The following is a 138,811-nucleotide window of genomic DNA, read 5'->3' on the forward strand; positions in this document are numbered from 1 at the left end:
TTGGCAGCGGCCCTCCCGCAGTGGTCTACACCACACAGCAGCCGCTCCTTGGCCCAGCAGCGAGGGACTCAAGCTGCCCGGGTCTCTGGCCATAGCTAGGCGAGGTCCCAGTATCAGCTCTGTCTGATAACTCCTGGGTCACTCCAGCGGGAAGCCAGCTGCACTGGTCTGCGTCTCCACTGGGCAGGTGGAGCCTGAACCCTGAACCTGTGGCTGAAGACCATTTTGCACCTTTAAATTCAGAGTTTAACAGAACAAATTTAACCATTTCACAGTCCCCCCTTCAGGCACCTCCCTGGAATAGCTTGTCCATCTGCCATCGAGGGCAGTGACACTCCCGGGCTCACGTCAGATGGGACGCCAAGTGGGTCAAAGGCATCAAGAGAAGCAGAGTGGAAACACCATTTATTGACTGCTAGAAACTTCCCCAAGTCTCCCCAGGACATGACTCCTATGACTGATTTGTGGTTCTATACTGTCGTGTCATTATGTTTGATACAAAGGGACAATTAAGTCCTGATGCAGTTATCACCAGAGGCTGAGATCAAAGGCCAAAGTTACTTCGTTAATTATACACAAACACATTTTCAAAAAAGAATTATTTATTATTATTGGAAAGTCAGATTTACAAAGAGGAGACACAAACAGAAAGATCTTCCATTTATTAACATAATTCCTAGGTAGCCACAAAATCCAGAGCTGCGCCGATCCGAAGCCAGGAGCCAGGAGCTTCTCCCGGGTCTCTTCAGGTGCAGAGTCCCAAGGCTTTGGGTCGTGCTCGACTGCTTTCCCCCAAGCAGAGAGCTGGATGGGAAGGGGAGCATCTGAGGCACGAACCACTTCCCATATGGGATCCCAGAGCATGCAAAGCCACTAGGCTACCGTGCCGGGCTCACACACACACACATTTTTTTTTTTTTTTTGCAAAGACTTTGGAATCAACCTTTACACCAATCAGGAAAAAGCAGGTATCAGCAGTCAGAGCCTTTAGAACATAAATATATTTAACCACCTCCTTCATCCTTCTAACACTGAAGGCTCGTGGTGTAAGGAACAGGTCTCCCTCTGCTGCCTTTTCCTGGCAGGATCATGAGCACAAAGCTAGGGCTCAGCTGGTTCAGCAGCCAGAGGGCCGAATCCCATCACACGTAGCTGTTGCCTTGACACCTGTGACTTACTCACAGTAACTGGTTTCCTATCCTCTTCTGTGTTAACCTGGTGCTTGGGAAACTGCAGAGAGCCCACCGTCCCCAGGTGTGGTGCCTCAGTCTCCAAAGATGTGTGAGCCCCTGGCTCATGCGTCACTTTGGCTCTGCACCTGCTGGCACCCCCTTCTCCCAATGTGGCCCTGGCGCCACATTCCAAACCCTGCAGCAGCCTGGACTGTTGGGCACCTGGAGAGCCACAGAAGCGCTCACCTCATGCTAATCTCGCTTTGCTTTTCCTCTCTTGCAGGGACGAATCTGCAGGAAAGCCGGCAAATCCAAAAAGTCCTTCAGTCGCAAGGAAGCTGAGGCCACCTTTAAGAGCCTGGTGAAGACGCACGAGAAGTACGGCTGGGTGACGCCCCCTGTGTCCGACGGCTGATGCTGGCGTGGGCCGAGCACGCCGGAGCCCGCTGCCCTCCGGCTCCCTCCACCTCCTCCTCCACGCTGCGCATCCTCCATCCTTTTTGACTCCAGCCAGAACTGCACCCGGAATGTGAAGGCGACATTTCAGTTACTTAGGGACAGACGTGTTGACCGAGAGAGAAGAGTGGGGGCAGCCCACGCTGTCAAGTTCTGTGCCTGTTGTGAATGTGTGAGCATCTCCAAGTCGCTTCAAAGCCAGTGTTGCCGCGGTGACATTTCCCAGCCCCCCATACCTCCGCCAGCCCCAGCCCCAGCCCTTGGCTTCTCTCTCCCAGGAGCCAGCCGCAGTGTCCGCGCCAGTGGCGCCCACTCGTTGTGCTCTTTCCTTCCCTGGCAGGTCAACGCACCTTGAAGGTGGGTCTTGCTGCGGCGCCATGGAAACCTCACTTGTGCTATATGACTTTTGGCTCGTGAAAACACAGTTCTAACACGGCCGGGTTCCATGACTGCCCGCTCGGCTCGGCCGTGCCATCTGTGCTGATCGTGTGGGGTGAGCTGCTGTCCACAGATGAGCTGGTACCACTGGACAAACGACTGTTGATGCTGTGGCCAGCAGGGCAAGCAGTGGTGCAGATACCAGGTGCGTACCCTCCCCACGCGGGGCTCACAGGCTCTTCCTGCGTGTCGACAGCGTGTTTGCGGTCCTGTCTGCTCCTTGGCCAGAAGTCAAAATGACCCCCCATTCCCCAGTCACCTCTCATCCTCTCCCGAGTGCTAGCGACAGGGAATGCCTGAGCTGCCAGGGGACACCACGTGATTCTCCCAGGAGGATCTGCATGAGCAGGGCTGTCGCTCCACCCACTCATCCTTGCGTGTCCCAGGCCGGGATGGGCGAGGCCTGCCCCGCGCGTCGTGATGTCAACTTCCCGTTATTTAATCTCCCCCACCGTTTCCTGTCCCTCTTCTATTCAGTTGCTTGGAACTTTCTGAAAGCCTCCATGACATGAGGACATACTGTTTATATTATGATGCGGAAAGAGGTCAACTGTTCGTTGCAAGTGAAAACCCTCCTTGGACACATTTTAAATAAAATCATGCATTACTTGATCACCGCCTCAAGCTGCAGTCTCTGTAGGCTGTCTTCCGGTCTCATGGACCCTGACCATTGTAGCCGGGACAGGAGTGGCAGCCAACAGTCGGGCACAGGCGAGGGTCTCAGGACCCCATGATCCTGCAGTAGTGTAGTCAGTGAGGACGGTCCCTGGGAGTGAATTGTAACCGGCAGTGCTAAGGAGTGTTGGGGTCAAGCCAAACGCCAGCTGTGTTGGCCTCTGGGAGCGAGAGCATGTCTAGGCAGGTTGTCTGCAGTTCTCACACAGTCTTGGGCTTCCCAGGAACCTGCTCCCTTGTCCTGGGGTTTGCACAGACACCCCAAGGCCAGGACAGCTCTTGCTTTCAGTGGTTGTCTTGTCTTTCCGGTTGTTTTTTTTTTTTTAATATTTATTTTATTTTTATTGGAAAGTCAGATATACAGAGAAAAGGAGAGATGGAGAGAAAGATCTTCTGTCTACTGGTTTACTCCCCAAGTGGCCGCAACGGCTGGAGCTAAGCCTATCCGAAACCAGAAGCCAGGAGCTTCTTCTGAGTCTCCCATGAGGGTGCAGGGTCCCAAGGCTTTGGGCTGTCCACAATTGCTTTCCCAGGCCACAAGCAGGGAGCGGGATGGAAAGTGGGGTCGCTGGGATTAGAACCGGCGCCTATATGGGATTCCAGTGCTTGCAAGGCGAGGACTTCAGCCCCTAGGCTACTGCACAGGGCCCATGACTTGAGTTTTTGTTGTTGTTGCTGTTTGTTTGTTGCCACTTGTTGTTCTGTAATGCATGGTGCCACCTGCTGCAGGTGCCTGCACGTAGTCTGATGGCCACAGACTGGATGAGGAGCTCCCCGCTCTCACCCCCTCCCTGATCATCTGCACCTGGCAGACCCAGCATGTGGCTCCTGGGTGTTGGCTGTGGTGAAATCTCACTGCGGCTGGGGGATGGCTCTGGCAGAAACAGCTCCCCAGGGGAACGAACCCAAGTTTGCTGCCTGCCCGATACTTCCTCTTCTAACGTCAGATTTGCAGCAGCATTTTCTAGTGTCCTGAGTGGCTGGCTTGTTGGCTGTGTAAGAAGTGTATGCACAGTTGCTGCCCAGTGGCCATGCTGGAGGAGACAGACTGCAGAGCTGCAGTGACCCCACGGGGCAAGTCTCTCCCCGCTGAGCTGCAACCTTCCTGTAGCTCCACAATTCAGTGTGCTTTTTTAACATTGTATTTCTGTTTGTTGGAAACTTGTAGAAGAAATTGACTCAATAGTCAAAGAAACACCAGTTTTCCCTTAGATGGCTGGGAATTTGGAGATGTAGCAGCAGGGGGAAGCCCTTGAAATCGTGACTACGAGTGTCTGTCAGAAGCAGGAATTTTTTGTCTGTGGCTCCAAGGCCATTGCAGACACATGTGGCAGTGTGCGGCCACTGGACATCAGGCTGGCTGTCCACACGTGGGCAGCCAGCTTCATCCCAGCACTCTGAAGCAGACCCTCCCTGTGGAGCCCAGTGTGGGCAGGAGGCACACGAGCCAAGAAATTGCTCGTCTTCAGACTGCAAAGGAATGCCTGACTGAACGTGCGGTCCGCTAGGCCTCAGCCCCACGTGTCAGTGGGAACCAGAATCAAGCCAGTGGCTACAGAGCCAAAGCTATAAAGAGAAACTCCCTTGTATTTTCCATGCAAAGCCCCTTCCCTCATCAGCTTTCCTGGCCCAAGCACCGTGTTCATGGCTTGCTCTCCCCCTGGGGACTGCAGGCTTCCCACACCTCTGGGTGAGAGCTAAACAGTTCACCAGCTGTCTTGCTAGAAGATTGGAAATTACTTATGTTTAGGCAGTTCCATAGGAGCAATAAAATTATCAGCGACACTTTCATGTGCCTGTTTGCACACATACACTCCTCCTGCTAATACCTCTGCCACAATCTTTAAGATTCTTTACCCAGAAAAACTAAGGTTTAGGACTACAATTTATAGCCCCCAACTTTGTTCCATTAATCAAAATTTGACCCTTGGTCTTATGTTTTGATGCCAAAATCTATGGATGACTGAAAAGAAACCCAGGATTAAAACACAACTGTGTCTGCCTGACTCTGGCACATCGTCTCCCCTGTCTGGACCCCGGCCTCCTTCACTGGGTTGCTGTGAAAATTGACCCAAGCGATGGAGGGAAAGGGCTCTGGGAACCAAGAAATGGTTGTATGAGCTTGACATAGCAGGAAATGTGCGTGGCAACAACAGCCTTTAGTTGGAACCCACACAGACGCTGGCTCCAAATGACAGCGGTTGAAACGCAATCACCTTACTTCCAGCCAGACATGTGTTCCTGTTCCCAGTTCTGCACGCTCAGGCCACCAGCCACACTCCCAGGCCACCCCTCCACCTGCTCGGCATCCTTCTCTGTGACACTGGGAATGCAGACGCTCCCTTCCCAAGGCAGGAACTCAAAGAGGAGAGTCACCAGAACCAGCAACAAGGGAAACGCATGCCAATTTGCACTGCAGACATTGTAGACATCAGGCTAGTCCAGACTGAATAAATCAGGTTTGGGCCAAGGCTGGGCAAAGCGTGAAGAAGGGCAGGTGCAGGCTGGAAGAGGTGGAGTTCGCTCCCATACAGGATGTGGTCTGAATTGTCCCTGACCCAGAAACTGGTGGCTCCTTGGCACTTGTCACCTGCAACGACAAGTGTCAGGTTGTCAGAAGGTCGACGTCAGAAGGCAGGATCCCACACCTGGCACGGTGTGTGGACATCACACAGGAAGTGTGCTTCAGCATGTTGAGAACATGCGCAGTTTCAAGGGGATTTACTTTCTTGGGAAGCAGAACTCCCCGCCTACATTTCACGAGGGGCGAGCGCTTGAGTATAGAAGTTACTTAGCTGACTTATCTTAGAACTGAGGAAGCCCAGAGAGATTGGATGTCTTATCCAAGGCCAACTGGGGTGGGCCACTTTCTGACCTGGATGTTGTGGTTCTTCCTGGTGCACCTCCTCCGTGGGGCAAGATAGCCAGCGGTGCTCCAGGATATCTGGGAAGCACCTCCTCCGTGGGGCAAGACAGCCAGCGGTGCTCCAGGATATCTGGGAAGCACTTGCCGAGATCAAGTAGGTGCAAAGAGATCAGGTTCTCATTGCAGAGGAAACTCCCATCTTAGCCTCTGAGATCACAGTTCACATTTCTACATTCTTCTCCGAAGACATTACACTACCATGCAGCTTTGTTTCCAGGTTTCCTGCTATGTCCTCCTTCACCTTTTGCACATAGCATCGAGTATCATTCAACCGCAGGGCTCCTCTGACTTACAGAGTGTGGCCAAGGAAGCGGAAAGGCCAAAGACATTCAGGAACGCAATCGATGATGTCAGCAAGGTTCCAGAGGAAACACAGGGTCAAGGTGTGCTGGTGAAACCAGCAGAACGCAGAGCAGAGCGGAGTGGGAGGGTCAAACAACTGGCACAGCATTGAGTCAGTAAGGCAGAATGCATGAGGGAATAGATCTGGGCACTTCTGCCCTCGTGGTCTCTGGCTTCCTACCTCACATGCACGCATTACTCTGCCCCTGTGGATTGTGGGCAGTCGCTGGCGACGCCCTTCACTGGGCTCAACTAGGAACTGCTGTAACCAATGCGCTTGGTCTCATTGCCACTTGCTCCTTTGCCAATGTGATTTTACTGCATGGTAGGATGTGCTCTGCGGGGTGACTGTCAACTTCCACTCATTCGCGTGGAGACATTTGGCGCGTGTTCTTCCAAAAGCTGTCCTGTTCTGTGACCCTCGACAGGCAAGGCACATGTGCCACAATGCAAGCAGGTGGGAGATGTTTGCACGAGTCAAATCATCTCGAGTCACTGCCCTTCCCAGGGAGCGATGATTCTGGAAAGCAAGACTTGGCAACAATAAAGGTCTTGACGTGCCTGGCTGGTGTGTCTGCATGGTCTGGACTTGGCAGCCGAAGGACAGCTGGCTTCGCTAGGCTGTGGCCTCTGTGCTCCACAGTGGGGGGCTCCACAGCGGGGGGCTGCCTGCCGGGCAACGCCCTCTGACCACAAAGTGCTTTGACTTCATGGTGGTTTTCCATATGGAAACACTGAGGTAGTCTGCAGATTCTTCATGAAAGTCAGTGAAATGTAACAAGCAGATGAGGTTAAGCATCGACGGGAGGTGCGTTTCTCCTCGGCTGCCATTTGCACGGTGAAGATCAGCATGCACACTTGCCAAAGATTTCTGTAATGTTTCTTAACGCCACTGAACTAACGGGCCAGCACAACCCCTTATCCTAACCACGACAGAATTATAGGTTTACTTCTTGGGAAAACTTACAGAATAGCAAATCTGAAAAATGAGTTTTCACATGCAATGTATTCGGAAAGTCTATCAGCTCATTTTCCACACCACATATAAGTTAAGCTTTGAGTTCGCAATTCAAAGTCTTTATCAGAGGAATGTCTCAGGCCTCGTCAACATTTAAGCTCATTTTCCGATCGATATCATATCTTTTTTTAAAACCCCAGATACGCTGCTCCTGTAGCATTGAATTAGCACTGGCTCAGGATCAGAGAGCACTGCCTCTCCCCTGCCTCCTGTGACACATGGGCAAAGCACACAGGTCACAGGCCACGGCAGCAGCTGGCTTTGCAGCCCGTGGGGGCGGGGCTGGGATGTGGGTGTGCATGCAAATGACTTTGTCAACAGTGATGCGAGGGATGGGGTTGGTGGTCCTTCCCACGCTACATCCTAAATGCTGGAACCTGTGGAAGAAGAGCCTCTCTGCAGGAGGGAGACCATGCTGGGGCGTGCAGGTGAGGCAGCCACAGCACAAACAGGAGGGCTCTGAGGGGAGCCGGTGGGGAGATGTTCGCTGGGATAGGAGAGCTGCTGCTGCCAGCTCCGGCATGCCTGGAGGCCCCAGGAGCTGGCAGAGGCAGGCAGAGCCTTCTCTGTGGCCTTGAGAGGGAGCCTGGCTCAGCTAACACCAGGGCCTCCCTGGGCCTTTGCTAGAGTACATTTCTGCTGTTGGTATCCACCAGCTTGAGTTTGCAAACCAGCACTAATCTGGAATGCCATTGTTGCAGGCAGAGGATTAACTTGCTACGGTACAGCACTGCTCCCATCCTGAGATTTAAATAGTGAAGCTTGGAGAGCTGGGTTTCAGATAATCCAATCACCCCACCCCTAATGGAGATGTTCCGTGGAGTTTGCTGTTGGGACAGAAGCCAGCCCCATGTTGTCGCTGGAATCCCTTTGCAGGCAGACCCATCACTTGCACAGCTGCTCCACGCCCTCTCTCTTCTGTGTTCTCAGAGCTGCCTATCCTTCATCTTGCAAGGCTGCCTGCCACTGGATTCAGGTCCCAGCCTGGCCTGGAGTTGTCTGATCTTAAGCTCCCTAACTGACTTATATCTGCAGAATCTGGTTTTGTTTTTTCAAACAAGGTCATCCTCACCTTTTCTGGGGTTGAGACTCAGATTCTTCCAGAGGTCACATAAAACTGTAAATGCTGTTTACATCTGCCATCCACAGCTGTGCTGCCTGAGCACCACACTTCCACACAGGAGGCTGGCTCAACTCCACGTCCTGGGCCAGACGGGGCATGGCGCACAGGGGGCGATGCCCAGGCACACCCCAGCATGTCCACTTTGGCACGTTGGTTCACAACATCCTCCCCTCCCCCGTCCTCCCACCCACACCCTGCTTCTTCTTCGGGAGGGGGCAGCCAGGCTTGATGAGGAGCCGTGGCATCTAAAGAACCTCCACAGGGAGCTGGAGGGAGCGAAGGACCCAGCGCTCTAAGCTCTGAGGCCTGCAGCTCCAAGGGGTGGAGTCAGCTGCCTGGCCCTGTGGGTACGCCCACAGAGCCCAAGTCAACCCTGCATCCCTCTTCCACCTCTCGCCGCCCCTGTAGGGTCCAACAGAGCTCCGGGGGAAGAGGGTGGGAAAAAGATGAATTTCAGTCCAGAAAGATCATTATTTTCTGGGGAGGTCAACAGGCAAGCCCTGCAAGTTCCTCTCCAGAGGTCTCCTGGGGGGCCTCTCGCCACCCTCCAGGCCAGACTCTGGCTTCCACTCAGAGGAAGGTGCAGCCTGAGGCCCACCCTCCCCGGGGGTCAACTGGACCCAGAACCAACCACTTCCACACAGAGGGGAGTGTGGACACCAGCAGGGCCTCCCACCTGCTGGAGGTCAGCGGCTCACAGTCTTGGATGCAGCAGACTCTACAAGACTCGGTGAAAGCAAACCAGAAACAGCCTTGGCCTCTGAGTAGGAGCGGGGATTGGACCAAGAGACCTGGCATGTGCAGGAGAGCCAGGCAGGCGCTGTGCACGTGCTGAGCCTCAGCCCGGCACCTGCCATGCTCAGCAGAGCTCCGGGGCCTTTCCTCCATGCGCTCATCCAGGTGCGGAGCGATGGAACCCAAGAGAGGCTGAGGGGTGCTGGCCCTGCTGCTGTGTGCGGAGGCTCCGGGGCTGGGCGGCTCTGCTGTGTGCGGAGGCTCTGGGGCTGGGCGGCTCTGCTGCGGCCGCATCCTCAGCTGCACACAGAAGCCTGACACTTCTCAGCTGGCCACACCAGTAGGACAATTGCAAACGCCTCCACCTCCAGCTTACTATGTGACCGACTTGCTCATGCTTTTCTGTCTCACCAAAGCTCCCACTCCTTCCCCATCAGCCCAAGCACGTCAATGAAAGATGAGCGTCCTGCCCCGGTCGCCTGGCCTGGAGCTGCCCTGTACGCTGGACCTAGCAGAGCGAATAAAGGCAGCCCAGCAGGGAGCAGCTGTGTGGGTCAGGAAATGAGAGGATTCACATAGAATGCCCCAAATTGCCCATTTGAACTTCCTGATGCTTGTTCTATTTGTGAGTGTTCTTTTTCATTCATTTCACCCATCTATTTCCTGTAATTTTTCACTTAAAGGGAAAAAGGTAAAATGAACAGACAGAATGCAGGGCTGAAGGCTCTGGGTGTCTCGGGTGGGGAAGGCTTCCAACACGTCTGATTGCGGCTTGGGCAGCCGCCTGGACCCAGCCCCTGCTGGCACAGGGCAATGTGGGAGGGGGCTGGGGAGGGCTTGCACCTGCTGGAACTGCACTGTTGGCTCCTCAAGACCAGGGCAGCAGCCCCAGGGAGGTCCATCTGGCTAGAGTCCCATGCCACGGCTCAGGAGCCTGAAGAGTTCAGTCCCTGGTCCCAGAGCTGCAAAGGTGTCACAGGCAGAGGGGTGCTGCAGGGGTGATGGGGGCCATCTTGGCTGCTGAGACGGGTCCACAGTTGTCCCAGAGTCCTTGTAAAACAGCTCAGGACAGTCAGGTCAGCTTCATTCCATGGTCATGATCATGAGGACATGAGGACAGATGGGGTGGGAGTGACATCAAGAATGAACCTGAAGCCTGGCCTGCAGGTGGCCTGTACAAACTGGGAAAGTGAGGCGTGGCTTCCCCCGAGCCCGCCTCTCGCCTTGCCGTGTCTTTAGAGCAAGGGTCTAAAATGCCACGGGTGTTGCTTTAAATCTGTGTAGTGAGCAAGACTGCAGAGAGGAGGGAACAGAACTCCTGGAGACCCTCACCTGGCTGGTGGCAGAAGCCATTCCCGCCTCTCTCAGCAGCCACGCTGGGCCGGAGTTCCTGCAGGAGCCAGCCTGGAGGAGCCAGCACATAGCCCGCCCTGCTGTGGGGCTGCCGGCCAGTGGCCGCAGGGAGCAGATGAACAGAGACAAGTGTGTGCATCGGTCTCCCCGGAGAAGCAAGATGGAGCCGTTGCTTTATTTCCTTTAAGTCTTTCTCAATGGGGCAGGTGTTGGGCCTGATGAGGAAGATGGCACCCTACATCCCAGTCTCTGGGTTCGGTTCCCGGCCCTGGCCCCTGTCCTCAGTGCCCTGTGAGGATCAGGCACAGGTCAGTAATGAAGTCCCTGCCCCCTTTGCGGGAGTCCTGGACTGGGGTCCCCATTCCCTGGTGGGCATTTTTCTTTTAAAGATTTATTTCTTTTTATTTAAAAGACAAATTTTCAAAAGGAGAAGGAGAGACAGAGGAAGAGATCTTCCATCCTCCACTTCCCAAATAGCCGCAACATCCAGGACGGGCCGAGCTGAAATCAAGAGCCAGGAGCTTTTTCCAGTCTCCCACGTGGGCGCAGGAGCCCAAGTGCTTTCCCAGGGCAACTAGCAGGGCGCTAGATTGGAAGCGGGACAGCCAGAACTTGAACCAGAGCCCATAAGGGATGCAGGTGCACGTGGAGTTCACCTTGCTATGGCAAGACGCTGCCCCTGCCATCCCCGACGTGGGCATGTGGGGAGTGAACCAGCACGTGAGAGCTCTCTCTGTCTCTCTAGATCTCTGGCAAGCCAATTTTTAAAAGTTAAAAACAAATAAATAACAAATAAATGAGTGTAATTCTTCCTTGCTATCAGGCAGGACTTTGGATCTGAGCCACAGCCAGTGCCACCCAGTGCCCTTGTAGAGTGACAACATCAGAGGGAGTCAGGAGTCACCACACTGACGGCCGCCGTTCAGCCCCACACACCCCGCAGCCAGCCCACTCTGTCGCCCCGGTGGGGACCTCAGAGGCCTGGTGTGGGGCCTGTCCTCTTGCAGACTGCAGCTGTCTCAGGACCCCAAGTCCCCTCTGTTTCTGCACCCTGCTGTCCTGCAGGCCCCTCCTTTGCATACACAGCAAACTCCCAAGCAGCATCCCACCCTTCTCTCCTATGGAGAGCGCAGCCTCATGCACATGGCTTCTACTTGAACCATGACCATGGAATGCAAGTTAGCCATTTCTGCATGAAGAAACGGGAGCCTAAGGACCAGGTCACCCCATGAGCCGGAGAAGCAGCACTGGGAGAAGACACTGAGCCAAGGTTGCAGCAAGGATGGCTGCCAGGAGGGCTGCCGGCGACACGCACAGAGGGGATGTGAGCTCTGACGCTCCACGTGAGACGTGGGCTGCCCCATGGTGAAGGCTGTCAGGGAGGGGGCACCAAGAGGGCACTGCCAGGCATGACTGTTGGCATTTACTAGCCTGGTTGTAGCTTAGGGGTGCAGCTTAGCAACGGAATGGGCAGTGGGCAGCCTCAGAGGAAGGCAGGTCTCTCAGGGTGCCATGGCCTATCAGGCTCAAGTGTCAAGGACAAAGAAGAAACTCAGACTGACCCGGTGACTGTTGGTCCTGCTGGCAGGACCCCACCTGGGTCCCCTGGAGGGCAGAGTCCAAACATCGGAGTCCCAGCCCCAAGTCTGGTCAGGGCTGCTGTCCTGCGCCCCCACATCTGACACCACCCCCTTTGCCCACATTTACTCACTTAGGTTCTGCTGCACGCTCCACCCAGCTCCACCTCTCAGCAGACAGGTGCAGGGAGGCTGTGCGCTGTGGTTTCGGTGCTACCCACCCTCCAGAATATCAAAGGGTATTTTCCCCCAAAAAAGTGTGTGCTGACAAGAGCTACGTGTGTCCATCGTTCCGTCTTGGCCTCGAAGGTGTGGCTTCAAGGTCTGGGCATGGCACAGTAGGGCAGGGGCACTTTACCAGGCTCCCCAGCGACGGTAGCCAAGTCTGTCCTGGGATACGTTACCTCTCCGGGACAGCGTGAAGATGAAAGCAGTGCTTCCAATCTGCAGGCACCACTCGGGATGTGGACCCAAGAGCAAGCTGGCTGGCATTGCAAAACGTCACGCTTCGTCAAACAAAGCCACCGAGGGAGCGATTCCTCAACAGAGCCCAGAACAGAAAACCAGGCAAAGGTGACCTTGCTCTATCAAATGCTCATGCCTGGGGCGCCTTCCCTCTCAAGAGCCAGGCTTGCCCTGGGCACACGTGCCCATTACACTGGCAGAGCCTCTCACCATGGGCAAAGTTTAAGGCAGAGACAGGTACCCAGCCCCACAACAGCAGGTGCCCAAGAGTGTGGAGGACAGAACAAATGCACCTGCCGGTGAGCTCGGTTCTGGCAGCACTGTGAGCCTTCGGGATCAGGACACCTTCCAGGTGGCAGGGCTGTCGGCAGAGCCTGGGCTCCAGGTGCTGGGAGCACACGAGAATCATCACACTTCAAAGCTGAGCAGGCAAAGAGCAATGCTAATGAGCCCTTTCATAGGCTGGTAGGGATCACACGTGGAGATTATAGATACCAAACTTGACCAGCTTGCTCCTACTATTCCTTGTGACGGCAGACGGACAGTGACGTGTGGAAGGCCTCACACTACACAGCCCCGCTCTGAGCCCTGTCCATGCTGCCTCTGGCAACTCAGCCCGTATCACCCACCCCTAGACGAATGGGGTCACTGGAGGGCAGGGGCCTTGCTGACCAGGTTGGGGGCACAGCGGCTGCCTCCTCCCAGCGGCCTCTGCCAGCTCTGAGATGCCAGGGCGACCCTGCTGAGGGTGTCGCCTGAAGAACGGCTGCTTCAGCTTACAGCTCCCTCCCCCTTCACTGCCAGTCCCCAGGGCCACTAGCGTCTTTGCAGTGGTAATGGCAGCCCGGGTGTGTGTGTGTGTGTGTGTGTGTGTGTGTGTGTGTGTGTGTGTGTGTGTGTGTGTGTGTGTGTGTGTGTGTGTGTGTGTGTGTGTGTGTGTGTGTGTGTGTGTGTGTGTGTGTGTGTGTGTGTGTGTGTGTGTGTGTGTGTGTGTGTGTGTGTGTGTGTGTGTGTGTGTGTGTGTGTGTGTGTGTGTGTGTGTGTGTGTGTGTGTGTGTGTGTGTGTGTGTGTGTGTGTGTGTGTGTGTGTGTGTGTGTGTGTGATGCTTTAGTGCCTAGTGAGTTTCAGCAAGTCTGCTTTGATAAGCCTTTGACTCCCACTGCAGGTTGCCTCCTTGGGCCCTGGGGCTGTTTGCTCTGCTTCCAAGGGTCCTTTCTTTCCCTCTTAGTCACTGTTTCCCTGTTAACCTAACGCTGGCTGCCTGTGCTTCTCCCTCCTAGCTACCCGTGGAATCTCATTGCCCAGTCAGCCCTGAGCAGAAATCTTCCCTTACGGCAATAGTGAATTCAGCAGCATTGTTTTAAACCATTGTCCTCACATTATGGCCAGCCCATTCCAGAGCAAAGAACATTTTTCCATTTGCTTCTTTAAAAAAATTATTTTTGGGTCTGGGGCGATGGTCTAGCGGCTAAAGTCCTCGCCTTGAACGCGCCGGGATCCCATATGGGCACCGGTTCTAATCCTGGCGGACCCACTTCCCATCCAGCTCCCTGCTTGTGGCTTGGGAAAGCAGTCGAGGACGGCCCAGTGCTTTGGGACCCTGCACCCGCGTGGGAGACCTGGAAGAGGCTCCTGGCTTCAGATTGGTGCAGTACCGGCCGTTGTGCTCACTTGGGGTGTGAATCATCGGACGGAAGATCCTCCTCTCTGTCTCTCCTCCTCTCTGTATATCTGCCTTTCCAATAAAAATAAATAAATCTTTAAAACAAATTATTTTTATTGGAAAAGCAGATTTAGAAAGATCTTGCACCTGCTGGTTCACTCCCCAAATGGCCGCAACAGTTGAAGCCGAGGTGACCTGAAGCCAAGATCTTCCTCGGGGTCTCCCACGCGGGCGCAGGAGACCACGGCTGTGTGCTTTGCTCCCAGGCCACAGGAAGGGAGCTGGAGCAGAAGCGGGGCAGCTTTCATGTGTCCCTGAAGTTTTGAATGTTTCCTACAGGACAAGCATGGTGTCACAGCAGGCTGGGCTGACAGACCAGACGTCCGGTCCTGTCTCCGCTTCCCATCCGGCTCCCTGCCTCTGCACCTGGAGGCAATGGCCCTGCCTCTTGGGTTTCTGCCTCCCACATGAGAGATGAGGAAGAAACTCCCGCTCCTGCCTTCGGTCTGACCAGCCCACCCGTGTGGTCATCTCTGGTGAAAAGGGCCGTCACACGAGAGGAGGAGCGACACCTTCCATCCTCAGGTTCCCTCCGCAGATGGCCGCAACATTCAGGGCTGGGCCAGGCTAATGCAAGAGCCAGGGGTTTCTTCCAGGTCTCTTACACAACTCGGGGACCCAAGCACTTGAATCACACTCTGTCACTCTCCTAGGTGCACTGGCAAGGAGGCAGATTGGAAGTGGGGCAGCCAGGACTCAAACTAGCAGCACCAAGATGAGATGTTGGTGTCACAGATGGCAGCTTTACCCACTATGCCACAATGCCAGTCCCTTTTGAATAAGTAAACCTTTAAAAATGTATAAGGTTATTCATACGCCCGGCTCCTTGGAGGAGAAAGCCCATGCTCGGCCCGCCTTTCGTCCCTGGCACCAAGTGAGGGGCCTGTGAGGACCTGGGAGGTGTGTAAGCAGCGACTCGCTGTCAGGACGCGCTGAGCCACCCTTGAGCTACGCCCAGGTGGACAAGCCTCCACGTGGCTTCTGAACCTGGGGTGGGCCAAGCCATGCAGGTCTGGAGCTCCGCTTGGCCATCAACTGACCCGAGCACACGGCCGGCCTTGTAATTGCTAGCAAAGAGAAACCAGGGTTGCCTGGAAACTAAGCGCATGCGTGCGCACACACACAGCCGCTGCATCTGACGCCAAGTTCCCCATGACCAGAGTCTGCAGGAGGATTAAGTTTCAGAATCTGAGCTCACTCATGGAGTACAATGATTTGTTCATTCACCAAGTATTTATCGAGTCTGCATAGGGCAGATTCTATTCTAGAAGTCCTTGCCCCCCAGGACTCCATCGCAGGCAGAGAGGGCAGAATACTGTGGCCCCACACAGGAAGGCAGAGCAGTCACAGCCAACACGGTCCTAGACAAGCAGCCACAATGCTGTGAACATCTGTGATAACAGGTGGGGAGTGATGGCGGGCAGCAAAGGCCTCGGAGAACAGAGTTCTTAGCGCAGAGCGCGAGATGGAGCAGCTCACGGCAACATTTGTGGACATGGCTTAAGGCCAGCAACGAGCAGGAGCCTAGCAACACCCACAGCATAGGGGATCCAGAACACGCCACGCGTGCTCCCGACCCAGGCCCTTTGGCCACGTGAGGCCACGTAAGATGTGTGAATATGTGTAAATATATGTAGATAATGTGTTTGTATAGGCTAATGTATACATGCATATGATATATGGATGATGTTTGCAGAAACTGATGTATGCAGAAAATGCATTTATGTGTGAATATGTACAGAGCAAGGCAAATGCAATTCACAAAAAGTACACACAGTAGGTCTGCAGGAGGGCCTTGCCTTGTTGGTGCCTGCCAAGGGCATGCCCTGCTCTTCCCACGCTGAGCATGGGAGCCCTGGGCTGGTGTAGCCACACCTGCCAGTCACCCTGGGCTCCGGCTGACACCTCTTTTGAAGGAGACAGGAGGCTGCAGACTGGCGTGGTGACACCATCTGGCAGGTCCAGCTCTGGGGACAGGAGAGAAACGCAGAGCTGAGAGGAAGGCAGTATGTGTGGGCCATGGCCACCTTGGGGTCACGGCAGGTGAGCAGGGCTGTCCTCAGACTGTCCTGTCCCCGCCCCCCCACCCCACCCTCCAGGCTGCAGCAGCACTAAACACACAGTTGCACATGCTGCCCCAGCTGTTTCCTTGCTCCATGGCAGCTCCGCCTGGCCAGCCTCTCTGTGCACAGTGGCCAGAGGGCAGCGAGGGGAGCCTGGCACAGCCAAGGTCATGCCGCCCCGTGCACCTTATATCCATCCTGCAGCCTGGGGCCTGACCACCCACAGATCCCAGGGCTGAGGGGATAGCGGCCCAACCCCCAAACCACCAGGCCCTGTGCCTGTACCACCTGTTAACGCACGCACTGTGTAAGACTCCCCCTCACCTGAGCTGCCCTTCCGGCTTCCCAGTGTGGCCCCTCACTTTTGTGCAAGCTCCACTCCCACCCATCCCTGTTGAAGTGCAAGGAGCCGACACACGCGGTGTGAAGTGTCAGTGTGAGCAAACTGCTGACCTGGATGCTGCCCCAGCGACGCCTGGACTCGGCTTCCCGGTCAGCAGAACTCCCAGCAACATGACATCCCTGTGGGGGAGGCAGGCGTCGAACCTGGGTGTGCAGATGCACAACGCCACCAGAACCACTGAATTGCACACTTGTGCTGAGGGGATGCTATGGGGATTCAGTCTGACAATCTGCAGTCCAACGAGGACTCCGGAAGGAACACTAAGCAAACACAGGATCGAACGAGCACTGGCTCCCAGACTCCGAGGCAGCACGAGCTGCCCGTGCACCTGGTGTTCGCTGACCTATTTGTACTGGAAAACATGGACTCGTGTGGAGAACCTTAAAATCCCCAGCTCAGCCGTGACGGCTAAGCATGTCGCCACCTGCTCTGTGCCGGACGGGAAGCTAGAGGCTTCACACTTCCGATCTCAGAACACACTACAGTTACCGTGATTGAAACACCAGCACACACACAATCCACCTAGAGCAACGGACAGCATCAGGAGCCACAGCATAAGCCACAGCTACACTCAGCTGATCCTTGACATGGAGGCTAAGAATGAGAGGGAAGGTTGCAGTACAGCGCATTAAGCCACTGCCTGTGATGCTAGCATCCCATCTGGGTGCTGGTTTGAGTGCAAGCTGCTCGAGAAGGGAGGAGAGGCAGGACAGGCTGGCATAAGCATGAAAGAGTGCCCCCAGCTCCCTGCACCATGAGGCTGACCGGCGTGTTCTGGAAAGCAGGGGTCAGCCACACAGCCTGAATGTTTCTGTGAGAGCCGTGGCAGTTCCTGGGCGCTGTACAAGCAGCAGAGAACTCAGCAGCCCAGGGAGTTGGACACACAGGAACACATCACACTGACAGCTGACGTGGACGGCAGCAACAACCCGGATGTCCAGCAAATGGGCTGCAGCCACGCAACAGCGCATCAGCCGCAAGAGGAGCAGGGCTCCGACACACGGCCCCTGGCTTGAGGACATGATGCGGGTCAAGTGCTTTACTCAGCAATGACATCATCAGCTCACGTATGTGACACCTGACCGGGATGGTGGGCACTGAGGCAGGCGGAGAACCAGCACACAGGATTTAATGTGTGAATGTACTCAACGCCACTGCATTGCACACATCAGATGACAAACACGGGACATTTCATATGATGAGTCTTTCATTTTTTAAAGATTCATGTATTTTTACTGGAAAGGCAGATCTTAGAGTAAGGAGAAACAGAAAAATCTTCCATCTGCTGATTCACTCCCCACGCAGCCTTAACAGCCAGAGCTGAACCGATCCAAAGCCACGACCCAGGAGTTTCTTCCGGGTCTCCCATGTGGGTGCAGGGTCCCAAGGCTTTGGGCCGTCCTCTACTGCTTTCCCAGGCCACAAGCAGGGAGCTGGATGGGAAGCGGAGCAGCGCTTCCCATATGAGACCCCTGCGCCCATATGGGATCCCTGCACTTGCAAGGACTTTAGCCTTTAGGCAACCACGAAGGGCCTATGGTGTGTGTTTTAATACAACAAAAGCTAAACAAACCCAAACCAAAGGTCCCCACAAACTTCTTAACTCACAGCCTGCGTCATGTAGCACCTGTTCTGATCTCTGGGCTGGCAGCAGGATCAAGCAGGACTCAGGCTTCTGTGTCAGCAAGGATCACTTGTCTGCCACACACCTCAATTCCAAGCCATGCACCCCGCCACATGTCCAGTGTCCCTGGGGCCTGTCGGATGAGGCAGTCTCGATAGGCCAATCTCTCCTTTGCAGGCGCCTGCCCTGGGGGAGGTGCAGTACCGCACAGGGCCGCCAGGGGGGTCCTGTTAGGAAAGGCGCAGCCTCTGCAGGAGCCCTGCTCCCCAGGTGCGCTGGCCACAGGGAAGGCAGCGGAAACTGGCCGGCCACCTCCCTATGCACCTCAGCTGATTATCCAAGGCCAACCTCTCCTCCCTGCAAACACGCACACACCCAGACTAGGCCACTTCTCCGGGGGAGCCTGGCACTCCACCCCCTCGGTGATGAGACCATCAAGGTATTCAAGGCGGACTGAAGGTCAGCCCCGCTACCCAGAGAAGCAGGGTGCTGTTTGGTCGCAGGGTGGGGAGGCAGCCCAGGTGGGGCTCTGGTTCTAGTGGGATGGCTTTGCTGGGAGGGGTTCTGGCTGGATGCAAGAATGCTCCATCAACCACAACACAGCCACCTGCAGGGATGGATGGAGAACCAGTCAACGGGGAGCAGGCAAAGCTGAACCTACTCGGCAGGATGAACTGCTACTGCTCCGGGCTGCTGCCGTGCAAAAACAAGAAGAGTCGTTATGGCAATGTTCACTGATGGAACACCAGGAGACTGGGTTCACTTCAAAGCAACACCAGGAAGGCAGGGTGTTCCTCAAAGAGCTTCAAGACAGGAGGCCGCTGCGGCCAGGTGACTGACTGCGCGCACTGTCCCGAGTGCTGCTGCCTCTGTGGGCCAGGTGGGCCTCAGCAGGGCCTCGGGAGCCAGGCAGGCCCAGAGGCCGCTGCTCTCTCGCCGACAGCAGCCTGCAGGTGCCCGGCTTTACCACTAAGAGGCCAGGCCTAACGCTCCCATTTGACCCAAACTAAACCCGTTCCTTTTCCTACTAAGATCAAAATCAAGAGACACGCATGCATGTACATAGAAGCAGTAATAATGTTTATTGAAACATCCCTAGATCCCCAGACCCCAGTTTCAAACAGAGCCCAGAGTCCCCTGTCTCCGCGGCTCCACCTGCAGCCCAGCCCTGGCCGAGAAGGCAGTCGTCAGGGGGTGGGACCCCTGCTCCGCTGACACACGGCAGAGCTCACGCAGCGCCTGCCCAAAGACCCGTCAGGAGTTATAGATTCTCTCTATAAATAATAAGTTAGAAGACACTGGGCCAAAGGCCGGCGCAGGCGTAGCAGGGGTCCGACACTGCGCCAGCCACGTTCCTCCTGCAGAACGCGCAGGAGTGAGTGCGATGACACAGGCCATCGCCACAGCAGGTGCAGTCTGTAAGACTGTGTCCTCCCGGGTCAGAAACAGGCCCAAGGTCAAGGTGAGAGCAGGTCACGTGCGTGGGCGTCTGCCCACGGCCCCCTCACCGAAGCAGCTCGGGGCCCCCTGGGCCATCAGCCTCTTCTGTCCTCGGCTTCCCACTGCCCTCTTCCTCCTCCTCCTCCTCCTCCTGCTGCTGGGCCTCCCCGCTGCCCTCTTCCTCCGGCTGCTGGGGCTCCACGCTGCCCTCCTCCTCCGGCTGCCCAGTGCCAGCTGCAGCCCCGTTAGTTCCACAGACCCCTTCCTTCTTCTTCTCTGCCAACACCTCCAGCCCCATCATCCTGAGATAATGAAGCCGCTCGTTCTTGGGCACGAAAGTTCGAATGGAAGTCTTTCCCCGCCATCCGCAAAGCACAATGGGGCACTGAAGGGTGTCTGGCTTCCTAGGAATGCAAACAGGCTCGGGTGAGCACTCAGTGCCCGGCTATCTAAGCAGACAGGACGGCCAAGTGAGCCCACACAACTCCCAGTCCAGCGGGAGGATGCTGCGGGCTGAGCCACCCTCAGTGCCCCGCAGCAGCCCCTCCTGTGGCCCCCAGCCCTTCACAGACAAGGCCCCGCCCCCGAGCGGCAGCGGAGCCACCAAGGCCGAGTGACTGCACTCGGGGTAGTCTCCACGGACTCGGCCCCCTCTCTGCCGTGCCCAGAAGGCTCCCCAGGCTCAGGATACTCACAGGGCTCCCCCCGCCCGAGGGCCAGGCGGCCAAGGCCTGCAGCATGTCCACTCCAATTCAGGACACCCAGGAGTCACACCCCAGCTGCCTCGCCCGAGCGCCCAGCTCTCCCAGAGGCCGCCCGCCTGCCTCACTGATGCTTCACTCTCCCTGTGCCCACTTCAGCTGACAACTGCCCCGTTCAAAACCCCAGAGGCGCCACCGAGTGCTCCCGCCCCTTCCTCACCCACCTGACCCCTCGCCACGCCCCGGCAGACCCCCAGAATGCTCTGCCGCACCCGCCCCGGCTCACGTGCCCTCGCCAGGTGTGTCTTTCTCGTAATCTTCTTACCCAGCTCCCGCAATGCCACGCTCCACGGAGCAGCCATCAAACCCTCTCAAGACCCACCTTTCTGGAAATGGGACCGATCGTATTTCACCTGCCATGGGTGAGGCTCTGACCGTGTCACCCCTGGGTGGGCTCTGGGCAAACCACCAACCGCATGGTAGGTGATGCCAACGGCAGGACCTGCAAGGTCCTCCCCTGCCCTAGGGCAGAACCCTGTGCCCAGCAGGGGCAGCACACACTGCAAGCCAACACCAGAACACAGCCTCGCCCACCTGTCCCATTTCCCTTGCAAATTTGGGAACCCACTACGTTCTAGCACATGAAAGCAGGCACTGCACACCCGGGCCTCGTGGCTGCCAGCCCGCCCTCCAGCTCTCGGGCTCGGACCCGACTCGGCAGCAGATGCCCAGGGGGCTCCCGGACGGCAAGGCAGTACTCACGTGGGGTCTGGCTCGTACTTGAGCACGATGCTTCCTTTGGCTGCAAGACAAACAGCAAGTGGGTCAAGCTCCGCAGGAGGTGCCCGTCTGCCCAACAAGTTCACGCGCGCAGTGCTGCGTCATTTTGGGCAAATGAAACAAACAACTTATGCTGGTGTTTGAGGCCCCGGAAGAAGAAAAGGCCTCGGAACACGGGCAGGCACACCCCGATGCAGACGAGGCTCCGTCGAGGGACAGGCAAGCCACTCCAACTCAGAGAAGAGTCACTACTGGCTAACACTCAAAATTCAAGGTTAGGGCCTGGTGAGGTAGCCCAGCAGCTAAATTCCTAGCCTTGCATGTGCCAGGATCCCATATGGGCGCCGTTTCTGATCCTGGCGTCCCCTCTTCCCATCCAGCTCCCTGCTTGTGGTCTAGGGAAGCAGTGGAGGACGGCCCAAAGCCTTGGGATCCTGCACCCACATGGGAGGCCCGGAAGAAGCTCCTGGCTCCTAACTTTGGACTGGCTGAGCTCCAGCTGTTACAGCCACTTGGGGAACAAACCAGAGGACAGAAGATCTTCCTCTCTGTCTCTGTATATCTGACTTTCCAATAAAAGTAAAAAATAAATCTTTAAAAAAAATTCGAGATTGACCATGGCCCCACGTGAGGAAGGGGGACCTACACGGGGCCAGCCATCGCACGCGCCACCAGGAATCTGCCTGAGAAGGGCCCGAGGCACCACTCCCCACAGGCCACGCGGCTCACCGAGGTCCTTGGCTTGGCTGTAGGTCTCACTACTGAGTTTCCTCAGAAAGGGATTTTCCTGAGTCAGCAGAATCTTCACGTCTTCCATTGTTACAGTGATAATCCTTGAATTGATGAACGGATACAGTGTATATATTCCCTGTGGGAATAAAGACGTCCCCGCCATGTCATTCTCAAGTCCCAGCACTGTGACTGCAGCTGCTGCGCCCTCACCGTAGCCCACCCGTGCCCTCGGAGAACCGACAACTTGAGAGTGGCTAGCCCTCGCTGAACTCTGCTGACGGCAGAAAGTGCCACCTGGATTCCTGGCCAGGACTTCTCAGGCCCCTTCCCAAAATTACCTCCTGTGCCAACCGGAAGGCGCAGTCAAAGTCTTCACCGCTGTTGTTTCGGCACCAGACCTTGATTCCCGTGTTAATGACCTGCAGGTAAAAAGCATGGATGCAGCACGCACAAGCAGGTTCCGAGGCAGCCCTCCAGCTGCAGGAGGCCGCGCACAGAGCAGCCACGTGGAGGGAAGGAGAGGCGAAGTGGCCACAGCAGCCACCTGGCTGATCCTGTAAGCGCCTTAGGAGGCTATGACCAGAAAAATGCAACCACCACAGCAGAAACTGATGACAGAGCAAGTGCCCTGGCCACCAAGGTCAAGGAGCTGCTCTACGTCCTGTGGTCCCGGGCCCGGCAGACACCCACAGAAGTGGACAACAGCAGCATTGCACCAACCACCACCTCTGGCCAGGCAGCCCGCAGAGCACCCCTAATGAGCCGCCGCACTGACCAAGCAGGCAATGGGCAGTGCGCTGGGAAGGCTGACCAGCTAGGACAGTCACCGGGCCCTGCAGGTTCAGAGCAGGCACCGCTCAGCCCGAGCTGGCCAACTGCTGTGACACCTGGGGCAGGGCCCTCAGCCGACGCTCTGAGGACAGCAGACAGCAGGAGCCGCCGGGCCCAGGCGCCCACCTTCATCCTCTCACTGTTGTTGAGCAGCACGTTGCGCAGCTCCTTGGAGACCATGTACAGCTGCCGCTTCTTCCCTTCCATAGTCCGAGTCAACAAATTCTTTTTTGGGAATGAAGGATCCAGAGCATAGAATTTTCTGTAAGCAAATGGTGCCATGTGCACAGGTTCGGGGAGATTCATAAACTGAACGCCTTACTCTCCTCCCCTCCCCAACTCACTCCTGCCCCACAGCACGCGGGGAGGGCAGGCCAGCTTGTCTGCCTCACCTCCAACTCCAACCCAATGAGTGCAGCCACAGGGCAGCTGCTTCCCTAACTGCGCTCAGCTGCCAGCCTCCCAATGGAGAGGTACTGCCGAGGCTTCCCGGCGTGGGCCGAGAAGCAGGTCTCAGAAGACAGCGCACCTGATTGCCGGTGAACGGTCAACAAGTCAGAACCACTGAGACAGCCAGCTGGTCCCAAGCCCTTTTCCTGTTCTGCCAATGTTGCTCATCAGGGTCCCCGGCCCCCCAAGAACGACCATTCATCAGTTCCCAGGAAGCCTTGGCCATGGACCGCAACGCTCAGGTAAATAACCCCCGGGGATCACCACAGTTCAGTCCTTTCACCCCACCGTCCATCTCTGGCCTTCTCTCACTTTGAACTGAGAAGTAACGAGGCTACTCAGAGCTGAGTGAGAAGTGTGGTCCCACACGAGCAGCCAGCTGCCAGTCACCCATCCCAACCAAGAACCGAAGCCACCGCGCCACTCCTTACTCAATAGGGGGGAATAAAGGGTCATCTTCTGGAATAAACACAAAGGGGTCTTCTTTAAATCCAAACTTCATTCTCTTTGACGGAGGAGGCCTGGGAGGAAACACGAGTGGGCTGGAGGGCACAGCAGTGCTCGCTGCCGAAGCACCTCCCCCTCCCTAGCCTGCACCCACCCTGTTCACAGCAGCGATGGGGCAGCCCCGAACTCGGCCCGTGCCCACCCCTCGACTCCCCTCCCCCTGCGCGCACACAGGCCGACATCTGAGCAGGAGAGGAAGGGCTTGGGGCCCCGGGAGCCTAAGGGGGCTGCGATGACACAGGGTTGTCAGGCGCAGGCCTGTTCCTACCCACACACGCCATCTTTCTTATTTCCATTGCTCTCCAAATTCTCAGCTGCCTGGACAGTTTCCACATCTTCGGCTGCAGAGGCCAGCTGGCCTTCCGGTCCACAGAGGTCTCCAGGCCCCTCTCCCGGGGGCTCTGCAGCACTGGGCTGCGCGGCGTCTCTGGTCTCTGCAGACCTACCCTGCACCTGCCAGGGAGACCAGGTACTTCAGACACAAAGATTTAAACTACCAAGTCCCCACAGGGTCCTCAGGCCTGCTTTTCTGAAGGGTCATATAGGAGAGAAAGGTGACGGAGTCCAGAAACACATCAGCTTAACCCTATCGTGCTCAGAACTCACGGGCAGGGTCTTCAAGCGCATGCTCCCTTACTCCCATGAGTCCCTGGGGCCAGTGCATCTTGCAGGGCACACAACCCAATCACCAATCATCTGAAGAAGGCGTGGACGGGGGAACCACAAAGGGAGGCCAGCGCCAGCTTTCAAGGGAGCAATGACACAGCGGGAGAGCACGGCAGAGACCGGCCACGGGCCCAGTGCTGGTCCTACACAGCGCAGCCAGCAGCCAGCAGCCAGCAGCCAGCAGCCAGCAGCCCGAGGGCCCTGACCCCACAGAACTGCTGCACGAGCTCACAGCAGACCAAAGCCTGCTGCCACCAGCAAGAACATGAGCCACTTCCTCCCCTGGTCACAAGGAAACAACACTGCAAACATCCTCAAAGAAAAGGCACATTTTCAAACACGGCTGCCAGAAAACTTCAATTCCCGTGCTCGCTGCAGACCCTCTTCCTGCCATTGAATAGGGGGTGCCGGACCACAGACAAGTCAACACATGGGGGCGGGCGCAGCTTCTGCTTTGTTCTTCACTTTTTAAAATTTATTTGAAAGGCAGTTATACAAACAGAGAGAGAGGGAGAGAAAGAAGGGAGGGAGGGAGAGAGAGAGAACAGGTGTGTGCCAGCACTTCCATTTGCTGGTTTACGTCCCAAATGGCCGTAATGGCTGGAGCTGTGCCAGGCCACAGCCGTGAGTCAGAAATTCCATCTGGGTGTCCAATAAGGTGGCAGGGGCTCAAGTCCTTGCACCATCTCCTGTTGCCTTCCTGGCGCATTAGCCAGGAGCTTGCTTAAGTGGAGCAGCCAGGCTCACACAGCACCCACGCAAGGTGCCAGCGGCAGTTACTGGCAAAGCAAGCCACACCACCAGCCATGGGAACTGCCCTCTAACCGTGTCCACAGTGCAGGGCCCTCCACAGCCCAGGCCAGCCATGCCCCCAGACCTGCTCAGCACCCAAGGCCCACCTTCCCCCATCTCTCCAAAGGCTTCAGAGTCCCAGTAGTTGAGTGTGAACCTTTAAACAAACAAGCGCCTCCAGGACACATTCTCCTGTGGACGTGGGTCAGCGACGCCAGCACAACCCCAGCTAAGGATGCCAGGTGAGACCGGCCTCCTGGAGGTGGCAGGAGCAGCCAGCCCGGGTGCTCTGTCACTCCGCGTGGCCAGCGCTGCAGCAGGGCCTGGAGCCTGAGAGCGGCTCAACTGTGGTGCCCACAGGCTGTGGTACCAGGACCTTCTCATCCAGTCCGCCGACTGACACTGCAGGAAGCCGTACCCTCCTCTGCATCCCCCGTGACAAATGACCACTACTCCTTTGGGAAAACTCACTCATGCTCAGGCTCAGTTCTCTCCCGCCCACGTGTTCCCTGAGAAGAGCCCCACGCTCCACTGAACTCCAGGCCACTTCAAAGACCAGAAGGTCAGTCCTTACCTTTGGCTGCCGCTTATTCCACGGCATTGAGGACTTTTTCACTAATACCGCCACGAAGAACCCTCCAGTGTTCTGATGGTGTGGTAATATTCTAAGGCTGAAAGATACATAATCTCACTTTTTAACCAATCCAAAACATGTTCTTTCAGCATTAAGGCAAGCACTAGAGCTGACGTGAAGGAAACCTTGTCTTAGCAGGAACCCCCAGCCGTTCTTCACAGCGAATGGCCGTGGGCCACCCCGGAAGGTCGCCAGGTCTCCCAGCGAGAAAGCCCTAGGGGTCCAACCAGTTTCCTAGTGACACATTCAACGCTGACAACTGCACACACAGCAAACAACCTGCTTGCCCAGAACTTCACACGCTGAGGCTGTGGCACTGGCACCCACCGCGAGAACTGAGCGGAGGGTCCCACCCGACCGAGCCCCCACACAGCCCGCAGGCTTACCACCGCTCCAAGTGCATGGCCTGCAGCTTTTCCGGGTCCTTGGGTGGGAACATGGTAGGTCGGATCTGGGTATGTCTGCTGTGGGGAACTTCATCCCAATCTGCAAACCACTGGCCGTCTCTCGTCATGACCTGTGGACGGGACGCACCCTCCTGGCCACCTGCTCGGCCTCCTGGCCACCTGCTCGGCCACCTGGCCACCACGCCCTCACGCAGCCATGTGACTCCTGGCATCTCCAAAGACAGGAAGACTGTCTTGTTTGCAAACATAAAAACAAAACTCTCTATGCATCATGTTCAAACGAGTCGGCTGGAAACAAGGTGAAGAGGCGCCCTTTAACTACCAAGACAGCCATCACAGGCTTCCGTCTTCATTACGGAACACACGTGCTAAGAGAATCCTTTCCTACTGGAAATAAAGCTTGAATCTCAGCCCATTAAAAAAAAAGCAGAGCCACATGTATGGAGATGAGAATAAACAAGCAATTACATGGAGTTTACCACTGTCAAGAAAAAACATGCTTAAATCATATCACCTGCGACTAAACATAAATTTGAAACTGAGTCTAAACTAGATGTCACGTTACTGAAACACGAATGCAACCTTTCTGGCTCTAGACTCCCCACCCTGCCCTGCTCCTCCCGCGCAAGCTCACCTTCCACCGCGTGACTCCAGGCATCCACTTCAGCCCCGGCAACTCCGCAGACACATCCGCCAGCTCCAGAGCGCCTGCGCGACGGAGACAAAAGGGAGCAGCAAGAATCGCGGCTCACGTTCCGTGACGCTCACGTTCCGTGACGCTCACACTCTGTGACGCTCACGTTCCGTGACGCACACATTCCGCGACGCTCACGCTCCGTGACGCACACGTTCCGCGACGCTCACGCTCCGTGACGCACACGTTCCGTGACGCTCACGTTCCGCGACGCTCACGCTCCGTGACGCACACGTTCCGTGACGCTCACGCTCCGTGACGCACACGTTCCGTGACGCTCACGCTCCGTGACGCTCACGTTCCGCGACGCTCACACTCTGTGCGGCACCACCACCCTGCCTGGGGCAGCACACCCACTGGCAGGAAGTGGTTAGTGCCCGCGTGGCTCCTTGGGGACAGGGACCAGCCTGGGGTGATGAAAATGCCCTAGCCCTGGACTGTGGGGAGGGGCTTGAACCTGAGCAGACTTACAAAGAACTGCACACTGTATAAACGACTGACCAGTAAAGCTGCCACCTGGCCACCAAGGCCACACGGTGATGAGCTAGCACTACCGGCCCACTGGCAGGCCTGGAACGAGTTCCAGGATCCTGCTGGCTTTGGCCAGGCCCGGCTCTGGTCAGTGCAGGCACTTGGGGAGTGAACTACAGGCAGGAGATTCCTATATCTCCAAAACAAATTTAAAAGGACATGGAAACTGGAAATTTTAAGCTCTAGTAGGTTTGTTTTACTGCTATTATTTTTTATTTGAGAGAGAAAAAAGAGGTGGAGATCTTTCCCCTGTTGATTCATTCTCGAAATACTCAGCCTGGGCTGAGTCAAGCCACGCTGGGAACCAAAATCCAATCTCAGCTTCCCTTGGAGGTGGCAGGGGTCCAGGCGCGTTTGCCACCTCCGTTGCTATGAGCCGCAGGCTGGGACTGGGTGCACAGCCCGTCGTGAACCCAGGTCCTCCCTGGGGGATGATCCAAGTGGCCTCTTCCCCACTGCCCAGAAGCTGCCTCTCCAACCCACTTCCTAAGCCGCCCAGGAGACTGCAGCCTCAATTCAGAAACGGGACAACAGTCAGGCGAACGCGTCCCCGCCTGCGCGTCTGCAACAAGCGACACTGCAAGAAGCTGTAAGGCAGAACTACGACAGGAAACCTTGCAAATCAACCACTAGTTAATGAATAAAATAATAGCCTCACAGGAGAAAGTCCAACAAAACTCTGAAAAAGTCATAAAAAACTAACAACAAAAAGTTGCACAACCATAAAACAAAGCCAAAGAATTCCCAAGGTCACGAGACAGGCAAGCACACGTGGCACCTCACTGGCTTCTGCTCCTGCTTCTGCAATCCTTCCTTACAACTCAACGCTGAGGAACTGAGCAACAAGATAGAGACTGGCCTTCTCACTCCACACCGCTCAGAGGCCCCAGGGACCAACACAGCAGGCCTTGGCAGTGACCTCCTGCCAGCTCAAATTTCCTGCACGTCCCTGCTCCAGGACTCTCTTGGGCACAACTCCCTCCCCCCCCCCCCGCTCCCCAGCAAACATGGCAAGACCAGGGCAGGCATGCTCACTGCAGACTGGGGTGTACCTGTGGGCCTTGGACAGGAGCAAGGAGGCACCTTAACACGCTCTGAAGTCACCCACAGGCAGCTGACTCACACATCGCCAACGCAGCTGGGCAAGCATGGACACAGTGCGCACGATGTGTGTGCACCAACTCCCCAGTGCAGAAAAAGAGCGGAAGACAATGTGGCCAGAATCAGCACAGCTGGTCTGACCAAAGAATCCAGATCTTCCTAATTAACCAGGTTCTCAAACACAAAACCCACTGGTCCTGCAGTGACTTTCGTAAGCTCCTAAAAGGAAGCAAAGCCCCCTACCAGAACCTTCCACCCCAATTCTTGGGCAACTCCTTGGACTGAGGAGTAGCCTTCCCTCTCTGCTTTGTTCCAGCAGCTGTGACGTACAACAAGTAGTACCCCTCTACAGGATCCAGGTTCCATTCTGGGCATGCACCCTGCTCAGCTGCTGCAGCCCACGATGCACAAGTTAGATAGGAGTGGGGACAGAGGGCAGAGGACACTGGGTTCTCAAAAGGCACTACCCACTACACAAACACACTCCTAAAGAGACACAGCCAGCTGCACCCTACACACTCGCCAGAAGTGTAAACATTCGTCATTCACACAACCAGTAGTTAAAAGCCTAATACACGAAGAAGGAACAGACCAGCCGACATCCAGCTGGAGGCTCAGACGGGAGCCGGGTCTCTCATCACACCACATATCTCCTGTCCCTTATCCTGCAGCTCTTCCCCACTGCACCGGCACACTGCTCCTGCTTGCTCTGCTGTAGAACGGGAGATACTCACCGAGGGAGATTCTGTGCCTGCTTAGTCACCCAGGTCTACCTCGAGTAGGGACAATCTTTGGATAGTAACACACGAGAAGCACCAACTCAACTAGAAGGCGGTGGGACAGCAAGGACCACATGCAGACACCGCTCTCAGCCACACTGAGCTCCGGCAGACCAGACGATGCCAAGGGCCTAGTGCACCAGCCCAGAGCACCAAAGGACAGAGGGGACACTGGTGCCAGGGGCAGAGGAGGGAGCGATGCTTGACAGACAGTCCAGTCTGCAAAGTGAAGATGTGTGCTGCCGGCCGATCCGGCACTGCGCAGCCAACACGGAGACCAGGTGCAAGAGGCAGCCAACTCTATTCCACACATCCTTGCACGTGGAGACTCCTGAACCAGCGTGATCTCCCAGCTTTCACACCTAGGGCAACACAGCTGAGCCAAACTCCCTGTGCTTTCAAACCACAAACTTTTAAGTAACTGACAAAAAGATAAATTCATAACATAGGCATGTTTTTAACTAGACTGTCCAGGTAGGGGGGATGTCCACAGGCCATGCACCAGCACAGGACACAGCACTGGGCAACTCGCTCCATCCACTTACCTTCACTCTTGTCCAGTAAAGAGGCGATCACAGCTTCGTCCTCAATGGGGTTCAGCGAGCACGTGGAATACACCATCCTCCCGCCTTCGGCCAGCTGCTCGGCACCTCGTGTCACGATCCGCAGCTGTAAACTAGGGGACGCCCCCGTCACACCAGCTCACACACAGGCCGCGGTGATGACAAGCTTTTACCACACTTATAACTTAAAAACCCTTCTAAAAGGTTCCAGAGCAAATTTTTACATATTTGTATTAACCATTCCCAACATGTCACAGAGCTGACGACTGAATTCAGCAGGACTTGTTAGATGAATTTTACTATTAGACATCCTTCCATTTTGAAAGAGTGACTTTTCTACCACATTCTCATCCTAACCCTGGCCTCTATTTCACAAAAAGAGTAACAACAGACACCTGACAGAGGAGCAAGCGCCCTGAGGCTCGGCAGTAACTGGTCATCCTGAGAATGCCCGGCCGACATTAAAGGAAAACCACGCTTTGTGAAAGCACGCCTGAGACAACCACGTAAGAGGCTTCGACAGAGGCCGAGGGCACAGCACGCACCAGCGCCCGTCAGCAGCGTGCTGAGAGCTTCCCGCCACCGTCATCCCAATCAAATAAAACAGCCAACCAAATGATATTTCTAAGAGCTCAAACGAACACAAAAGAACTAAAACTGGAGAAGAAAAAGATTACCAAGACACTGAGCTTACGTTTCATCTCATGGAATAATACACGTTTGAAACATTACAGGAAATTTTTATGGAGACACTTCTTATAAAAGGACCCGAAAGGCTTATAATTTGCAGCTACTACTATTGAAAGCATTTTTGTTTTGCTTTGTTTTGTTTTTTCTATTTATTTGTTTTTATTGGAAAAGCAGATTTAAGAGAAAAAGATCTTCGATCCACTGGTTCACTCCGCAAGTAGCCACAATGATCAGAGCTGAGCCAATCTGAAACCAGAAGACAGGAACTTTTTCCAGGTCTCCCATGCGGGTGCAGGATCCCAAGGCTCTGGGCCGTCCTCTACTGCTTTCCCAGGCCACAAGCAGGGAGTTGGATGGGAAGTGGAGCAGCTGAGACATGAATTGGCACCCAAATGGGATCTTGGCACATGCAAGATGCTGATTTAACCACTGAGCCATTGCACTGGGTCCTATCAGAAGGTTTCAAACACAGAATCTGGCATTGTGATACAGTGGCTTAAGCAGCTGCCTGCAATTTTCACCTCGGGTACACCTCTGAGCCAGCTCCCTGCTAACGCAGCACCCCAAGGCCTAGGCTCCCGCATCACGCCTGGGAGTTTCCAAGTCCTGGCCTTGGCACTGGCCAGCCTCGGCCCCTGTGCCCCCTGGAGAGTGAACTGGTGGATGGAAGAATCCAGCCTTTTGAGTACTTAAAGAGGCCAGGCACCGTCTCCACTAAAAGCCTGGCCTGGATGCTCAGTTATACAATTTCCCATCTATCTGCCAGGGTATACAGGTACAGGCCACTCACCCATGCAGCTGCAAGCTGTTCAGTGTGGTCCACTTTTTCCAAACATCAATGTTTTTTCTCATAGTACCATCTCCACTGGAAAGAAAGTAAAGAACTTAAAATCCTATGTAAATACATTAAAGTTTAACACATACATCATATTCAAATTAAACTTCAAGACATTATAAACACCACTTAGAAAATATTCTAAGCGCCAGCAAGGTGCAGTCGTGGGTAAAGCCGCTGGCGGCACCCGCACCCCACACAGGCGCAGGGTCAAGTACCTCTGGCTGCTCCACCTCTGGACCAGCTCCCTGACAACGTGCCTGCAAAAGCAGTGAATGACCCAACTTCCTGGGCCCCTGCACCTATTCGAGAGACGCAAAAGCAGCTGCTGGCTTCAGACCGGCCCAGCTCCAACGCTGCCGCCGTCGGGGCGGGAAGCAGAAGACGTAACTCTGCCTTTCAAACCAACCAAAAGCCTCTACATTTTCACAAACCAGAAATAATCAGTTACCTATTTCTTTTCTTAAAATTTTATAATACATTATACTTAATCATATTTGCGTCTTTACCTCAAAAAGGAAAAGCAGGTTTGCAAAGCCAATTCCATGAACACCTAGAGTGGCACTCGCCGACTACTGTCTCAGAGAAGCTCCTGGACTCACACTCAGACAAGGCACACGGGACCTCACTGGGAACTCGGCGCGTCCACAATGCCATTCACATCAGTCACACAATGACAAATCTACTCTTCAGAGCTTTCCACTGCATCTTTAACTAAGCCAATTTCCCTTCTCTGAGAATCAGTTAAATGCTTCTAAGCTACTTGTAATAGAGATGAATTTCATTATTGCCAACTGTTCCCATATACGTTTTAGAATGAAGACTTGCTATGTTACTCTCCTGTTTATGCCCAGTGTTACCCACCCACTTCTTCGGGGTCCTCACTGCCTTGGTGATCCCCGCCAGCCAGGCTCCCCTTGACCGTCTCGGCACATGTGACCGAGGTGAAAACACCAGCCGAGATCCCACCACACGCCCCGGCTGCACGCTGGGTCTATCGGGGGAAGCGGGTCACGACCTCAGGAGTCTGCTCGACTACCCACAGGGCTGCTTCCTTTGCAGAATGTAATAAGGAAATCATATTTCTGATCAAAAGAACAGATACCAGAAGCCAGGAGACTCCATAGAAAGTAAGAAAATTGCAGCCTAGAAAGAAAAACTTTAGTTCCCGATCTATTTTACTTGAAAAGGGTTTCCAGGTGATTGAACATTCACCCCTTCAGTGCTACCTGCTGTACTGAAAGAAAAAAACAAAATGATACAAAATGTATACGAATACCTAAAAAGCCTTGCACATTTTAAACAGAACTCTGCCAAGAGCAGTGAATCTACTTAGCTTGCACAGGGTGTCTGATTTAACACTGTGTCTGGTACAGCTCCAGAGCCACAGCCTTCCCGAGAAAGAGCACCAGCAAGCATCGTCCCTGCCTGGCTCTGGACACTGAACGGACACAGCTTTTGGGGGAAATTCTGTTCTCAGTCATGCCATGGAGTGCTGGCCACAAAAACTCCAGATAACTAAAGCTTAGCATGTAAAACCAGCTCTCCAAAGCCCGAACTCCTAAATTCCTTCTGCTGCACTAAATAACATAAAACTTATAAAAGTCCAATCATGCACTATTTGACAAAGTTTTTCATGCACTCATTGAGACAACAGAAAAATACTACAAGTACAAAATCTCTCCCAGGAATGAGAGTCTGAAGTCACGCCAGGGAGTCTCCCATTTCTTGAAGCTGTGCCTTATTCACCAGATGCCCCACGGGACCGCCTCACAGCGCCTCTTCCTCCATACTTGTGGGGACTGTCCCGCATGTCACTGCCTTCCTCTGTGGATCTGGGGCTTCCTGGACTCACCTGCAGGGGACATCGCATAAAATCCGATCGTAGAAGAGGACCTCCTTCCTCCCGTCCACGTCCACCTGCAGCCTGGGTATGCTGGACGCGTCATGGTTCACCACCATGATGCAGGGACTGCTCAGCCTTTTGGCTTGATGGACGAGCAGGTAGCAGCGCTTGTTGTCCACATCGTTTGCAATAACAAATCCCTCTGGGAACACAAAACCGCAGGCTCAGAGCAAACACCGCACAAGTAGAGTCACCTTCTCAAACACCCAACATGAAAACAGCAGCGGCCACCCGACGCAAGACCCCAAACCAGGACGGTCCAAAACACCACGCGGGCAGCTTCATTTTACAGACACTGAAACTTCAAAACTTCTACATTCATTAATCAATGCTCACTTTGTACCAATCATAGTGCCTAACATTTACTTTTCAAGATTAGTACTATCTAATGATAAACAGGAGGAGCAGAAAGGGACAGGAAATCAATGGTTTAAGCCCTGCCCAGCGCAGGGCCTTCTGCCCGGAGCCAGGCTGCCCTGTGAGGTCTGAGGCCCCGCACTCAGCGCTAGTCCTGGCAGACTGCTGGGCCCACTGGGCTGCAAACCATGGCCAGAAGTTCACTTCTCCTTTCTCAAACCCAACAATTTTGATTATCAAGATCAGTCTTCAAAACCATAACATCAATAAAAACAGGGAAACGCTGCTCCAGCAGACCCAGTCTTACTGCCAATTTTTTGCAAGAAGTAATTAAAAACAGGAGCATCAAGAAAGGCTTGTGAGCAAAGACACTGCATTTGTCTAGTGTTTAGGCCTAAGAAAACACAGCTAACAAGCCTGCCCACTGTGAAACGGCACAGCAGCTGCTCAAAGGCAGAAGGTAGGATAAGGCTGACTTGAGCACCACAGGTGGCGTCAGACTTCCACCAGTCCTCCAAGGAGCCTGCAGGAGACCCTCCCCAGTGCACACCCATCCAAGGAGCACCCTCCCCCGGTGCACATACCCATCCAAGGAGCACCCTCCCCCCATGCACACCCATCCAAGGAGCCTGCAGGACACCCTCCCCAGTGCACACCCATCCAAGGAGCACCCTCCCCCGGTGCACACTCATCCAAGGAGCCTGCAAGAGACCCTCCCCAGTGCACACCCATCCAAGGAGCACCCTCCCCTTCCATAAACAAGCCAATGGCTACCTGGGAACGGGACGTTCATGTCGGCATGAAGCATCTCAATTAACTGTGTGGTCTTCGATCCAGGGGCTGCACACATATCTAGGATCTGTTAAAGCAGACAGTACTCGATGTTTTCTCCAAAAAAAAAATTCTACATTTAATTTAAAACAAGTCTGTAAGTCATTCTAGCACTTTAATTTCTATTTCAACATCTAAATACATCTTACTAACTTATTGAGATCCCGCCTGAGGCGGCCTCAGACGGGACACCAGCTTCAGGACAGGAGGGACTCGTCCCAGGGTGAAAGGCGTGTGGAGAGACACGGCCACCTGCAGGGACACTCCACCCTCCTTCCGCATAGCGGCAGTGACAGCACTCGCCCTCCCAAAGGTCACCAGGTGAGGGTGTGCCTGCACCTGCCCACTGACAGCACCCACCCTGCTGGCTGTGGGGACAGGAGGCGCTGGCGCATGAAAGACACACCTGTCATGGCCTCCAGCCTCAGCTGGCCAGTCAAGGTCACAGACAGACACACTCTGCAGTTCATAAAGGAGTCGTTTTAACAGGGAAGACAATGTGAACCTGAATCCTAAGGAGCAAAGAACCCTAGAATACATCTTCTCCATCCATGGTGGGAAAGGGGACCACACTCTAATAATTACATTAGGGCAAAAGCTTTTCGCAGAGCCCCGGGCTGCAGGTGTGTCACACACACTACCTTGTGATGCGGCTGCACGTTGAGCAGCAGCGGAGGGATCATGCTGACAGCTTCCTGCCGACTGATATTGCCCTGCGGAGAAAGCAGCAGGAATCACCGAGGCAGACAAGCTCAGTACTCTGAAACAACCGGAAGAGAGCTGGGACTGCGAGCGCAGCGGGGTCGCTCCAGCCACCACGCACCACACCAGGCCTCACCTGGGAGGACCAGTCCCCACACTCACCGCTGGCACACAGGCCACACAGTGCAGGGCTGAGCGCCACTCTGAGGAGGGCACACTGACTGGGCACCAAAGACTGCCAGGTACTTTTCCCTTTTAATTACAATTCTAATTTCTAGTCCTGCAGTTTTTGAGCACCCAAGTCCACAACTAAATCAGCACCCTCAGTTCCCGTGGTCAGGGCAGAGCTCTGAGGCAGCCAGGACCAGCCCAGTTGCACATGGCGACTCCCCACACACCCAGACAGCCCCCACACAGCTCAAACTTGCGCACCTCAGGGCTTTCCTAGGGAGCTGCGATGTCTCTGCTCACACTGCCTCTGATGCCTGAATCTGGGTGCACCACCAGGCAAGCGCAGTCTAGGGTGAGGCCACAGACTAAGCCCCCGTTTCCTCCCAGGTACCACCTAAAGCACTGCCCAGGACAGTGGGAGGCCCTCGGCTGCAGAAAGCCAGCCCTTAGCAGTCTGCTCAGCAGAGGCCGTCTGCATCACCCAGCACCTGTTACCCATCACAGGAGCGCTCACCACACGGACTCCTGAACTGCCTCCCATGGCACCCTTTCCCCACTCCAAACTCCCATCTCCCCCCACTCCCAGGTGCTCGAATCCAGCCTTGGAAACTGAGCTTCCTGGACTCGCCCGCGCGCCACCAGCTGTGCTGAGTACTGGGCTGTATCCGGGTTTCCACGCAGACTAAAACCTGAGTGAGACCCCTTCTCCACAGCCCTGCCCGGGCACACAGGGCAGCACCTGGCTGCTCCTTCAGGCTATTGCTCAGGAAGGAAACAACAGGGAGGCACAGGCCCAGGGACAGAGGCGACTTACGAGGACAGAGAACCACATGGCAGAGGCAACTGAGTCAGGTACAGAACAGAATGGAGCAAGGCGAAGACTGCCACACGGGGTAGGCCTTTAGGGAAGACACGGGGGCATGCTGCTTCTCTAAGCACAGAAAGGAGCAAAGGCCAGCACCCCCTGGAGACAGAGCCACCAGGACACTCAGCGAGGAGAGACCAGAGAACAGGAGGAAGTCAGACCAGGAAAGCAGCCAAGAACTGCACGCAAGCACAGACTGCGCTGCTCACGACCAAGTGAAGTCAACTCTCACTTCCAATAAAACGTATTTCACTTTAAAAAAATCACGCACTTTCCGCCCCAGGAGGAAGTGGGAACCAGACAACAGACTCCTCAAGGCCACACTGTGAAGCAGGTGCCACCCTGGTCTCGTCTCCAGACACCCAAACCCACCACAGAGGAAAACAGCCCCCGTGCTGGGACTGAGTGCCTGGCGAAGGCAGAAAGCTCTGGGCACACCCACTCCCAGGCGTCTGCACTGTGCACGCCTCTGCCTGTCACTCCAGGTGACAACCAAGACCAGCACTACGACACAGCACCGCGGTCAACGCTGAAAAGAAACCAAGTCTAAAAGAGCTACTTACAGATTCAGTCTCGCTAACGAGAAACTGATGGAACCTTTCCAACTGTGGGGACTTTCTCAAGATTTTTCGACTTAAATTTGTGTGCCAGGCCAGTTCTTCAGGATACCTGACCGAAAAGAAAGTAAAACATTTATGGATTACAGGTTCTAAAGCGCTCTGTTGACAAATCAAATACCAAATGAGACACTAACGTGGTTCTAATCGCGTGTTGTCACAGCCCTCTCAGATACCAACACTGAGTGATGTCCTGTGCAGAGAGCCAACCACAACGGCGCCTCGAGGTCTCCCAAGAGACACATGGTGTCCCACCAACCATGATGCCCCAACAAGAAGCAAGGTCCTGTCTGGCCCTGCCTGCGGCCAGCCGGCAAAGGTGTGCAGGACCTGCAGGACCTGCAGGTGGTCGGAGCGTCTGGTAAGTGCTAAATCAGAATTGCTTAGAAAAAGCACTCTTCACTTTGTCTGAAGCAACCATTCAACAACATACCATTCAACAGACCACTAGACACATTCATGTGAAACCGCTTCACTCTTACTTGCAGTCTGAAGCATCTCCTACCCTTTCCGGGACTCTGCACCATGTACAGCTGTCGTCACTGACGGGGACGCCACCTACCTGCTCACCCACAGATACCCGCCACCACGCTCAGTGCACCCAATGCCAGGCCAGGCAGCAGCACTCCAGCCAGAGCTCAGTGGTCGCAGTATTTCTAGAGCATGCACTGCAGGAAACCAGAAAGTCTGACAACTGTGAACCTGGCGTATTTGGAGAAATCATCGCAGACCTCAACAGTCTGAGACACTGTTCGGGGTCAGATCACGACACACACTCCAACATTTTTTTCTGCCACCTAACGGTGCCCTGACCACTTGAACCTGGCCTCTTGATCTTCTCCCCATCTTCCAACGTCCACCTTATTTCTAACACACAAAGCCAGTAAGGCATCATGGGAAGAAAAGGCAGAAGCCGCTCCTCACACTGGGCTCTGGCCGCGGCATTCACCAGTGCCCGCTGTGCCACCACGACCCCTGCCATGCTGAGCAACTCAGGGCCCCTTTTATGTCATTTCCAGCCACGTTGAAGCTGTCTGCAACCGACTCCGAGATCCTCATCAAACTACCAAAATGTCCTCCTCCGGACACTGTGTGCCATTTTTAGAGTTCTCCTCCGGGCCTCGATCTTCACGCTCAAGCACGGAGACGCACCCTGCACGGAACAGAGCAAACAGCGTCTTCTGTCCAGGAGAGGAGTTTCTAGTGGGTGACAGCCAAGTTCAATTTTCCTATAATTATGGCTGTGATCTTATGGGAGAAGGTTTAAGAAACTGCAAACGTTACATATGTTAAGACAAATAAAATGCCTTCAGTTGAGAACTTCAACCTTTTGAGCCAATCAATGGTCTTCAAACAAATAAACAAACAAAAAAACCTGACCTGCAGATCTTTAAGTGAAACAAAGTTATCCTTAAGAAGTATACTTAAGGGGGCCCAGTACGATGGCGCAGTGGTTAAGGTCCTCGCCTTGCACACCCGGGATCCCATATGGGCGCCAGTTCTAATCCCAGCGGCCCCGCTTCCCATCCAGCTCCCTGCTTGTGGCCTGGGAAAGCAGACGAGGATGGCCCAAAACCTTGGGACCCTGTACCCATGTGGGAGACCTGGAGGAGGCTCCTGGCTTCAGATCGGCTCAGCTCCAGCCATTGCCGCCACTTGGAGAGTGAACTGGTGGATGGAAGATCTTCCTCTCTGTCTCTCCTCTTCTCTGTATATCTGCCTTTCCAACAAAAATAATAAATCGTAAAAAAGAAAAGAAGAATTCTTAAGTGTCACTTGTCTGATGAGACTTTCCATAGAGCCTCACCTGGGCTTTGCAGAGATTAAAGCCCCACTGTCAGCGTGCACGCAGCTCTTCAAGAGGGAAGGAACCCTCGGGCCAGACACACACATGAACACGCAGGGGACGCTCAGTTAGGAGCCCAACAAGCCCTCCCTTGAACAAGCCGACAGGAGCAAGGACATAAAATCCATGTCAGCCATCACTCAGGTACACCAATCCTCAGCATAGCTCCCAAAGGCGCTGCCGCGCCACACCCTCTCTGCGCCCTGCGGGCCCTGCTCTGTTCTGCTCCCACCAGACCCACCAGAGGGCCGCCATGGCCGCTCACTCACAGCTGACGTCTGAAAGGACAGAGCAAAGGCTTCCAAGAAAGCTGTCCAACCTACTCGAGGACCAGTCCCGGCCACTGTCCTGCTGACACTCCTGCCCCAGGTCCTTGGGCCCCTGCAGCCATGTGGGAGACCTGGAGGAAGTGCAGAGCTCCAGATGGCCTGGCCCAGGCGTGCCAAGCGACATGATCACACTAGTCCTTTTCCTGGCATGTGGGCTGCTGCAGCAGGAGGGAATGGGGAGCCCACCTGTGCCTGGAGTCGCGGGCTGAAGCGCTTCCCCAGGTGCAAGACCTGACACGGTCCACACCGCATCACCATGCTGCTGGACACCAGCATCGCGGCCATGGTGGGAAGCACCGACCACACAGAACTCCAGCAGAAACACGCTGAGCAGCAGCAAGCACCCGCCTCTGAAAGCACCTGACAGCACACACAAGCACCAGGAGCCTCAGGCAGGCAAGGCACGCCAACCCCTGGCTCTCTGGAGGTTAGTTCCCAAGAGCCCACCTCATCTCAGACGGCACCTACCACAGGGCAGGATGCCAGGGCTCTAGCTTCAGGTCTGGTGCCCGACTCCAGCCCCCTCTGGGAGGCAGCAGTGACGGCTCCAGGGGCTGAATCTGACACCCACGTGGCCAACGCGGACTGTGGACCCAGGACAGCCCAGCAGTGGCCACTGCAGGCACCGGAGCGCGAGGCAGTGCACGGAGCCCGCTCCCTCACTGCCATCAGCACGGCGGCTGAGGAACACCCCTAGCGCACTGGGCACCACAGCGGAGCGCCCAGAGCAGCCGTGCCCTTCCCACCTCTGGCAGCCGACAGCGGAACTGAAACACTCTCCCTGAACCTTCCTTTCTCGGCATGCTCCGGAAATGCCTGCTGTGGATGATTCGGCTTTGATTCTGACCGAATGCTCATTTCACTGTTTAGCCATTCAAAAGGCCACGAAGAATGACATGGCCAGAGAGCAGCGGCAAGCCTACACAATGGTCTGCCCTCAGAAACAGGCAACTTGAAGATTGAAAATCTTATTAAATCCGTCCCTTTAATTATCTGAAATACAAAACAACTCATTTTAGCAAACAGCTGCACTCACCTTGGGCTGCCCCTTCATGCACCTGACCCCCAGGCCAGCTTACCAGTGGGCTGTGCCCTGGGCACAGTGGCCACCCTTCCCTGCGTCAGTCCAGGGTCAGTGGAAGTGTCACTGGCCAGGGGCTAACTTATTTTCATCCTTCAACTTCAGACAACCTGCAGGGCCCGCCATGGAGGCTCTGGGGACAGTGGCAAGACGGGACAGCCTGCACGGCCTGTGCTGTCCAACGCAAATGTGTGACTGGCTGGCCTCGGCCAAAGGACAGGAAAGCCACTCTGGAACAGGATGCTGTTTGTCAGGAAGGCAGGAGAGAGCGCTTCCATTCCTGGCTTACTCCCTTAATGCCCACGAGGGCCGCGGCTGGGCCAGAGCCAAGAGCTGCAAGCGTGGAAACTCAACCTGGGTCTCCCACACAAGTGGCGGGACCCCAATCCTGTGAGCCATGGCTGCTGCTCCCGGGTCTGCACCAGCAGGAAGCCGGTGTCAGGGGCTGGCGGAGGCTGTGTGCGCCGGCATCGTGGTCGCCAGACTGCACATAGTCACAGGCGTGCGCGCGTGCACACACACACACACACACAGCAGTTTTGATGCGAGAAAACAAGGGCCAGAAAGGGAAGAGATGGTTGACTTCAAAAAAAGAGATCGGATGTGCTAAAAAAAAAAAAAAAAGGAACCGAAGCCAGTGACTCCATCACAGGGAGCCGCCCCACGCCTTCGCCCCACGTGTGTCACACAACTACCCGGAATGAAGCGCACGCGGCAGCCGCACCCACCAGCTCAGCGGCTGAGGCACCTCCACTCTCTGGCCGTCCACCTCCAGCTCCTCCAGCTCCTTGAAATACTTGTTCTTCAGGCAGTGGAGAATCTCTTTGGCGTGGCTGGGAAAAGCACGAGGAGGCGCTGAAACCCAGCTTCCAGGCGCCGCATCCCCCCACCCCTGTTCTCCAGCCACTCCTTCCCCGGCGGCCAGAAGCCACCGCATGACGTCTCCTAGGCGAGCACCTGCTCCCCCGGCCGCAGCTCGCGGGGGTCCCCCGGGACCACACCAGCCCCGGCCCCGCACCTCTTGTAACCGGTGATCCTCAGCGTGGCGGGCAGCGGCTCCCGCAGCGCGCCCATGAACTCGTCCCACTCGCCCTCGGGCACGATCTTGAGCTCCTGGTAGTAGTGCTCGAACAGCTTGTTCTCTTTGACGATCTCGGGGTAGCCGCCTTCCCAGCCCTGGGGGTCGGGGCGCAAAGCCGGCGTCCGACCGGGGCTCGCGGGCCGCCCCGGCCCCCCGCCCGCCCCACAGCCCGCCCGGCTCCTACCGCATCGCGGCGCTTCCCGCCGTCCTCGCCGCCCTCAGCCCTCTGCCGCTGCTGCTGCTGCTGCTGGAGCCGCCGGCCCCGCGCCCGCCGCCCCATGGCCCACGCCGCGCGCACGCACCGGCCCGCCACGGCTGACTTCCGCCCGCGGCCGAGGCCCCCGCCGGGGACGGCCCGGCCCTTTCCGGGCGCGGCCGGGGCCGTCGGCGCCGAGGCCGGAGCGCCACCCGCGTCCTCCGGGCCTGTGCCGAGCGAGGGGGACCGGCCGGCCGCCCCGGGGCCGCCACGCGCGCGCGCCGCCACGCTCCGCGCCCGGCTCCGGCACGCGCGGGCTCAGGCGGCGCCGCGGACCGCCCGGGGAAGGCGCGTGCGCACCGGGCCGCGCGCAGGGGCACGGGGAGGGGCGCGCGGCCCGCCCGGACCGGCCCCTTGGCGGAGGCGGCCCGCCCGGACCGGGCTCCCCGGCCGCCCGCCCCCTCGCCGCCGCCTTATATGCGGCCGGCCCGGCATGGCGCGCACCGTCCGCCCGCCGCGATGGAGCTGAGCGAGGCGCACCTGCTGGATGCGTTCGCGTACCTGGAGTGCTTCCTGGGCTTGTTCTTCTGCATGCTGCTCAGGCTGATGGGCTTCCCGTACGGCCGCTACGTGCAGCAGTGGCCCGGCCTGCGGGTGCCGGCGCGAGTTGCCTGGGCCGTGCAGGAGCTGCCCTCCCTGGCCTGGCCGCTGTACGAGTGCAGCCGCGCGGCCGCCGAGCGTCTGCGCTGCTGGCCCAGTCGCGTGCTGCTGGCCTTGTTCCTGGTGCACTACCTGCAAAGGTATGGCCGCGCCCCGGGGCCCCTCACGTGTAACTTAGCCGCAAGGAGCAGCCAGCCCTGGACCCCTCTCGCGTGACTCAGAAATAGGGAGGGGGGAGTCTGGAAGGGAGTTGGGCACAGGCCGGGAAGGGAGTGGCGGCAGGAAGCTGCAGGGTCCCTAGCCCCCGCATCCTCGGTGTCAGAACAGCACTTGGTACCCAGCACGTAGGTCCGGCAGATTGCCCTGGCCCGGACGTGTGTTATTACTACTTTTCTGCTGTGTCTCCCGGAGGTTAACTTGCGGGGTGGCACTGCCAAGTACCGGGCTGCATCCTTGGACCTTAGCCCTGCTGGCTGCCTGGCAGAGCTTCCCTCATCGATGGTGACTCTGCCCTGTGAATGGCTAAAGCGAATGACCGGTCGTGTTTACTATCAGCCCTGAGGTGGTTGGACCGAACTTTGGAAATCCGTGAGACCACGGGTGGCCCAGAGAGCCCGAGAATTCAGCGTGTGTGCCTGCAGGCTGCCGTCTCCCCTGGGCGCCTTGCTGTGGGTGAGGAGGCTGTAGGCCCTTGGCGCAGAGCCGGCGCCGGAGTCCGGGGCTGCTCCGTGCTCGGACGTTGAGCCAGACCGGAAGAGGCTGTTGGCTTTTCGCTTTAGTTTCTTTTTAAAGATTCATTTCTGTGAAAGGCAGAGTTACGGAAAGAGGACAGTCTTCTATCCGCTGGCGCCACTCTCCGAAGTGGCCACAATGACTGCCACGCTGAAGATGGGAGCCAGGAGCTGCACCCACGTCTCCACACGGCTGCAGGGCCCAAGCCCTCGGCCGGCCGCCCTCCGCTGCTCTCCCAGCCCATTAGCAGGGAGCAGCAGGTGGGGCTCACACTAGTCCCCGTGTGGGATGCCAGTGTCTCAGCAGCAAGCGAACACACTGCACCACAGAAAGTGCGCCCTCCCCAGATGCGCTGAGCAAAGAGAACCTTGAACAAAGGTTGAGGGAGTGACGTGTGCCCGCTGCTTGCCCCCAGGCTACTGCCTGTTTTGTAACCGCGTTGAACACTGCTGCAGTTGGAGTGGCACACTGCTCGTGAGCTCTCTGGACCATCTCGAGTGGCCGACAGTAGGCATTGGGGCCAGGCTGCTGCATAAGCAGCCGGCATCACTGAAATCCTCCGGAGAGCTCCTGGCCTTGGGAGAGGGCCGGGGTGGGAAGCCTGCGTCATCGCAGAGCCAGTTCGTCAAAGAGCTGGCACCAAGAGGTTCTGAAGGCAAACGGACAGTTACACAAGACAGTCATCTCGGACTCTTAAGGATTGCTAACTAAGCTGATGTGGGCCCGAGATTGAGTAGGAAGTTGCCGGAAGATATCCTTGGCCATGTTTTCTGGGCGAAGTCATAGCAGCTGTGGGGTAAAGTTGAAGTGCTGATGGTCTTTCAGATTAGTTCTTTTTGGGTCTGGTGCAATGGTCCAATGACTAAATTCCTACCTTGCAAGTGCCGGGATCCCATATGGGCTGCGGTTCATGTCCTGGCAGCTCCACTTCCCATCCAGCTCCCTGCTTGTGGTCTGGGAAAGCAGTTGAGGACGGCCCAAAGCCTTGGGACCCTCCACCCATGTGGGAGACCTGGAAGAAGTTCCTGGATCCTGGCTTCGGACCGGCATAGCATCAGCCGTTGCGCTCACTTGGGGAGTGAATCATTGGATGGAAGATCTTCCTCTCTGTCTCTCCTCTCTGTATATCTGACTTTGCAATAAATAAATGAATCTTTAAAAAAAGAAAGAAAGAAAGATCTTTCTCTCTGTGTCTCCTTCTCTCCGTAAATTTGATCTGCCTTTCCAATGAAAATACATTAAAAAGAAAAAACAGACTGGTCCCTGCTGTGGCCACTCTAGTGCACTTCTCTCTTCCACAGCCTCCTGACGTAACAATTTATTGCTTATATTTTTGCTTATTTTGGTTAGGGCTTGCCAAAAGAGATTGCCTCCTGATTCTGTCAGCTCCAACGTTGCTCTCTCTTGCTCAGGAATTCTGACAGCAGCCCTGATTCTTCATCTGGTGGTTGGGTTGTGATCGCCCCTTCTGTACTGGCTGCTGCTGTGGTTTGACAGGATGGGGACATGACTCAGCTAGGAGTGAGTGAGGATGGCCCGTTGGGGTTAGGCTGGATCTACCTGTTTCCCCAGAATCCCTTGTTGGGTTCTGTTTTGTAAGCTTTGGCCTTATCTGAAGGCCCTGGGCCTGCATCATCCTTCAGGGGCTGTGCGTGTACAGAACTCCTAGTGGCAACATCAGAGAAGTCTAAAGAGGCAAGCATGCCAAACAAAACCGGCAGAGACCAGGCAGAGCCCATTGGTTTAGCAGCTCTGCCGTGAACTCGGCTTCTCGCGACCAGAAGTCCAGGGGCTGGTTTGTGCAGTGGAGCTTCTGTTTGGCCCAGCGATTTACCGAGCTGCAGCGTGCAGTGTTGGTTCAGACATAACCAGTGGGTAATCTCAAATGTCCAACTGCCTAGCGTCTCCTGGCTGTGCTGGAGCGAGAGTGTCTTTTCTGAGCCAAAGTCGCATTGAGGATGCTGCCTGGTCCTGTTGAGGGCAGGCTCCCGAGTGGAGTTTTAGCTGCGCCCTCATCCTGCCCGGTAAGGACGGCAGGCGCCTCCTGGGAACGACCAGCCTCGTGCTCTGGGTGAGGGTTCAGGAAAGTCTTGGGTGAGAGTTCAGGAAAGTCTTGCGAGACTCCAAGATGAGTGAAATGATTTCAGTGTCCTGTTGGGCAGCTACCTCTTGCCATGAAAAGAAGCACGTTGAACAAAGTAAGGTTTTTATAGCAAGTATCTAAGGGAGAAGCAAAAGCCGTGTGACAGTGAGCAAATAGCTGAGTGCAGTCCTTTTGTGATGCAAAGCAGAAAGCAGGCGAGAGAAACTTCCAGTGCACAGGCTCGGGTCCCTGATCCTGTCACTTCCATGCTGACAGTACTGGAACAGCATGCCTCGAAGGCAGCTGTCTTTCCCGCAAATCTTTTTTTTTTTTTTCAATATTTATTTTATTTTTATTGGAAAGTCAAATATGCGGTGAGGAGGCGAGACAGAGAAAGATCTTTGAACTGATGATCCACTCCCCAAGTAGCAGCAATGGCCAGAACTTCACTGATCCGAAGCCAGGAGCCAGGAAGTTGTTCTGGGTCTCCCACATGGGTGTAGGGTCCCACGGTTTTGGGCCGTCCTCAGCTGCTTTCCCAGGCCACAAGCAGGGAGCAGGGTGGGAAACAGTACCGCTGGGGTAAGATCCGGTGCCCATTTGGGATCCTGGCACATGCAAGGCAAGAACTTTAGCTGCTAGGCTACTGTGCTAGGCCCCTTTCTCATAAATCTTAAAACTCCAAGATGCTCCCTGTTTCCTGTCTGCCTCCTGGTGTCTCAGGAAGCAGGAGCTTATCCTGACCGGATGCAAGTGTCTGGAGATTCCAAACCTCCAGAAGTACAGTCACCTTTACAATTAACCCTTTCAGGCTTGACCTGTTGCCTTGAGGGACGCTGCTCACAGCAGGAAAAGGTCAGACCCCCTCGGGCCCAGCAGGTGGAAAGTCTGTGGAGATCGGACCCCTCGCTGTGCAGAGCACAGAGGCGTTCCCATGGAGACGGCACCCCTCCCATGCCCGGCAGGTGGGACATCCCTATGACGACGTGACGTGGTCTGGCAGCCTTCCCCTTGGACAAGGGGTGGCAGTTTCTGTTCGCGGGGATTTTAGGAGTTCCTGCACTGAGTGGAGAGTACTAGCAGAGCTTGGGAGCCGGGCCAGAAAACGAGAACACAGCAGCGTCACGGCCGTGGGCAGGGCTGCAGCCTCGCAGCGTGTGGCCGTGGGCAGGGCTGCAGCCTCGCAGCGTGTGGCCGTGGGCAGGGCTGCAGCCTCGCAGCGTGTGGCCGTGGGCAGGGCTGCAGCCTCGCAGCGTGTGGCCGTGGGCAGGGCTGCAGCCTCGCAGCGTGTGGCCGTGGGCAGGGCTGCAGCCTCGCAGCGTGTGGCCGTGGGCAGGGCTGCAGCCTCGCAGCGTGTGGCCGTGGGCAGGGCTGCAGCCTCGCAGCGTGTGGCCGTGGGCAGGGCTGCAGCCTCGCAGCGTGTGGCCGTGGGCAGGGCTGCAGCCTCGCAGTGTGTGCTTACAGTCTGCTCGGCCATCTGGAAGCACATCCTCCTCATCAGCCGCGTCCGTGTGGAAGCTGAGTGTGTGCTGCCGTTCACGGGCTCATTCCTCTCGCACCAAAGCCAGGAATGCACGCCACATCTCCCAGGTGGGCGGTTGGAGCCCCCATCACCTGAGCCATCGCTGCCGATCCCCTCAACACCCCCTAGAGTTCCTGTGTACACAGGCAGTATGGTTTGGGAACACGTACATTTTCTAAATGGTGAACATTTTCTTTTCTACCCAAGCAACTAATTTACCAAAGCTGCCTGACCTGCTGTGGCCAGCACTCCAAAGAGCCAGGTGGGACAAGCAGCTGGGTAAGCAGCACTGGTGAGGCGCTCTCCCGGCCTGCGGATGCTGGGCACTGATGAGCTCTCCCGGCAGGTGGAAGGATGGCACTGGTGATCAGGCCTGATTCCCGAAGCAAGGAGCCACGATAGAGCTCACAGCTCCGTGACCTCAAGCTGTGCCCAGAGCCCTGGACTGAGCCAAGAGGTGGGGCAGGAGGAAGACAGGGCCTAACCTGGGAGGTGTGAACCTCCTGTCCAGAGGCTCTCCGCAGCCCTGGGTGGGATGCAGGCAGTGGCTGAACATGCAGGGGCAAAACTTATGAGTTAGCCAGCTCAAGGAAGGAGGGTGGAATTGCAAAAGGATGGAGAGCATGTGGTGCTTTTTGTGTGGTCCAGGCAGCTAGGTGAGGCTGGGGGCCAGCCTGGCCCTGCACAGGCACGTCCAGACAAGGCTTTCTCTCCGGCAGTGGACAGGGTGAGGCAGAGGACGAAGGATCCTGCAGGCGTGAGGCTGTAGCTGCGAGGGAGGATGGACAAGGCAGGCCGGAGGACATTTCCAGGAGTGTTCAGTCCCTGGCCAGCAGCGTGGTTGTCCTTGGCTTGTGCCATTCTGGGGTGCCTGTACCACTTCCTGCAGGGGCCCTCTCTGATCTCAGGGTGCCCAAGTCCTCGAGGGCAGCAGTGTCCTGTTACTCTGTCCTTGCCTTGCCGTGCAAGGAGCAGATCCTGCGCGTCCCCAGCTCCCAGCCACTGGCCAGGCCTTGTGCGTCTCCAGGCACGCCAATGCCCAGGGCTGGGCTATTTCTGCCCACCCTGTGTTCGTGCTGTGCACACACCCTCTGCCATGTCTCCACTCTCCCTGGCCCGTGCTTGCCTTCCCTTCATCCCTGCTCTGCCAGCTGTGGTCTCCTGTCACCAGGGGCAGGAGGGGCAGCCATGCAGTGTGGCACATGGCTCTCCACACTGCTGTCTGACACCAGGTGCAGCCTGCTCTCCAGTGAGCAGGCCTGTTCACTGTCTCCCGATTCCAGGCTCTCTACCCACTCTGGGCGTTGTCAGGAAATCGTTTCTATTGCCTTGGCTGCTTAGCCAAGGGCCCCAGCATGCCCTGGCATGAGGCGCTGCTTGCCTCAGGTCACCGCCCTCACTGGCATGAACTGGGCTCCTGGAGTGCAGCCAACCAAAGGCCCATGGGCAGTTCCTCGCAGCTGCCCTAGGACTGTCCTTGTGGGATGCTGATTCTGGCCTATCCTTGGCTTGAATGCCTCATGCCTCAAAGAACCCTCACCTGCTCCCAACACAAAAGAGGTTACGCAGCCCCGGCTACAGGCTGTTACCCAGGTTGCCTTATACCAAGGCAAGTTTTACCCTGCTGGGAGAAAAGCAGCCAACAGCTTGCATCATCTATTCTGGGCCTGGTTGATGCCCAACAATCCATACCAGTGTAATAGCGAACTTATTTATTTATTTCTTAAGATCTATGGGAAAGGCGGGGAACACCAGGCAGTCACATGCCACCCCAGCCTTTCCCACCATGGCAGATGACATCTGGCAGGTGAGCAGGGACAGCTTCCTTGTCCAGCAGCCCTGAAGCACAGTGGTGCACTTGAGCGCTGGGGCCACAAAGAAGGAAAAAAGAAACAAAACTGGGAGACACCTGAGACACAGAAAACAAAGGGGAGCAGCTGGGCACCCCGAGTTCCAAATAATGGTTGGGCGGAACGACCAAGGGCCTTTCAGGAGAGACCCAGCGCTTGCGATCCACCCTCTCCCAGGCTGAGAATCTGCAGCCGACTTCTCTAAATTCAGCTCCAAGTTCAGGGCTGGGTTCGGCTGGTGCGGCTGCACCTGCAGGTCCTTGCCAGCAGCAGCTATTGTAAGTGTCGACAGCAGGCGTCCGAGGGGCAGTCCCTGGCCTCCGTGCCAACTCCAGCCTGCCACGGGCTTTCTGTCTCCCGCGCGGTGCTGGCCAGGCTGCCTGCATCACCTGACTCAGAGCCGAGCCTGAGTCAACTGCTCCAGGGCACACCTGACAATGCGTCCTAACGAATCCGGCTGAAAGTGTAACACAGCAGTGCGTGTGCAAAACCTACGGCATGTGAGACGGCAGTGACTACGGAGCAGGCCGCCTGTGCCAAGGTCTCTGTGTACTTTCCACACCATTAAAACTGAAATAGGACAGCTCGCCAGTACAGCATAGCTGCCCGGGCCTGGTTCATCGGTGCGCACTGTGCTGCTGGCGCCCACACTCTGTGCTTTCAGGCCCAGGTGTGTTACTAAGCGTCTGACAGCGTGTCGCCGTGGGAAGCAGTCGAAGCAGAGACTGCCGTCCCCTGACATTGGCTTGGAAGCACGCACTTGACAGCAGAATCTGCAGTTTTTAAAAAAGATTTCATTTTTATTTGAAAGATAGATTTACAAAAAGAAGGAGACACAGAGGGAGGAAAAGAGAGCTGTTCCATCCTGAGCGTGCCCGAGGCTCTAATCGGGGCGCTGAGCTGGGCCAGGGCCAGTGTCCTGGGCGCCACTTTCGCTCTTCCGTGCCCAAGAATGGCTGGCTAATTTCAGTCCGCGGCCACGTCACCTGCGCACACACTGGCACCTTCTGAGGCACTGCCCTCGCAGCTCGGCTCCCGCCATCTCCTGTGCTTCTGCAGACCCGGTCTAACAGTCCACTCAGTCCAGCGCCTTGCCTTCCTGGAATCCCACGAGCCCAGGCCTGGCAGGGGGCAGAGTTGGGAGGAATGGAGGGCAGGCCCCACGGGATTGCCAACTGCAGGTGAATGCCTAGGGATGATTGGTGAGTGGGCGGGGTTGGGGAAGGGGCTGGAAGATTAGGGGTGGGATTCTCAGGTGAAATGGCTGATTGGGGGCCTGGCGCTGTGGCCTAGCGGCCAAAGTCCTTGCCTTAAATGCGCCCGGGATCCCATATGGGCGCCGGTTCTAATTCCGGCAGCTCCACTTTCCATCCAGCTCCCTGCTTGTGGTCTTGGAAAGCAGTCGAGGATGGCCCAAAGCCTTGGGACTCTGCATCCGTGTGGGAGACCCAGAAGAGCTCCTGGCTCCTGGCTTCGGATTGGCTCAGCTCCAGCAGTTGCGGGGGAGTGAATCATCAGGCAGAAGATCCTCCTCTCTGTCTCTCCTCTCTGCATATCTACCTTTCCAATAAAAATGAAATAAATCTAAAAAGAAAAAAACGGCTGATTGGTGGACAGCTAGACTAGCACGAATTTCGTGAGCTGTGAGGAAGAGCAAATGGCGCCAGGCCCAGGGCGGGTCCCGGGTGACCCAGGTCCAGGGTGGGATGTTGGAATAGCTCCTTACACCCTTTGCCCTCAGCCATGCACTCTGGCATTTCAGGGGGAACAGAGCCTCTGCCCTGGGGGAGACCTGGGGCAGTGTGGCTCCTGACAGCCAGGGCTGCGCTCCTGCCCGAGACACATCATCCCATTCAGGACCCTGGCCTGCTCCACAGCTTGCATGGTGTCTTGGGCACATCCCCAATAGTTGCTGGGTTGAGAGCTGGGTGTTTGTGAGGTGGTAGGACTTTTAACAGGTGTAGCCTGGAGTTGGATTTTAGCATAGCAAGATTTGGGAGTGCTAGGATTGGTTCAGCTCCTGGCAATACTGCTTCCAATCTGCTAACATAAGTTAGAAAGCAGCAGAGGATGGACCAAGTTCTCATGTGGGACACCCAGATGGAACTCTAACTCCTGGCTCCTAGCTCCTGGCTCCTGGCTCCAGGCTCCAGGCTCCTGGCTCCTGGCTGGCTGAGACCTGGCTGTTGTAACCATTTGGCATGTGAAATAACAAATGAAGGCTATTCTCTCTCTTTCCCTTCTTCTCTCTTTCCCTCCCTCCCCTGTCTTTCCACACCTCTCTGCGAATCTGCTTTGTTGGGAGGCCCTTAGTCCCAGGGGCAGCTCTTGTGGGCCTCTGGGTTTTCACTGTAGTGGATTGTAAGCCTGACTCCATCCTGAGTCTCTTCTGCTTCCTGGCTTGAGGTGGACCCTCGTCCTCCCACAGGCATCCCATCGTCCACCACGCAGCCTCCCCAGGCTCCCCTGTGGGAGAGCTCATACATAGCTCTGGGCGCAGTGAACACCTTGCTTTATGCAGTCAGCCCACCTCAGAGAACAGGATCGTACAACGGCCCGACCAGTGTCCTAACTGAATGCTTTGTTCCCAGTGAGTGCCTTGTCCTATACTTGAGTGCGGTCTCCTTTGGGGTCCTGCCAGTGTCCATTCAGGGTGCCAAGCGAGACCCCCAGGGAGCCCTCCTTCCTGCTGGGAGGACGCATGGCCAGCATTGTTCTGTTAGTCGGTGATGGACGACGTCCTGACGGTTGGTTCAGTGCTTGTCCTGCTGTGTTAGGGTCCACTTCGTGGACATCAACGTTCACTTATTGCTAAGCTGGCACTCTGCTGAGTGTGGGTATGTGATTCACCAGCTCAGGAAATAGATCAGTTGCATTGCTCGGCATGCCTCTCTGTGCAGCCCATCCCCCTCCCTGGCCCTAACTTTGCCCTCTGTTGAACTTGTAAGTGTAAACCCAATTTCACAGTCAACATGCAAGCAGTAACATGTCACCCCAAAAGCTCCCCTAGTCTGCTTGGGGTTAATCCCCTTTCCCTCAGTCTAGGTTTGTTTTCTCTGGAATGTTCAGTTTCTTTCGTTGAAGCAACATGAGTCACAGTGTCTGCTTCTGCCTGGTCACTTCGGCCATCTGTGTCAACTGCTTCATCAGATTATCAGATTACTGGCCTGAAGTAGTACACCATAGTTCCTTGTTGTTCTTTTACTACTTGGAGCCTACGTAGTGATGTCCCCTCTTTAAATGTTTTACACGTTGCTGTTAAAGAGGAAGAAAACAAATCCGTAATAACAGCTTTGCATCCTCTTTTCCTGACACTCCTAAGTGAGCACAGCCGAGCCGGAGCGTGCTGTGGAGATGGCAATGTGACCGTGTGCCCCAGTCCTGCCCTGGCACTGGGACGGGTTAATGGTTTCAGGAGAGTGGGGTTGTCGGGAGCTGCAGGAAGGCTCCAGCTGGCTGCGACTCACTGTGTCCGGTTCACGTTCTGCACGATTAGAATCAGGAGTTTGCTCACTGCGGTGTGCATTATTGAAACACACTTAATATTTTATCTAAAGATGCTGCTCAGCACACACAGAGCAAGTTAGTGCAGATGCCGCCGAGGGTGACCTCTGCAGGAGGGAGGAAGGGTGTTCAAAAAGGCATTTCAAGTAGACGTCCCGGAATTCGAGTCCCTTTTTCTTAGCTTCTTTCCGTTTGTCTCCTAGGTCCTTGATCTTCCCGTTTCTGATCCGAGGAGGGAAGCCCATCCCCCTGTACTCGTGTGTGATGGCATTCCTGTTTTGTGCCTATAACGGCTACTTGCAGTGCAGGTACCTGAGCCAGTACGCGGAGTACCCTGAGGGCTGGCTCAGCGACCCCCGCTTTCTGGCAGGTGAGTGCTCTCAGCCGCAAAGGCCGCCCTGTGCCGATCGCTGCTCTTACTGTTACGCCCCGCCAATGTCTGACTAGCAAGCCTAGAATTATTTCCTGTTTAAGATTTATTTATTTGAAAGGTAGAATTACAGAGACAGAGGGAGAAAGACAGACACAGGGAGTATCTTCCATTCACCGGCTCACTTCTTAAATGGCCACAAAGCCCGTTACTGGGCCAGGCCAAGGCCCGGTGCGGAGGCCTGCTGCTGCTGTGTTCCCAGGCATATGCGCAGGGAGCTGGGTCAGAAGTAGATTAGCCAGGACTCCATATGAGATACTGGTGTTGACAGGGTGTGGCTTAATACACTGTGCTGCAATGCCAGCTCTAAGATAATTTTTGAGCATCTCACAATTTTCTCAGTTCTGTAAGAAAAAATCATTCTTGGGTCCGGTGCCCTGGCACACCGTGCTGTCTGCCTGCAGTGCCAGTATCCTGCCAATTCATGTCCTAGCTCTTCACTTCCAACCCAGCTCTCTGCTTACGATCCGGAAACCAGCAGACGAGGCTCTTGAGCCCATGTGGAAGATCCAGATGAAGCTTCCGGCCCCGGCTGTGGGCCAGCTGTGGGCCAGCTGTGGGCCAGCTGTGGGCCAGCTGTGGGCCTGCCCTGCTTCGGCTGCTGAGGTCCTTTGGGGAGTGAGCCAGCAGAGCAAGGATCTCTTCCTCTCCCTCCCCCTCCCTCTTTCTCTCTTGGTGTGCGTGTGAATAAATAAATCTTTAAAATGAAAAACGTCACTCTGGCCGTCGGCTTACGGCGCAGGCTGATTTTGTATGTTTATACTACTTTGAATAAACTTAAAAATTTGGTGAAGTTTTTGATTTTTTTTAATTTGTAGCAATGAGTGTGCATTGCTGTTTACCTTTTCGAGTTGTGATCCTAATGTTACAAGCTCATCCGTGGGAGACAGATGTGCGAGCATCGAGAATACGCACTGTCGTGAGCCTGGGAAGCAATCTCCCGGTTTCAGACTGCCCTGTGGGGCTTGTGGTGAGCCAGACGGTGGTCGTCCGTCGCTTTGCGCTATCCACTGCAAGAAATATCAAAATGGAAATAATATCAAAATCTGTTTGAAATGCAAATTGTGAGTCACATATAATAATAGGAAGGCTAATCCTTGAATAGTGAGGAATTGTTGCTTTTCTAAATCTGATTTTCCCCGTGAATGAAAATCGCATTCCAGAGGCAGCACCCGCACCCACGCCCTTGCTGGGCCTCTGCCTCTCCATCCTGAAATTCCCAGGAGCTCCTCCAAAAGTGGGCAGCAGAGAAGAAGTTGAGAGATTTCTGTCTTGTTTTTCAGCTAAGAGATGCAGGCTTTTAAAGATAAAGTGTACGTTTATTTCATCTGAAAGGCAGAACAGGGACAGGGAGCCCTTCCAGCCACTGGTTTACTCCTCAATGACAGCAGCAGTCAGGGCTGGGCCAGGCTGCAGCCAGGAGCCTGAACTGTGTTCCAGTCTCCCAGGACCACCTTCTGCTCCTTTGCCAGGCGCGGAAACAGAAGCAGGGCAGCTGCCACTCAAACCAGTGCCCTGGGATGCCACTGTCATGAGCAGCAGCTTGACTCCGTGTCCAGTGCTGGCCCCCAGATCCACCTTTAAATTCCATGAGATTCTCAGAGGACCCATTCCTGCAAAGAGTTGTCTTGGTAATTTCAAGGTCTTTTAAGCAGCTGTGCTGAGATGCGTTGCCTGAACCTTAAACCACCAGTAAATGGCATGCCAACCCCTGGGCTTTCCCTGCACACAGCAGAGGCACTTTGGAAGGAAACAGTATGCCACTTAGGAAACAAACCGACTTGTCTATCTCTGTAGTGTGCTTTCGTCCTGGAGTTTGTTTCTGCAAGGAAACAAGCAGGAAATGGTGGATCACACCTGTGATCGCACTAAGCAGCAAACAATCAGAAAATCACAAGAAAATATCTTCCCTGGAAGTGGAGGGTCTGAGGGGCTTGTCAACCTAGACACCAGCACAGGGAGAGGGGCTGTCCAGGGGGCAGCAGGCGTGCCGGGGTGTGGCGCGGTCCAGGGAACCGCAACTGTAACCCTGTCCAGAGACGGTGCGGTGAGGAGGACCACACAGACAGTGCAACAGTCAGAAATGCTTGGCTCCCAGGACCCCCAGCAAGGTGACATGCTGCATGACACGTGGGACGGCTGTCCTTGGCCAAGTGTGTGAGGAGCCTTTGTGATAGTTCTGGTTGCTAGGCAACCTGTCCATCATAGCCTGCCTCCAGACTGACTCCTGCCCTCCTCTTCTCACCACCCCTTCGCGCTCCCCCTCGCTCGCTCTGTCCATTTCACCCTCTCTCCCTTGCTGGCTCTCTCACTCTCCTGTGGCAAGGCTTGATTTCATTTGGATCCCGAGAACTTGCATTGCACACATGGAATTGAGCAGTTAGCTTAGCACAAATTCTAGCTTTCTTCCAATACAAGCGACACAGGAGCTTGTGTTCCTGAAAGAGAAGCACAGAATTTAGACAGCACAAATCTTTCTAGAAGATTCTGTTGGAAGCCGAATTACCCAAGAGCAACACTGAAATCCCAAAGAAGAGAAAAAATTCACCATAAACTCATGGATCTGGTAAGTGGCTTACGAAACCTGTTAGAAACTTTTCCAGGCTGCTTAGAAAAGAAATGGCACGAAGCAGAATGCCTAAGCACGTGCTGAGACCAGGAGGCTGCCACGGCCATGGCTGCTTCCATGTAAGTGACTCAGAGTCACGTCCAGTGGTGTCCAGTCAAAGTCCCATCTAAGAACAGCATCCCATCAAGTGGCTCTCCGTCAGGCTGCCGGTCATCACCATGGTAACCCTGGGTCCCTTGACAGGCTTCAGCTTGTGGTTCCTGGGCATGCTGATCAACATCCACTCAGACCACATCCTGAGGGAGCTTCGAAAGCCGGGGGAGACGGGATACAAGATACCCAGAGGTACGTACTGAGAGGGGGTTATGTGGGAAATGCATGGTAGGTGCCTGGCTCCTTGTCTGCACAGCCCCAACAAGCTCCGAGTCGCCATCGCCGTCGTCTGGTTAAAATAACAACAGGGCCTTCCTGGCTCTTGTGGGGGAGGTGGGGGAGAATGCTCCATCCCCTGGCGCACTCTGAAGCCAAGCGCTCTGAACTCTAGCCAGGTGCCTTGCAGTGGCCCGAAGGCCCCGGGCCGTCCTCCGCTGCGCTCCCAGGCACATGAACAGGGGGCTGGCTCAGAAATGGAGCAGCCAGGATTCAAACCAGCACCTGTATGGGATGCTCGTCTTGAAATGGTGTCTTAGCCCACGGCACCATGGTGTAAGACAGACATAGTAGCACGTGGGCACTTAGAAAGTGACCTTTATTTTTGTTTATTATTATTTTTAAATTTTTCATGTGTTTATTTAATATGTAGTTATTTTTATTGGAAAGTCAGATTTACAGAGAGAGGCAGAGATAAAGATATACCATCCAATGATTCATTCCCCAAATGGACGCAATGGCTGGAGCCAAGCTGACCCGAAGCCAAGAGCCAGGAGCCCACGTGGCTGCAGGGTCCCAAGGCTTTGGGCCGTCCTGCACTGCTCTCCCAGGCCACAAGCAGGGAGCTGGATGGGAAGTGGAACAGCCGGGATACAAACTATTGCCCAAATTGGATCCCGGCATATGCAAGGCAAGGACTTCAGCCACTAGGTTATCGCACTGGACCCATAAGTGTTCTTTAAAGTGTTGCAAACAACTAGAACGCAAGAGGACTAAGCAGATGGAAAATAAGAAGCAGCAGTGCTTGTGGACATGGAAACGAGCAGCAGAGGTAGCGCTCTCCTGAAGCGGCTCGCTTGGCTTCGTCGCACTGCTGTTCCTGAAAGCCAGACAGAATAACAGCAAACACATGGTCAACAGAGAGAACAATGACCTCCAGCTCGGTGAAGACCGCAGCCCTGCGCCACTGCGGTCAGCAGAACCAGTGCCTGACAGCTGGCCAAGGAGAGAGGTCCTGCGGGGTCCAGGGCAACTGCTGCCAGCGCCCCCGCCCTGCGTGGACTGGAGGAGAAGCCCACTTAGTGGTGGGCTTGTGAGCAGACTGCCCCCTCGGGTGGTCTCAAAGGAGCCCCTCCCTTGGGAGGGAGCAGAGGGAGCTGGCTGGGGTCGCCCCACACCCATAGCTCACCGCCGTGCTCACCACTCCTGCCCAGAGTCTGCATGCGGTCTGGCCTGTGGCTCGGGGTGTGTGGCAGCTGAGAGCTCTCCTGTGGGGTGGAGGACATGAGGGCACCCACACAGCCCGTGCCCCCTACAGTCCCCTTGGTGGTGTGGTGGCAGGACCGGTCAGGGCTGAGAGGAAGAGGCTGCGAGTGAATGCAGATGCATGGCTGGGTGAGTGCCACGGCCGCTCTGCTCCAAGCCGCTCCGCTCCAAGCCGCTCTGCCCCAAGCCACGCTCTCTGCTGCATGAGCAGTTCTAGTTGACACTGGCTTCTCCATTTTAGCTGTGACCTCTTCTGCTTTGAGAGTTCCAGCCCTGTATCCCATACAGCCCCATTCTGAACCCTGGGGTGACCCCGTCGCCACCCACAATGCCATGTCACATTGAGGCTGAGCTTGGGATGTGCCAGCCATTGCCCTCAAGCCTCAGGCCTTTGCTGTGGTTCCTGTTCCTGCACCCAGGATACTACCCTCCCCTTGCCAGCAGACCCAGGTCCTCTCGCCCCATGCACCCACCCTGTGTGCCCCCTGTGTGCCATGGTCCTGGGTGGTAGGAAGGCTCTGCCCACAGGGGCACCCAAGGGCCTTGTGCCATGCTGTGCCACGCTGTGCCACACTGTGCCTGGCCCTTACAGAATGCAGACTCCAGGTATTTAAAGGTGTGATGAGTGAGTGAGCATAGCCGTGCCAATAGGCGAGCACTGCCAGGCTTGTCAGCAGGGCTCAACGAGCGTCCGTGTGAGGCAGCTTCCTGTGTGTGAAGTACTGTTCAAGCTTGCTTCAGTGCTGTGAGCACGGCGCCTGCCCAGTGGTGCAGAAGGTGAAGTTCCCACCCTGACTCGTGGTTTGTGCATTCAGATCTGCAGGTGCGTGGTGAGCACCAGCCTCGTGCTGCCGGACACATCACCTGGCACCTGTGAAGGTGTGGCGTCTCATGGCGGAGCTCTTGCTAGGAGAATCAAAAGGCAAATTATCAAAGCGTACACACAACAGATTTCAAAATCTTACGCATCAAAACAAATTTACCATGTAGTGCCCTTTCCCCGCGCATTCTCCAAGCAGGGATCGGCTGGCATCTGAGCGTGCTCATGCTTTGCCTGTGTTTTGTCCAGGCGGCCTGTTTGAATTCGTGTCGGGCGCTAACTTCTTTGGGGAAGTGACGGAGTGGTGCGGCTTCGCCCTCGCCAGCTGGTCCCTGCAGGCCACCGCCTTCGCCGTGTTCTCCTTCTGCATTTTACTCGCCCGAGCGGAGCAGCACCACCGGTAAGTCCCAAGCCACCTGCCCTGCCTTGCAATTCCTTATCCTAACCTCAGAGAGGGAATCCAGTCGAATCTCTGGCCTGGGGAGTCCTCAGACCCACGTCTCTACCATGTTTGTGGCCTCTGAGTTGATCCTGCGGGAGGCCATTGTCAGGCTGAACCCCAGACGGGCTGTGGAGGTCTGCGCCACCAAGCACCCATGAACACTGGGGCTACTGGCCAAGCACGGCCGGACCTGAGCGCCAGCTGGGGAGCGCCCGGGGTGAGTGTAGGGTGGCTCAGCCCCAGCTCTGGAGCTGGGGTGCTCATCCACAGAGCGGCTCCTGCACCTCCCTTGGATCTCCACGCGTGCCCATGAGCCGTCTGCTCACCTAGCTCCTAACAAAGGATGTCAAGGTTGAGCTGAATTCAGACAGCGCCTGCCTAGCTTGGCCGGGGAACAGGCCTGAGGACCAGGGCAGTGGAGCCATGTCAGAGCGAGGGGACAGAGAGTCTCAAACCGAGATGCCATCCTTCTCCTGCCTGATGCCCACACGTTCTGAGGAGCTCAGCACGGCGAGCAGTGAGATCTCCTACCCCAGGCCTGCTGTGCCGCTCCCCACGTACAATCCACCCGGAACATCCCATCCACACACCCGGTGCTGCCGAGGCTGGGAGGCGAGGCTTCAGAGCCAAGCACCTGTCTGGGACAGACGTCGTGGCGGCGGGGGCCGAGGCTTCGTGGAGCCAGGGTACTCTAAAGCTGCTAAAAGCGGATGACAAGGTGGAGGAGGTCCCCCCGCGGGTCTGGCTACCTAGTGACTGAAGGAAAGACAGCGGAAGCCTGGGGGTGCCTGCAGTCCCTAATCAGACGCACAGCCAAAGCACCAGCCAGCAGGCTGTCTTTAACTTGTGGACATTGGTTGGGGCAGCTGGGAAGCCAGGACCTGAATGAATCCCAGAGCTGCTGGGCAAGGGCCTGAAGTGCGAGCCAAGCTGGTAAGTGGTCAGAGGCCAGGCCTGCAGGGCAGCGGCTGTGAGGCCAGGGACACTGGGGCTTGCTGACGTGGGCCCCACTGTGCCCACCCAAGGAAGGCGTTGAGGGCCCAAGCCCACCCTGTGCAGCTCCTCAGGTGTGCTTTGTTAACATGAGGACAGACTGGAGCAAGGTGCGGTGGTGTCACCGGCATGGCCAGGGTCGTTCCTAAGAGGGAGAAAGGTGAGACTGGACAGTCAAGAGCCAGAAGCTGGAGGAGCCAGGAGGATGTCTCCCAGGGTCTCCTCCCCAGAAGGCGAAGGCCGTGAGGCCGTGGAAGGACCCGGGTGTGTGGGTGGGGCCGATGGAGGCCGTTACCGCTTTAAATGAGCTGCACAGTCAGTCACAGAAAACAGAGGGAGCAGAGCTCCGCTTCCAGACAGCAGCGATGGGCTGGACGGTAGCTGGACAGGGGAGGTCCCCCAACATCTGACCATGCAGCGCGTGAATGTGGCAACTCTGCGACTCCGCCCTCGGGGAAGTCTGGCAGTGAAAGCCTAAAGCAGGTTATTCCCTGACGGAAGGAGAGAAGCTTCCTCTCAGCATGTAACGTAGTTTAGCTCTACCCAGTGGCCCTTGTAGTATAAATTGCATCTCTTGGCATCAGAGGAGTTCTAAGATTGTGACCCAAAAGATGCTCTAAGACAAGGAGTCCCCCCACCCACCACACAGTGCCCGGAATTCTCATGTAGCCTCAAGCAGTGGGAAGGCGGACCCTGTCTGCGGACAGCCCATGGTCGGCTGACAGGAGGTGGCTGCTGTCCCTGGCCCCTTGCCGCCGAGAAGACTGGGTACACCTGTCAGCGTGGAAAGGCGTGCCCAGCTGGTGCGTTGCTGTCCACGTCCAGGGGTCCTGGTGTCGAGCTTGTCCCGTTCTGTTTGTGGTCTCGCTGCGTTGCTGCCATGCCAACAAATAGCTCCCTGCCTCCGCTGTGATTGTCTGGTCTGTGAGCTTATGGAAGCTCCCATTTCCTGCTGTTCAGCTTGCCAGATTGTACTTTCAGTTTTGTTCTATCCGTTACGCCACTGCTCCCAGCTGGCGAGCACCCCAGAATGCGTGAGCATGCCTTTGTGGGCAGTATCTGACCAATTTGGAAAAGTCTTTTTGCCGAGTGCCGGGCTGAGCTGTGGCCGAGACCATACTGCATTGCCCGGACTGTGCCGGAGCCTTCGCTAGGGCTGTCCCAGTGTCCCCTGCACCGAGACTGCGCAGTGGCCGGAGGAAGCCGTCAGGTCGGAAGACCCCCGGTCCATCACTGCATGCTTTCCCGCAGTAGGCGGGACTCCACGCCCCAGCAGGCCCGGCAGAGTTGGTCACATCTCAGTTTTTACTTTGCAGTAGAAGGAGAAATTATCTGAGAGTCACCTCTTCAGAATCACACTTTATGATTGAAATATTTTATTATGTGTGATGAAAATCAAATTAAACTCTATATTTAGAATCCCACAGCTTTGACCACTGCAGTGTCCCCTAAGTCCTGGCCCCCCCATTCCTGGCCAGTTCCCTGGGAGCACCCGCAAAGGCAGCAGCAGGTGGCCCACGTCCTTGGGTCCCCACAAGATGCACATGGGAGACCAGGCTGGCGCTCCAGGAACCTGGCTTCAACCAGGGCATGTGGGTGGAAGCTTCCTGCCCTGCCTCTCTCTGTCTTTCAAATAAATCAATATTCACTTTTTAAAAGATATTGTTTACATTATTTATTTATTTATTGGAAAGGCAGAATTACAGAGAGGGGGAGGAAGAGCAAGAGAGATCTTCCACCTGCTGGTTCATTTCCCTGCTAGCTAAAGCTGCAAGAGCCGGGCTGGTCCAGCCGGGGGCAGGATCTTCTTGCAGGTCTCCTGCATGGGGAGGAACACGGAGCCCTTGGCCAGCATCTGCTTCCCCAGAGGCAGTGGTAGGGAGCTAGAGCGAAAGTTCTCCGAGGGGAGACCCGTACCTCAAGGTCCTTACCCGCTTGGTGCGTGCGGCCCCTAGCTAAATAGATTTTTTTTTTTTACAATTGTATTATCTGTTTTATTAGCATCACTTAAATGTTTCACAAAATCTGTTCCTTTTTAAAGTTTTTTTTTTATTTTGTAGGTGGTATCTTGAGAAGTTTGAAGATTATCCAAAGTTCAGAAAGATTATAATTCCCTTTTTGTTGTAAAGCATTGTCGATGGAATTGCCTTCAGCTGGAAGCCTCTCTGTGCTCTCTGCAGAGTATAAAATCACTGTAATTTCCCTGTGTCTTCATGTCCTCAAGATAAATTCTAGGGAAGTGTTTTGGTTTTTTTGTTTTGTTTTTTTTTTTTTTTTGCTGCTGTAGTTCACCTGCAAGCTGCCTGCTCATAAATTCATCAAGCTGAAGACAGGCCGAAGTGTCCCGCCGTGCGCCAGGTCTGGAATTGGGAGTTTTGGAACCACTGCTGATGGTCTCTGCGAGTTTGCCTGTCCGGGTTTCATTTAGCTGTGAGGGTGAAGGGCCAGAATGAAAGCTGACTGTTGTGGCCTCTGGGAGACGCGCTGTCCCTTTCTCAGCCCGTGAGGCTGCATGCAGAGCCCACAGCAGGGTGGTCCCTTGCCCCAAGGGGCGAGCTGACACGGATGTCTCTCTCTTGTGGTCCTCAGCCAGGGAGCCCTGGGGTACCAGGGTGCAGCCCTGGGTATCAGGGTGCAGCCCTGGCTGGGAGGACAGCTTGGAGGCATTTGCTGCAGATGCTGTGTGGTTGGAGAGAGCTGGGCATGCCTACGGCCTGACAAACGTGGAGCAAAGACACCTGTCTCAGCCCAGCTCGTGGTCGGGCAGGATGGGACAGGTGGCCGTGGCAGCTCCTGCTGTGCCTCCGGAGGCAGGCTCTCTGGCCTCGGGTGGGTCTGGGCAGAAACCAAGTGAGAGCAAAGACTCAGGGTTCACTTTGAGAGTCACTGCTGGGGCCAGATGGGAACCCCCCAGGACTGGCACCTGCCCGAGTTCCCGTGAGGATCGCACACCGTGCTCCAGTGCCTTCCAGAGATTCAGGGCTGTAGTGTTCCCACGCAGGAAGTCCCGAGGCAGGTGCCTGGCCTGCAGGACGTGAACACTTCCTGACCTGATCTCTGGCTCTTGGGCTGGAACCCCTAACCCGCAGGTAGCTTGGATGTCCTCGGGAAAGCTCAGAGGCCTGCGCCCTGGAAGGTGAGCCTGGCTGGCAGCAGATGCTCTGGGTTGACTTGAGGCTGGAGGCCCAGCTAGCACCCTAGTGCGTGCCTTCGCTGTCAAAGGCTGGCCGGCGTCACACCAAGTGGACCCGTGACAGGGAGCTGCGCAGCTCTGCGGAGGTCCCACATTCCTGCTCAGCCCCGGCGGTCTCTGCGGAGGGCCTGGCTTCCCCGGCTGACACCTGCTTGGGCTCCAGCCCTCTGCTGCCCCCCGCTGGCAGAGTCGGTGCTCTGCACAGCACAGCCGCCCAGCGCTCTCCCGCGCCATCCTCGCGCACTGGTGTGACTGTGGTTGTTACAAGCCTGATGCTTCATCTATTGCAGATGCAGATTTCTCCCTCAGTGTAGTTGTTAATGAGGATATACCAAAGCCGGGGGTGTTGGTGTCATATCCAGCTACACCACAAAGGTTGTGTTAAGAATTTCACCGTTTAGCAGGCTCGGTGCAATAACTGGCTAATCCTTCATCTCCAAGTACTGGGATCCCATATGGGCACCGGTTCATGTCCCGGCTGCTCCATTTCCCATCGACTCCCGGCTTGTGGCCTGGGAAAGCAGGGAAGATGGGCCAAAGCCTCAGGACCCAGAGCTGGCTCCTGGCTCCTGGCTTTGTATCAGCTCAGTTACAGCTGTTGCAGACATCTGGGGAGTGAACTAGTGGATGAAAAATCCTTGTATCTCCTTCTCTCTATAAATCTGCCTTTCCAGCAAAAATAAATCTTTCCTAAAGAAATTACACCATTTGATTCTCAATTCTACCTGTTGTGGGAAAAGGCTTAAACACAGGCGTTGAGAGGAGATGCAGCAGCGCACGGATGCGGGCCTTCTCCCATCGTGGTTGCTTCCTTCGAGGCGTCCGAGGCTGCGTGGTCTCTTACTGAGCACGCACACTTGCGGTGAGCCGTGGATGGTCCCTGATTGCTGGGTTTCTCGTTTTCTCTTCACCAGCATCACCGCTCCGGCCTCAGCAGGTGCTTCTGTCCGCTGCCTTCCGGAGTCTGCCCTCCCTCTGCCTCCTCACGGGCATGACCGTGTTCAGGCTCCGAGCCACGTGCCTCTTGTGAGAGTTCGTCCTGCCTTGGCCAAGTGACAGGGATTTACCGGTCGGCTCAACTCAAGCTGTACTTCTAAGGTTTTTATTTTTTGTCTTTTATTTATTTGGGGGGGGGGTGTTGCAGGGATTTTTAGGAAAATATCCTCATTTGAAATGCAGATTTACAAAGAGAAGGGAGACAGAGAAAGGTTGTGCATGGCCACAGCAGTTGGAGCTGAGCTGAGCTGAAGCCAGGAGCCTGGAGCTTCTTCCAGGTCTCCCACGTGGGGTGCAAGGACTTGGGCCATCCTCTGATGCTTTCCCAGACGAGAAGCAGGGTGCTGGATGAGCAGCCAGGACTTGAACTGGCATCCATATGGGCAGGCACTGCAGGCTGGGGTCTCACCTTCTACCCCGTAGCGCCAGCCCACGAAAATCAGTTTGTTTCCAAAAAATGGTTTTTGCTTTTCACTCACTCGGTGGATTTTATTTAAAGGTTTTGTTTGCTGTAGTTGCCATTCTTTTCCTCATTTGCGGGTACAGTAGAGATTATTTTGTAAGTTTTCTGCTTCATGAAGTCTGAGACTCTTTTGTTATCTGTGAAGCATGAGCATTTTGTAGCAGCTGCAAGGGCCCTGTCCAGCAGGTGCCTGTCCAGCAGCTGCCTGTCCAGCAGGTGCCTGTCCAGCAGCTGCCTGTCCAGCAGGTGCCTGCCCGCTCTGAGCCTGCTGCCCGATTCTGCTGCCTGAGGATCCCTAAGGGTTTGAATTCATGTCAGATGCTGTGACTGAGCCCTGCCTGCTGTCAGTGCTGAAGGAGCCCCTGGTTAAACTCCTGCACCCTGCGCAGGAAAACTTTCATTCTGCCTTTTTTGGGTTGATAAATCCATTTGGTTTTTCCTTATCTATCTCTGTTTAAATTTGCAAAATCACTGGTGTTAGTTATGGGACCACTTTTTTCTTTTTGCAAGAAAATTGTATTTGTTTATTTATTTATTCACTTTCTGTATTTGAGAAAGAAAAGTAGAGAGAGTGGATGGGACACACACACACACAGATTCCTTCCACTGATTCAAACGCCGAATCGTCACAGTGGCCAGGACTGAGCTAGACTGAAGCCAGGAGCCAGGAACTCCGTCTGCGCCTCCCATGTGGGTGCCAGGGAGCAGGTGCTTGCAGCATTAAAAAGGGAGCTCATTGAGAAGCGCAGCAGCTAGGACTCACACAGAATGCCAGGCCTCAGGCTGCAGCTGAGGCAACCCACGTGGGCCCGCAAGCCCTGAGGGCTGACGCCAGCCCAGACCCTGGGGCCTGGCCTGTCTCCGCCTGGTCAGGGCCTGAGGCCCCTCTGCTGCCCTCTTTCATGGTCTAGGGTCCTCAGGGGGAGCTGCCCCATTTAGGACTCAGTGCACAGCGTTTGTGTGTGTGTGTCCCTGTCTTACCTTGACTTCCTGCTGAGCTGCCCTCAGTCCTCTGCAGCCCCTACGGCAGCTGCTGCTCTCGGGGGGTCCTGCCTGGCGCTCCCTGAGGGCAACACCCTCCCACCATCCTCAGCCTGCCTCCCCTACCCCGTTCAGGGCACGTGCCTGTCCCTTGCCTGCTGCCCTGGGTCCCCTCTGCTGCTTTCCCTTGCCGTGATCTGGAAGTCACAGCATCACCACCCACGCCCTTTCCCAGGCGCTCTCCTGCAGGACTCAACAAGCTCTCTATTGCCACCTGCAGGAGACCCGCAGCCAGTGACTGCTCCGGACTAAGCTAAAAAGCTGTGCTCTCATCCTGCAGTGCCCATGAGCACTCTCCCGCCAAACACTGTCCCTGCCCCTGGGGGCATCCCTGCTTCTTACAGGGATCTGGGACGGCTGAAGCCTTCTGGTCAGCCCTTGGTGTAACCAAGCCTCACCCCACGTATGGACCCCATGCACCCACTGAGCCCTTGGGGGCTGTATGGCGCTGCCCCCACTTGGTGTCCCCTTGTCCGCTGCAGCAAGTGTGAGGCCCATCTTGCTGCCTCCCTCCCCAAACTCCTCCAGTGACAGCCATCTCCTGATCTGGGCTGGGATTCTGGCGCCAGAGAGGGTCTGCGAGAGAGGGGTGACTTCCTGGCAAGGTTGGTGGCGACCCTGACGGGGAGCCAGTCCCACAAGCCACAGATTCCTGAGCCTTTGGTCAATGTGCCATCAGCGGAAGAGTGCCCCGATCCCACCCAGCGTGCACTCCAGCAGCCTCTGCTGCCGTGGCAGGGCAGCCCCCTTCCCCGTGGACAGCTGAGACCACCCTCCCATCAGCCTGCTCCTCTGTGCGTCCTGGCGCCTGCTACGCTGCCCATCCACCCCCAGCACTGGTCCCACTGTCCTGTGCCATTTCTGTCTGGGGTTCAACAGTCTCTCAACCCCACACATGCTGCCTCTGCCACCAGGTCGCTGCAGGTTCTTGCCTGCTGTCCCAGCCTGCCCAGCAGCCCTGACTTTCAGCAGGCAGAACTAGCTGTTCACTGGGAGCTGTTCCCACCCCCAGCCTCTGCCCCCAACTTGTGTAGAGCGCCAGGGAGTGCAGAGAGGTTCAAGCTGCTGTCCTGCCTGGTTCCACCATCCTCGTCATCGCTGTGTGGCCTGGAAGCAGATTTCTCCTTTGCAAAGTCACAAGTGAGAGCGCTGACCACTTGGGGGCAGTGATGAGCAGGGAGAGTAAGTGAAAGTATGTGGGAAGGTCAAACCATAGGATACACGATACTCGATACTCAATGCTCAATGCTCGATGCCCGATGCTCGTGCCATCAGGCCCTTTGTTGCTGTCAGAGGCACCCGCGGAGTGCAGGCAGACTGTGTCCTGCACTTGTCAGTGCACCCAACTGGGAGGAAGGAGCTGGCACGTCCCCGGTCTGCACTCACGGATTCCTTTGTAAACCCGTGGGCACCTTCGGCTTACTTCCTGCCCTGAGAGTAACGTTTCTCAATGTATGCCTGGCCTTTAGAATGTTCATGAAATACACATCAGGAAAAATAGGTTTACATTTTTTTGTACCAGAGTGAACATCTTTCACTCCATTCATCACAAGCCTTTGAAGTCCTCATGTGCAAGTGGAAGCCCTGGCACCTTGACAAAGTGTGGCACCTCAGGCCCCTGCCTCCTGGTGCTCCACTGTCACGTGACACACTTATGATGGTGACACGTGTCTTGCAAGCAGATGCCCCACACTGCGAAATTCCGTCTGATGGGGCAAGGAGCCAGGGATGGGCTCCACCAGATAGCAGCAAGAGGCCAAGGCTCTCCTGCAGCCGTGGGGCTGAAGGCTGCCGACGGCCATGAGTGCAAGGAAGCAGGACCCCCAGCCGACCCTTGGCTGAAGCCTGGCGGGCCCCTGAGCGGAGGACCAGCTGAGCTGCTGATCCGAGGCTGCTTGGTGACAGCATGAGTGGCTTCCCACTTCTTTGTTACACACCCAATATTAGCTCGTGCTGGCAGAAGGCCTGTGTGGCACTTTGCCTGAAAGTCACGATTGACTGGAGAAAGAAAACTTTTTAGACCAGCCAACACACGGCGCACTGGGTTGGGACATCTGGTTTACCTGGCAGAAAACCAGACCACTTCCTTCACAGGACAGAGTCTGTTCAACCCTGGTGTAGGCGGAAGAGTGTTGGAGCCCGAGCTTAGCTGCTTCAGCCTGAAACCTGAACCTCCAGAAGAAAGGAAAGGATTTAGGGCTTCTAGAACATTCTCCCTTGAATGCTGGAATCCAATTAATACCATCAACTGCAAATCAGTTCAAAAAATTCTGAGAGCAAACCACATTCCCAGGCTTACTTTTTTTAGAAAATATATATATATTCAAATAACTAATTCAATCTTTTAAATATATATATTATTTAAATTATTGTATTATATTATATATTATATTATTATATATTGATTCACTCCCCCAGTGGCCACAATGGCTCGAGCTGAGCAGATCTGAAGCCAGAAGCCTCTTCCAGGTCTCCCACATGGGTGCAGAGTCCCAAAGTTCTGGACTGTCCTTGACTGCTTTCCCAGGCCACAAGCAGGGAGCTGGATGGGAAATGAGACTGTCAGGATTAGAATCCTGGTGCATTCAAGGCTAGGACTTTAGCCACTAGGCTACTCACTGGGCCCAAAACTGTGTTTTAGAAAAACCATCTGGAAAAGCTTTATGAAATATGCCCAGGTGAGTGGCAAACATGGTAAATCCTGTCTCCTTGGGTCAAAGAGAAGCCCTAGGTGAGATTAAAAGACATCTCACTTCCTGTTTCATTTGTCAGGATGATGCTGATCAAACTGTGACCAGAATTGGGAAGACAAAGTTTGGAGTTGAGCTGCCAAGGTTGGGGTGAGTTCGGGAAGTCGGACGTGCCGTCCTGGAAGGACTGACTGAGAAGCTGAGCGGCGTCGAGGGTTGTTGTGTCCTGATGTTTACAGAAGAAAGCCGTTGCTGGCTCTTGGTCAGGCCTCGTGCAGAAGCCAGTGGGCCTTGCACACAGCCCCACCGGGGGGCGGTCCCTTGAAGAGCTGCATGGCAGAGCAGGCCATTCTGATTGTTCACAGAGCCAGTCAAGCTGGACGCTGCAGCGCCCCTAGGCCTCACGTGCTGTCGCGGTAGTAATGGCAGCTCCTGGCCACGCTGCTGGTGTCAGCCCCACGGTCCTGCGTCTGGCAGGTGACTGTTAACCCCTTGAGGGCAGGAGGAGCTCTTGCCTCTCGCGCGAGATTTACACGGCAGACCTTCTAGTGTGATTTCATCCTGCAGCTTCCTAAAGATTGGCTCAGGCAGACTTTGCTGAAGCAAGCACAGATACTAAATTTAACTTCCCCATTTGATGGAATTAAAAACAAGCTGATTTTCTCAATGAGATAATGATTTCCTTTCTTAAAATCCAGCTGATGTGTCTGAAGCACACTTGTGGGAGGCGGGATGGGAGAAATACCTCAAATTAATTACTGTCTGGCTCTTGGCAAAGTACGCCACAATGGAAGCTGCTTCCTCCCACCTTTCAAGGCACTGGGATCAGGACGCAGGTTGCTGGGGAGAACCTGCTGCGACCCAGATCTGTGGGGGAGGCAGCAGCAGTTCTTGCCCCCACCTCTGGAGACCCCGTCACATCCGGACGATAGGCTAGGAGTGTGGCTCAAGCAGTCCAGGGATGCATTTCTTCTGCCAAAATTCAACTGACAAGCAAATGAAAGATGCTTGACACTGCAAGTCCTCGGGGAACTGCAAACTGAAACGAGATGCCCCCACACACCCGTGAGGATGACGCAAGTCCCAAGCCCCAATGGCCCAAGCCAGAATCGAGGCACTCAATCGAGGTCTGCTTCAGCTCACCGGTGGCAGGTGTCTGCTCCCAAATCCCCGGGGCTGTGGGGGAACTTAGGGGCCTTGGAACTAATGATAGAAAGCTATGCGTTAGGTGAGAAGGTTGCTGCAATGTTGGCAGATCTTTAGACAGGATGCTCCGTCTGCTGGGGAACTAGATGAATACAAAGCTGTGACGTTTGTGCCTAGAGGCTGGGTGCCCGCACCCAAGGATGCTGCCAGGTCGCACATCTGATCCCCCAAGGGAGCCTGCCCTAGGCCCATCCTGCACACCACAGCCCGTCCTTGCCAGGAAGTCAGGAGACACCTCGGGGGGGGGGGTTGCAGGATCCCTCCCTGAAGCCTCTCAGAGTCTGCAGACAGGGCCCATTGTTCCTCCTTTCTGTCTGTCTCCATCAGCTAATTACAGAGGATTGGCTGAAAAGGAAGATGTTCTGTTTGGGGCTACATGAATGGAGAAGCTGCGGAGCTAAAACCCTAAATCTTGTGTGGGGCAGACACCACGCTCCCAGCTTGGAGGAAAGCCCATCTTCCAAGAGCTTTCTATGCTACGAAAAGCAATAATTCTCTCCAGGAAAACAGGCTTTATTCAAAAAGATACAGGGAAAAAAATAGCCTCTCCTGAGAACTTTCATTGTGTGGCGAATAATGCACTGGGAAATGCTAAACCATGAAGTGAATGTCAAAGACAGGAAGTGAGGGGAGGGGCAGTTTTTCAAACTGAATAAACACACAAAAAAGAGCAAATGGGTGCTCTCAGGTTTATTAGAAGAGACCCTGGACAATAGCCCCAAATTGTTGTAGAGTAGCTCATGGGCTTGACGGAGGCGAGGGCCTCCCAGGGGCCATCCCCGGCTGGGCTCCCTCTTGCAATGCCCCCTTTTTGTGCAGCACCTGCACCTGTGCCGGGGCAAGGCAGCAGGGCAGCTCTGTGCCTCCGTGGGCTCACAGCTGACACGTCCAGGGCGGTCTGATCATCTCCAATATGATGGGGTAGGCGCTCTGGCTCAAGCGCAAAGACACCAGTGAGTTGAAGGAGACCCAGGGTTCCTCTGGCGAACTCCAAAGAGACTCTACAGCTCTCTGTGGCAGAAATCATTCCAACACAGCCGCAGTCACTACCAGCAGGAGCTTGACAGCTGCAAACTGTGTGTTGCTGACCTACGTGGAATGTGGGTGAAGGTTATGGCTGGCACCTGCCGGCAGCCCCTGAAGGCCTAGCACTCTGATCTCTCCACTTCCTGTGGCTGCATGGAACTACATGCTGCTGTCAGTAGGATCTTGGGAAGTAAGGGGCCTGAATCACTGAGTCACCACCTGGAAGAAGGTGTAAGTTCAAAGTTATCATGTGGATGCCAAATTGGTGCAGATGGCTGCCAACAGGCATGTAGGCACAAGTCAGAGGCAGAGTGCAACATTTAGGCTCAAGCCCTTGCCCCTGGGCCATGGCCTGCTTTCCCTGTGGCCAGTTCCTGTGGTGCATGTGGTCCTGTGCCCACAGGAACCAGCTGCATGTTTCAGCCAGCAGGAAGGACTCCGATTTAGAAGGGCAGGAAACCTGTTTCATGCCAACGGCTACTTTGAATATTTAGAGCATCACTCATGAGCCATACAGAACGATCAACTTAAACATTGGTCTGCCCTAGACTGATGGACTTTCGAGTCTCCCCTGCAGTTGCAGAGCCAGACATTCCTAAGCCCTGCCCAGCGAGACATATAAAGGACTGTCCTCCCTCAGGACAGACTGCTGGGCTGCCCAAGCTCATGCCCAGGCTTATCAGCAGGGATCTGGATCAGAAAGACAGCAGCCAGGACTCACACCAACTCTCTAAACAGCAGCCCAACCCGCTGCACCACAATGCTGGCTCCAAAGTATTGTTATAAAGGGCCAGGGTGTCGCTCAAAGGGTCCTTTCTGGCTTGTCCTGGTTTGCCCAGGCCAGCTTGGTGCTGGGGTTTAGCCTGGTCCCAGTGTGTCCCCTGAACCATCATACACTGGAAGCAGCTCCCTGGTGTGGCAATGTGGGAGTGGTGGAACTTGCACCTGAACCCTAACCTCGAGCAAGGTGTGCAGCTCACTGGGGGCTCTGCCCTAGGTTGGGGTTCACATGGCTCACAGAGCCCTCCCCGATTTCCCGTCTCCATGTGACTTCTTGCCTGTGTTTCTAGTGCACTGCTGTTTGTCATGCTGTGATGTGGCAGGAAGCCCACACCAGAGACCACACCACCAGGGCTGCCCAATCTCAAATTCTCTATTTCCAACCCCATCAACTGAATAATGCCCTTTTCATGAAACAGCACCCAGCTACGTGCGTTTTGTATCAGGAGAAGTTCACTGGTAGGCCAGTCAGCAACCACTTTCATCCAAAATAGTGGACACGTTCTTTTCTTTTTGTGTGTGTGAGTTCTACATTAAAAGCTGCGAGGTGTTCTGGCTGTCACACACAGCCATTCTAAAAGGCAGAACCTCCACGGGTGTCCAACAAAGTGTTGCAATACCACGGACAGCGCCCCAGCAGCCGCCAACCGGGAAACGGGCCTCACAGATTCTACAAAGTGAGCTTGCTGGAAGAGAGAGCTGTTATATCTGACTTTGTCTTAAAAATAGGTCACGGGCTCTAACAACTGACAGTGAAACAGGAGATGAAAGTGGCTGACATTCACCTGTGCACGTGGCACAGCTGACCGAGGGCACAGCATCTAGAGCAGGGCAGCCTGGCAGGGGAGCACACGCGCCAGGGTGCAGGCACGCTAGCCAGGCTTTGGGTGCCCCCGGCCTTAGCCTTCTTGTCTGTGAAGTGGGGCTGCTTCCACCGAGCGTTAGCAAGGACTGGGAGTACCGTGTGAGGACTCGGGAGAAAGCTGCCTTTGCTTTAAATATTGTACTTGCCATTTCCCTTTCACCTCTTTGGTCTAAGTTTATTAAAAAATATGTATATGTGTATACATATATATCTCTATGTGTATATATACATATATATATATGTTTTTATATCTTAAAATATTTGAGAAACAGAGCCTACACAATGGTTTAATTGGCTAACCCTCCATCTTCAAGCGCTGGGATCCCATGTGGGCACCACATGTCCTGGCTGCTCCACTTCCCATCCAGCTCCCTGCCTGTGGCCTGAGAGGGCAGTTGAGGACAGCCCAAAGCCTTGAGACTCTGTACCCACATGGGAGACCTGGAAGAAGCTCCTGGTTCCTAGCTTTGGATCAGACACATTGCAGCCATTTGGGGAGTGAACCAGCAAGTGGCAGATTCTTCTCTCTGCTTTGCCTTCTCTCTGCAAATCTGTCGTTCCCATAAAGATGAATAAATCTTCAAAAAATTGATAGAGACAGAGAGAAAGAATATGCTCCCATTCAATTAGTTCACTCTCCAAATACTTGCAATGGCCAGGCTGGGCCTGGGCCAAATCAAGAAGCTGGAAACCAAAGCCAGGTGTCCAGGGTGGGTGGCAGGGACCCAGTCACTGCTTCCCAGGGTGCACAGCAGCAGGAAACTGGACTCTGAAAGAAGATGGAGCAGGAGCTGGGATTTGAACTCACGAACTTCAATATGAGTGCATCTTTCCAGCTAATGTCTGAACACCTGCCGTAAGAGCATGGCTTTGTACATTCCCTTTATTTGTGTTTTGCCAGTAAGATCTAGTGTTGCTTAATCAAGCAACAAGATTCCAAAGCTACACCTGGGTGGAGATGTGGTGCACCCTGCTTCTGCAATCCCGATGTCATGATTAGGAACTTTCTTCTTTTCTTTTTCTGAGGTTTATTTGAAAGCATTACAGAGGGAGAGGGAGAGATACTCTCCCAATGGCTGGAAGGTTAGAGCTGAGCTGATCCAAACCAGGGAACAGGAGCTTGCTGCAGCTCTTCCATGCTGGCACGGGAGCCCAAGCTCTTGGGTCATTTGCTGCTGCTTTCCCAGGCCACAATTAGGGAGATGGGTTGGAAGTGGAACAGCCAGTATACAAGCCCAACACCCATATGGGACGCTGGTGCCACAGGCAGAGGCCTACCCTACTTATGCCATGGCACCGGCCCAGTTCTAAAGCTTTTTTTTTTAAAGATTTATTTATTTATTTATTGGCAAGTCAGATATACAGAGAGGAGGAAAGTCAGAGAGGAAGATCTTCCATCCGATGATTCACTCCCCAAGTGAGCGCAATGGCCGGTGCTATGCTGATCTGAAGCCAGGATCCAGGAACCTCTTCTGGGTATCCCACATGGGTGCAGGGTCCCAAAGCTTTGGGTCATCCTCGACTGCTTTCCCAGACCACAAGCAGGGAGTTGGATGGGAAGTGGAGCTGCTGGGATTAGAACCGGCGCCCATATGGGATCCTGGCACGTTCAAGGCGAGGACTTTAGCCGCTAGGCCATGCTGCCAGGCCCAAGTTCTAAAGCTTTTTAAAAGATGTATTTATTTGCTTGAAAGAATTAGAGAGAGAGAGAGAGCAAAAGAGATCTTTCCATCTGCTGCTTCATGCCTCAAAAGCTACAGTGACCAGGGCTGGGCCTAGCTGAAGTCAGGGACCTGGAGCTGTGTCCGGGTCTCCTACATGATGCAAGGGTTCAAGCATTGGAGTATCCTCCGCTGCCCTCCCAGGCCAGTGGGGTAGCTGAGACTGAACTGATGTTCATACGGGATGCTGGTATCACAGGCGGTGGCTTAACTGCTGTGCCACAGCACAGCTAGCTCTAAGCTCCTCCTCTCAGTAACTCAGTGCCACCTGTGGGCCACCGAGCTGGCGCTGCCAAGCTGCCAACAGCTGGGATCCCTGCAGGCAAGTCTCCTGCTGGGAGGAAGCCAGGGCAGACTAAAGCACTAAATCAGTAATTACAGTTTGTTCAAGACAATAAGAGAATGAGCGAACTTAACTCAAAGCCATGAGTCACTTGTTTTCCAAACGGCCACCATCGTTCTTCCAGCCAGCGCACAGCTCCATCTCCCAACTCCGTCAGTTCAGGGGGATGTGGCTAGGAAAATGACCATACAGGCCCAGCGTTTGTAATCATGCTTTTATAACAAAGTAAAAGTGAGACAGTTGGATGTTGTGCAAAAGCTTGTGATGATTTGTGTATAAATAAAGAAGGCAACTTTTCTGAGTTGTCCGTTGTGAGCATCATGCCGTAATGGTCCATGCCTCCTCTGCCTCTTCTTATCTCCAGGAAGCCTTCATCCTTCGCAAGCTCTCAGCAGGAGCTGGTCCCTGCTATGTTACCATACAGGGGAAAACACGGGGTGGGGAGTGTGGCAGGGGAAATCCCTGAGCCTAAAGAACAATATCATGAAAAGTGTATTGGTACAATGGCTTTGGAGAAGTAAACTGCTATTTATTGAAACTGAACGCAATTATAACCTGTGCTCAGCCTTCTTCGTAGCAATCCCCAAATCAAAGTAACCTAAATCCCTTCGGGAAGTAAAATGTTACGGTGAAAAAAGAAAAACAAATCCATCTTTCAAATAAAAAAACTGTGAAAAAGAAAAATGAATTACACAGAGTGTCGCTGCATATCTAATGAACACGAGTGGATGAATGCGTCCGCTGAAGAAACCAGACAGTTGGCAATAAAAGGAAGACAAAACATCCTAACACTTCTAAGATCCTTTTTTGTTTTTCTCTCTCTCAGACATTGTAAAGTCAGAACTGCCTCCAGTCTTAACATTTTTATGATGAAGTGCTGGGCTTGTGCCGCAGGACGCTGGGGGCAGTGAACACGGCCACACTCCTTAGCTCAGAGCTGTTATGGGCAGGGTCAGTGTGGGGCCAGTGGGGAGGCCTGCAGAGCGGCGGGGCCTGGGGGAGAGCCTGTGGACACTGAGCATCCCCGACCCTCAGACGCGAACTCGCCGCCACCTTGGCTCTTCCCGAGCTCCAGGTGCTCACAGTGTTGCCGTCCTGGGCTCCTGTATCTCACGCACCTGTAGGCGCGCGGCCTGGCTGGTGCGTGCGCGAGTGCGTGGCCGGCTGTCTGCGCAGCGGCTGCAGGGAAGGAGACCCGGCGAGAGGACCGCGCGGAGAGGGCTGGGGGGCCCTCTGGTGGCAGAGCGGAGCCCGGGCCGCCCAGGCCTCTGTCTGTGTGGCCAACGCAGGCCAAGTCTGCTGCACTGCCCAGCGGCCGCCGCGCTGTCATGAGGAAAGAATCCACAAGTCTGTAAACTTGCTATTTTTAGGCCCTGGTGGCCAAGAGCCAGTGTCCCGAGTGTAGTAATTATCCACAGAGTTTATTGAATGGGGCCCTCGTGCCTCAAAACGCAATGGGAAACTTTAAACAGGTTTCAGATGCCACGTGGTGAATACACAGGGGCCAGGAAATGACCCATCTCCCTGTCCCCCTATCCCAGCTGCCAGCCACCATGAAACTTCCAGACCAACGTGGGTCCAGCTGCCTCCTTGCCAGGGAGCTGGCAGTTCCTTCAAGAAAGCTCTTTCTGCTCTTCTTGGGGAGACTTGGGCTTGCCGCTCAGGCTGTGGGCCCTTTGCCCTCCTCCTTGCCATGCTCCCCACAGCTCTGCTGCAGGATCTGCGGACACCTGACCCTGGCTCCTTCCTCCACCCCTCACTCCTGTGGCACTGCCACAGCTGCCCAGCAGGTCTCCCCTCCTCCAGCCCTGCTCTGACCACGGTTGGTCGCCAGCTCAGAATCTCCAGTCGCTAGCTCTGGCCAGGGTCCAGCACGGCGGGGCAAGAGGCAGCCACGCCAGTCAGCCAGAGGCTCTCCTGCCCAGCCGTGGGAGTCATCTTGGTCCGTCGGTGGCCCTGATGGACACGCATGCATTGACTGGCTCAGCAGTGACTGCAAACAGACAGGACGAATGCTGGGACACAACAAGACACCCAGAGGATTTGGCAGGGAAGAGCGAGCAGTTAGAGAAATAGAAAAATTAATTAGTTCCTTGGAGCTGGGGCACAGGAGAGCCATTTTCTTCCATTAACAGGGAAGTGGGAGCCTGAACCAAGGGTGGGCAGCAGGGAACAGATGTGCTGACTGTCCCACAGTGCAGGAAGAGCCGAGGAGATGGATAGAATACAATTCCAGCTCCTTTAAGGAGCGTGGGCAACCATGGGCTGCTCACCTCCCCCCCTGCACCCTGGGACAGGAGCTGCGTGTCCAGCCCACTGCTCAGTGCTTCCTGGAGGTGGGTCCTTGGCCTCTGCACACAATGCTGAGGCCAGCTAGGCTCCTCAGCTTGCTCAGGGGGCACACAGCCAGGAAGTGGCTGAGGCTCAGCAGCCCCTTTTCTGAGCACGGAGAGAGAAAACCCAAGCTCGAAAACAGGTTACTTGTCCTGTACTTACAGATGCTTGAGACAGGGAGCAGATTCCATCCACTCTCCTGGATTTGTTTGCTGTGCAGGGCCACACAGTTTTCTACCTGCCTCCCTGGGCTGCTGGTGGGATGGAGCCACACTTCCAGGGACCTCTGCTTGGCAGGACAGCAAGCCAGCCTCTGCATAGGGAGAGGACAGCAAGCCAGCCTCTGCACAGGGAGAGGACAGCAAGCCAGCCTCTGCACAGGGAGAGGACAGCAAGCCAGCCTCTGCAGGGACAGGAGCCACCATGAACTGCAGCGACTGCTTCCCTGTGCGGCTCTCCACTAAAGCCCACAGGAGCAGGAGATGATGAGGGACCTGTGCCAGACTGGGAAGACTCCTTGAGGAGAGAGAATTTTCCAGTTTCCCTTTCAAGTTAATCTATCACTTAGATTACAGACCGTAAGCCAGACTGAAACTGGGTGAACGCTGAGTGTTCTGCCAGTGCGCCTCGAAGTCAGCCACTTGCTGCCCACATCAAAGCCTTCCTGTCCCTGACTCCTTGTGGGAACCTGGAGGCCGTGTCGCTGTCCTTCTCCTCTACCTTGAAAATGTTGTGGAATCCTGATGGGTTTACCTGCTGAACATGCTGTGCCTGCTAGAAGACCCAGGTCCTTTCTGCCCTAGCCAGCTCCAGGGAGTCCAGGATGCCAGTGGAAGACTGGGTGGCCCACTCCATCAAGGTGGGGCTGGACCCACCACCTGTCACTTCTGCCTCAGGTTAGGGAAATGGGAGGCTGTCTACCTAAAGGGCTAGGAGGAGAAGCCTTCGCTTTCTGAGACACCAGCCCTGCTGTGGACCCCCTGGGAGGCAGATGTGAAATGCTTATAACCCTGGAACAAGGATTAGTATACTCTGCTCTGAGCTTATTTCTTGTAGCAGCTACAGCTACTGGCCCTAATTTTGCTTCTCTCAAATACCTGTGCAGTAGCCAGCTTTGTGTATTGCTCTGAAGGACTAGCAGGCTGTTTCTTTAGCTGGGTTCTGCAGGTTCACAGAGTAGCACTGGCACACGTTGGCAATGGTTAGGGCCCTCTTGCTGTGCCACATTATGGCTGGCGGCAGTGGTAGAGCCTGTGTGGGTGCAACGACTTGGCCAAAAGTGGCAGCTGGGGGAAGACAGGGCGGGGGCCAGGCTCCCACGCTTGTAACACTGTTGTGAGAACCAAGGTCCTACAAGTGCGATCTTAGTCCATGCAGAGAGCGTCGTTATTTGACCCAAAAGGCTTGCCAGCCCCCTAACCCTGCACGCGGTCCCCTAACCCTGCACGCGGTCCCCTAACCCTGCACGCGGCCCCCTAACCCTGCACGCGGCCCCCTAACCCTGCACGCGGCCCCCTAACCCTGCACGCGGCCCCCTAACCCTGCACACGGCCCCACCAGGAGCAACCCCTTAACCCTGGGGGGCGTGGCTGAAAGCAGAGAATCCTCCCACACCTACTACTGTGCCGTCATTGATCTCCTTTGCTTGCCAGGCCCTGGGCTGTGTCCCTTCCTCTAGCCTGGCACCTTACAGTCCCACCTGCTGGGGCAGGGTGATGTCTACGCAGACTGCTGTCCCTCAGTGTGATTCTCAGAGGGGGTCCTGGCTGGATCTTCCAAGGCCTGGTCAATGCTGCACAGGGCTCTGGGCATTTGTATCATCAGGCCTCATTCTGGAATGTCTGTCCCTTTGGGATAACTCTGTATCTTCTAGGATTGGCCTGGGAGCATTGTCCTGGGTTTCCTTCCTTGGTATCCCCTGGCAACCCAGGCCTGAGCCACGCATGTGTGCACACTGCTCACACCTGCAGTGTCAGTACTGAGAACTCAGCTGGGCTCTCACTGTGTGGGTAGGTGCTGCCGGGGACTCCCAGCAGGGGCGTAAGGCCCACCCTTCCGTCGTGACAATCCAGTCTCTCCAGATGCTGCCAGGTGTCCTTCGAGGACCCATTAGTCACCCTGCCAACAAGTCTGCAGGCTGCGTGGACTGGGTATCAGGCTTTCAGGACTAGATGCCCATGGGCTGCAGTCCTAAGAGACTGGGCTGGGTTTACCCCATTGTTCTGCCAAAGTACTCAGCAAGGCCACTTGTCCGCCCCAAGCACTAGCCCCAGATTGCTGCAGACCATTTAGGGTCATCCTGTGGCTCGGTTTCCCAGCCCCTCCATTAGGGGCAGCCTTGTCGTCATATCTGGTTAGCAAGGCGTAAGCAGAATTTCAGTGTGAGAGTTTCTAGAAGAAAAAAAAAGTGTGCTTTTCTGATGAGCTGCATACAGCAGACATAGTCTCTTCTTGCCCACTCTGGGCCTGGACTGTGGACATGAGGGCTGGAGCTGGAGCAGCCACAGGGCAAAAGCTGAAGGCACGACAGGCAGCCCACCTTGCCCACCCTGAGCACTGGGCCAGCACACTACCAAAGGCCATCTCTCTGTCTGTGGAACGTAGGTCTCCTTTAAGCCACTGCAGCCAGCTGAAGTTTCCTCCCAGAACCTCAGTGCACAGCCCTCTTGGGAAACAGGGTCTTTACAGATGTAGTTAGTGCAAGGACTTTAGCCGCTAGGTCACCGCACTGGGCCCTACCTGAGGGTTTTGAGATAAATTCCTCCTGGAGTTGCAGTGGGCCCTAAATCCGTTGCTGTGCTGCTAAGTGCAGGCATGGGGCCAGCGCCGCAGCAGGTGAAGCAGCCCTCGGTGGCACGATCATCCCACATCACTCAGAGAACCAGGTCTCTGCCAAGGCACCTCATGGGGCAGTGGGAGATGACGCATCTGTGGGCCAGGCCACCGGGGGCCCGCGGAGAGCTCCAGGCCCTGGCTGTCACGGTCACCTGGGCAGTGAACCAGCGGATGCAAAAGCTCTGACATTCTGCTCTTCAAGGAAGTTAAATATGTTAAAACTCTGGAAAAACAAAACCGAGACACGGAGAGGACAATCTGTGAGGGCAGAACAGAGCTGGGTGACGCAGCGCCGGGCACCCCCTGTCCTGTGCTGTGTGCTGGCTTCCCATCTCCAAGTGCAGCTGGCCTTCTGGTCTCTTCCAAACGTGGTGGTGGCTCTCAGCACGGTGTATGCTGTATGCCTGCTTGCTTTCAGCCATTCCTGAACAGGCCAGGGCTGGCCTGTTGGATGGTGAGCATGGGTTGGTCACTCTGGTGTCCCAGGTGCCAGCCTGGCAATCACCGAACCACTCCAGAGCTGCCAGCTGAGCAAGACGGGCCTCTCCTGATTCGTGACTTGTGAGCCATGCCACACGCTGAGGCTAACGCCGCACACTTGGGTTGGTTTGTCACCCGGCAGTAGCCGACTCACATCTGCTTACTGAATACTCTGTGCCTGTATGGGACTGCATCTGGAACTCCAGGCTCAGGCAGGGGGTTTCAAACTTTGCTGCACTTAAAAATTCCTTGGACCACGATCCTGGCGTGGCTCGGTCCACAGAACACCCTTTGTAAACCAGTCCTCTGCCTGGGGTCAGGCACTAAATCCACAGTGCTGTCTCCCACACTGGAGCGGCGGTTCAGGAGGGGAAGTGTGGGCCTGTCTGTGGGAACCAGTCAGGGCGGGAGAGGGAGAAAGGGGCCTTGGTTAGGGAAGAGAGACCTCCCTGCAGGCAGAGGCAAGGACTTTCACTGCCAGTATTCCTTCTCCACCTTCACTAAGAAATAAACAGCCTCTCATTTACACAAAAGGATTTACCATCAAGTGCCTCAGGAACAAAACCTTGACTCTAATTAAGCAAATGAAGGCGGATGTGTGAGTTAGAGGCAAGGTGCAGACAGCAGCAGGCAAGGAGAGGCAGTAGAACGCGGAAGGAACCGGGCGGCAGCCCACCGATGGCAGCCCACCGCCGGCCTCGGGAGCTCAGGTGTTCACCCACACGTGGTCCACCGCGCTGGAGGACCCACTGTGCGCACAGCATCCTGGAGCAGGTGCACACCCGGGAAGAGGGCGGGTCACTTTCCTCTCCTCGCTGACCCAAAGGTCTGGAGGGGTGGGAGGAGAGGGGCAGATGAGAGGCCCAGACAGCACCGCCAGGCCCCTCCAGAGCGCAGGGGAAGCTGCTGCAGTGGCACACTCTGACATCTGTGCACATCTTCAAAAGGGCCCTGGGAACCCCACGCGTCAACTCTGAGTTCCGCCTTCTAGCTTCCAGGCGTGGGAGAAGTCTACTGTTCCAAGCCAGCCGGGGCTTGGGGGAAACAGGTCAGTTTGTATAGGGTGTGCAGGCACCCCATGTGAGGACGGGAGGATCAGGCGGGGGCCGACAGGCGACAGCGCAGCTGCTGCCAAGGGTGACTCGGTCTTCACGGGTGGCACCTGTCTTACTTATTAAGCGAACGCGGAGGCTCCTGGGTGCAGGGAATCCCGAAAAGGCCAGAAGCCGCTGCCCCTGCACACCGGGAGGCCGCGTCCGGCAGCAGGGACAGCGGCCGTCGCTGTGTGCCCCTCGGCCATGCCCTGCGCACGTCCAACGTCCACACACACCGCCCTAACCTGCAGCGAGCGCCTTGCGGGCCCTGGCGGCCGGGGGCTGGCCTCGTCGCGGCCGGCACGTGGGCGCCCGCCGTCCCGGAGCTCGGCCCTTACGTAAGGCGGCCGGCCGGGCCGGGTGCCGGCGGCGGCGGGGCCGTGCGCCCGCGCGGGCCGGGGGACCTTCCCGGCCGCCCGCCCCCGCACTCGGAGCGGCCTCGGGCTCGCACGCGGCCGGCTCGCTCGCCCCTCAGCCCCGGGAGGCCGGGCCCACGCCGCCGCCGCCGCCGCCGCCTCCCGGCCGGCCAGCTCCGCCCAGGCGCGCGGCCTTCCGCCCGGGGCAGCGCGCAGGCGCGGTCCGCACGGCGGCGCCGTCTGCCGGGGGTTTGAATCGGCCGCGCGTGCGCACTGGCCCCGCGGCCCGGCCCGGGAGGCCGCGCTTCCTCCCCGCCCCGCGGCCTCGCGGCCCTCATTGGAGCGCAGGCGGCGGCCCCCGCCTTCCCCGCGCCCGGTCGCCGCCGCCGCCGCCCGAGCGTGACTGAGGGAGCCGGCGCCCGGGCCCGCCCCCTCGGCCGCGCCGCCCGCCCCTGTCCGATGGCCTCTCCGCCCGGCCCCCCGCGCCCGGCCCGCGCCGCCTGAAGCCCGCAGCCCCCGAGCGGCCACCCCGGCGGAGCGAGCGCGAGCGGGCCCCGGGCCGGCCGTCCGTCCGTCCGTCCGTCCGTCGGCGCGCGGGGCGGGGGCGGGGCCGGCGGGCGGCGCGGGCCCCGCGGGGGCGGCGCGTGGATGGATCCGCGCGTGGCCTGGATCCAGCCCGAGCAGAAGGGGCCGGCCAATGCCCTGTGGATGCAGATCTGGGAGACCTCGCAGGGCGTGGGCCGCGGCGGCGCCGGCTTCGCGCCCTACTTCTGCCTCAACTCGCCGGCGCTGGACACGGCCGGGGCGGCGGGCGCGGCGGCGGGGCCGGCCGGAGCGAGCCCCGCGGGGAGCGGCGGCCCCGCGCCGCCCGCCGCCTCGCCCCCGCCGCCCGCCGCCGCCGCGCCCGCCGCGCCGCGCCCGCCGCCGGGGCCCGAGGGCGCGCCGCGCCTGCACAAGTCGCCGTCGCTGTCGTCGTCGTCCTCGTCCTCGTCCAACGCCGAGTCGGGCACCGAGAGCCCCGGCTGCTCCTCCTCGTCCTCGAGCGGCGGCCGGGCGGCCGGAGGGGGCGGCCGCGGCGGCGCCTTCTTCCACTTCGCCGACGGCGCGCCCAGCGGGCCCGGCGCGGCCAACGGGCACCCCGGGCACCCCGGGCCGCGCGGCCCCGCGCCCGCCGGCTCGCCGCCGCAGCACCAGTTCCACCCGGGCCGGCGGAAACGGGAGAACAAGGCCAGCACCTACGGCCTCAACTACCTGCTGTCGGGCAGCCGCGCGGCCGCGCTGAGCGGAGGGGGCGGCCCCGGGGCGCAGGCGCCGCGGCCCGGCACGCCGTGGAAGAGCCGCGCCTACAGCCCGGGCATCCAGGGGTGAGTGCACGGGCCGCGGAGGCCGCGTGCGGGAGGCCGCGTGCGGGAGGGTGCGCGAGCTGCCCGCCGGCCGCCGGGCTCGGGCTGCAAGGCCTGCGGCGGGCAGACTCGCCGTTCCCGTCTTCCTGCCCGACCGCCCCCCGGGCAGCTTTAGAGACCCCCTTGGCGAGGCGGGGCGCACGTGTAATGAGATTGCAGGCTGCTTGAGCGCTGCCAGGCCTGGAGACGGGTTCAAGGTGGAATGTCAAGTGTGTATCTTTCTGAGAGCTCCCCCCCCCCCCTTTAGGAGATAGCTAAGTTTTGCTCATGGATACAGTTTAGCGGTCAAGTGAATTTAGGATGGGCTCTGCTTTCTTTTGAATGGGACTGCGAGCTGAAAGTAGTATTGAAACACTTTCTCTGTATAAAAACGCTAAAAAACAAACCCCCAAAAACCCGAACACGGGCCAGCAGCATTCCCAGGAGTCAGGTGTTCCTCCCATGTGTGTATTTACTCTTTGGGGGGGGCGTTTGCATTTTAAGCATTTCCACATGAGTGTAGAGGGCTTGGGTTCTCTGGAAGTGTGGGACTCAGCCAGGGGATGCAGGCTGCGTGCGGGGGTCGCCCAGGGGGGCTTGCTGAGGGTGCTTCCGGAGCGTCTGAGCGTAGGTCTAAGGCCGGCAATCGCCAGCTTTTCCTGCTCCCATCTTGGCCGATTTGACAGACACGCAAGGAATTTCGGGGCTGTCGGAGTTAGACGCGGATAATTGCTCTGTGTTGGAATTTCTTTCCTGGCAGCCTCCCCCCCAGCCCCGCTGCAGCACAAGCTTCCCCAGTGGCCTGGTGGTCTCACCTGGCTCCTGTTGCAGTTCCCTCACCTGAGCTTGCACTGCGGGCTCCTGCTTCCCTTGCCTGGGAATTCCTGGGGCAACCGTGAGGCAGCCCGGAGCAGGTTCCTCACCTGAGGCTCACTTGGAAGGCCCCTGGGGTGTCCGGCTGTTACGTAACTAGCTGGGACTCCTCACACTAGAACAAACGGGAGATGTGTGCATGCAGAGCGCGCCCTCACGCCTGCCTTCAGTCGCTTGGGTTCTGGAGCTGTTCCCTGTGCAGCCAGTGCGCTCCTGGTCAGCTCCAGGCCAGCTAGTGCTCTGCTCGCATCTGAGACCAGGGTGGGCATGGGGAATAATCTCTTGGTTCAGACCCCAAACCTGGCCCACCTGCGCGTGTCCCCACCGGGTCCCCATGGTGGAGACCTCCCTCCTCCGCCTGTGGTGGCCAGCTGTGGTGCAGCAGGTGCCGCCCTTCAGTGCCTTGCCTGGGTCTCCTTGAGGGGTGCACAGGCTCCGATTCTGATTCTCCCAGCCCCTGGCTGCAGCCGCACGCACCTGCTCTTACATCTGACCCTTCACCTCCTGACCCCACAGTGCTTTGGGCTCCTGTCACTGCCCTGGAGAGTCCTCATTGCCAAGGCAGCCTCCTGGGGTCAAGTTGTGCTTGGATGGAGCTGGGAGCATGGCCTGTAGATGGATGTTGGTGCTGTGCTGGCTGAGACTGCGCAGCCCCAGAGCGGGGTCAGGGGTGAAGTTGTGCCTGAATGGAGCTGGGAGCGTGACCTGTGGATGTTGGTGCTTAGTGAGGCTGCACAGCCCCAGAGAAGGGCTCTGCCCTGGCGTCCACCTGGAGTCCCATTCCATGACCAGCTTCGGTTCAGGCAGGCCCTCAAGTTCACGGCTCAGGTGCGCATGCAGGAGACGGCGGGAGCTGCTCTCCCCAGTCCTTTGGCAGTGTTGAACCTCATATTCCAGGGTCTCTGATCCTCCAGAGATGGTTGTGTTCCTGATGTAAGATCTGTGAGAAGCCAGCCACTGGGAGAGGACCCCAGCTTTCAGGCTGCTGTTGCATGCTGCATGTCCACCTGGGCTCTGCTCTGAGGATGCCTGCTCTCCCTCTTGACCTCTCAGGAGTGCACCCTGGGGAGCCTGCGCACATCCTCCAGGGCCTAGATGGAAGGGGGCATGGAGCTGCGCGGGGCAGCACTGCCCTTGCCCTCTCCCTGCCTTCTGAGGCCATCACAGGGGGTGTGCCACCTGCCTCCAAGAGCTGAGCCCACGTGCCCTGCCTGCGGAGAGCCTGGAGGGAGATGGCCTGGGGAGCAGGGCAGCTTGCACTCCCGCAGAAGTGCAGGGAAGCTGGAATCCACCGAGTGTCTTCATAACACACCGCTGTGAGCTTTCTCAAGGCTTTGCTTTTATCCTTTGTCCTGACCAGTTAGCCCCTTCCCAGATGCTCCTGCCACTGACTACTGGCACCTGTCACCCAGTGTCCACCTCTGTGAGGCTGGCACAGGTTGGGGAAGTTGGGCTGAGGACCAGTGGGCAGTGCCTGCTGAGTTAGGGCAGCTTAATCCCTGGGGCTGTGGGGAGTCCTTGGGAAAGTGGCTGGGGTGGGAGTGAGCCTGGGACAGGCCTTTGAGTGCTAGTGGTTTTCCCTGTTGTCACCGTGTGAGTGGGACGGGGAACCGCGGGCCCCTCGACTGTATGAGTGGGCTGGGGAACCGCGGGCCCCTCGGCTGTATGAGTGGGACGGGGAACCGCGGGCCCCTCGGCTGTATGAGTGGGACGGGGAACCGCGGGCCCCTCGGCTGTGTGAGTGGGCTGGGGAACCGCGGGCCCCTCGGCTGTGTGAGTGGGGCGGGGAACCGCGGGCCCCTCGGCTGTGTGAGTGGGCTGGGGAACCGCGGTCCCCTCGGCTGTGTGAGTGGGCTGGGGAACCGCGGGCCCCTCGGGGCTGTGCGCAGCTCTTGTTTGTGACTCGACTTTCTGAAGGAATTCTAAAGAAGTGTTGTAAGGCACAACAGTCATACGCCTTACAGGTGAAAGGCAAGTTTGGGTCATAGTTTGCTGGGAGGTCCTTGTTAGTGAATTTGTGCAAGTGGACAGTGGAAGGAAGGGTGACAGTTGTCTGTCTGCTCCACAGTGGTTTCTGGGAAGCCATGCAGTCAGTCCAGCTCTGCAGGGGAGTAGGGCCCTGGAGAAGTGCTGAGCCCTGAGCCTGGCAGGTGCCTGGCACACCTGTGCCTCAACGAGACGGCCAGATCCCTTCCCCACACTTTGGGGGTTGGGGTGGGCTGCACGCTGAGCAGCGGACATTTTCTCTTTAGATTTCTGTGCTGTGCTGGTTTTCTGTTGATGTGTTGCACATCTGCCCACACTCAGAGGTCAGAGCCGCGCTCACCCTTGAGCGGCAGGCTCCGTGAGGCTGGTGTGGGTTAGGGTTAGGGTCCGCTGTGTTCTCAGTTGTGCTCAGGGTCCCCTTCTGAGAACGTTCCCATGCATGGCATAGCATGCATCCCTGCAGGTGTGGGACTCGGGTCCCTGATGCTTGCTGGCTGTCAGTTGGTGACCTGTTGGCTTTAAGAATCCTGATGCTCCTTGGCTTCTGGCCCTTTCCATTGTCACACCACTGCGGGCTGTGAATGTCTGATGATGTAGCTTTCGGGTGGGGAATGCCACGGGCTCCTGTGACTGGGGTGGACTGGCCAGGTAGCATGTGGCAAAGCTTGGTCTCACCAGAGCCTCAGGTTCTGTGTTGGAGTGAAGGCTGGGTGTTGCCTGCTGTGCGGAAGGGCACTGTGTGGCCAGCCGACTCCGCTGGGCAAGTGGATCAAGAGGAGGCCATGGTTTCTCATGTGGCACTGCTTCCCTTGACAAGATGCCTCCCCATCTCAGTGACTCTTGTCCATTGCCGGGTCTGTCATCTGAACTCGGGCACAGTGACCACCAGGCCGAGTGTCTTTCCCTGCCCCTCTCAGATGGACTGTCCTTTAGAACGTCGTCATACGGAAGCTCACAGAAAAGCAGTGTGAATCCGTGAAAGCTGGCTCATTGGCAGGTGCTGTCCCTGAGGTCTCCAGGGTTGGCCAGCCTGGAAAGGGCACCTGAGGAGGGCACTGCAGTCTGTGTCCTGGGCTGAGGCGTGGGCATGCACTCCCCGTAGTAAGGATTCCTTTCCGGAGCATTTGCTCTCTGCCCAGGGGCCAGGAGACTGCTGTGGCTCCAGCCGCCAGCCCGCTCTGGAGGGGCTGTGCACTGAGGACTGGGCTCACGGTGGACTGGCTCCTGTGTCCTGAGCCCGGCAGCCAAGGAGAACGGTGCCTCTGCATGTGTGCCCAACGCCACGCACATCCTGACTGCTAAATGAGTATCGGCAGGGGTCACGGAGAATTTTCTGGTCTTGGAATTGTTAAAAAATTTGATTGCCAACTTGAGTTCAAGTGCAGAAAATTTTAAATCTTGCTGTTTTTCCACTTGCTTTCTTAAAAAGTGGCTAACCAGCTGTAACGCCTTGCAACATAGAAAGGCAAAGGTGGAAAAAAAACCCCTATATTTGAATGACATCCATTTGTGTGTGTGTTTAGCTGCTACAAAAGGAATACCTAACTCTGAAGAATTAGGAAACTTTGGAAACTATGAAGGTGACTCACTCCCCATCCTGGGAGGCCCCTGCTGGGCATCCCTGGAACCTGGTCTCGTGTGCGCATGGCTTGTTGGTGGCAGACACAGGGAGCTGAACTGCGCTGGGGGCAGCCGGTGTGGGTCCCTGCAGAGGGTGGTCTTGCTGAGCTGCAGGTGGACCAGAGGGAGCAGCCCAGCTGTATACTGCCAGGGACTGCCCGGTGAGCAGCCCCCGCCTGTGCTGGTGGGCTGGCACTCTGCATTCAGCCTCCCAGGGACTTCAGACTGGCGTTAATTTCCTAGGCAAGAGCATGTGGGTGTAGAAAATTTCTGGTTTTACACGTGTAAGAGAGATTTCAATTTCAGATCCACATCCCCTTTCTAGAGGCCTGTGGACCCAAAGCCACGGCTCAGGTGCCCTCCGTAGTTGAAGGGAGATAGTTAAGTGGTTCCTCTGCTTGAGTCATTGGCCTGGGAAGCACTCTTGGCTTTGACAGTTCATGGTCAGCTCACATCACACTCCCAGGTCTGGCTTCCACTCCCCTAGCCTCAGTTTCCCGTCCTGTGGAGCAGGGCCAGGGACATCCTCTTCTCAGAGGGTGTTCAATTAGACTTGGACGTACTTTGTGAATTGTCACGTGAGGGATTAAAAGAGCTGCCCCTTCCCCTCTCTCTCCTCAGGAAATTGAAACCAAAAATTAGGTTCTTCCTGTTGCCAGTTGGCTGGGAAAAGTCTTTCTCTTGGTTTTTGAAAATACAGACGAGCCGCTCTCACAGGCCAAGACTTTTCTGTTGGAGTGACTGCTGAAGGCCGATACTGGGACAGTGGGGGCCTGCCGTGCTGCTGCGAGATGCCCTCTCTGCTTCAAGACAGGCCTTGCTGGGTTTTAAAAATTTGAACAGTGCCTTAGCCACATCTTTTTGTGGTTTTTAAGTGAGAAAGTTCTTTTCCTAGAGCCGGAGGGGTGCTCCCAGTGTCCCGGGTCCGGCATGCCTGCCCTGCTGTGTGCAGCTCGCAGGTCCACTTGGCACGCAGGAGTGGAGGCCATGTCGGTTGTGTGTGCTCCTAGCACCTTGTAGCATGGTGTTGTGTGTGTGGTGGGGGCGAGGGCAGGCCCGTGGGGAGAGCAGGCCTGTGCAGTGGAGGACGTCTTTGTGTGTTCTGCCCAGGCGTTCGCCACGAGCGTTGCGTGTGCAGCACTTCCTGGGAATAGTGCAGCTGAGGGCGCGAGCTCTGGCTTCACTTAGGTTTCTGTGTATTTGGACTGGACCAGACTAGCATGACTTTAGCTTGAAATGCATTGCTTGCTTCAGTAACTTGCTAAAATAAATTTAACTGCAACAATAGTCCTGGGAGCTGTGATGCTCAGCAGGTTACTTCTGGGAAAGCTCTAGAAATTGTCCTTCTGCCTGCCCGATGCCAGTCCTCTTCAGGGCCGCTGTTTCAGTAATGTGTGATGCCCAGGAAGGAGTTCATGGTGGGCAGTGGCTTTCTGATGCAGCGTGCGGGCCTGGAGAGATGTCCACTGGTTGGCCTGCTGGCAGCCTTCTCGGTTGCCAGCGGCTTGTGGCTCGTGGCTCACTGTGCGCTGCTCCTTGGGGCCCGGCTCTGTGTGTTTCCTCCTGGAGTTCCCGGAGCATGCCCACAAGGCCGGTAATGTTATTCCTGTATCCTAGACAGAAAACCGAAGCCCGGACAGTCCGACGTGATCTGGCAGGAGATCCTGCGCTTTGCAGTGTCAGGCTGGGGCTGCTGTCTGCGCGCTCTGAGCAGTGTTAGTGAAGGAGACGTGCACAGGACATGGGTGCTGGACCGCTTCTGCAGACCTGATGGGCTGAACTGGAAGGCCTTTAGCTGGTTGTTTCCTCCATGAAGTTCACAATCAGAGGTCATGCAGGAATTCTTCCTGCAAGGAGCCGCTGACAGCCAGCACCAAGGATGCTGCTGGAGCCGGGCTGGAGAACAGGCAGCCCTGTGCTGTCCCGGGGCTCACGGGGGGCTGCAGCCCACACAGCACCCTGGCTGCAGTGTTCTCAGAGGTTGCATCCCGTGGGAAGGAGCAGTGGATGAGCTGTTGACAGTGATGACAGCTGCCTCCCGCCCTGTCGGGGCTTCACCTGCAGCTGCCTTTCAGAAGAGAAAGTTTAACCCTTAGCAGTTGTGAGCCTGCTATCCACAGTGCACTAAGGCACGCCTGTTTGGCTCACCACAGCTTCCCCCAGAGGGAGCTGGAGCTTTGGGTCATGCCAGAGGCAAGAACTTGGGTAACTGGCAGAGATGCGAGCCTGTGCCAGCAAGGGGGGCTGCCAAGACCACATGTTAGAGAATGGCACCTGTAAGAAGTGCCCAGTGGGTGAAGGCTGCCTTGAAAGGACGTTCAGCTAGAGAAGCAGCACGGCAGTGACCAGGGGTTCCTGGGGCAGGGTGCTGTGGGCAGGCTGCAGCTCAGCCATCCTCTAGCCCATGTTTTAACCCCTGGGATGGGCAGTGGTCCACAGTCAGGGTAACAGGAAGGAAACTGGCTTGTGCTGTGTTCCAGTTCCTGGGTCCGCAGAATGTCTGGCTTCCTGGAAGAGCTTGCAGATGCTGCCGTGAGGTCAACCCTGGACTGTCCAGGCCGTGCACAACCTGGTTGCCAGACGTGGGCTGCCAGCGCCCCCAAGAAACGCCTGAGTAGCTTCTCCAAAGGCAGAGAGCGGGGCCTGATGCTCTCCTGTGAGGAGTGGGGGCAGAGGTGCCAGGCTGCCGGGCCACCGTGCCTTCACAGCTCCAGCTCCAAGATGGTCAGTGTTTCTGAGAGTGTGTCGTCCTCATATAAGAGTGATGACGTTCTGAAACTGCTCCATGTTGGTTTTAAAGTCAGTCACTCCTACCACCCAGAGATAAGCAGTGTGCCACTGCTGTGCCATGGCAAAAGGCTCTTGGAGCCCACATGCCCACACGGTCAGCAGAAACCCTCCTGATAGCATTCACAGTGGCCTTGGGTGAGGTTTGTTAAATTACTAATTTTGCTTGAAAATGAGAGATGTTTAACTTTGATAGAAATACTGGTTTCTGATGGATTGCTGAAACCAAGAGCGTGACGTGAGAGTTTTTAGAGCACCCGAGTGCGCGTTTGAGTGAAGCATCGTCATCCCTCGTGGTCGGCGCTGTGATGTCTGCGTGGCGTGAGGACTGGTTAGTATCGTCATTTTGTTCAGTTGTTGTGATTGCTCGTGTCTCTTAAGCCGTCCTGTGTGTGGCTTCATTCACTCCTCAGAACGAGGCGTGGACGAGGCATGGACGCCGCAGTCCCTCAGACAGGAAGGTACCTCGTTCTGAGGATGAATGGAGGCACCATGTACAGCAAGGTGCTTGGTTGGAAGTGGGAGGGCCACATGGGATGCCAGTGCCACAGGCTGCAGCTTTACTCATTGTGTGACGACAAGTTACCTTACCTGGTTCATCATCCTAATTCACTACGATGATGGCACATCATAGTGAAATGCGTGCGTGTAAGAGATTGTGTTACTAAAAAAATAGATACCTTCTAAGAGCAGGCGTACAATCTCTGCCCCTCTCTGGCCATCCCTCGCCTGTCCTGTCCATCCCTCGCCTGTCCTGTCCATTCCTCGCCTGTCCTGTCCACACACCACCAGAAGTTCTTCCTCGTACTGTGTGACTGCCTGTCTGCTCACTTACCTCCTTGCTTGCTTGCTTTTTAAAGACATTTCTTTATTTTGATTGGAAAGTCAGATATACAGAGAAGAGGAGAGACAGAGGAAGAACTTCCATCTGCCAATTCACTCCCCAAGCAGCTGCAATGGCCGGAGCTTCTTCCGGGCCTGCCATGTGGGTGCAGGGTCCCAAGGCTTTGGGCCGTCCTCGACTGCCCTCCCAGGCCGCAGGCAGGGAGCTGGATGGGGAGTGGGCCTCTGCTGGTTTGGAATCCCGGTGTGTGCAGGGCGAGGACGTTAGCCACTGGGTTTCCGTGGGACCCCTGTGCTTGTTCTTAACCCTTCTCTCTCCCGGGGCCTCTCCCAGCCTGGGCTGCAGAGTGTGGCCCTCTGTACCTCTGGCCCTTTTTTTGGAGCCCAGATGGTGGCGAGCAGAGGCTTTCAGTGGTGCCAGGACAGTGCTCCCCTGCTGGGCGTGGATTCTGCTGACTGAAATCCCTGGGCTTCCTGAGCTCTTTGGTCATGTCTTTGATGCTCTTGGTTTGCTGCGGTTTCTGGTCTGTTCTGTTGTCACTGTGAGGGGTGTTGGGTGGAGGACTTAGCTTTGGGTTTAGCTCGGGTGGTGCTGACTTCTGCTGGGCTCCTGCCCACTTGGGGGGCTGTTCCCTTTTTCCTTCTGTCTGAATGGTGTTCCCCTGTCCTTTGCTGGGCAGCTGCCCAGCCCACCCCATGCAGCTGGAGCTGAGGGTGTCTGCAGAGTGGTGTTTGGGTTCATTCTGGTGGCTGTGGCTGCCTCTCCTGGAGCAGCCAGCCTCCTGGGATGACCTCAGAGGGTATCAGAACTGCGCCTGCCCGTGGCGGCTGTGCAGGAACCGCCCCTTTCACCTCTCTGTTGCCTTCAGTTCTGTCTTCTCTCTCTCTCTCTTTTTTTTTCCCTGTAATTTTTGATAATTTCTTTGGCTCTTGTCTTTTAGCTTTGCTTCCACCACCTGAGGGGGCGCTGTGGATTGAGAGGGTTGCAGCTCAGCTACTGCAACTGCTCCACCTGGCTCAGGCTGCATGTGCGGCCAAGGAAGGGCTTTCTGAGGCACCGCGGGCGGGGGTGGGGTGGCTGCGGCGTTTCTCAGGCTCGTGGTGAGGTGCGTCAGCTGGATGAGCGCGCAGGAGCCAGCTGATCTGACAGCATCACCAGAGCGTCTTAGTGGGTTGTCTCACTAGGTCTGATGGTAGTGGCCTCCGAGTCCCCCTGAACACAGCCACCTGGCGGCCGTTCCGTGAGAGCTGCTGTGGTACAGAGCCTGGTGGGGAGGCTGCTGCCTGGAGCGCCTCTGTCCTCATAGAATCCCCTGCTGTCCTTCAGTTTTCCACATCCACAGAAGTTTCTGGAATTGTAACTTCCTAAACTTGCCACCCCAGAAGCTTAGAGCCAAAAGGCCTGTGGCCTTGCTGGACAAGGACCAGGCACAGTCCTGGGGCGCCTGGGGGGCAGGGCATCCTGGTCAGGACCTCTAGAATCTGGGGGGCTGAGCCTGAGCCAGAGCCCCTGAAGGCCAGGGCAGGCGGTTTCTTCAGAAGACTTGGGGAGACAAGCCCTATTTCTGCTCTCCGGCCTTTGTGGGTAAGGCCCCGGGAGCAGGAAGGCCAAAGTGAGGGCATTTTGTTAAGATTGTGGAAGTGGTCATGTTCTCAAGAAAATCTGGAAAGTGCAGAAATCAAAGTTCCTAAGATGTTGCTGTTGTTAAGGTTTGAACATTTTTCTTTCCATGACTTTAGTGCTGCTCTATTTACAAATGTAGTACTATGTGTTTGGTTACCTGTGATTCTAGATGAGCATTTCCTCCTAAAAAGCTTCTTTCAACTGTTTAAAGTGTTGTATAGATGGACATGATTTCCCCAGCGACAGGGGAGTGCTGTTTATGACTTCTGTGAAAGGCCCGGCTGGCTCTGTCGGGCCACTGCCTCAGCATGGCCCCTGTCCAGCTCGTTAGCCTCAAGCTGTCCCGGCTCTGGACCTGGAGCGCCTTCCCATTTGTGTCTAACAGATTCTTTTTACGTTTGTGAATTAGGGAAAGTGTTTGATGGTGTAGGTGGTGAGGAGCCCCGGAATTAGTGGTTCTGGATGCTGGCTCTCGTTGCGTGCTGTTGACGCAGACATGATGCGGTCATCTTCTGTGTTGTGAGGGCCTTAGAAAGGTGACAGGTGCTCCACACAGTGTGAATGGCTCCCTCACTGCCCGCTGAGTGCTGGGTTGATTGCGTCCTGGCCGGACCCCACCGTAGTCCCCTCTGCGCTACCGTAGCTACGGGTGCTTTCTGCTCTAGCAGGGGTTCCCAAGTTCAGTGCCACAACTTAGTACAAGCTTCTACAGCCTAAGCTCTTGTTTTCTGATCTGTGGGAGAAGCCTGTGTGTCCTGGCCTGCACGGGGCCTCTCTGAGGAGCCCTCGGCCCTCGGCTGCTCTGCTCAGTGGACTGATTGCCTGAGGGAGCTGGGAGTGGAGTGTGTAGATCGGAGCTGCCACATAGATTTGATCTGAAAGCTGCAGTCCTTCTGTTTGGGCTGTTTGTGATCACTGGTTGGTCTTGTACTTACCCAGAGAGTAAGCAGCACCTGCTGGCTTAGCAGCTCCAGCTGCGGGGTGTGCACTGCCTTCTGGGGCTCGGTGTGTAGGCCCAGCCTCTAGCACTTGCTCCCCAGCTTGCTGCACCTCCATTCATGTTTGGACCCTGCCCATGGGTGTGGGTACTGAGACAGGCTCCGATGGCAGCTCCAGGGTGCTCCAGAGCCATTAAAGGCTCTCATAGTTTCCAGGTTTTTCCTAATCCCTCTTTGAAATCCTGATTCAGGGTTTTCTAATTTGTGCACAGAAATTAGCTGCCTTTTAATGTAGGTAAAAATGAGTTATAATTAGCTCATTAACTGCCGTTATCAAATGGGTGCTGTCTAGATTCACACGTCCCTCAGCCCTGCTGCCCCCTGGCGTTGGGCCTTCCACTTGCTCGGCTCCCTCCCTTCTGTTCCTCCTGCCTTTCCCTTCCTGGCCCCTTCCTGGCCCCCTTCTCTCTCCTCCCATCGACTCCTCTGCTTCCTTTCTTAAAGATTTCCTTGCTTATTTGAAAGTCAGAGCTGCATGGTGGGAGAGACAGATCCTCCCTACGTGGCCACAGCGACCAGGGCTGAGCCAGCTTGAAACCTGCAGTTTCTGCCCCAGCTGTCTCCCACTGGGCGGGAGCGCAGTAACTTGGGCTGTTTCCCTGCTTTTCTCAGGCCTTTAGAGGGGAGTTGGATTGGAAGTGAAACATCCCGAGACTGACCAGGATCCATAGGGGAGGCTGGTGTAACAGGTGGCAACTTTGCTATACCACAACACTGGCACCTGTGCCCATTCTTCACCTTGGAAAGAGAGATGCCAACAGAGACCCAGCCTGTTTAATGCAGTGGTTTTTGTTTTACTGTTGGTGCATCAGAGTGTGACACAGTCGATGAAGTTGCAGTAATTAATGCCACATGTTTTCACTGAGACGTGGTTTTTTGGCAAAAGATGCAGAAAGTGAACATTGTGGAGAAAGGGTGAGACACCGCTAACGTGGGGTTTCATGGTTGACGGGGCCTTCCGGCATCTTCCGTGGCAGTTGATGCCGTGTGGGGAAGCCTGGGGGCGGGTGTGTAGGACACGGGTGGCTTTGTCCTTGCTATTCGGAAGTGGCCAGGATCACGAGGGGGTGTTAAAGGTAACTAAGGCATGCAGTAGTGGGCAGAGCTGGACGCAGTCAGCTGTGGGGAGCGCTGGCAGCAGTGGGCCCTGGTGGTCACAGCTCCTCCTGTGGAGTGGGTTACATTCTGGCCACCAGTTCGGGGGCCCCTGTTCTGGCATTCCTTTTCATTAGAACACACTGAATGAAATCAGCCTCAGCCTTCACATTGCTTGGGAGAAGCTGCTGGATTGAAAATCAAGGGAACTCCTATGTGCCCCCTGCTCAGGCTGGTAAGACCCACCCTTGGGTGTGTTTCTTGTGCCTCTCTTGTGGTCAGTCACTCCTGGGTAGTCCTGGCCTCCGGGCTGTGGCTGCTGCCACTGCACTCTTGCTTCTCAGAGATGAGTGCCCGGAAGTGCCATGCCGCGCGAGCCTGGCCGCCATCCTGCCAGGTGGCTGAGGCTGCCCGGGAGGTGCGGGGCCGGAGTGGGCTGCGCCTTGAAGACCGAGCCTCCTTCCTTGGCTTTGGACACGGGTGAGAGCTGTGCAGTGCTGTGTGCAGTTTGCTGCTGCAGCTGTGCGCTGCGCTCGTCACTGGCGTGCTTGCATCCTTGGTCCTCGGTTGTTCTGACTGTAGCCAGGGAGCCAGCGGCATCCACCAGGCGCTGAGACATTGACGGTCATGTTGGTGCTGCCAGCAGAAGTCTGGGAATTTGCTAAAAGTGGAGAAGTTAGCTGTCTCTGCAGTCGGGGGTGAGGAGAGTTTGAATTCTTAAAGGTAGTGATTGTGATGAGAGCTTTTGTTTCCCAATGAACCTTTATCCCTAAACTTTTACTTTTAAAAAGTATACTAGAAAAAGATTCAGAATCCCATTCCCTGGCCATTTTGAGATTAGAAATTCAAATTCACCAGCAGCCCCGGAGGGGGAGTCGTTGCAGGTCGTTTCCAGTTCTCCCATGCTGCGTGGGGTGGAGGTGGCCCTGACACTGAGGTGCGTCTGCCCTGGTGGGCCAGCTGCTTTGCTGTGCCTCACCCTCCTTCCCACAGACAAGCTGTCTTAGGTGCCATCTTTGCAGCCCCCGAGGCTGGCAGGGCTCCTGGCTGCCTTGGCGGGAAGGACAGGCTGATGTGGGAACCGCCTCTACAAAGCCAGAGAGCTCTCCCCTAGCTGTGGCCCCGTGGGCCTCTATTCGTCGGCCCTCTCCCGAGCCCCCTCCCCACTCCCAGCTGGACTGGCTGCTGACAGCACAGCAGTGACTGAGTAGCCTGGTGTCCTGGTCGTCCTTTTTTGTTTTGGGGAACTTACTCGCTGAGTGTTTATCTGTAGCGTGGGCATCTGCCATGGAGTGGATGTAACATTTCTCAAGAGTTTCTTTCTTTAAAGGGCAGGATGGTAGAGATATCTTCCATCTGCTGGCTCACTCCAGATAACTGTAGCAGCCAAGGCCTGGCCAGGCTGAAGCCGGGAGCCAGGAAGCAGGTCTGTGTTCGCCCTGTGGATGTCAGGGACCCAGAGGGTCCATCCTCTGTTGCCTCCCAGGGTGCACGTTAGAGGAAGCTGGATTGGAGTAGCCAGGACTGGAAATGGCGGCCTGACATGCGAGGCACATTTCCCAAGCATCAGTTGAACCCATGTCCGTAGCACCTGCCCCAGAATGATGCTGTTGGACTGATTCAGCAGCGACAAGGCCTGAAGTATCAGCAGAATGAATTTGATTGGTTCCATCCTCAGATTGATGCCTCTTGTGAGCAGGCGCTATTCCAGGCTCTGGAGATGGGGCAGTGAACTGCTGCGCTGCCTCTCCCTGGGCACAGAGCAACTCCTGAGGGCTCCAGAGAAGGTGCCAGGCCAGGAACGGTTCTCTGCTGCAGACATGGGGTGGGGAGGCAGTGACACCAGCAGTTTCCATAGTTTGTGCTCCAACCTCGTTCCCTGTCCCCACCCTTTACCCTTGGAGGAGAGTTGCACAGATTGGACAGTGGTGGGAGGCTTGTCGTGTGCAGCTGTCAGGCAGTGATGGCAGTTGGACTCTGCAAGTCCCTCTGAGCTGTCACCCCTTGATGGGCTGTTAGGGACCCCTGTGGTGCTGTGGCTGTGCAGCGCAAACAACAGATGAAACTCAGCACAGGTGTGACCTGGTTGTGTGTATCTTGTGCAGGCTGTGGGCAGTGCGTCCTCCATGGGCTGCTTCTCTTCTGGAACCTGAGGTGGGGCTGGCATTTGGGGGGCATGCAGGCACACGAGGTCCGGAGGACATGGTGTTTACTATTGTAAGAAGCCAGCCGACAGCCGTGAGGTGTACTCGGCAGGGAGAGTCAGGGCTGACATTCTGGTAGACTGGCTGTCCTGTATACTGGTGCTGTCATGCCTTCAGGCTGGGGGTTGTCCCTGGAGTTTTAGCATACGGGCTTGGGTGTTCTCTCTTGAGTTTGGGCCAGGTGCTTGACCGCACTTACCCTACATCCTTATCTCAGTGCATCTGCAAATCTTTGTGCTGCTGTCCTTGTCCTTGGAGCAAGACCCCAGGGTGCAGGAGAGAGCACTGGTGTGGCCGTGATGGAGCAGACAGCTGACTCTTCCCCAGTTGTGCTGAGGGGAGGTGGGGACCGTCTCTGTGACCTGTCATGGTGAGCGGTGGAGGCGGGGGGGGGGGTGGTCCTCTACGCACTTCTTGTGTGAAGTCGGTCGCCCACGGCTCTTCTCTGCTGTGGACATTAAGCTCCTAGCATTGCTGACGGTGGGAAGTGTTTGGTAACCAGTTAGACTGTCAGTGACCTGCCGAGCTGGTAGGGAGATTGCTAAATGCATTGTATGTGGTCTGTGTTGAAAAGATATATGCTTTACTTAAAAAACATTGGCACTTTGATGGTTTTGGAAAAATGACTTCATTTTAATTCATGCCATTATACTTTTGTGAATTTATCAAAAAGCAGTTTGTGAATGAGTGAATCAGAAAAGTAAGGTGAACCTTATTATTTTTAAAAAGTAACTGTAATGCACTTAGTGGATCCTGGCACTGCAGGTGCTGTCTGAGGGTGGCTGTTGGGTGTGTGTGCCTGTCGTAGCCTTGGCTAGCCTGTAAACCCGAGCAGTGTTTACAGCAGTTTCTCCGGAGTGGAGGCTGCAGCAAGAGGAGGTTGAAGAAAGAGCAACGGCAACAACACCAACAAACCCTAACAGTTCGTTAAGAGGTGTTGGTTGCTGTTCGTTGTGTCCACTGGTTTCTGGCTGTTGGGCTAACCACAGTGTATTTGTGTCTTTGTTTTATTAATCAGTCTTGGAATGGAGGTAGGTATATATGGTTTGTTAGAATTGATTAGGTTGGACTGCTTGCCTCAATTCCCCATCGCTAATGAATCCCTTCGAGCAAATCCCTACGAGGCAGCTGTGCATTTTTCCTGCTGTGTGCAGCCCGGGTCCTGAGCCCTAACCTAACCAGCACGGGCTCCTGACCTGGTCACAGGGCTGGCTTGTCCAAGACACAGTGGTGGTGGAGCGGTGCCTGTGAAGTGGAGGGGAAGAGCAGCAGTTGAGAACTGCAGCCTGCAGGCTCAGGAGGAGGCGCGTGTGCTCCGACCCGCAGGTGTTGGAAGCTGAGCAGTGAGCTGGCTGGAGCTGCTTCCTGCGGGAGTGCTGCTAGCCTGTGCGGAGGCTCGGACTTACTGCTGTGGAGCCAGCAGCCACGAGCAGGTGGCATTGAGACTCTGGGTGTGTCATTATCTTGTCTGTCATGTCCCGCAACACCCCTCATGCAGTCTCGGGCACCCCAGGAGGCACTGGCAGGTGATGGAGCACAGCAGAGTGGGGGGCTTCAGTAATCCTTCTGGGCTGTATCTTCTGGAACAGACTTCCTTCTCTCAGGGATGGAAAACCTGGAATTCTCTCATTTTCCCAATGTGAAGTCATTGGAATGATTCCTTTGTGTAAGAGCAGTTGTGAATGTATTGATAATTGGTATTGACAAATTTCACTGCTGTCAGTCTGTGGAGATGAGTCCTGCTGTGTGGCTTTGCTCACTACCAGGTTTTCACTTTGTGACATACTTTGCCAAAAGCAGCTGAGACAGTGGCTTCTGAGTGGCCAAAAAGGACTTAGTGTCAGGCTGCTGTAATAACGGGTGGAAAGTGGGTTTTGGGTGGATGCTAACACAAGTCTGTTTTCTCTTCTGCCCACTAGACTTCATGAGGAAATCATTGACTTTTATAACTTCATGTCCCCTTGTCCTGAAGAAGCAGCCATGAGAAGGGAGGTGGTGAAGCGGATCGAGACTGTGGTGAAGGATCTCTGGCCGACAGCTGAAGTGGGTGTCTCCTCTGCTGTGTCCCCCACCGAAGTAAACGGAGACCCCTGTGATTTTCCTGTCAGTGGGTCTGCCCAGACCTGTGTCTCACTGACCCGGCCTGGTCCGGTGCTGCCAGTGTTACCTGGGAGCTTGCTGGAAATGTGTTAGCGCTCTTTGGTTCGGTTCTTCCAGCTACTGTGCTTAACACGCTGACACGCTCACACGTGGGCAGCACTCACTTAGCATGCTGACACGCTCACACATGGGCAGCATTGCATTTAACACGCTGACACGCTCACACGTGGGCAGCATTGCACTTAACACGCTGACACGCTCACACGTGGGCGGCATTCACTTAACATGCTGACACACTGACACGTGGGCAGCATTGCACTTAACACGCTGACACGTGGGCAGCATTGCACTTAACACGCTGACACGCTCACACGTGGGCAGCATTGCACTTAACACGCTGACACGCTCACACGTGGGCAGTATTGCACTTAACATGCTGACACGCTCACACGTGGGCAGTATTGCATTTAACACGCTGACACGCTCACACGTGGGCAGCACTCACTTAGCATGCTGACACATGAGCAGTGTCTGTGCTTAACATGCTGACATGCACATCAGAACTGTTGGTCAAACTGGAATGTATTTTTTAGAATAGTGTGATAATTTGTTTTAAATTCCCCTTGTGTTTGAAATTCTGTCCCTATTCTGAGCCTCTTAGTGCGCACACCCAGACGACGCAGGGTCTTTGTAATACTCATTGTTCACAGTGAGGGCGCGGCTGTCTACAGCGTGAATGTGTTTGATGATTTGTTCGCCTTCCCAGGGTGGCTGAGGCACGCTGGTGCTGGTGGCACCTGGCTGCCGAGGGGCAAGGACAGCCCACTCGGTTTCCCTTTTGTAACTTCAGTTTCTGAGGTGGGACCCTGAAGCCTTAGCTGAGAGTTTGAGAAATGTTGCCTGAGTTTGGAATTGGCCCTGGAATGGCCTCGTTTGCAGTAGGTAGAGGTGAAGGCAACAATCCTTCAGCTTATAATTGAGATTTTTGTTTCGTTAGGTTTTATTTATTTATTTTTATTGGAAAGGCAGATTTACACCGAGGAGAGACAGAGAGGAAGCTCTTCCATTCACTGCTTCACAAAGGCTGGAGCTGAGCCGATTTGAAGCCAGGAGCAAAGAGCTTCTTCCAGGTCCTCCCACGTGGGTGCAGGGTCCCAAGGCCTTGGGCCGTCCTCCACTGCTTTCCCAGGCCACAAGCAGGGAGCTGGATGGGAAGGAACAGCAAGGACATGAACTGGCGCCCTTATGGGATCCTGGTGTGTGCAAGGCAATGACTTTAGCCACTAGGCTACCATATCGGGCCCCCTTTTTTAGGCTGGGTCTTTAAATTTGGAAGGTTTTCTGGTTCTTGTTGGGTAGTTGTTTTCTGCCTGACCCTCTTCCTGCAGCGTCTCCGTTGGGGCCTAAGCTTAGTAAGAGATGATGGGAAGGTGGGCGGGTGCTAAGGTGTGCCCTCTTTCTTTCAGGTGCAGATATTTGGCAGCTTTAGCACAGGTCTTTACCTTCCGACCAGGTGAGTACCAGCCTGTGTCTCCTGGGCCAGTGTCTGTGCTGACGGAGGGTGAGGAGTGTGTGGGCACCCTGGGGGTCTGAGACAGATTCTCTGTAATCAAGCCCCAAACCGGGAGTGCCGGCTAAAGAAGATGGGGAGTACAGAGGGAAAATGGGCAGAAGGCTCATTTAATGTAATGCAATGATAATGACTTGATTGCTTTGAATTTTTCTTTTTACCCTTAATTTGTTGGGGAACAAACCTATAGAAACGGGAGGGAGGTGAGCAGACACACGCTGCATTCTGAGGGAATGTTGCTTTGGCTCGTGGTCAGGCTGGACGGGCCAGGCTTGAGGACCACTCTGCTGAGGGGATCCTAACTGCATCATGATGGCTTAGCGCAGAACAGGAAAAGGGGGCCAGACTCTGTTCCTTACTTTTTTTTTTTTATTTGAAAGAGGTCTTCCAGTTGCTGGTGTACTCCCCAAATGCCCACCGCACCCGGGCCAGGGCTAGAACCGAAGCTGCCGTCTGTGTGCTGGGCTTCCCGAGTGAAGCCGTTGAGGCTGACTTGCAGGGAGCGCATTAGCAGGAAGCTGCAGTTTGAAGTGGAGCCAGGACTGCAGTTGGTGTGCTGGGCTGGAGACTGCAAGCCCTCCCTGCGAGGCCCTGGGCTCCGCTTCATAGGCAGCTGCTCCATCCCCCGGGAGGCAGTGAGCTCTTTAAAAAAAAGATTTATTTTTATTAGAAAGGCAGATGTACAGAGAGAAAGAGAGCTAGAGAATGATCTTCTGTCCCCTGATTCACTCCCAAGTACCACAGTGGCCGAGGCTGAGCTGATCTGTAGCCAGGAGCCAGGAATTTCCTCTGGGTCTCCCATGTGGATGCAGGGTCCCAAGGCTTTGGGCTGTTCCTCAACTGCTTTCCTAGGCCACAAGCAGGGAGCCGGATGGGAAGTGGGGTCAGCAGGACACGAAACGGCATGTGCAAGGTGAGGATTTAGCCACTAGGCTGCTGCCCTGGTCCTAGTCAGTGACCTCTTCAAGGCCCCACTCCTCGACACGCTGGTGTTAAGTGTCAAGGGTTGTTGTTGTTTCTTTAGATTTACTTATTTATTTGCAATGCAGAGTGATAGAGAAGGCAAGACCGAAGTCTTCTGTCTTCTGGTTCACTTTCTGCACAACATCCCGGCTAGGCCAGGCCAAAGCTAAGAGAGAGAGGCTCTGGGAGGCCCTCCCTGTGAAGGCAGGGAGTCCACGTGCTTGGTCTATCGTCTGCCGTCTGCGAGGAACGTTAGGAAGCTGGTTTGGAAGTGCTGAGTAGTTGGGCCATGAATCGGCACGGTGATGTGGTTTGGGAGCATCCTAAGTGGCCATTTAATTTGCTGTGCTACAATGCTCACCCTAGTCAGATTCTTTTTTTTCCTTAATTAAAGATTTATTTATTTTTATTGGAAAGTCAGCTATACAGAGAGGAAGAGAGACAGAGAGAAAATCTTCCACCTGATGTTTCACTCCCCAAGTGGCCACAATGGCTGGAGCTGAGCTGAGCTGAGCTGATGCCAGGAGCCTCCTCCAGGTCTCCCACGGGTGCAGGGCCCCGAGGCTTTGGGCCGTCCCTGACTGCTTTCCAAGGCTACAAGCAGGGAGCTGGATGGGAAGCGGGGCCTCCAGGACACAAACTGGTGCCCGTATGGGATCCTGGGCACGTGCTAGGTGAGGAGTTGAGTCACTAGGCTACCTTGCAGGGCCCTCAACAGTCAGGTTTCAACATGGCTTTGGGAGAGGACCAAACTATAGTGAGGTCTGCAGGGGTAAACGAAGTGGACAGTGTTCTGCTAAGAGTTTTGATAACTGATCAACTTTGAAAGTTGAGCAGTTGATCCTATGTTTTACTTTATGTTTTACTCTTATGTTTTCAAATCAAATTGTATTTAAATATATTTTATAAGAACCTTATATGATAGAAACATGGCAAGAAAATTTGTGTTCTAAAATTGTTTTCTTGTTGAGGATTCTGATACCTATTGGTTGTGTGTATGCACCATTTCTTTGAAAGTTTTTTTCCGTTACCCCACTACTAACCTGCCTTTGGAGCTGGAAGAAGTCGCGTTAGGATTTGAGGCTTGGTTGGCAGCTCACTGGGAAGCTCAGCAGCGTCAGCTAGTTGTGGGGTCTCTGGGGGCAGGAGAGGTGTTCTGGAGGGCAGCCGTGTTCGCCTTCACCCCTTGGTCACCCCGCGCTGCGCTCCTCTTGGATGACAGACGTTCACCAGCTGCTTTTCTCTCTTGGGTTGTAGGCTTTGTGGGACCAAGTCTCGCTTCTTGAAGGGGAGGCAGAGGCAGTGTGTCGGAGCGGGGTGCACACCGCCTGGCTGACTTGCCTTTTTTTTTTTGCCTAGTGACATCGATCTGGTGGTGTTTGGAAAGTGGGAGCGTCCTCCTTTACAGCTGTTGGAACAGGCCCTGCGAAAGCACAATGTAGCGGAGCCGTGTTCTATCAAGGTCCTTGACAAAGCCACAGTAAGTTCTGTCCTGTGAGGAGCCCCTGGCGCCAGTGGCTGCCTACCTGGCTGCTGTGATGGGCTCACGCTGTTTATAGCAGTTAGTTATATGATGGGGGCCTGACCACGCCTGTGCAGATGCTGCTACTTGTGGCATGAATGTGGGATTATATTTTTGCTTTATTGTAATGATGATCAGCGGAGAGTGTGTTTAGTGACTGTCTAAACTGTTGGAACACGTGGGATCATCCAGTTGTGTTGGCACTAAGCTGGGTGAGTCTGTGCTCATGTTAGGGTAAGTGGAGCACACTGGGGCATTGTGCAGTGTCACACCCTGGTGTTTGTGACGTAAGATTGCCGTGTGTTGAGTCTGGTTCCTTCCAGGACCGAGCTGGTGTCTGCATCGGCCCGGTCCGGGGCGCTGGGTGCGGGATGGCTTCTGCAGTGCAGTCGCTGGCTGGAGGAGTCTCGGATCACTTGCCTACTGTATGAGAGTTACAGCTCACTCTGTGTAGTCACTAGCATTGCATTAAAGATTTTTGTTGTTGTTATTCTTTGAAAGGCAAATTTTACAGTGAGAGGAAAGACAAGAGGCAGGCCTTTCATCCACTGGTTCACTCCCCAAATGGCTGCAATGGCTGGAGCTGCAGCCAGTGATCTGGAGCTTCCTTTGGGTCTCCCACGTGGGTGCAGGGTCCCAAGGGCTCGAGCCGTCTTTGATGCTTTCCCAGTCGTAAGCAGGGGGCTGGATTGGAAAGTCTCAAACCAGTGTCAATATCGGATGCTGGCACCACAGAAGGTTAATGTGCAGCCCCTGGAATTGCTTTAAGTTGGGTTTGATCTAGGTGAGGTGTAGCTAAGATCTGGGCTGGCAGAAGTTGAGGCGTGGACTCAGTTGCCCACACGGGAGAGCATACCTCGCATTTCCTTGGTGCTCTGAGTGCTCTGGTTTGGGGAGGGAAGTGAAAACGTGCACTGGAGTAAGAGCAGGCACAGGTGTCGGGCAAGCATCTTGGAGAGCTCGCTGAGGCGTGGGCACTGCACTGCCAGCCCGTGGACAGTGGGAGCAGCAGATGCAGCAGCAGGCCCCCTCCTGGCCCGTCTGCACAGGGGCTCCCGCGGTGGCCGAGTGCTTCTAGGCCAGGGGTAGGGCGTCTTGATCTGCTGGGGACCGTTTGGACGTCTCTGACATTCACAAGCCATGCAGAATTGTCAGCTCTCGAATCAGCCTGCCATACATTGTTTGAATTTCGAGTCCTGCCTGAAGTTGCTGGGCACGGCCCCCAGGGCTGGCTGTATGCACCCAAGTCCTGAGTCTTGGCATGCTCAGCCTTCCAAGCCAGTCTGGTTGCAGGCATGGCTCTCTCTCAGGTTTTACAGGTGTGGATGTGGAGCACACGTAACTAGCCCCTGGTTTGCAGAATAGCTGGTAGGAGGCAGTTCCTCCAGGCCCTGTGGGCTTTGCCTGTGTGCCTGCCCTTGCTCCTCTGGTGTCCCTCACACAGGCCTCCCTGGCCTGCGGCTGCGCCCTTCCTGGGCTCCGTCTGTGGTTGTGCAGTCAATTGAAGCACCGCCCTCAGAAGAGCCCTGGTGACCATGGGGATTTCTGACCAGTGTTGGGTAGTCATTACAGGGAATGCTTGGGCCTAGTGCCTGAGGGTTTATGCAGCAAGTGCCGTTTGTTGTCTGTAAAATCTGGGGTTCCTGATTTCTGTGAGTAAGGGGAAGCCCTGACAATCCCTATGCAACTTTAAACACGTTCTGATTCCAGACTTGGGAGAATGCTGCATTATTAAAACATGACTCTTTTTCCTCCGAAGATTGATTTATTTTTATTGGAAATATATATTTACAGAAAGAGAATGAGAAACAGAGGGAAAGATGCTCTATCTTTACTCGCCAAATGGCTGCAATGGCCGCAGCTGAGCTGACCCGAAGCCAGGAACCATGGGTCTCCCACGCGGGTGCAGGGTCCCAAAGCTTTGGGCCGTCCTCTACTGCTCTCCAAGGCCGCAAGCAGGGAGCTAGATGGGAAGTGGAGCTGCCGGGATTAGAACCGGCAGCCACAGGGGATCCTGGCATGTGCAAGACGGAGGATTAACCAGTTGAGCATCAAGTCCAAAGCACATTGTTTAAATTAAATCTCTCCAGGTACCAATAATAAAACTTACGGATCAGGAGACTGAAGTTAAAGTGGACATCAGCTTCAACATGGAGACTGGTGTCCGGGCAGCAGAGTTCATCAAAAACTACATGAAGGTGAGTTAGCCTGTAGCTGGTACCCTCAGCGCTCCTGGCGCAGGAATACCTTCTGCCAACCCCTGCCAGCACTGCCGGAGGTTCCCAGGAGACTCACAGTACCATTCACATTGGCTTTTCTCCACTCACCATCTCTTTAGGCAATGGTTATTTTAGTGTTAAGAGGATCTTTGTAATTATCCAAAAGCCAGTTGCCCTGGCTCCAGGTGTGTCCTTGGCAGTTTGGGTCCAAGCTTTGTTGGAAGGGGGTGAATTGCAATGCAATTGAGGTTTACCACTCAGGACAGCCCCAGCCAGCACCTGGGCAGGGGTTGGCAGCGTTGGACCCCATGGATGTGTAGTCTCCTGGACAGGTGGCCCTTACCCCAGGGGAGGGAAGAGACGCATGACCTGCCTGGTGGCCTGGGTCGCTCCCTGGCTGGGCTCAGACACCTTGCTCCGTCAGCTCTCCCATTGCTCCATGCCACCATCACCTGGTCTGAAGGAGTGTTCCTGCCCTGAGCGGAGCATGCTCTGTGTTGGCCAGGCCTCCTCCGCCGTGCTGCCCTGCTCAGCTGTACGCCCTGTTAGGTGCTGTGATTCGCAGCCAGTCTCCCTCCCCTGCGGGCCTTCTGTGCCCATGAGAGTCAGCAGGGCCCTTCAGTCCCGGCTGGGGACTTAGAGTGGGGATCTGTGTGGTCTGGGTCTCCATGGGCCCCTCGGTACATTAATTCTTAGGTGCCTAATCTTGAGACTATACCTAGAGCTCAGATGAGCAAAATAATTGATTGTAAACTTTCTGTCTATAGTTTCTGTCAAAAGCATATTAACTAATTAATATATATATTTTTGTTTACAGAAATATTCATTGCTGCCTTACTTGATTTTAGTATTGAAACAGTTCCTGCTTCAGAGGGACCTGAATGAAGTTTTTACAGGGGGAATCAGCTCGTACAGCCTCATTCTCATGGCCATCAGCTTCCTCCAGGTATGAGTGTTCATCTCGTAGGCCCCTCTGCCCCATCGGGTGTCAGGCCACCCTCCTGCTCTTGTCCCCCAGGGTTCCTGCCGTGCCGCTCCCATCTGCTGTGCTCCCCTCCCCCTCCGCTATGCTCCCCTCCCCCTCCGCTGTGCTCCCCTCTCCTCTCCTCTGCTGTGCTCCCCTCCCCCTCCACTGTGCTCCCCTCCCCCTCCACTGTGCTCCCCTCTCCTCTCCTCTGCTGTGCTCCCCTCCCCCTCCACTGTGTTCCCCTCCCCCTCCGCTGTGTTCCCCTCCCCCTCCGCTGCTGTGCTCCCCTCCCCCTCCACTGTTCCCCTCCCCCTCCGCTGTGTTCCCCTCCCCCTCCGCTGTGTTCCCCTCCCCCTCCGCTGCTGTGCTCCCCTCCCCCTCCACTGTGCTCCCCTTCCCTTCTGCTGTGCTCCCCTCCCCTCCGCTGTGCTCCCCTCCCCCTCCTCTGTGCTCCCCTCCCCTCCTCTGTGCTCCCCTCCCCCCTCTGCTGTGCTCCCTCCCCCCTCTGCTGTGCTCCCCTCCCCCCTCCACTGTGCTCCCTCCCCCCTCCACTGTGCTCTCCTCCCCCTGCTGTGCTCCCCTCCCCTCTGCTGTGCCCATCTTCCCACAGTGTTGCACTGTTCCCACTTTGTGTCTGGTGGTGGCACCTTCTAGATGATGCTGCCTTCCTGTGGCTCCTTCATAGCTTCTTTGGAGCTCTCTTGACCTTGAGGGTAGTAAGTGCCTATCTGGTTCCGAGTGTCTGTTAGTCTGAGCTGGAGGAAACCATCTTTTCCGTTTAGAAAATTACCATTCCTTGATAAGCGATTTTGATTTGATTTTTGCATTTGATTTACACTGAAAACAAATGTGTCCCCGAGAGGGTTGGGAGCCTCAGCAGCTCGGTCAGCCCTGCACTCTGGCGCTGGTCTGCTTGTGCCTCCTGGTGCTCCACAACAGCCAGAAGGCCCGGTGGCCAGCTGCCCTGTGAGATGCAGCAGTGCTGAGCTGTGTCGTTCTGTGACTAAGTTGGTTTGAACAGTGTCTACTCTCTTTAAAGGCTCTTCAGTGAGAATTCTCTGTTCTGTACCCACTGCTGGCTGGTTGTGTGAGCTGCACCGCTGTGTTTGCACACACTTGTTAGTCTAGCCTTTGTGACCGTGCCTGCTTTGGGAAGTTTGCTGGCTGTCATTGGTACTACTGATGACAGCTACTGTGCCACCATGCCCACCATGGTGACTTCCTGGCTGGCCCTTGCAGAGAGGCTTAGGGCTGGGGGAGTCAGGTGTTACTCTGTGGTCCTTAGCGGTCTCACTGCGTTGTGTAGTTCCACTTCTTGGGGTGTGGTCTTCACAGCTGTTCTCCCTGGAGTCGGCCGTGACTCTGAGCCACAGGGTGCCCGTCTGCTGCTGCCGGCAGTGCTGCTGCAGTCTGGTGTGAGCCACCTTGAGGTGGTGCCCCTGCCAGTGCCATCCCTTTCTTCATGTCCCTGTCCTGCCGTGAAGGGTGCGGTGGCATTTGGCTCATTTCACAGCTTGTTAAGGGGAGGAAGCCAGAGCTGGCATGTGGCAGCCCCATGACTGAAAGGCCTCTTGTACTGTGGGGAAATGCGGGGGCACGGAGGCCAGAGTCATCTCCAGCCACACGCACCTGTGCACGCGCGTTTCCCGCTTCTATTGCTGTGTGGGTGCTGCATGCCCCTCCCCAGGGTGCTGGTGGCCGGGCCTCAGATGTGAGTGGTGCACAGTCAAGATGGCCACCTGCCGTGCCCAGCTGGGGAGATCGAGGAACGGTCTTGAATGTGTCGTGCCTGCCAAAGTAGAAACAGGTGGGAGCAGTGCAGGTCTAGACAGCTGAGTCGAACCTGGAGAGTCAGCATCACACAAGAGGGGCCCAGGTGGTGGCTTTGGTTCTGGGTGTCCTTGTAGAAAGGGTGGTGCTGAAGCAGTGCTGTCGGTGACTCGCGGGACCCCGGGGCGAGCAGGATATGCTTTGCTGTGTTAATGTGCAGGGCTGGTTGCCTCCCCAGCTCAGAGCCCTCAGGTCACCGTGTGCAGTCTGTTGCTGCCACCTATCGGTGGTGTGTCGGAATGATGAAGATGGCCAGAAGCTGACTGTCCACTGTTTAGAGGACGCTGTACGCTTACTCGTCAGTGTTTGGTGTCTTGTGGAAATGCAGATGCCTGTGTGTTTGCGGTTTCAAACAAGTGTCAGGAAAGGTTTGATTGTGCCAGTTAATCGACTGGGACCTGCCGCCCCTGCTTTCCGTGGTGCAACCTTGTGTGCCGTGTATTAGGATGTAGCTTGGACCCACCTGAACTGGGACATGGTGTTTTCCAGCTGCATCCACGAATCGACGCCCGGAGAGCTGACGAGAACCTGGGGATGCTTCTCGTAGAATTTTTTGAACTCTACGGAAGAAATTTTAATTACTTGAAAACTGGTATTAGGATAAAAGAAGGAGGTGCCTATATCGCCAAAGAAGAGATCATGAAAGCCATGACCAGTGGGTACAGACCGTCGATGCTGTGCATTGAGGACCCCCTGCTGCCTGGTAAGGGCGCTTCTGCATGTGCTGCCTGGAGCCAGGCAGGCCTCCAGGGCACCCTGGGTAGGGTGGGGCAGGGAGGTCAGGGCAGCTGGCACCTCTGGGTGCAGGTCCTCCTTAGGAATTCCTTACTGAATGCTTCCAACAAGTTTATTGTCAAATTGTTCAGATTCTTTAACCAATAATTAAGGAAAATATTCTTTCCTGTTTATAAAAGTGTGCCATTCACTTTCCAGAAGCATGTGACATTATATAAAGCGAAAAGCCGCATGCCCCGGTGGCTGCTGGTAGTTAACGCTGCCAGTTTGTTGCGTCAGTGCCTTCCCTAAGCATGCAGTTCCGTATGTGTGTGGGACGTGAGGAGCTGTCAGGATTGACCGAGCAGGCCACAGGAAGGTGCTTAAAGGAGAGATGACTTTACTAAACTACACTGCGGCCATCACCCCTGCTTTTAGAATGACGTACCTTGTCCAAGAACATACCTACTTAGATCTCAAAAAGTTGGGGTGACACAGCTCTTATTACAGAGGCCAGGATATGCAGGGTTTTGTGAATCACCTTCTGGGATGGAACTAAGCATTCAGTGTTGGTTTTCCAGTGTTAAAGGGATTGAAAAAGGAAGAGCAGCAGAGCCAGGAACAAAAGGAGAGGGTTGGAGGGAGACTGAGGGAGAGGTAGCTCGGAGGCACCATCACGCCACGTGCTCTTGGTTTGTGATGAGCCTCTGGTCCACAGACACCTCACTCCTCCAGGGGCCAAGGGCCCAAGGCCGGCTGCAGCGGCCCTGTGCTGGCCATCTTCTTAATCTTTGCCAAGCTCGTGAGCCCATGTGAGAACTTTGCAGTTTATATTTCTTCAGTGGTGAGCGAGTTGAACACCTTGTTTATTAATCCCACACTGTTGTGTGAGCATCTGTTACACAGGAAACTGTGGGTCGGTGCTGAGGGTGGCACACGGGTGACAGGAGAGGGGCTGTTCTGTGGGTCGGTGCTGAGGGTGGCATACGGGTGACAGGAGGAGGCTGTTCTGTGGGTCGGTGCTGAGGGTGGCACACGGGTGACAGGAGGAGGCTGTTCTGTGGGTCGGTGCTGAGGGTGGCACACGGGTGGCAGGAGGAGGCTGTTCTGTGGGTCGGTGCTGAGGGTGGCACACGGGTGACAGGAGAGGGGCTGTTCTGTGGGTCAGTGCTGAGGGTGGCACACGGCTGACAGGAGGAGGGGCCCTTGGCCTCTTCGGTGCAGCCCATGCCTCCTGTCCTTCACTCGGGCCTGCTCCTCTTGTGTGGAGGGAGATTGTTGGCTCACATGCCCGTTTTTCCTGCTTGTCTTTCACCTCTGTATTTGGTGGTTTTTGTTTCACCTCCTATATAATTGTATAATTTTTAAAGTTCTTTGGATTTGATATTTTCATTTTTTAAGGCTCTTGAAGTGTGAGATTGACTTTCTAAAAATCTTTCAAAAGGGAATATACTGATCTACTTTTTGTGTGTGCATGTGTAATATATATAGACTGAAATATGAAACCTTGTTTTTAATAAAAATCGAGCTCCTCTTGGTGGTCTCGCCTGGTCCTGTGTCAGTGGTTCTGTAGGTGTGCCCTGTGTCTGGTTAGCCCCGGAGACCTTTCCAGCTGCCCTTAGAGCAGTCTGTATCCAGGGAGCTGTCCCCTGTGTCTGCAGGTGGTGCTTTTCCATAAAAGATTTATATGCAGTTATATGAAAGGCAGTGTCACCGAAAGAGGACCAGAGAAAGCTGTTTATCTGCTGCTGCACTCCCCAAGGGGCTGCGCTGGACTCAAGCTGGAAGCTACGGACTTCCTCCAGGCCTCCCGTGTGGGTGCAGGGCCTAAGCAGTCGGGCCGCTCTCTGCTGCTTTCCCAGTGGCACTAGCAAGGGAGCTGGACCCGATGTGGAGCAGCCGGGACTTGAACTGGTGCCCACATGGGATGTGGTGTTGCAGGTGGCAGGTCACCTCAGGCACACTCAGTGCTCAGGGAAGTTTGGACTTTGGTGTGTTTAGCTTCCTTGTGGTTTTGCCTCGTGCAGAACGATGAGACTTTACTGCCCGTGTTTGCTCTGCCCGTCATTGCCTCCTGTCTGTTCACGTTGGCAGAGCGGGCCCTCGGTGCGGCCCTCGGTGCGGCGTGTGCACAGGTGCTGAGTTCTTCGCAGGCCTGAGGGCTCAGCCAGACCCACCTTGCTGCTGGGGCCTGGGGCTGTTTCTCATGTGAGAACATCAGAACACTTGGGTGACATCTTAGGTTTTTGGCAAAATTCAACAGCTGCCTTTCTCCTGCAGGAAATGATGTTGGCCGGAGCTCCTACGGGGCGATGCAGGTGAAGCAGGTATTCGACTATGCCTACATTGTGCTCAGTCACGCCGTGTCGCCACTCGCAAGATCCTACCCCAACCGAGATTCGGAAAGGTGACATCTTCTGGGCCCCTGGGTCCTAGGGGTCGCAGGCTCAGCTTTCTGGTGTAGCTTTGTTCCGTGAGGTCTGATAGCTGGGCCGTCCTGTTTCAGTAGCTCTTGAACTTGTTGGTGCGGGGGCTCAGGATGGCTGTATTTGATTCATCCTTGATGGAAAGGCGTTTCTTGTTGTGAACTTGGCATTTTCTTTAGGGGATTTGTTCTGGGGGTCACATGGTGCTGCCTTCTGGCTTCCAAAGCTTTGGATGTGAGACCTTTCCTCAGGCAGTTTTGAGAGTAGCACACTGACCGTTGAAGAGAGGCGTCCTGCACGTGTGCAGAGGATGCTGTGTAGAGGGAGCCACGGGGCGAGGCATGATGAGAACCGGGGGATGGGCAGGCCGGGAGCCGGCGCAGAGCCTCCTGGCTATGGTGGTGGCAGCCGGCGTGTGATTGGGACTGCACACAGCGGCAGGGTGGCACTCCGTGGCACTTGCCACCACCTCCACGCACATCTGTGCAGCGGCAAGTGGGAATGTTAGAACTTTGTGGTTGTTGCAGGTGGGACGGTGGGCTTGCTGCCCTAGCTAAGGGCGGGATCTCATGGTTCGCTGGCTCACTGGAAGTGAACCCCCCTGGCTTGTACATACTCCCACTGGCGCGTGAGCTTCCACGTTCCAAGTGAGGCCGCGTTACATGATGTTGAAGCCCTTTGCTTCGCTCGGCAGCCGGCGGGCTGTGCTGTGCACGCCGAGTGTGCTGACGGCCGTTGTTTCCATGCAGTACTTTAGGAAGGATCATCAAAGTCACTCAGGAAGTGATCGACTACCGCCGGTGGATCAAGGAGAAGTGGGGCGGCAGAGCCCACCCGACACCAGAGCTCGGTGAGGACAGCTCGCGCGTGCTGTGCAGACCACTCTGCTGTCCCTGGGCAGTGACTCGTGCAGGAGAAAGTTGCTTGTTTTTCTGCTAAGCACTCAAACACTGGGGGAGGGAGCCAGCGGTGTCCAGGAGAGATTCAGTGCGTGTCACCCCTGGAATTGTAGAGTTGCTAGTGGCAGCACTGAAGATGTGAGAAGAAATGGGTGAATTTAATTCTAACAATCTATTGTGTTCAGCACAGCTCAAACTGTCAACATTTTAAAACAAAAAAAAAATTAAATAATTCATAGCCTCTTTTTATACTGAATTTTAAAAACCCAGTATGTGCTGATACAGGTTCCAGTAAATTTATAGTTGGCAGTGATTTGCATATACATGTTGATGACATACTTAAGTATTTCCCAGTTATTAGGAAATTGAGTGTGATTGAATGAAATAACTGAGTGTAGAGCGAGCGTGAAGCGGACGGTCCGTCAGCCATGCTGGCACAGGGTTCAGTTCCTTGGGAACCTGGTCTTTGTCCTCTCTCCGCAGACAACAGGATTCAGATAACAGAGCGGATAGCCTTGTGCGGCGGGGAGCAGGCCCAGCCCGGGGAGCCAGGCTCGCCCTGCGGCCAGCGTCTGACGCTGTCTCTGTCCAGCCCCCAGCTCCTCTCCTCCGGCTCCTCTGCATCCTCCGTGTCCTCACTCTCCGGGAGCGACATTGTGAGTCAGCCTTACTGCCCTCAGCAGTGAGCTTCAAATGTCTCCCCTGGAGCTTTGATCACTGTTTCCTGGAGTCCTCCCTGGGCGGTCCTCCCAGCACCTTCACCTTCCTTGTAGGTTTACAACGCTGTTTGGAGGTGAGAGGTTAGGTTCAGGGTCTGTTCTGTGTTTCCTTGAACATTCTTTCTCAGCTGTGATGTCACTTGAAGAAGCCCGCACTGATGTTTCACAGCCAGCCTCAGTGCAGAAGCAGGGCCCAATCCCCTCCGTCTCATCTCCCTCCACGCTTTCCCTTCCCTTCTCTTCCTCCCTGTCTCCCCCTTCCTTCACTCCTCCAGTCTCCCTCCCTCCCTCCTTCCCTTCCCTCTCCTCCCTCTTTCCCCTCCTCTCTCCTCTCTCTCCCTCCTTCCCTCCCTCCTTCCCCTCCTCTCTCTCTCCCTCCTTCTCTCCCTCCTTCCCTCTCTTCTCTCCTCCCTCCCTCTCTCCCTCTTTGGAAGGCAGAGAGGAGGATGCCTGCCACTTGGGGCTGGCTGACCAGAAGCTGGGCATCAGGACCTCAGCCCAGGCTCTCCTGCGGTGGCAGGAACCCAGTCCCTTTGAGTTGTCCCTGCTGGCCGTTTGCAGGGTCAGCTGGAGTCAGGAGCCAGAGACAGGTTGGCTCCAGTTCTCAGATACGCAATGCAGGTATCTTAGCCGTTGGCGAGTGCCAGCTCTCCGTGCAGGGTCTTTTTCTACTTTCCTGCTTTTAAGAAGCTGTCCTTATTTTTTGTGTTGATTTAAGGATTCGGACACGCCACCCTGTACCACACCCAGTGTTTACCAATTCAGTCTACAAGCACCGACCCCTCTGATGGCCAGCTTACCCGCTGCCCTGCCGATGCCCAGTGGCAAATCTCAGTCCACACCTTCCAGAACGTTGATCATGACAACCAACAATCAGGTATATGCCCAGTGGCCCTGGCTGTCTGCAGGGCCTGTTGGGAGCTCCGGCGGGCTGCAGGTCTGTGCTCAGCCTGGCCAGCACTGCTTGTGCCTTCCAGAGTTGCAGGGGCTGGAGGAGAGATTGGCACCATGGCCTGGTTTGTGCTGATAGTTGAGGTGAGGCACGAGTGCCATCCGGGTGTTAAGAGCTCACAGCAGGTTGTGCAGAGTGTTCCTGAAATGCTTAGGTGAGACCTGCCTCAGTGCCTCCCCGGCCCGTGCAGCTCACCGCCAGGTGGTTTCAACCCCGAGAGTCAGCGGGCTGCTGAGGACCCCTGGGCCTCTGGACCCTGTTCCCGAGCAGGCCGCCTGGGGCGAGACTCCTGCTCCGTCCACACCCCTAGAGTCAGCACACGGGAAAGCAGGAAGGCTCTGTGTGCATGAATGACTGCAGCCAGGGCCACGGGCCGGGGCCAGAGCAGGCCGAGACCAGTGACCGCTGTCTGAGAGCTCACGGTTTCGTGAGTTGCTGCTTAGTTTTGAGCGAGTTTTCAGACTTTCAGACTTGGGTTTCTGGCATGCTCCTGTTGGAGTTCAGCAGCCAACACAGCAGCCTCCAGCCTCCTGCAGCCTGTTCCTGGCAGCACCAGCTTGGGCTGGGCCAGGCTTGAGCCTGGTCCTGGCGGTCTCCGTGTACTTTTGGACCCCTGTGGATGCCTCTGTTTTGTTCTAGACCAGGTTCACCATCCCAGCGCCGACCCTCGGGGTGGCCGCTGTTCCTTGCAGACAAGCTGGCATCGAGGGGACAACGTCACTGAAAGGTGTCCACCACTCATCATCCCCAGCCGTCCCTTCTGCGTCCCCCACCCCACTGTCCAGCCCGCATCTGTATCATAAGGTGGGTCCTGTTCCAGCCCCGCCTGGCGCAGCCCCGCCTGGCGCAGCCCTGCCTGGCGCAGCCCCGCCTGGCGCCCCTGGGCCGTGCGGCCATTGTACTTTCAAGTGCTTTAGCAAGTGCGTGTGAGGCAGCCCTGCAAAGGGCAGTGCTGTTCTGAGGAGTCGGCTTTATGCAGGCTTTCCCCTGTAAACAAAGGTAGAAGAATGTGTCAGTATTTCAAAATGTAATACAGGACATTCCTCTTTTTCTGTTGAGCCAGTAAGCAAAAATCTGAAGTTGGCAGTGAGCGGTCCAGAAGGAAGCCCATGGTGCTTTGCAGTGTGCTTGTCAAAAGCACGGGGTGGGGGCTCCCACAGCCGTGTCCTGCCTGCCGCCCGATATGCCTGCCCACGTGCTGCTTTCTCAGCTTCTTGCTCCTGCTTTCTGCTCTGGCACCTCCACAGGCCACTTGCTTCTGCTCCCGTTGTTGGGACGAGCTGTGGGCGGGGGCCCCACAAACGTAGCCCACTTGGGCATTTACAGAGGGTCCTCACGAGGGGGAGGACGGTAGAAGGGACTTCCTTCCTGATTCTTGGATCAGATGGGACTAGTTGGGAGTGCGATTCTCAGTTGGTGAGGTTTAACCCTACCGCACGTTCCCCTGCCCGCCGTTCAGTGTGGGGGACGCCTGGGCCGACTGTGTGGGCAGTGTGTGGTGGGGCACTGGCATGTGCCGCTCCAGTGTCTCCCTGTGAACCTGCGGCACAGGGGAGGTGCCCTGCGTGGGGTCTGCCTGCTGGGCTCCGACACTGCTGTCCTTGGTCTCTCCAGCAGCACAGCGGCATGAAGCTGTCCATGAAAGGCTCTCACGGCCACGCTCCAGGCGGCAGCTACGGCTCCGTGGGCAGCGGCGGCGTGCGCCCCCCTGTGGGCAACCGGGGCCACCACCAGTACAACCGCACCGGCTGGAGGAGGAAGAAACACACGCACACGCGGGACAGCCTGCCGGTGAGCCTCAGCAGATAGTGGCTCTGCTGCGCCTGCGTCCCAGCCTACCTGCGGCCTCGGCGCCGCGGGGCCCCACCAGCCCGGTCACTCTGCATGTCTGCCTGTGTGCTGGTCGCGTCGGCTCCCGGGAGCGACGTGTGCTCATCCGTGCGGCCTTAGCGGCGTGGGCGTCTGCTGCTGTCCCGGATCCGCCGCGCTGCGCCGGGCAGGTGGGCGGCTGTGTGTCTTCATCTCGCGTGGGTCAGAGCCACCGAGGAGAGCAAGCCCGTTGCCATGTCACGCCCACTGATGGGCCGGAGGTCGTCGTTTCACTGCCCTCGTGTTTGGTTTGAAGCTTCGGAACTGTTTTTCTGTGTAAATATTGAAAACTTATGATTTGTGCAATAACTCAGATATTTTTTATTTAATTTCGTATTTTCACATAAGTTATATTTAAGGGAGGAGGGATTTTTTTTAAACAAGCTTAGATCCTTTCCCAAGTTGCATTTCCTAAGTTGGGTTCATCCATCGTGTCCGCTGTTGTCAGAGGGGCGTGGTCACGAGCGCTGTGCTGGGGGCTAGGGGCGTCAGTTTCATGTTTTTGCTTTTGGTCAGTTGCGAGTGGAGGAGCTGGCAGCCTGGCGCCTCTGGGGGCCTCAGTCCCGGGGCCTGGGGCGTGCTGCCCGGCCTCGCTGTGGGTCCCAGCTCTTGGTGAGATGCGAGTGGAGGAGCTGACAGCCTGGCGCCTCTGGGGGCCTCAGTCCCGGGACTGGGGCGTGCTGCCCGGCCTCGCTGTGGGTCCAGCTCTTGGGTCTTGCTCTGACTGTGAGTTCTGACATTTTGGTTTTGTTCTTTTAATCTTGACAACAAATCCAGCATTGAAAGTGCCAGAAGCATAACTTTGTAAGGGGAGTAGTGTCACGGAATTCCACCTGACGAGCACATGGCCTTGGACACGCTTGAGCGAGTTTCAGGCCCAGCCTGTGAGGAGGGGCTGGCGAGTGGCAGCACAGACAGGGGTACCCAGTTTTAGGAAGTGGAGAAAGGAGTCGTGTTGATTCCGTGAGGAATCGGCGTGGCAGTATGCCTGCGTTCTGTTAAGAGCAAATCCACGAGAAGTGCCCCGGCCGCTGGGAGCGGCGCGGGAAGTGTCAGCCACACCGCGGGGGCGCCGGCGTGGCCTGAGAGCGACCCGCACCCACTGCGGAAGCCTGCAGGCTCACTATGCAAGTGTGCTCCGCCACGGCCACCACTGTCCTCGTAGCCTTGTTTGGAACGTGAGCAAATCCGTCCTGCCTAACCCTGAGTTTCCACAGCCCCGCGGTTGTCCCAGGGGTGGGTTGCGTCCTGTGGCCACCTGGCTTCCGTTTTCAACATGGGCCTTTGGGCCCTGCTAAACACTACAGGGAGGTCGGTGTGTGACGCCCGCTCATGGAGGTGTGGCAAGGAGGTGGCAGCTGTTTGTTGCGCAGCTGGGTCCTGGGTTGCTGAGTGCGGATGGCCAGCAGGGAAGCTGAGCGGTGTCTGCTGTGCCTTCTCCAGGAGCCGCCCACTGCTGCTGCAGGCGCCCTGGAGGCCGTCGGCAGAGCGATCGAGAGTTATCCAGAATATTTAAAAATATTTAAATTGTGAACCTATCGATAAGGAGTATTTATACAAACTGACCCGTAGGCCTGTACTAATCTCCACGTTAGCAATATTGACTGTAACGCACATTAAGGACGCCACTGCGGCGACGGCAGCGAGTGTCCCGTGGGGTGCACATTTTAAAGCTCCATTCATAGAGCCGGTTCCATGTTTGTGTCCGTCATGGCGAACCAGATGAATTGGCCTGGCTGCCACTGTGGTCACACGCTACAGGTTCAACAAAAAAATATCATGTTTCGATTTTGTTTGTGTGTGGACAGCAATGTGGAAGCTAAAATTGACATATTTTTATGTAAAGTTTTTCTATTCTTTGATTTTTAATAAACTTTGGAAACCAGCTTGGTGTTTGTGTCCGCTTTCCCCTCTAGGGAGATGGCTGGGATGGGAGTGGACTTGCAAGGGGAGGGGCGTGAGGGCGGCTTTCTGGTTGGTGGATTCGGTTGGCATGTGGTGCTTTGCACGAGGACTGAGCGCGAGAAAAGCAACAGGATGCTTGGTGTCCTCACCTGCTGGAGTGAGCAGGACCAGGGCGCCCCTCACTGCCGCTCAGACAACCGTGCAGACCGCGGGACGATCCCAGTGCTGCTTCCCCTGTAACACGATGGGAAATGAAGAGGAAATTGGTTGGAGTTTTTGTAAGCCAGTGGATGATGGTCTGTGAGCAACTGCAATGCCCTTTGGTGGTGATCCGGAGCCCTGAGGTACAGTGCCTCGTGCCTCACTGAGGTGGGCCTGGTGGGGCAGCTCCCCTCCACCTGAAATGGTGCTGCTTCACACAGCAGCTCGGGCCTTGGCATCCATGCCAGGAAAGAGGGGGCACGGTGGAGGACAGGGTTCACTGTCGGTCAGAGAGCAATGGCAGGGAGCTGCAGTGCTTCAGGAGCGCAGGGCTGGTGGGGCTGCTGCTTCCAGGCTGCGGAGACAGGCAGATCCAGGTGTCACCAGGGCAGCTAGAGTCGGCTGGCAGCTTGTGGAGGTGCAGGCCGATGTTGGCTTGGCTGGCACAGCTGACATCCATGTCGTAGGCAGAGCCGGCAAGAGCAGTGGAATGGGCCCCCAAGCGCATGGTTGCAGGGGACCAGGGAGCCTGCACCCAGGAGAAGCCAGGTTACAGACAGCCTGATGGAGTAGGGGCTTGCTTAGCTGTCTAGGCTGTAAAGCTGACTCTGCTGTCTTTGGGTTCCCAGACCAGGGAAAAGGGCCTGTCTAGGGATGGGGCCGCCTGTCCTCACTGGCAGTGCCCCGTGACTCAACCCTGACATCTCAGTGCGCTCTTCATGGCCAGGGCTCCCCAGCCTTCCTGTGGAGTGGCTACAGGATTTCCAGGGCCAGCTGCTAGGAATCCGGTGTCCAGCAGCCAGGCACTGGGGCACAGATGTAGACATGGCGCTCGTTGCCATGCGCGTGCACCTGCCTGCTGTAGTTCCGCCTCCTTGGCAGTTTGCCCTGTGCAGTTTGCCATCAGGCTCACCTGCGTGATTCATGCCCATCAGCTAACGTAGATAGATGGAGGAAGGGTTGTGGTGAGCCCCAAACACAAAGCACCCACGCATACTTACACATAAGCACCACACAGACACATGTATAAACATACACAAGTGCCCATATCATACAGGTACACTCCCATGCAAGTATATGTATAATGTGCATATAGACATATACACATGTAATATACACTCATGCACACATGGAGACGTGCACAAATACATATTACACATAAATACAGATGTGCTCACTCATTTGGCCATCAGCTCCTAGGGACAGTCCCCACCTCCTTGGTCCTCTTAACAGGACTGCCTCTCACTCGCCCTGAGACTGCAAACCCCTGCCCTGGAGGCTGCCTCCCCATCCTTCCTTCCTAGGCCACTTTGTGTAGTGCCCCCTCTTTTAAAAAGATGTTTATTTTTATTGGAAAGTCATATATGCAGAGAGGAGGAGAGACAGAATAAGATCTTCCATCCGATGGTTCACTCCCCAAGCAGCCGCAACAGCTGGAGCTGAGCCAATCCAAAGCCAGGAGCCTGGAGCCTCTTCTGGGTCTCCCACACGGGTGCAGGGTCCCAAGGCTTTCGGCTGTCCTTGGCTGCTTTCCCAGGCCACAAGCAGGGAGCTGGATGGGAAGTGGGGTTGCCAGGATAGGAACTGGTGCCCTTATGGGATCCCAGCGCATTCAAGGCGAGGACTTTGGTCACCAGGCCACCACGCCAGCCCCCGCATTCATTGCCCTTCTTGTCCTCTCCACCGTGCTGAAACCTGCACCTGTCGCAAAACTATAAGCTGCATGTGGCTCTGTGCAGTGGTCCCCTTGGCAGCCCCTGACCCAAGACTCTGCCTTTCTCCCTGCACCCTTGCTGCTCCAGTGTGTGCACTCGTGCACCAGGGATCTCCTTGAATATCCTACAGGCCGCCGACTGCCACCATCTCTGGTCCTCCCCAAATCAGCTGACTCTTCGTTAGCTGGAATCATCCATTTCTTGTCACCCCATCTGTTCTGGCCTTGTCCCTTGATCGTCCTCTTTTCTGGGCATCAGGCTTCTTGGCCAGCCTGCATCCTGAAGACCACAGTGGCCTGCTTCTCTGCTCTAGGGCCTGGATGCACTCCAGGGACAAGGCTTTGCACTCAGGGGCTCCGTCCTGTCACTTCTCCCCTTGTACTGCCTGGGTGCACAGGTTCCCCCTGCCACAAGCTGCCCCGCTCCTGGTACAGGGCATCCAGGTCTGTCCACCCCAGAGCCCACCAGTGTATCACCAGACTCCCCATTGCAAGGATCCTACATTTCTTTCTTTTTTTTTTTTAATTATTTCATTTCATTTTATCTTTGGAAATTATTATCATCATTCTATGATACAGTTCCATAGGCCTTGGGATTTCCTCTATCCCTCCCCAAATCCCCCCACCCCCCGGAATTCCCTATATTATTACAACAGCATAGCTTTTCATAAACAGTCACATGTTCATCATTGCAGGCGTGGACAATGGCAGAGTCCAGCTTCCTATTGTCAAGATACAGCAAATAGTTTCAGTAGTAGTCCATCTTTGATCTGGAAGTAGAGATGCACACTGCACTGCATCCTCACATCTGGACATGCTGGTCTCCATTACACAGTCACCATGCAAATAGAAATTTACAACGCCATGAATTTCTCAAGGTTTTGATGGCTCAACAGTCCTGAATTGCTGGTGAGCCTACCACTCCAATCACGATGAGATCTCTCCCGAATCCGCTGGCTGCTATAGTCCACCTTAGTGTCTCCGTCGGCCCAGATCACTGCCAACGCTTGACTGGGGTAGTTGATTAATTTGTTCTGTCCTCCGTCCTCTACCACGGTACCAGGTGTCCTCTGGAGGCTCCGATGTACTGCCATATCCTCCATGTGCATTTGGCTATGCTGTCCACTGCCCAGTCTGAGCAACTGATGAGGCCCAGCTCTGATACAGGCATTCCATGGTCAGAATGTGGATCTGCAATTCTCTCCTCGGTTAGGATTCTGAGTCCAGCGGTTCAGTTGGTAGGAATCACCAAATGTCATCTGAGGCCATCCCAGACCTGATTCTTGTGTGTTTGCCAATACGTCTGTCACCCACATCAGCCTACACACACTGATAGTTGCAATTGCTGGGTCAGTTCTGTCTCCAGCCCCGTGTTTTACACAACCCAATGGACGATGCAGCCCAGCTGATCCTGCCCACCACATTCTTAGCCTTCACGTGAACCAGTGAAAGCTGCAGTGTGTCCCTGGGCTCCTCCCTCCATCTCTTGACTGGTGGCTTGCTTTCCAGCATTCCAGGCAGTGTGCTCTGGGTGAAGATAGGGGGCGGTGTTGTCTCAGTCTTGCAGATGAGGCTGGGCAGGAGGGGACCCTCAGGTAGCTACTGAAGGGGAAACCCTGGGCAAATGAGGCTGCGATTTGTTTCTTTGTTAAAAAACAAGAAAGATCCGTGGAATCCTCACAGGGACCAGTCAGATGTGGCTGGGGACACCGGCCCTGGGGGTCTTCTGGGGGGGGATCTTCTGAACCACAGATACCCACTGGTTGCATTGGGGGTGGGTGTACCCACCGCTGAGGTCCAACACAGCCAGCCCTACAAGCCCTCAGACTGAGCAAGAGCCAGGGGCCCCTTTGTCCCAGGGTTTGGGGTAATGCTGCGTGTGCCCCATCCCCGGGGTGTTCTCTCCCACTGTCCCATAGGCAGGGCTGTGGGTGGAGTGGAGGGCCTGGACTCTGTCCATTTCTCTCCATGACCATCATGGGAGCGCTGAAAGGTGGTGTTCTGCAACCGGCCTTTGTTCTGTCCGTGGGCCTCCTCCTGGGACTCCTTCCGCACACAGGGGGGCCACCCTTCCACAGGCCCACACCATGTGGCCCCCAGCTTCTTAACCCCTTCAGTAAAGCGTCATTTCCACCTTGTGGCTACTGTGAAGAGTGCTGCAATGCACGTGGGAAAGGAGATGGAAAGATGATGTAAAGTTTGTTATTTTGATTTTCTTGGTGTGCACAAATCCAGTGACATTGAATACACTCACAGTATCGTGTGAATATCACCGCTGTTTCCAGAACTTTGTTATCACCCCGAAGAGAAACTGGGCCCTCAGCTCCTGCTGTAGCCCCAAACCTGTGTCCTTTCTCTAAGTTTATATATTACGGATTTTGTTATTGTTGTTAGAGAGAGGGGTCTTTCACTGCTGGTTGACTTCCCAGATGGCCACAGCAGCTGAGGTTGGTTGGAACCAGAGGTTCTTCCAGGTCTCTCACAGGCGTGCAGGGACCCGAGCAGTGGGGTCATCCTCTTTTACTTTCCAGGCTACAAGTAGGGAGCTGAACTGGAAGTGGAGCAGTCAGAACTTGGGCCAGTGCCCACATGGGATGCCAGATTGCAGGCAATAGCTTTAGTTGCTGTCCCTTGTGGATTTTCCATGCACATGAATCCTCAGGGAAATCCCATGCCAACCTGCGCATCTCCCACAGGCTACACAAGAGCAGTTCCTTCCATAAAAGCTGTGTGAATTTGCAGATTTGGGGGCCAGTTCTTTTAAGAGGAGGCTCAGCAAGCTGCTTGGTCCCCCCTGGTGCTGCCTCAGTCCCACACTTGATATTCTCATCCTTCTTGGCCTAACGTTGCCTGACTCCAGCACTTCTTCCTCAGTGAGTTCCAAACTGGAGGGGCAAAACTGGTGTGGACATCTCAGAATCCCTGCTCTTCAGTTCTTCATGTGTGGCTTGTCGTCATGGAAAATTGGGTGGAACAAGAGAGGAGTGAACCAAGTCAAAAGGCATTGCCTTCATCTTAAGCCTGTTCAGGTTCCAATGAGCAAGTGCACAGAGAGCTGCACAGTATTCAAAGGACCATGAAACCTTCGCAGTCCCAGTGCCTGATGTGGTCACTCAGGATGCTGCCACAACCCTGTGTGAGTTCTGACTGACCTGGCCTTTGAGCCCTGGAGGCTGAGCTCTTAGCAGATGTCATCCGTGTCTGATAAGCCCTGAATAGGAAGCACCTGCTGGGCGGTGTCTGCCACCTGCCCCTAAGGAGAGTGTCATTTGCAATCTCGATGGCTACTGGTTCCACATGATGGCGAGCCCACACCCAGCCAAATGCGTTCTTGCAAAATTCTCTGTGCATGACAGCAGCAAGGCATCTTGGCAGCTGTGCCCATGACGCTGCCAAGCAGTGTTTTCCTCTGAGTTTGGACACCTGGGGGTATACCTGAAGCTTAGGGAGTCTGTGGGAGCCACCTTCCTGCTGACTTCGTGGCTAAATTTACTGAGTTTCCCGCTGTGCCAGATCTGATTTGATTCCTCGGGTTATGTAATGTACGGCACTACACAGAACGTGGGCTGGAAGGAAGTGACAGGCAATCTTGGAAAGGAACTGAAGAGCGTTTCTCCTGCTCTGAGACAGGTGGTGCCGGTGACTGCCAGGCGAGGAGGGATCCGAGGCTGCGCCTCATCCTCAGTAAGCCTCTACCCACGGTCCCTGCATACCCCTCCCCTCTCTTCCGTCTTTCCTTGCCCCCAGACGAAGCCGACACTCCCACTGCTGTGACTTGGGACCGAGTGCATGAGTCTACAGCAAACTGAGGGTTCCTCCCTGGTTGGTCAGCAGCCTTACAGGGGGCTTGCAGGAACACTGGCGTGGGCCTCCATCCTGCAAAACAGGGCCTCATGAGAAGGGTGGTGCCTGGAAGCAGGCTTTTAGGGCTCTTGGCAGCTACTGATGGAAAGGGCATCCCTAGGCAGTGCCTGCCAGCCAACTCTTTCTTAAGAATTATTTATTTATTTGAAAGGCAGCATTCCAGAGATAAAGGGGTGAGAAAGATAGTTTCCACACACCTATGCACTTTTCATCCTGGAGACGCCTGGGGACTCAGGACTTCTGCCCGGGTTGGGGTTTTTGTCAGTGAAATCCAGCTGTCCTGGGAAGGATGGACTCTGTGAGACCAGCTTCATTATAATTGTAACATGGTTCTCTGAAAGCTCCTCACCCCATGGCCATGTGGTGCAGCCAGTGTGCTGTGCAAGCAGTGCCTTTTGGTTGCTGATAATCCTGATTCTCTGGAATTTTCTCTTTGTTGGGCATAGACAAGTGGGGGTTTCTGCCTCTTGATGTGTCACATTTATTGAGAGTTTAGAGGCTAAGGAATGCAGGGATGGAGCTAGCCCCAAGTCTGCCCAAAATTTTAATGCCAGTTGAATGCAAGAGCTCCCCTTTTCCCTTAAATTCAGGCTTTGGCGCTGAGGCAGCAGCCTTGGCCACTCTAGACTTTGATGCTATTATTTATTTTTTTATTTACTTTTATTTTTTAAGTTATGCTCCAAGGAAAGCTTCCTTTGCCATTTATAGGCTCGTGTCTGGAAGCTGTATGCAGTAACTTTCATCGGCCAGGAGAGGGTGTGACTCCTCTTACTGTCTCCCTAGTAAGGCTGTGGTGAGGAGAAGACCAAGAAGATGTGAGGGAGTGCAGCAAGTGGGAGCAGTTCTGTCTGAGCAAGCTGGAGGGAAGCTGTCTCTGTGTTTAAGATTGACAGCGGGTGAGGGTGCACCTGTTCCTCCGGAAGGAAGGGAAGGAAGGAAGAGGGGCATCGTGGAAGCAGCAGGAGCCGGAGCGCCCTTTGCAGAAGCGGCCTCTCTTCATTTGTACCTCACAGATCCACCCGGCTGGACTTATTTATCTGTTTCTCCCAGCTGTCCTCTGTCGGTACAACTGAGACTGCTTTATAAGGCCCACTGTGACTTTAGTTAGAAGGGACTTGTACCACAGGTGCACTCCTTCAACACCCGGCAATGCTGTCAGGGCCCTTGTGGGCAAACATCTCATCTGTTTGTGGGTGCAGTTCCCACAGGGCATCATGCTTGTTTGAGCATGAGCTCTGGGTTCAGATTCCCTGGACTCTGATCCCCGCAGTGTTCTCAATTGCTATATCAGAGGCAGCGCCACTTTTCCCAGCTGTCAGGTGGATTAGACCTTGCCAGCACTTGGGGGGAGCTGTGGGAGGACCAGACCAGTTGATACTTTGTATGTGATGACTGTGCACTAAGCACTTAATAATACTATGTGCTACTATTTGTATTAGCTTAATCCAATTGATACACACCAAGTATTTGGGATACAATTTGCTTACTAGTTATCTTTTCCCTAATAGTTTGTGTCTGCCCTGTATGAGCACCCAAGGGCATCCCAGTGGCTAAATTTACACTGACTTCCAGGTAGGTGGTGGGGGAGGCCGTTAGGAGCAGAGTTAGTGCAAAGGGACTTAGTAAGTGAATGTCTTAAGCCATACCTCATGACGGCCAGAGTCTGAGGGGCTGATGTGCCCCACAGGCCAGATGTGCATTCCACAATATGGAGGCGAGCTATGGTGAGGGGGAGAACCAAGAGCTGGGAGTCAGCATGAGATCTGGGATGGGGACTGAAAATAACAGTCAACAGAGGTGACACTCTGGGCACAGCTGGCCCCTCAACAGTAGAGAGACGCTGGGCACAGGTGGTCCCTGAGCCTGGTAAGCGGAGGGAGTGCAGCTTTCCTGTTCAGCCTGCACGACACCTTCCTTGGCTGCTCAGTGTGTGAGGGTTCTTCCTGCAGACGAGTTGGACTAGGGGAGAGCCAGGTGGTGCTGGAGTTTCAGCTTTGCCCCTTGGCACACTGCCAGATGCGGGCCAGCTCTTTGCAGATGGGCACAGGAGGAATTGGTGTGTATAGTGAGAAATCTGGATGCAGTGCGTGACGCAATCAGATGTAAACATCTCTCCACTGCAGCTCGAGACTTTCACAACACACAAGCGGCTGAAGAATGCGTTGTAAAAAACAGAGTTGTAAGCTGGAGGAGCAGGACCTGCCATGAGCAGGTTAAAATGTGTATCCATAGATTTTCTAATAGTCATATTTTGCATTGAGTAATTGAGTATTTCCAGTTGCTGGTAATTCAGACATTCCTCTAAATTAACAAATGTAGCTAGAAAAAGTTAATATAAACTTTTTCTATTAGAAAAAGAAGAAGTGTTAAGTTGGATAGGAATGATTGACGTTTTGGGGAATACAGCTTTATCATTTTCAGTTGTTTAAAGGATTGTTCTGTGTGCACGAATATATTAACTATTTCTTGACCCGTGAAGGACTGTTTTTGGAACTGATGAAATTGTTCTGGAAAGGTACATAAATTAGTGAGGATGAAAAGCAACGGAAAAGGTAGACTCTATTGGGCTTTGTCTGGTTTGAGAGAAGGGTATATTTCATCTTTTGCCAGTTTTCTCCCCTAATTTGAACAACTATCCAAGAAGGCAGAAGGATGAAATGTGAGGCCATGCATTCTGAGTCAGCTGGAACTTCTTGGCCTCTGGTTCCTGTGCGATGTGAGCCCGCAGTGATTGCCTCACACCGATGAGTGAGTGCAATTCTAGCTTGGAGAACACATGGCTGGGCCAGGCTGAAGCAAGGAACTTCACTCTGATCTCCCACATGGAGGGTGGTGGCCATGGGCTTGAGGGTCCTCTGGTCATCTTTTGTCCTCCCAAGCGCATTGGAAGCAGAGCAGCCAGGCTCCATGGGGGCAGACGGACTCACACCCACTCCCGAGGGAGGGGAGGGCATGCTCCCAGGCCTGCCTGCTGGCTGCTGCTTTGTCCCTCTGAGCAGTGCTGAAGAACCTCAATGCAGGATTGTCCTTGTTTTAAGAGTGCAGCAAATAAAGGGCCAACTGCAATGGCTCGACTGGCTAATCCTCCACCTGCAAGCACCAGCATCCCGTATGAGTTCTAGTTCCTGCTGCTGTGTTTCCCATATAGATCCTTATTACAGCATGGGAAAGCAGTGGAGGATGGCCCAAGAACCTTGGGACACTGTTCCCATGGAGAATGGCTTGGTTGCCATGGCCAGTGGGGCACACAGGACATGTGAGCGATGCCAGTGCTGACTTAGGGGTCACACTTGTGCCTAGTGGTGCAGCTTACAGAGCAGGTATCACAGTCCAGACATGGAAAGAGTGATGCCAACCCAGCTGCAGCTTCCAAACAGCACCAATGTGTGCCCTGCAAGTCAGCTCCTGGGTGGATGGGCAACCACAGCCAGGGCTTGGGGAAAGTTGCCGACAAATGAGGAGGACCCGAGAGTCTGTATGCTGAGTAGGGGCGTGGGAATCATCTGTTTCCTAAAGGATTCCATAGAGACAGCTCAGTTGCAGCCCTGCAAATGCACAGCCAGGGTCTGAGACTGTTTCTGGCTGTCCCCTGCTCGGCATCCTCTCCACATGACTTCCGTGCAGCAGAGCACCAGTTACCCAGAGGTGCTGATGTTGCCCCCACCTGCCTCCAGCTAAAAGATCTGGTGGGGCTGTCAGTTCAGGACCACACACGCTTGGTCATGCACTAGGAGTTGTTTCACCTTGAGCTGTGGGACTTTCAGATTCTCCAAGACACCAGTATGTGGCCTCACAAGCTCACCAGGCTCCCTTTCTTGGAATAGATCACAGCCCAGTGCCCCACAGTGCATGGCTGGCAAATGCCAAGGCTGAGAAGATGGCTTGCTGGGGGAACATGTGGCAGATGCATCTCTGGAGTCATTCATTGACCATGACAGTGAGTGCAGCCTCCTAGCAACTCTACAAGGCAGGCTCTCTGTGGTCCCAGCTTACAAGTGAGGACAGCGAGGCTTCCAAGGATGAAGAGGTTCACCACCCTGGGTGCTGGTGCCGCAGCTTCTACCCCCTGCCCTCCAGGGATGAAGAGATTCATCCTAGCGGCTGCCCCAGCTGCTACCCTCTGCCCTCCAGGCAGGCACCCTTGTCATCTTCTGGCCCAGCTCCTTTACTTTCTTTACTCTGTGACTCTGCACTTGTGGTTTCATTGGAATGTACAACAATTGTTTTTGTTTATTTGAAAGGTGAGAGAGAAACAGCTGAGCAGCCATACAGAGCTAGATCAGGCTGAGGCCAGGAGCCTGGAATTCCATCCAGGTTTCCCAGGGGGTGGCAGAGACTCAATCCCTGAGTCCTGAGCTACTGCCCCTAGGGTGCACATTAGCAGGAAGCTGGGCGAGGGAACCCTTGAATCCAGGCACTATGATGCCGAACATGGGTATCTTGAGTGGCGTTTTTACTGCGCGGTCAATGGCTCACTGCATCCGAGACATTTTTAGAAGACCCGTGTGTGTATGTGAGTTTGCATCTTTGTGGGTGTGATTATGAGTGGTCATAGAGAGTTTCCAAAGTACTTTCTCTTAATTCTACTCCTTATAGACTTTTTTTTTTTTAAATTAATGTGTGTGTGTGTGAGTGGCTGATATACAGTGATTGATACACAGTTTGCTCTGAGCTTTGAGGGTTCGATTACACACTGTAATGTGTGTGCCTTGGATCTGCCAGCTCCTTCCCTGTTCCCAGGCACATGTGTGCCTCAGGTGGCTGCCCAACTCCACACTCATCAGCCTTAGGTCGGCCCCCGAGACAGCCTGCTGTGTGCCAACCGGCAGGAGCCAGCTGTTGGCTGTCTACCTGCACATCACAACTTCTAACATCCAGCATTTGGGATTCTCACCACAGCGGTTCTTACACCCAAGTGGGTCTGCCCACAGGTCCTGTGGCCACCTTGTCGCCTTGACTGGGAGCCAGGGGCAGCTGCTGTGATGGGAGCTCCTTGTTGCCAGCCTGGCACTACCGTGCAAAAGCCTGCTGATGCCAGAGACCACACATCTGCTTTCCCGGGTGTCAAGCTCCTGGTCAGTGCTCCAGTAATAGAGTTGTGCTACACCTGCTCTGGGATGCCATGAGAGGATGAGCCCTAAAGTCACTTCACTAGCCACCTGTGGCAGATGGCTGGACCCGAGCAAGGCCCTGCATCTGTTGGCAGTGCCCAGGCAGTGCCTGGGTGGGTACGTGTGAAGCTTCAGTCCATGCAGCAGTGCCCAGGCTGGACTCCTGTCCACGACAGAGCTGCAAGGTTATGGGAAAAATGCGCAGAGACCTGGGCATTCGTGGGATGGTTGCATGGTGCCTTTGTCCTCCCTGGCACAGGGACCTGGAACCATGCAGTCCTGATGGTGCAGACACGTGAGGCAGCCGTTCTGGTCCCTAAGTCCCAGCTGAGCAGCCAGGGTCCCTGGCAGCACTGAGGTGACCGGGTGCTCCGAGGGGCTGGGGAAATGGCAGGATTTTCCTTGGCAGCACAGCTGGATTTACTTCCACACCACAACTGGGACGAGTCATGAGTACAGAAAGACTGTTACCATTCTGTGGTCACAAAGGCAATGACCAATGAGCAAACGAAAGAGGCAGAGCAATTCAATAGCTTTTAGAGAGCCTCAAATCCTGGTTGTTCAGGAAATGGAATTTGTACAGTTGTGGAAGGAAGGCTTGGGCTGGCAGGGCGTGACTGCTCCATGTTGCTTCCAAAGTCTTCCTTGGCAAGGGCTCTTTAGGGCGCTAAAGGGAAATGAAGGGAAACATTTTATTTTATTTGTTTGGGGGCGGGGAGATCAGCAAGAAGTTGGGCAGGTGTTTGGCCTGGTGGTTGAGACCCATGTCCCACCTGAAATGTGTGGGCGCTCAGCTCCAGCTGCTCACTAATGCAGATCTCAGGGGGCAGGAGGGTCAGGTAGCTGGGACCCTGCCACATGCCTGGGGGCCCTGCCTGGCACTGCCAGCTCCCTACCCTGCCCTGGCCTGGTTGTGGTGGGTGCTCGGAGGGGGAGAAGAGGATGGCATTTTCCACGCAAGCACCAGGAAGTGGTGACGTGGCAGTGAGCCAAGCAGGAGAGAGGGCAGGCTCTGTGGTTCCCAACTCCCGGATTCGGATTCTTCTCACAGCCTGGGCAGTTCTCACAGCAGGGCTCTAGAGGGCGCCCTCGCCCACGACAGCTTGGTCGTTGGGCGGCGGTTGATGGAAAGGCTGCTGAGAACGCAGACCCTGGGCAGTCTGTTGCTGCTTCTGCTTTCTGGCAACAGTTTGTAAGCATCGCAGGCTTAAAAATGGACAATACAGAGTGCAACTTAGATTCTCCACTGAATCTGGGTGTTTTCTTTCTCAGTAAAGACCAAAGTGGTTGTAAAAGTAGTTGTTCAAACAAATGAGACAGTGATTACTTGATTTACAAAACAATTTACATCAGTTTCAATAAATGTCAACCTCCATGCTTTATTTTACTATTTAAAAAAATATTTATTTATTTATTGGAAAATCAGATATACAGAGAGGAGGAGAGACAGAGAGGAAGAGCTTCCATCCGATGATTCACTGCCCAAGTGAGCGCAATGGCTGATGCTATGCCGATCCGAAGCCAGGATCCAGGAACTTCTTCCGGGTACCCCACATGGGTGCAGAGTCCCAAGGCTTTGGGCTGTCCTCGACTGCCTTCCCAGGCCACAAGCAGGGAGCTGGAAGGGAAGTGGAGCTGCTGGGATCAGAACCGGCATCCATATGGTATCCCAGTGTGTTCAAGGCGAGGACTTTAGCAGCTAGGCCATGCCACCGGGCCCTATTTTGCTATTTATAATAGTTTAGTTACTCTAAAAGTTTATTTACAAGGAAGATGGACAGAGAAGGAGAGAGAAGCATTGACAGTCAGATAAAGACAGGCAGGGATAGGCTGTGCCCACTGGTTCATTCCCCCAGTGCCTGCAACAGCTGTGACGGGTTCAAGCAGGAGCCGGCAGAGGGTCGCCTTACACCATGGTGGTTTCAGTGGGTAAGTGGCAGGCAATCTGCTTGGGCTGCAAAGACACATGTGGTCAACAGATTGGCTGGGGCTCTGGGTAAGGTGTTTGGGCTCTAGCACTGCCTACCCAGCAGGGAGCGGGCCAAGATGGCATCTGGGAGCTGTGGAGTGTCTCCAGGTTTTGAATGGCAGGGAGCCCATGCTTTGAGCCATTGCCTCTGCCTCCAGGGTGTGTGCAGACGGGAAGCTGGAATGGGAGCCAGAGGCAGTTGGGGAAGCCCTGCCTTCTTTCTAGTAGGAACAAGGGGGTCTCAACTGCCAGGCCAGAGGCTTGCCCCAAGTACACAGCTTCTGTGTCTAGCAGGATGTCTGTCTTGATACCCTTCCTGTGTCTGTTTCCCTCTCTGCATTTTCAATCAGAATTTTGTAAAAACTTCAGAATTGTATAGGCTGTTCACAGGAAGTGCACCATCAGTGGCCCCTGTCACTTCCTGCAGCCCCTGGCTGATCACAGGAAGTGCACCATCAGTGGTACCGTCACTTCCTGCAGCCCCTGGCTGTTCACAGGAAGTGCACCATCAGTGGTACCGTCACTTCCTGCAGCCCCTGGCTGTTCACAGGAAGTGCACCATCAGTGGCCCCTGCACTTCCTGCAGCCCCTGGCTGATCACAGGAAGTGCACCATCAGTGGTACCGTCACTTCCTGCAGCCCCTGGCTGTTCACAGGAAGTGCACCATCAGTGGCCCCTGCACTTCCTGCAGCCCCTGGCTGTTCACAGGAAGTGCACCATCAGTGGTACCGTCACTTCCTGCAGCCCCTGGCTGTTCACAGGAAGTGCACCATCAGTGGTACCGTCACTTCCTGCAGCCCCTGGCTGTTCACAGGAAGTGCACCATCAGTGGCCCCTGCACTTCCTGCAGCCCCTGGCTGATCACAGGAAGTGCACCATCAGTGGTACCGTCACTTCCTGCAGCCCCTGGCTGTTCGCAGGAAGTGCACCATCAGTGGTACTGTCACTTCCTGCAGCCCCTGGCTGTTCGCAGGAAGTGCACCATCAGTGGTACCGTCACTTCCTGCAGCCCCTGGCTGTTCACAGGAAGTGCACCATCAGTGGCCCCTGCACTTCCTGCAGCCCCTGGCTGATCACAGGAAGTGCACCATCAGTGGTACCGTCACTTCCTGCAACCCCTGGCTGTTCACAGGAAGTGCACCATCAGTGGCCCCTGTCACTTCCTGCAGCCCCTGGCTGTTCACAGGAAGTGCACCATCAGTGGTACCGTCACTTCCTGCAGCCCCTGGCTGTTCACAGGAAGTGCACCATCAGTGGCCCCTGCACTTCCTGCAGCCCCTGGCTGTTCACAGGAAGTGCACCATCAGTGGTACCGTCACTTCCTGCAGCCCCTGGCTGTTCGCAGGAAGTGCACCATCAGTGGTACTGTCACTTCCTGCAGCCCCTGGCTGTTCGCAGGAAGTGCACCATCAGTGGTACCGTCACTTCCTGCAGCCCCTGGCTGTTCACAGGAAGTGCACCATCAGTGGCCCCTGCACTTCCTGCAGCCCCTGGCTGATCACAGGAAGTGCACCATCAGTGGTACCGTCACTTCCTGCAACCCCTGGCTGTTCACAGGAAGTGCACCATCAGTGGCCCCTGTCACTTCCTGCAGCCCCTGGCTGTTCACAGGAAGTGCACCATCAGTGGTACCGTCACTTCCTGCAGCCCCTGGCTGTTCACAGGAAGTGCACCATCAGTGGTACTGTCACTTCCTGCAGCCCCTGGCTGTTCGCAGGAAGTGCACCATCAGTGGTACCGTCACTTCCTGCAGCCCCTGGCTGTTCACAGGAAGTGCACCATCAGTGGCCCCTGCACTTCCTGCAGCCCCTGGCTGTTCGCAGGAAGTGCACCATCAGTGGTACCGTCACTTCTTGCAGCCCCTGGCTGTTCGCAGGAAGTGCACCATCAGTGGTACTGTCACTTCCTGCAGCCCCTGGCTGTTCGCAGGAAGTGCACCATCAGTGGTACCGTCACTTCCTGCAGCCCCTGGCTGTTCACAGGAAGTGCACCATCAGTGGTACCGTCACTTCCTGCAGCCCCTGGCTGTTCGCAGGAAGTGCACCATCAGTGGTACTGTCACTTCCTGCATCCCCTGGCTGTTCGCAGGAAGTGCACCATCAGTGGCCCCTGCACTTCCTGCAGCCCCTGGCTGTTCACAGGAAGTGCACCATCAGTGGCCCCTGCACTTCCTGCAGCCCCTGGCTGTTCACAGGAAGTGCACCATCAGTGGTACCGTCACTTCCTGCAGCCCCTGGCTGTTCGCAGGAAGTGCACCATCAGTGGTACTGTCACTTCCTGCAGCCCCTGGCTGTTCGCAGGAAGTGCACCATCAGTGGTACCGTCACTTCCTGCAGCCCCTGGCTGTTCACAGGAAGTGCACCATCAGTGGCCCTGTCACTTCCTGCAGCCCTGGCTGATCACAGGAAGTGCACCATCAGTGGTACCGTCACTTCCTGCAGCCCCTGGCTGTTCACAGGAAGTGCACCATCAGTGGTACCGTCACTTCCTGCAGCCCCTGGCTGTTCACAGGAAGTGCACCATCAGTGGTACCGTCACTTCCTGCAGCCCCTGGCTGTTCACAGGAAGTGCACCATCAGTGGTACCGTCACTTCCTGCAGCCCCTGGCTGTTCACAGGAAGTGCACCATCAGTGGTACCGTCACTTCCTGCAGCCCCTGGCTGTTCGCAGGAAGTGCACTATCAGTGGTACTGTCACTTCCTGCAGCCCCTGGCTGTTCGCAGGAAGTGCACCATCAGTGGCCCCTGGCATTGTCTTCCTTTCTGCTGGTCTTGTTGTGCACACAGGGTGGTCTCCCCCCACTTTCTGATGAGCTGATTTTTCTTTGCTTGTTTTGGAGTACTTGCTTTGCCTATTTTCAAGCTTAAGTTAGATACATAAGATACATGGCATTTAGTGGGCTGTTCTTTTATCAGTTTTCAAAAACTGTGTTTCACATAATGTATTGAATTTGACTTTATCTGCTACTAATTATGCACAAGCCTGATAAATACATCAGAATTTCATTCGTCATTCTGATGTGTTCAGTTACCCACCAAATGACCTGAGCCAGCTCCTGATGCAGCCCCCCTTCTTTGCACCACAGGGACCCCCTCAAAGCCCAGCAAGGAGTGTGGTGGGGTGACAAAGGGCATGGCACATGGGGAGTGTCTCAACTCACACACTAAACTTCGACAAGTTCGTGGAATGTGGAACTAAAAGCCAATTTTTGTTTTGTTTTGTTTTTGTTTTTGTTTAGAAAAAAAAACCTATACAGAGCTGGTCTCACAAATACACATTTTTCATGAACTTGTTGAGGCCCTTGTAAAATAAGTTCTCAAGCTGTGACCCCATGACCAAACCCATTTCCTCCTGGCCTTTCTCTTCAAAATCAGGAGCCTGGCGTTTCCCAAAAGCAGCCAGTGTCCTGCACCTGCTGTTTCAACTGAGCGCTTAAGCCGTCATTCTGTGCTGGTGCTAAAAATAAGGCACATATAGAGTCCCAGAGAACCAACGCCAGGTCCTCATGCCAGAGCCAGGTCATATTTTTAAAAGTGGCTGTGAAAGCATCTATAAATAGAAAGCTTTTCTGTTATTTTAATTACTTCAGTGCAATGAAAACAGACTGCCCCCAGCCTTGCCTTGACTGGGATTAGGAGATGGCCCTGGGCTCTCAGCACTAATGCCGGGGGTTGGCATGGAGCCCGCCCCTCTGCAGCAAAGCTGGCTCCAGCCTGCAGCCTCTTGGCTGGGGGTGGCAGCCAGCAGGGCACCTCCAGCAACTTCTCATTCGAATTCAGATTCTGGAACCTGACAGGTGCAAGGCCACAGATATGGACCTAAGTCTCCTGGTCCCGGACCCAGAGAGTGTGTCTCTCCATGAAGATGAAGAAAAGATTCTGAACTGTCAGAAAACGGTTCCACCCTTCCACCAAGGTCACTAGAAATATGATGGTGGCCAAAGGGGCACCGTCTTGTGATAGATGTACCGGTTAGAGGCCAGAGGGATTTCTACCGTCTGGATCAAGGAGCCACTGGCGGGGCAATCACAGGCTTACACGCCACAGGGTGCATGGGGACTGAGATGAAAATGCTGAGCTTTATGGGAAAAAATCGGAGGGAAACAAGGGCCTCCCGTGGTGGTGGGTGTGCTGAGACCCCTCAGCTGCCTGAGGTTGAGTCGTGGGCATGCTTCTCTCTCCTCCCCAGCCTGGCTGTTTCCCTAACTCCTCGCAGCTTGGCTTTTTGGATCAATCCTTGGGAGTTCAGGACTGTGAGGTCCTGTTGTCCGCTGTAAGGAAAGCAGAGACAGGTGCGTGAGGGGGTGGTGCGTGAGGGGGTGAAGGGCACCGCAGACAGTCCTTGGACAGTCTTTGGTCAGTCCTTGGACAGTCCTTGGTCAGTCCTTGGTCAGAACTGCCAAGGAGCCGCAGAATCAAGGCTTGCTCTTACTTACATGTAAATGCAAATTGCTTTCAGTTTTGAATTATCTGTGGCTCCCCTGCAGCGTTAGTAGGGATAATTGGAAATGTGCGGTACTTGAATGAGGCAGGAAGCTAGCTGATGTCTTCACTCTGTGAGAGGCCATTTGGTCCTGCCAGGAGAGGTCTGAACACCATGCCTGCCAACCATCGACCCCTGCTGGCCTGGCAGGAGGCCCAGGTGCCTCCCTCCACACCTGCTTGGCACATATCGGGCTGTGACTCCGGTCCTTCCTGAGCACGGAGGTGTTCCCTTCACGTATGGACCTCAGGCAGATGACTGGCAACACTAGCTCAGCTGTACAGGTTGTGATGTCATCAAAGCAGGTGCCCAGAGGCTGAAATAAATTAATGTGGTGCGTGGGGTGGGGTGGGGGCTCCTAAAGGCAGCTCCCTGCTCACACACATGCTGAGTACAGCTTGATTCAGCCTGGGAGAGACTCAGGAAGGCCGAATTGTAGATTCAGGGAGGGGCATTTGGCCAACCCTGCCTGTGAAGCTTCATCATGTGTTAGGTCTCCTAAATTGTTGAAGCCAAGAACTGCTATTAATTAGAGCTGACAAAAGCATTAATAAAATCTTGAATCTCCTTGTTTTGAGAGCTAGAGGTTTTCACGGCCTGTCACTGGTACTCCAAAGCCACACGTCCTAATAGATTTTGCACGTCGGCAATTGCTCATCATTAAAATCACTGTTTGCTGAGTCTCGCCAGCACGCTGCGACCCTGGGAGACCGTCTGTGTCCTGTCTCCTGACTGTCTCTGGCTGCTTTCAGCTGGTCACGACATGAACATAAACATGCCTGAAAGAACACTATTCAGAGACTCTGTGAAATTCTGTCCCCACTGTTCCTTTCCGTAAGGCAGAAGGGGTGGAGATTCATAGAGGACAGGGGAACGCGGTTCTAAAATTCTTTCATTAGCAACGACATCCTCCATTTGCTTGTTTTAATTTTTCTCCCTTTCAAGTAACTGCCTTTCTTATATTACACCATAGTTTCAGCTTTAAAAAAATAATAATGTTCTTTGTTAAGTGATTTGCCTGACATGTTTTTGAAGTCAGCTATTGGCCTTCATGAAGAAGATGTGGATAACATATTCATGACTCCGGCTAGGTCTCCTGGAGTTTGTGGAGTAACCTACATCTCCAGTAAGCGTGTCTTAGATTCAGTGTGAGTTCTTGAACATGGAGAAGTTAATAGGCTGGTGACAGACCAGGACTTCAGGATATATGCATATATCCCTGGGTTGCTAGGTCACACTTTCACCAATGGGCCTGCAGGGATGATCCCTTTGACGTGCCCTGAGATGTTAATCTTTCTGTCACCAACACTGGGCCCTCTCTCACAGATGTTGGCCCCTCTGTCACAGATGTTGGCCCCTCTCTCACAGATGTTGGCCCCTCTGTCACAGATGTTGGCCCCTCTCTCACAGGCATTGACCCCTCTGTCACAGATGTTGGTCCCTCCGTCACAGACTCTGGCCCCTCCATCACAATGTTGGCCCCTCCGTCACAGACTCTGGCCCCTCTGTCACAGACTCTGGCCCCTCTCTCACAGGCATTGGACCTTCTGTAACCAATACTGGCCCCTCCATCACAGATGCTGGCCTCTCCATCACAGATGCTGTCCCTCCGTCACAGACTCTGGTCCCTCCGTCACAGACTCTGGTCCCTCCATCACAGACACTAGCCCCTCTGTCACAGATGTGCCTACGCTGCACAGTTCCCAAGGATAGTCCCTTGGAGTGGGATACCCTTTGGTTTTGGGATCCCTGCATTGGCTCTGCCTCACGCTCCCCATTTCCGTTGCTTTGACACCCACACACTGATGCCTCAATAGAGAAATTCCTTCCACTTTCTTATTATTTGTTGGCTGGATCACCATGATTACCAGAGAAAAATCCGTTTTTCCAGTGGGCAGTGCTTTGGGATGGAACCCAGGCACAGTGGTTTTTTGGGGAATTATCAGTCCAAAGAGTATTAGTGCTTGGGTTTTATTGAATGATCTTCATCAAGTGCCTTTGCCACAATGGGAGAGCCTCAGTGCCCTGCCATATTCAGGGGTCTTTGTGTCTCCCCTGGGTCTTGTCTTGCTGTAATGTTAGGATTTAGGGTTTTCAGCTTCACAGTGGTAAGATGCAGGCTGTGTTTACATGTACAAACTGAAGTGTCTGTTAGGAAAGTGGATGAAACCTCAACATAATGACATTCACTTTCTTGAAGGGACTGCCTCCTAGGGTGCGCCGAGGGCCCATATTCAGTTTCCATTGCTGTGTAACCAATCGTCCCAATCTGAGGTGGCATAAGTCCCATGAGTGTTTCTATTTCTCTCGGTTTCTGAAAGTGGTTCTTACCCGTTGTTTCTTTTCTTCTTCTTTTTTTTTTTATTGATTACATTGCATTATGTGACACAGTTTCATAGGCTCTGGGATTCCCCCAGCCCCTCCCCAGACCCTCCCCCCATGGTGGATTTCTCCACCTTGTTGCAGTATTGCAGTTCAAATTCAGTCAAGACTTTTTCATTGCAAGCATAGAGTCCAGCATCTTACTGTCCAGATAAATTCAGTGGTTTCTTTGGGTGACCGTCTTAGGTCTGAAGGCAGAGCTGGCAGAATATCATCCTGATCAATTAAAATCCACAACATAACATCAACAACAATTTACAACATTATGGAATTAATTGACATGGTATTGAGTAACAAATATGTTTTAAAATGCAAGTTTTTAACCACATCTTATGACTACTTCATTGACATTTCAATTTTAGTTTATACACGGAACCGGCTGCTATACACCTTAAAATGGCTATAGGGTACTATTCAGTTTAGTGTCTATTTTCATTTTAGCATTCAGCAGTTCATAGTGTTGAAGCATAATTTTGCTGAATCTGGCAGTTTTTAGGGTAGTCTAAACTGGCTTATAACTCTAACAAGGCAGTAAGGAGGATCATGTGTAGTTTTTGTCTGTAGGGAGCTTTCTGATCTGGCAGCAGCGCTTACACCCAGAGGGCAGGCCCTCCAAAACTGTCAGTTCGCTGAGTCAACTCATTTCACTGGCAAGAACTGCATGGTCCAAGGCTTGGCCTCACATGCTTTCTGGAAGCTGATGTGTCTGTCCCTGTTTCACGGCTACTGTTGGAAAACATGAAACTCCCAGATCAGAAGAAAGGATGGTGTGTCACAGCCACAGCCATGGTCATGGCATCGCTGCAGTGATGCAAGCAGCTGTGCATGGGGGGCTGTCAAGGCTGCCTCAGCGGCACCCAGAGCTGACCCAGCCCAGATCCTCAACAACAGGCTGGAGGCTGTGCCCATCTCTTGGGCAAAGACAGCCAGGACCTGCGCACAGGCCAGAGGTGTCTAGTCCTGCTATGTGCCACCATCACGGAACCCAGAGAGTGCTGTTCCCCGATGTCACCTCTCCACTTACAGGTCTGTGAGCACAGCAAGAGCGTGTGGCTTTCAGGCCCAGTGTTTTAGAGAGAGGTGAAGGGAGTCTCTTGATTGCGGCTGTGTCTGCTCCTTAGCCTCCTGGTTTCAGTGCAAGTGTCGCATGGTCAGGACTCAAAGCTTCCTCCCCGCAGGAGACTTCTCTCTGCAGGAGGAAGCCTGACACCTGCTGATGCTGTGAGACACACAGTGCCCCCTGCTCAGGGTGTCCTTGGAAGACCTTGGCTTTCGATTCGCTTGCTTCTGTTCTTCAAGATAATGAAGGCACTCAGGCATCATACCACTCTTCTTCTCTTACTTTTAGCTAACACATAAGAATGATATGTACTTATGGAGTACCTCATGATACTTTATACATGTACACTTTGTCTATTTCTCCAATATTTCCTGTCCTGGGCTGGTGAAAAATCTCTGAACACCTTCCTTCTGCCACGAGTGATGACTATGAGCTGCGTGGTCAGCATTGTCTGTGGCTGCCCTGTTGTGTGACGAGCCTGAGAGTGAATTTATCCTAAGCACATCTCAGAAACTGCTGACCATGCCCTCCCTGTCTCGCTTGCCCCCTGGCCTCCCCAGTCCCTGGGAACCAGTGCTCAGGTCTTCTTCTCGGATGACTTCTCATCACATTGGGGCCTTTGGCCAATTTTCTTGCAGCAAGCTTGATTTCTTATTCTCTTTCCTTTCTCCCTGGTGGAAGTTTGGCTGTTCACACCCTGGGTATCACTAGGATAGAGCTGCTTCAGCCTCCAGCATGTGTTTCCTCTTTCCTGGTTCATGGGGGAGGGAGGGAAGGCCGGAGAGCCCCTTGGCAGCACAGTCCAGCCCTTCAAAGCAAGGGGACCAGGCCCGCAGCCCCTCTCCCTCCCTGGTGGATGCTGAGCCTTGCTGGGAAGAAAACTCCCTGTGCATTCCCTCTGCTCAGAGCTGCTCCCAGCCTGGAGACTGAGCAGACATCCAAAATTAGATGCTGCTGCTCCCGTTTGTTATTTAAAAATAGCTGCTCTGCATCCTTCATGCGATCACCCAGGGGCTGTTTTCAGCAAATGTTTATGACAGAGAGAGACGTTTGCTAATTCACTGCTTGTTCAAGGAGAATGGCACTTATTTGTAGTTCTGGAGAAATAGCGGTCTGGGGTGTTAGCAGCAATCCACTTGCATTTTTTTTCTGGCTTTGCGGGGTTGTTTTGTTACAGGGAAATGGCTAGAGGAGAGACAGGAGAACAGGGCACACATCTCACAAGATTCTACAAAAGAGGCAATTAAACTGGGCTCAACCAGAGAGCTGCCTGTGGTACAGGGCACATCTGATCAAAAGCAAATCATCAAACCTTTCTATCCTGAGAGAGGGAAGCCCAGAGCAGCTGGCCCAGCCCCCACTGCCCCGTGGGGGTCCCCCTCTAGGGCACAGTGTGAGTGCTCACAGCTTGTCCCCAGCCTTTGAGGGGAAGCTGGGAGGGAGGTTTCACCCTTTGGATTCTTGGCTCCTCTGGATTCCTGCTGGGAGTCAGAGCTGCCTCTGGCTTCTCTCAGGATCCCCACCAGGAGTACCCTGCCCCAGGGTGCCCCTCCGCCCTTGCTCCTCTCTTTTTGTCCCTTGCACTCCCTGCTTCCCTGAGCCACAGAGGCTGCTACCAGGTAAGGGCCCCCCTGCGAGTCAGCAAGGCCAGCTCTCTGCAGGGACCTCTTGGGAGTCTACAGTTGGCTGGGAGCAGGCCAAGACAGCTGCTTTCCAGGTGGCAGGAACTTCCACAAGGCCTGACACATACAAGGGGCCTGGAGACTGTGTTACTGTGCAGAATGGGTTGCCTGGCTCCTGGGGAGTCCTAAGGTTGCCTCTGGCTTGCAGGGAAGAGAAAGAAGCAATTGATAAGTTCTTGGGCAGCCCCGTGCTCTTGCCAGGACTCGGTTGGCAATGAGGAATGGTGCGTGCAGGAGCACAGCTGAGCAGGTCAGGGTGAAGGTGCAGGAAGTCCCACAGGGCTCGCTTGGGGGCCCTGGCTGTGTTTGTGGGTGCTGCTTACCGAGTTCCCAAGGTGTAACCACGCTGTGTTGAGTGGCTTTGTGGGTTTTGGAGAAGAGGCTCCACGTTTGTACTTGGCCCGGG

General features: G+C 55.2%; 4 protein-coding genes across 7 annotated transcripts in view; 3 read left to right on the forward strand and 1 right to left on the reverse strand.

The window, feature by feature from the left end:
- Nucleotides 1–1,908, forward strand: part of UBE2QL1 (ubiquitin conjugating enzyme E2 Q family like 1) — an 18,005-nt gene extending 16,097 nt beyond the window's left edge. The window contains exon 2 of the mRNA XM_040977642.1: nt 1,456–1,908. Coding sequence (XP_040833576.1) covers nt 1,456–1,587 — 132 coding nt within the window. The 3' untranslated portion in view covers nt 1,588–1,908. The remainder of the gene's footprint in view (nt 1–1,455) is intronic.
- A 17,252-nt stretch (nt 1,909–19,160) lies between these two features.
- Nucleotides 19,161–41,293, reverse strand: NSUN2 (NOP2/Sun RNA methyltransferase 2). 3 transcript variants are annotated; one of them, XM_040977386.1, is made up of 20 exons: nt 41,198–41,293; nt 40,951–41,108; nt 40,661–40,765; nt 36,623–36,728; nt 34,963–35,034; nt 34,265–34,349; nt 33,083–33,275; nt 31,183–31,257; nt 29,685–29,815; nt 26,669–26,742; nt 26,014–26,144; nt 25,568–25,664; nt 23,804–23,988; nt 23,460–23,549; nt 22,705–22,840; nt 22,086–22,166; nt 21,745–21,883; nt 20,998–21,037; nt 19,698–19,938; nt 19,161–19,649 (listed from the first exon to the last, which is right to left on the reverse strand). In XM_040977386.1, exons 1-20 carry the CDS (start codon nt 41,291–41,293, stop codon nt 19,599–19,601), a joined length of 2,286 nt encoding a protein of 761 aa, XP_040833320.1. In that variant the 3' UTR covers nt 19,161–19,598. The 3 variants fall into 3 exon arrangements, with proteins under 3 accessions (XP_040833320.1, XP_040833319.1, XP_040833321.1); XM_040977385.1 differs by having other exon boundaries at nt 19,161–19,938; XM_040977387.1 differs by lacking the exon at nt 40,661–40,765 and having other exon boundaries at nt 19,161–19,938.
- A 355-nt stretch (nt 41,294–41,648) lies between these two features.
- On the forward strand, nt 41,649–60,691 carry SRD5A1 (steroid 5 alpha-reductase 1). Its single transcript, XM_040977388.1, has 5 exons — nt 41,649–42,009; nt 51,764–51,930; nt 54,803–54,904; nt 57,264–57,414; nt 60,510–60,691. Exons 1-5 carry the CDS (start codon nt 41,687–41,689, stop codon nt 60,574–60,576), a joined length of 810 nt encoding a protein of 269 aa, XP_040833322.1. The 5' UTR covers nt 41,649–41,686; the 3' UTR covers nt 60,577–60,691.
- Nucleotides 60,692–80,501: 19,810 nt separating this feature from the next.
- Nucleotides 80,502–115,912, forward strand: TENT4A (terminal nucleotidyltransferase 4A). Of its 2 annotated transcripts, none has more exons than XM_040977389.1 (13): nt 80,502–81,236; nt 97,204–97,327; nt 98,851–98,897; nt 101,277–101,397; nt 103,530–103,637; nt 104,476–104,604; nt 106,945–107,158; nt 109,450–109,576; nt 110,345–110,445; nt 110,978–111,150; nt 111,932–112,090; nt 112,805–112,969; nt 113,780–115,912. In XM_040977389.1, the coding sequence occupies exons 1-13, from the start codon at nt 80,521–80,523 to the stop codon at nt 113,972–113,974; spliced, it is 2,379 nt and encodes a 792-aa protein (XP_040833323.1). In that variant the 5' UTR covers nt 80,502–80,520; the 3' UTR covers nt 113,975–115,912. The 2 variants fall into 2 exon arrangements, with proteins under 2 accessions (XP_040833323.1, XP_040833324.1); XM_040977390.1 differs by having other exon boundaries at nt 113,783–115,912.
- Nucleotides 115,913–138,811: the final 22,899 nt, after the last annotated feature.

The sequence above is a fragment of the Ochotona curzoniae genome, unplaced genomic scaffold, assembly GCF_017591425.1.
Source record: "Ochotona curzoniae isolate NIBS_2020 unplaced genomic scaffold, NIBS_Ocur_1.0 contig_2754, whole genome shotgun sequence".
NCBI classification, from domain to species: domain Eukaryota; kingdom Metazoa; phylum Chordata; class Mammalia; order Lagomorpha; family Ochotonidae; genus Ochotona; species Ochotona curzoniae.

What these genes read in the sequence shown, in the direction of transcription:
- NSUN2 (XM_040977385.1), bottom strand. Translation starts at nt 41,293, where the DNA reads ATGGGGCGGCGGGCGCGGGGCCGGCGGCTCCAGCAGCAGCAGCAGCAG. An exon ending in GCGGGAAGCGCCGCGATGCG is followed by an intron (nt 41,109 to 41,197) that starts GTAGGAGCCGGG and finishes CCCGACCCCCAG; the next exon opens with GGCTGGGAAGGCGGCTACCC. An exon ending in CAGCCAAGCCAAGGACCTCG is followed by an intron (nt 21,038 to 21,744) that starts GTGAGCCGCGTG and finishes TTTGTCTTGCAG; the next exon opens with CCAAAGGAAGCATCGTGCTC.
- TENT4A (XM_040977389.1), top strand. Translation starts at nt 80,521, where the DNA reads ATGGATCCGCGCGTGGCCTGGATCCAGCCCGAGCAGAAGGGGCCGGCC. An exon ending in CACTCTCCGGGAGCGACATT is followed by an intron (nt 111,151 to 111,931) that starts GTGAGTCAGCCT and finishes TGTTGATTTAAG; the next exon opens with GATTCGGACACGCCACCCTG. An exon ending in GCCCGCATCTGTATCATAAG is followed by an intron (nt 112,970 to 113,779) that starts GTGGGTCCTGTT and finishes TGGTCTCTCCAG; the next exon opens with CAGCACAGCGGCATGAAGCT.
- SRD5A1 (XM_040977388.1), top strand. Translation starts at nt 41,687, where the DNA reads ATGCGGCCGGCCCGGCATGGCGCGCACCGTCCGCCCGCCGCGATGGAG. An exon ending in CTGGTGCACTACCTGCAAAG is followed by an intron (nt 42,010 to 51,763) that starts GTATGGCCGCGC and finishes TTTGTCTCCTAG; the next exon opens with GTCCTTGATCTTCCCGTTTC. An exon ending in CGAGCGGAGCAGCACCACCG is followed by an intron (nt 57,415 to 60,509) that starts GTAAGTCCCAAG and finishes TTTATTTTGTAG; the next exon opens with GTGGTATCTTGAGAAGTTTG.